Consider the following 144179-nt stretch of genomic DNA (forward strand, 5'->3'; position numbering starts at 1 on the left):
GCTCCAGCTTATTCCGCCTTAGAGAAAACCGCGTTGACATTTTTTCCAAATGCCTTGCAATAACTCCTTAACGAAAAGAGATAGAAGGCTGAAAATGCATATTTAGACTTGTAGGCATTGTCTGAACAAGATAGCGTTGAAAAATCTGCTCCAGCTTATTCCGCCTTAGAGAAAACCGCGTTGACATTTTTTCCAAATGCCTTGCAATAACTCCTTAACGAAAAGAGCTAGAAGGCTGAAAATGCATATTTAGACTTGTAGGCATTGTGTGAACAAGATAGCGTTGAAAAATCGGCTCTAGCTTATTCCGCCTTAGAGAAAACCGCGTTGACATTTTTTCCAAATGCCTTGCAATAACTCCTTAAGGAAAAGAGCTAGAAGGCTGAAAATGCATATTTAGACTTGTAGGCATTGTCTGAACAAGATAGCGTTGAAAAATCGGCTCTAGCTTATTCCGCCTTAGAGAAAACCGCGTTGACATTTTTTCCAAATGCCTTGCAATAACTCCTTAACGAAAAGAGATAGAAGGCTGAAAATGCATATTTAGACTTGTAGGCATTGTCTGAACAAGATAGCGTTGAAAAATCTGCTCCAGCTTATTCCGCCTTAGAGAAAACCGCGTTGACATTTTTTCCAAATGCCTTGCAATAACTCCTTAACGAAAAGAGCTAGAAGGCTGAAAATGCATATTTAGACTTGTAGGCATTGTCTGAACAAGATAGCGTTGAAAAATCTGCTCCAGCTTATTCCGCCTTTGAGAAAACCGCGTTGACATTTTTTCCAAATGCCTTGCAATAACTCCTTAACGAAAAGAGATAGAAGGCTGAAAATGCATATTTAGACTTGTAGGCATTGTGTGAACAAGATAGCGTTGAAAAATCTGCTCCAGCTTATTCCGCCTTAGAGAAAACCGCGTTGACATTTTTTCCAAATGCCTTGCAATAACTCCTTAACGAAAAGAGCTAGAAGGCTGAAAATGCATATTTAGACTTGTAGGCATTGTCTGAACAAGATAGCGTTGAAAAATCGGCTCTAGCTTATTCCGCCTTAGAGAAAACCGCGTTGACATTTTTTCCAAATGCCTTGCAATAACTCCTTAACGAAAAGAGATAGAAGGCTGAAAATGCATATTTAGACTTGTAGGCATTGTCTGAACAAGATAGCGTTGAAAAATCTGCTCCAGCTTATTCCGCCTTAGAGAAAACCGCGTTGACATTTTTTCCAAATGCCTTGCAATAACTCCTTAACGAAAAGAGATAGAAGGCTGAAAATGCATATTTAGACTTGTAGGCATTGTCTGAACAAGATAGCGTTGAAAAATCTGCTCCAGCTTATTCCGCCTTAGAGAAAACCGCGTTGACATTTTTTCCAAATGCCTTGCAATAACTCCTTAACGAAAAGAGCTAGAAGGCTGAAAATGCATATTTAGACTTGTAGGCATTGTGTGAACAAGATAGCGTTGAAAAATCGGCTCTAGCTTATTCCGCCTTAGAGAAAACCGCGTTGACATTTTTTCCAAATGCCTTGCAATAACTCCTTAAGGAAAAGAGCTAGAAGGCTGAAAATGCATATTTAGACTTGTAGGCATTGTCTGAACAAGATAGCGTTGAAAAATCTGCTCCAGCTTATTCCGCCTTAGAGAAAACCGCGTTGACATTTTTTCCAAATGCCTTGCAATAACTCCTTAACGAAAAGAGCTAGAAGGCTGAAAATGCATATTTAGACTTGTAGGCATTGTGTGAACAAGATAGCGTTGAAAAATCGGCTCTAGCTTATTCCGCCTTAGAGAAAACCGCGTTGACATTTTTTCCAAATGCCTTGCAATAACTCCTTAACGAAAAGAGCTAGAAGGCTGAAAATGCATATTTAGACTTGTAGGCATTGTCTGAACAAGATAGCGTTGAAAAATCTACTCCAGCTTATTCCGCCTTCGAGAAAACCGCGTTGACATTTTTTCCAAATGCCTTGCAATAACTCCTTAACGAAAAGAGATAGAAGGCTGAAAATGCATATTTAGACTTGTAGGCATTGTCTGAACAAGATAGCGTTGAAAAATCTGCTCCAGCTTATTCCGCCTTAGAGAAAACCGCGTTGACATTTTTTCCAAATGCCTTGCAATAACTCCTTAACGAAAAGAGCTAGAAGGCTGAAAATGCATATTTAGACTTGTAGGCATTGTGTGAACAAGATAGCGTTGAAAAATCGGCTCTAGCTTATTCCGCCTTAGAGAAAACCGCGTTGACATTTTTTCCAAATGCCTTGCAATAACTCCTTAAGGAAAAGAGCTAGAAGGCTGAAAATGCATATTTAGACTTGTAGGCATTGTGTGAACAAGATAGCGTTGAAAAATCTGCTCCAGCTTATTCCGCCTTAGAGAAAACCGCGTTGACATTTTTTCCAAATGCCTTGCAATAACTCCTTAACGAAAAGAGCTAGAAGGCTGAAAATGCATATTTAGACTTGTAGGCATTGTGTGAACAAGATAGCGTTGAAAAATCGGCTCTAGCTTATTCCGCCTTAGAGAAAACCGCGTTGACATTTTTTCCAAATGCCTTGCAATAACTCCTTAAGGAAAAGAGCTAGAAGGCTGAAAATGCATATTTAGACTTGTAGGCATTGTCTGAACAAGATAGCGTTGAAAAATCTGCTCCAGCTTATTCCGCCTTAGAGAAAACCGCGTTGACATTTTTTCCAAATGCCTTGCAATAACTCCTTAACGAAAAGAGATAGAAGGCTGAAAATGCATATTTAGACTTGTAGGCATTGTGTGAACAAGATAGCGTTGAAAAATCTGCTCCAGCTTATTCCGCCTTAGAGAAAACCGCGTTGACATTTTTTCCAAATGCCTTGCAATAACTCCTTAACGAAAAGAGCTAGAAGGCTGAAAATGCATATTTAGACTTGTAGGCATTGTCTGAACAAGATAGCGTTGAAAAATCTACTCCAGCTTATTCCGCCTTCGAGAAAACCGCGTTGACATTTTTTCCAAATGCCTTGCAATAACTCCTTAACGAAAAGAGATAGAAGGCTGAAAATGCATATTTAGACTTGTAGGCATTGTCTGAACAAGATAGCGTTGAAAAATCTGCTCCAGCTTATTCCGCCTTAGAGAAAACCGCGTTGACATTTTTTCCAAATGCCTTGCAATAACTCCTTAACGAAAAGAGCTAGAAGGCTGAAAATGCATATTTAGACTTGTAGGCATTGTGTGAACAAGATATCGTTGAAAAATCGGCTCTAGCTTATTCCGCCTTAGAGAAAACCGCGTTGACATTTTTTCCAAATGCCTTGCAATAACTCCTTAAGGAAAAGAGCTAGAAGGCTGAAAATGCATATTTAGACTTGTAGGCATTGTCTGAACAAGATAGCGTTGAAAAATCTGCTCCAGCTTATTCCGCCTTAGAGAAAACCGCGTTGACATTTTTTCCAAATGCCTTGCAATAACTCCTTAACGAAAAGAGCTAGAAGGCTGAAAATGCATATTTAGACTTGTAGGCATTGTGTGAACAAGATAGCGTTGAAAAATCGGCTCTAGCTTATTCCGCCTTAGAGAAAACCGCGTTGACATTTTTTCCAAATGCCTTGCAATATCTCCTTAACGAAAAGAGCTAGAAAGCTGAAAATGCATATTTAGACTTGTAGGCATTGTGTGAACAAGATAGCGTTGAAAAATCTGCTCCAGCTTATTCCGCCTTAGAGAAAACCGCGTTGACATTTTTTCCAAATGCCTTGCAATAACTCCTTAACGAAAAGAGCTAGAAGGCTGAAAATGCATATTTAGACTTGTAGGCATTGTGTGAACAAGATAGCGTTGAAAAATCGGCTCTAGCTTATTCCGCCTTAGAGAAAACCGCGTTGACATTTTTTCCAAATGCCTTGCAATAACTCCTTAAGGAAAAGAGCTAGAAGGCTGAAAATGCATATTTAGACTTGTAGGCATTGTCTGAACAAGATAGCGTTGAAAAATCTGCTCCAGCTTATTCCGCCTTAGAGAAAACCGCGTTGACATTTTTTCCAAATGCCTTGCAATAACTCCTTAACGAAAAGAGATAGAAGGCTGAAAATGCATATTTAGACTTGTAGGCATTGTGTGAACAAGATAGCGTTGAAAAATCTGCTCCAGCTTATTCCGCCTTAGAGAAAACCGCGTTGACATTTTTTCCAAATGCCTTGCAATAACTCCTTAACGAAAAGAGCTAGAAGGCTGAAAATGCATATTTAGACTTGTAGGCATTGTCTGAACAAGATAGCGTTGAAAAATCTACTCCAGCTTATTCCGCCTTCGAGAAAACCGCGTTGACATTTTTTCCAAATGCCTTGCAATAACTCCTTAACGAAAAGAGATAGAAGGCTGAAAATGCATATTTAGACTTGTAGGCATTGTCTGAACAAGATAGCGTTGAAAAATCTGCTCCAGCTTATTCCGCCTTAGAGAAAACCGCGTTGACATTTTTTCCAAATGCCTTGCAATAACTCCTTAACGAAAAGAGCTAGAAGGCTGAAAATGCATATTTAGACTTGTAGGCATTGTGTGAACAAGATAGCGTTGAAAAATCGGCTCTAGCTTATTCCGCCTTAGAGAAAACCGCGTTGACATTTTTTCCAAATGCCTTGCAATAACTCCTTAAGGAAAAGAGCTAGAAGGCTGAAAATGCATATTTAGACTTGTAGGCATTGTCTGAACAAGATAGCGTTGAAAAATCTGCTCCAGCTTATTCCGCCTTAGAGAAAACCGCGTTGACATTTTTTCCAAATGCCTTGCAATAACTCCTTAACGAAAAGAGCTAGAAGGCTGAAAATGCATATTTAGACTTGTAGGCATTGTCTGAACAAGATAGCGTTGAAAAATCGGCTCTAGCTTATTCCGCCTTAGAGAAAACCGCGTTGACATTTTTTCCAAATGCCTTGCAATAACTCCTTAACGAAAAGAGATAGAAGGCTGAAAATGCATATTTAGACTTGTAGGCATTGTCTGAACAAGATAGCGTTGAAAAATCTGCTCCAGCTTATTCCGCCTTAGAGAAAACCGCGTTGACATTTTTTCCAAATGCCTTGCAATAACTCCTTAACGAAAAGAGCTAGAAGGCTGAAAATGCATATTTAGACTTGTAGGCATTGTCTGAACAAGATAGCGTTGAAAAATCTGCTCCAGCTTATTCCGCCTTTGAGAAAACCGCGTTGACATTTTTTCCAAATGCCTTGCAATAACTCCTTAACGAAAAGAGCTAGAAGGCTGAAAATGCATATTTAGACTTGTAGGCATTGTGTGAACAAGATAGCGTTGAAAAATCTGCTCCAGCTTATTCCGCCTTAGAGAAAACCGCGTTGACATTTTTTCCAAATGCCTTGCAATAACTCCTTAAGGAAAAGAGCTAGAAGGCTGAAAATGCATATTTAGACTTGTAGGCATTGTCTGAACAAGATAGCGTTGAAAAATCTGCTCCAGCTTATTCCGCCTTAGAGAAAACCGCGTTGACATTTTTTCCAAATGCCTTGCAATAACTCCTTAAGGAAAAGAGCTAGAAGGCTGAAAATGCATATTTAGACTTGTAGGCATTGTCTGAACAAGATAGCGTTGAAAAATCTGCTCCAGCTTATTCCGCCTTAGAGAAAACCGCGTTGACATTTTTTCCAAATGCCTTGCAATAACTCCTTAACGAAAAGAGCTAGAAGGCTGAAAATGCATATTTAGACTTGTAGGCATTGTCTGAACAAGATAGCGTTGAAAAATCTGCTCCAGCTTATTCCGCCTTAGAGAAAACCGCGTTGACATTTTTTCCAAATGCCTTGCAATAACTCCTTAAGGAAAAGAGCTAGAAGGCTGAAAATGCATATTTAGACTTGTAGACATTGTCTGAACAAGATAGCGTTGAAAAATCGGCTCTAGCTTATTCCGCCTTAGAGAAAACCGCGTTGACATTTTTTCCAAATGCCTTGCAATAACTCCTTAACGAAAAGAGATAGAAGGCTGAAAATGCATATTTAGACTTGTAGGCATTGTGTGAACAAGATAGCGTTGAAAAATCGGCTCTAGCTTATTCCGCCTTAGAGAAAACCGCGTTGACATTTTTTCCAAATGCCTTGCAATAACTCCTTAAGGAAAAGAGCTAGAAGGCTGAAAATGCATATTTAGACTTGTAGGCATTGTCTGAACAAGATAGCGTTGAAAAATCTGCTCCAGCTTATTCCGCCTTAGAGAAAACCGCGTTGACATTTTTTCCAAATGCCTTGCAATAACTCCTTAACGAAAAGAGCTAGAAGGCTGAAAATGCATATTTAGACTTGTAGGCATTGTCTGAACAAGATAGCGTTGAAAAATCTGCTCCAGCTTATTCCGCCTTAGAGAAAACCGCGTTGACATTTTTTCCAAATGCCTTGCAATAACTCCTTAACGAAAAGAGATAGAAGGCTGAAAATGCATATTTAGACTTGTAGGCATTGTGTGAACAAGATAGCGTTGAAAAATCTGCTCCAGCTTATTCCGCCTTAGAGAAAACCGCGTTGACATTTTTTCCAAATGCCTTGCAATAACTCCTTAACGAAAAGAGCTAGAAGGCTGAAAATGCATATTTAGACTTGTAGGCATTGTGTGAACAAGATAGCGTTGAAAAATCGGCTCTAGCTTATTCCGCCTTAGAGAAAACCGCGTTGACATTTTTTCCAAATGCCTTGCAATAACTCCTTAAGGAAAAGAGCTAGAAGGCTGAAAATGCATATTTAGACTTGTAGGCATTGTCTGAACAAGATAGCGTTGAAAAATCTGCTCCAGCTTATTCCGCCTTAGAGAAAACCGCGTTGACATTTTTTCCAAATGCCTTGCAATAACTCCTTAACGAAAAGAGATAGAAGGCTGAAAATGCATATTTAGACTTGTAGGCATTGTGTGAACAAGATAGCGTTGAAAAATCTGCTCCAGCTTATTCCGCCTTAGAGAAAACCGCGTTGACATTTTTTCCAAATGCCTTGCAATAACTCCTTAACGAAAAGAGCTAGAAGGCTGAAAATGCATATTTAGACTTGTAGGCATTGTCTGAACAAGATAGCGTTGAAAAATCTGCTCCAGCTTATTCCGCCTTCGAGAAAACCGCGTTGACATTTTTTCCAAATGCCTTGCAATAACTCCTTAACGAAAAGAGATAGAAGGCTGAAAATGCATATTTAGACTTGTAGGCATTGTGTGAACAAGATAGCGTTGAAAAATCTGCTCCAGCTTATTCCGCCTTAGAGAAAACCGCGTTGACATTTTTTCCAAATGCCTTGCAATAACTCCTTAACGAAAAGAGCTAGAAGGCTGAAAATGCATATTTAGACTTGTAGGCATTGTGTGAACAAGATAGCGTTGAAAAATCGGCTCTAGCTTATTCCGCCTTAGAGAAAACCGCGTTGACATTTTTTCCAAATGCCTTGCAATAACTCCTTAAGGAAAAGAGCTAGAAGGCTGAAAATGCATATTTAGACTTGTAGGCATTGTCTGAACAAGATAGCGTTGAAAAATCTGCTCCAGCTTATTCCGCCTTAGAGAAAACCGCGTTGACATTTTTTCCAAATGCCTTGCAATAACTCCTTAACGAAAAGAGCTAGAAGGCTGAAAATGCATATTTAGACTTGTAGGCATTGTCTGAACAAGATAGCGTTGAAAAATCTACTCCAGCTTATTCCGCCTTCGAGAAAACCGCGTTGACATTTTTTCCAAATGCCTTGCAATAACTCCTTAACGAAAAGAGATAGAAGGCTGAAAATGCATATTTAGACTTGTAGGCATTGTGTGAACAAGATAGCGTTGAAAAATCTGCTCCAGCTTATTCCGCCTTAGAGAAAACCGCGTTGACATTTTTTCCAAATGCCTTGCAATAACTCCTTAACGAAAAGAGCTAGAAGGCTGAAAATGCATATTTAGACTTGTAGGCATTGTGTGAACAAGATAGCGTTGAAAAATCGGCTCTAGCTTATTCCGCCTTAGAGAAAACCGCGTTGACATTTTTTCCAAATGCCTTGCAATAACTCCTTAAGGAAAAGAGCTAGAAGGCTGAAAATGCATATTTAGACTTGTAGGCATTGTCTGAACAAGATAGCGTTGAAAAATCTGCTCCAGCTTATTCCGCCTTAGAGAAAACCGCGTTGACATTTTTTCCAAATGCCTTGCAATAACTCCTTAACGAAAAGAGCTAGAAGGCTGAAAATGCATATTTAGACTTGTAGGCATTGTCTGAACAAGATAGCGTTGAAAAATCTACTCCAGCTTATTCCGCCTTCGAGAAAACCGCGTTGACATTTTTTCCAAATGCCTTGCAATAACTCCTTAACGAAAAGAGATAGAAGGCTGAAAATGCATATTTAGACTTGTAGGCATTGTCTGAACAAGATAGCGTTGAAAAATCTGCTCCAGCTTATTCCGCCTTAGAGAAAACCGCGTTGACATTTTTTCCAAATGCCTTGCAATAACTCCTTAACGAAAAGAGCTAGAAGGCTGAAAATGCATATTTAGACTTGTAGGCATTGTGTGAACAAGATAGCGTTGAAAAATCGGCTCTAGCTTATTCCGCCTTAGAGAAAACCGCGTTGACATTTTTTCCAAATGCCTTGCAATAACTCCTTAAGGAAAAGAGCTAGAAGGCTGAAAATGCATATTTAGACTTGTAGGCATTGTCTGAACAAGATAGCGTTGAAAAATCTGCTCCAGCTTATTCCGCCTTAGAGAAAACCGCGTTGACATTTTTTCCAAATGCCTTGCAATAACTCCTTAACGAAAAGAGCTAGAAGGCTGAAAATGCATATTTAGACTTGTAGGCATTGTGTGAACAAGATAGCGTTGAAAAATCGGCTCTAGCTTATTCCGCCTTAGAGAAAACCGCGTTGACATTTTTTCCAAATGCCTTGCAATAACTCCTTAACGAAAAGAGCTAGAAGGCTGAAAATGCATATTTAGACTTGTATGCATTGTCTGAACAAGATAGCGTTGAAAAATCGGCTCTAGCTTATTCCGCCTTAGAGAAAACCGCGTTGACATTTTTTCCAAATGCCTTGCAATATCTCCTTAACGAAAAGAGCTAGAAAGCTGAAAATGCATATTTAGACTTGTAGGCATTGTGTGAACAAGATAGCGTTGAAAAATCTGCTCCAGCTTATTCCGCCTTAGAGAAAACCGCGTTGACATTTTTTCCAAATGCCTTGCAATAACTCCTTAACGAAAAGAGCTAGAAGGCTGAAAATGCATATTTAGACTTGTAGGCATTGTGTGAACAAGATAGCGTTGAAAAATCGGCTCTAGCTTATTCCGCCTTAGAGAAAACCGCGTTGACATTTTTTCCAAATGCCTTGCAATAACTCCTTAAGGAAAAGAGCTAGAAGGCTGAAAATGCATATTTAGACTTGTAGGCATTGTCTGAACAAGATAGCGTTGAAAAATCTGCTCCAGCTTATTCCGCCTTAGAGAAAACCGCGTTGACATTTTTTCCAAATGCCTTGCAATAACTCCTTAACGAAAAGAGATAGAAGGCTGAAAATGCATATTTAGACTTGTAGGCATTGTGTGAACAAGATAGCGTTGAAAAATCTGCTCCAGCTTATTCCGCCTTAGAGAAAACCGCGTTGACATTTTTTCCAAATGCCTTGCAATAACTCCTTAACGAAAAGAGCTAGAAGGCTGAAAATGCATATTTAGACTTGTAGGCATTGTCTGAACAAGATAGCGTTGAAAAATCTACTCCAGCTTATTCCGCCTTCGAGAAAACCGCGTTGACATTTTTTCCAAATGCCTTGCAATAACTCCTTAACGAAAAGAGATAGAAGGCTGAAAATGCATATTTAGACTTGTAGGCATTGTCTGAACAAGATAGCGTTGAAAAATCTGCTCCAGCTTATTCCGCCTTAGAGAAAACCGCGTTGACATTTTTTCCAAATGCCTTGCAATAACTCCTTAACGAAAAGAGCTAGAAGGCTGAAAATGCATATTTAGACTTGTAGGCATTGTGTGAACAAGATATCGTTGAAAAATCGGCTCTAGCTTATTCCGCCTTAGAGAAAACCGCGTTGACATTTTTTCCAAATGCCTTGCAATAACTCCTTAAGGAAAAGAGCTAGAAGGCTGAAAATGCATATTTAGACTTGTAGGCATTGTCTGAACAAGATAGCGTTGAAAAATCTGCTCCAGCTTATTCCGCCTTAGAGAAAACCGCGTTGACATTTTTTCCAAATGCCTTGCAATAACTCCTTAACGAAAAGAGCTAGAAGGCTGAAAATGCATATTTAGACTTGTAGGCATTGTGTGAACAAGATAGCGTTGAAAAATCGGCTCTAGCTTATTCCGCCTTAGAGAAAACCGCGTTGACATTTTTTCCAAATGCCTTGCAATATCTCCTTAACGAAAAGAGCTAGAAAGCTGAAAATGCATATTTAGACTTGTAGGCATTGTGTGAACAAGATAGCGTTGAAAAATCTGCTCCAGCTTATTCCGCCTTAGAGAAAACCGCGTTGACATTTTTTCCAAATGCCTTGCAATAACTCCTTAACGAAAAGAGCTAGAAGGCTGAAAATGCATATTTAGACTTGTAGGCATTGTGTGAACAAGATAGCGTTGAAAAATCGGCTCTAGCTTATTCCGCCTTAGAGAAAACCGCGTTGACATTTTTTCCAAATGCCTTGCAATAACTCCTTAAGGAAAAGAGCTAGAAGGCTGAAAATGCATATTTAGACTTGTAGGCATTGTCTGAACAAGATAGCGTTGAAAAATCTGCTCCAGCTTATTCCGCCTTAGAGAAAACCGCGTTGACATTTTTTCCAAATGCCTTGCAATAACTCCTTAACGAAAAGAGATAGAAGGCTGAAAATGCATATTTAGACTTGTAGGCATTGTGTGAACAAGATAGCGTTGAAAAATCTGCTCCAGCTTATTCCGCCTTAGAGAAAACCGCGTTGACATTTTTTCCAAATGCCTTGCAATAACTCCTTAACGAAAAGAGCTAGAAGGCTGAAAATGCATATTTAGACTTGTAGGCATTGTCTGAACAAGATAGCGTTGAAAAATCTACTCCAGCTTATTCCGCCTTCGAGAAAACCGCGTTGACATTTTTTCCAAATGCCTTGCAATAACTCCTTAACGAAAAGAGATAGAAGGCTGAAAATGCATATTTAGACTTGTAGGCATTGTCTGAACAAGATAGCGTTGAAAAATCTGCTCCAGCTTATTCCGCCTTAGAGAAAACCGCGTTGACATTTTTTCCAAATGCCTTGCAATAACTCCTTAACGAAAAGAGCTAGAAGGCTGAAAATGCATATTTAGACTTGTAGGCATTGTGTGAACAAGATAGCGTTGAAAAATCGGCTCTAGCTTATTCCGCCTTAGAGAAAACCGCGTTGACATTTTTTCCAAATGCCTTGCAATAACTCCTTAAGGAAAAGAGCTAGAAGGCTGAAAATGCATATTTAGACTTGTAGGCATTGTCTGAACAAGATAGCGTTGAAAAATCTGCTCCAGCTTATTCCGCCTTAGAGAAAACCGCGTTGACATTTTTTCCAAATGCCTTGCAATAACTCCTTAACGAAAAGAGCTAGAAGGCTGAAAATGCATATTTAGACTTGTAGGCATTGTCTGAACAAGATAGCGTTGAAAAATCGGCTCTAGCTTATTCCGCCTTAGAGAAAACCGCGTTGACATTTTTTCCAAATGCCTTGCAATAACTCCTTAACGAAAAGAGATAGAAGGCTGAAAATGCATATTTAGACTTGTAGGCATTGTCTGAACAAGATAGCGTTGAAAAATCTGCTCCAGCTTATTCCGCCTTAGAGAAAACCGCGTTGACATTTTTTCCAAATGCCTTGCAATAACTCCTTAACGAAAAGAGCTAGAAGGCTGAAAATGCATATTTAGACTTGTAGGCATTGTCTGAACAAGATAGCGTTGAAAAATCTGCTCCAGCTTATTCCGCCTTTGAGAAAACCGCGTTGACATTTTTTCCAAATGCCTTGCAATAACTCCTTAACGAAAAGAGCTAGAAGGCTGAAAATGCATATTTAGACTTGTAGGCATTGTGTGAACAAGATAGCGTTGAAAAATCGGCTCCAGCTTATTCCGCCTTCGAGAAAACCGCGTTGACATTTTTTCCAAATGCCTTGCAATAACTCCTTAACGAAAAGAGATAGAAGGCTGAAAATGCATATTTAGACTTGTAGGCATTGTCTGAACAAGATAGCGTTGAAAAATCTGCTCCAGCTTATTCCGCCTTAGAGAAAACCGCGTTGACATTTTTTCCAAATGCCTTGCAATAACTCCTTAACGAAAAGAGATAGAAGGCTGAAAATGCATATTTAGACTTGTAGGCATTGTCTGAACAAGATAGCGTTGAAAAATCTGCTCCAGCTTATTCCGCCTTAGAGAAAACCGCGTTGACATTTTTTCCAAATGCCTTGCAATAACTCCTTAACGAAAAGAGCTAGAAGGCTGAAAATGCATATTTAGACTTGTAGGCATTGTGTGAACAAGATAGCGTTGAAAAATCGGCTCTAGCTTATTCCGCCTTAGAGAAAACCGCGTTGACATTTTTTCCAAATGCCTTGCAATAACTCCTTAAGGAAAAGAGCTAGAAGGCTGAAAATGCATATTTAGACTTGTAGGCATTGTCTGAACAAGATAGCGTTGAAAAATCGGCTCTAGCTTATTCCGCCTTAGAGAAAACCGCGTTGACATTTTTTCCAAATGCCTTGCAATAACTCCTTAACGAAAAGAGATAGAAGGCTGAAAATGCATATTTAGACTTGTAGGCATTGTCTGAACAAGATAGCGTTGAAAAATCTGCTCCAGCTTATTCCGCCTTAGAGAAAACCGCGTTGACATTTTTTCCAAATGCCTTGCAATAACTCCTTAACGAAAAGAGCTAGAAGGCTGAAAATGCATATTTAGACTTGTAGGCATTGTCTGAACAAGATAGCGTTGAAAAATCTGCTCCAGCTTATTCCGCCTTTGAGAAAACCGCGTTGACATTTTTTCCAAATGCCTTGCAATAACTCCTTAACGAAAAGAGATAGAAGGCTGAAAATGCATATTTAGACTTGTAGGCATTGTGTGAACAAGATAGCGTTGAAAAATCTGCTCCAGCTTATTCCGCCTTAGAGAAAACCGCGTTGACATTTTTTCCAAATGCCTTGCAATAACTCCTTAACGAAAAGAGCTAGAAGGCTGAAAATGCATATTTAGACTTGTAGGCATTGTCTGAACAAGATAGCGTTGAAAAATCGGCTCTAGCTTATTCCGCCTTAGAGAAAACCGCGTTGACATTTTTTCCAAATGCCTTGCAATAACTCCTTAACGAAAAGAGATAGAAGGCTGAAAATGCATATTTAGACTTGTAGGCATTGTCTGAACAAGATAGCGTTGAAAAATCTGCTCCAGCTTATTCCGCCTTAGAGAAAACCGCGTTGACATTTTTTCCAAATGCCTTGCAATAACTCCTTAACGAAAAGAGATAGAAGGCTGAAAATGCATATTTAGACTTGTAGGCATTGTCTGAACAAGATAGCGTTGAAAAATCTGCTCCAGCTTATTCCGCCTTAGAGAAAACCGCGTTGACATTTTTTCCAAATGCCTTGCAATAACTCCTTAACGAAAAGAGCTAGAAGGCTGAAAATGCATATTTAGACTTGTAGGCATTGTGTGAACAAGATAGCGTTGAAAAATCGGCTCTAGCTTATTCCGCCTTAGAGAAAACCGCGTTGACATTTTTTCCAAATGCCTTGCAATAACTCCTTAAGGAAAAGAGCTAGAAGGCTGAAAATGCATATTTAGACTTGTAGGCATTGTCTGAACAAGATAGCGTTGAAAAATCTGCTCCAGCTTATTCCGCCTTAGAGAAAACCGCGTTGACATTTTTTCCAAATGCCTTGCAATAACTCCTTAACGAAAAGAGCTAGAAGGCTGAAAATGCATATTTAGACTTGTAGGCATTGTGTGAACAAGATAGCGTTGAAAAATCGGCTCTAGCTTATTCCGCCTTAGAGAAAACCGCGTTGACATTTTTTCCAAATGCCTTGCAATAACTCCTTAACGAAAAGAGCTAGAAGGCTGAAAATGCATATTTAGACTTGTAGGCATTGTCTGAACAAGATAGCGTTGAAAAATCTACTCCAGCTTATTCCGCCTTCGAGAAAACCGCGTTGACATTTTTTCCAAATGCCTTGCAATAACTCCTTAACGAAAAGAGATAGAAGGCTGAAAATGCATATTTAGACTTGTAGGCATTGTCTGAACAAGATAGCGTTGAAAAATCTGCTCCAGCTTATTCCGCCTTAGAGAAAACCGCGTTGACATTTTTTCCAAATGCCTTGCAATAACTCCTTAACGAAAAGAGCTAGAAGGCTGAAAATGCATATTTAGACTTGTAGGCATTGTGTGAACAAGATAGCGTTGAAAAATCGGCTCTAGCTTATTCCGCCTTAGAGAAAACCGCGTTGACATTTTTTCCAAATGCCTTGCAATAACTCCTTAAGGAAAAGAGCTAGAAGGCTGAAAATGCATATTTAGACTTGTAGGCATTGTGTGAACAAGATAGCGTTGAAAAATCTGCTCCAGCTTATTCCGCCTTAGAGAAAACCGCGTTGACATTTTTTCCAAATGCCTTGCAATAACTCCTTAACGAAAAGAGCTAGAAGGCTGAAAATGCATATTTAGACTTGTAGGCATTGTGTGAACAAGATAGCGTTGAAAAATCGGCTCTAGCTTATTCCGCCTTAGAGAAAACCGCGTTGACATTTTTTCCAAATGCCTTGCAATAACTCCTTAAGGAAAAGAGCTAGAAGGCTGAAAATGCATATTTAGACTTGTAGGCATTGTCTGAACAAGATAGCGTTGAAAAATCTGCTCCAGCTTATTCCGCCTTAGAGAAAACCGCGTTGACATTTTTTCCAAATGCCTTGCAATAACTCCTTAACGAAAAGAGATAGAAGGCTGAAAATGCATATTTAGACTTGTAGGCATTGTGTGAACAAGATAGCGTTGAAAAATCTGCTCCAGCTTATTCCGCCTTAGAGAAAACCGCGTTGACATTTTTTCCAAATGCCTTGCAATAACTCCTTAACGAAAAGAGCTAGAAGGCTGAAAATGCATATTTAGACTTGTAGGCATTGTCTGAACAAGATAGCGTTGAAAAATCTACTCCAGCTTATTCCGCCTTCGAGAAAACCGCGTTGACATTTTTTCCAAATGCCTTGCAATAACTCCTTAACGAAAAGAGATAGAAGGCTGAAAATGCATATTTAGACTTGTAGGCATTGTCTGAACAAGATAGCGTTGAAAAATCTGCTCCAGCTTATTCCGCCTTAGAGAAAACCGCGTTGACATTTTTTCCAAATGCCTTGCAATAACTCCTTAACGAAAAGAGCTAGAAGGCTGAAAATGCATATTTAGACTTGTAGGCATTGTGTGAACAAGATATCGTTGAAAAATCGGCTCTAGCTTATTCCGCCTTAGAGAAAACCGCGTTGACATTTTTTCCAAATGCCTTGCAATAACTCCTTAAGGAAAAGAGCTAGAAGGCTGAAAATGCATATTTAGACTTGTAGGCATTGTCTGAACAAGATAGCGTTGAAAAATCTGCTCCAGCTTATTCCGCCTTAGAGAAAACCGCGTTGACATTTTTTCCAAATGCCTTGCAATAACTCCTTAACGAAAAGAGCTAGAAGGCTGAAAATGCATATTTAGACTTGTAGGCATTGTGTGAACAAGATAGCGTTGAAAAATCGGCTCTAGCTTATTCCGCCTTAGAGAAAACCGCGTTGACATTTTTTCCAAATGCCTTGCAATATCTCCTTAACGAAAAGAGCTAGAAAGCTGAAAATGCATATTTAGACTTGTAGGCATTGTGTGAACAAGATAGCGTTGAAAAATCTGCTCCAGCTTATTCCGCCTTAGAGAAAACCGCGTTGACATTTTTTCCAAATGCCTTGCAATAACTCCTTAACGAAAAGAGCTAGAAGGCTGAAAATGCATATTTAGACTTGTAGGCATTGTGTGAACAAGATAGCGTTGAAAAATCGGCTCTAGCTTATTCCGCCTTAGAGAAAACCGCGTTGACATTTTTTCCAAATGCCTTGCAATAACTCCTTAAGGAAAAGAGCTAGAAGGCTGAAAATGCATATTTAGACTTGTAGGCATTGTCTGAACAAGATAGCGTTGAAAAATCTGCTCCAGCTTATTCCGCCTTAGAGAAAACCGCGTTGACATTTTTTCCAAATGCCTTGCAATAACTCCTTAACGAAAAGAGATAGAAGGCTGAAAATGCATATTTAGACTTGTAGGCATTGTGTGAACAAGATAGCGTTGAAAAATCTGCTCCAGCTTATTCCGCCTTAGAGAAAACCGCGTTGACATTTTTTCCAAATGCCTTGCAATAACTCCTTAACGAAAAGAGCTAGAAGGCTGAAAATGCATATTTAGACTTGTAGGCATTGTCTGAACAAGATAGCGTTGAAAAATCTACTCCAGCTTATTCCGCCTTCGAGAAAACCGCGTTGACATTTTTTCCAAATGCCTTGCAATAACTCCTTAACGAAAAGAGATAGAAGGCTGAAAATGCATATTTAGACTTGTAGGCATTGTCTGAACAAGATAGCGTTGAAAAATCTGCTCCAGCTTATTCCGCCTTAGAGAAAACCGCGTTGACATTTTTTCCAAATGCCTTGCAATAACTCCTTAACGAAAAGAGCTAGAAGGCTGAAAATGCATATTTAGACTTGTAGGCATTGTGTGAACAAGATAGCGTTGAAAAATCGGCTCTAGCTTATTCCGCCTTAGAGAAAACCGCGTTGACATTTTTTCCAAATGCCTTGCAATAACTCCTTAAGGAAAAGAGCTAGAAGGCTGAAAATGCATATTTAGACTTGTAGGCATTGTCTGAACAAGATAGCGTTGAAAAATCTGCTCCAGCTTATTCCGCCTTAGAGAAAACCGCGTTGACATTTTTTCCAAATGCCTTGCAATAACTCCTTAACGAAAAGAGCTAGAAGGCTGAAAATGCATATTTAGACTTGTAGGCATTGTCTGAACAAGATAGCGTTGAAAAATCGGCTCTAGCTTATTCCGCCTTAGAGAAAACCGCGTTGACATTTTTTCCAAATGCCTTGCAATAACTCCTTAACGAAAAGAGATAGAAGGCTGAAAATGCATATTTAGACTTGTAGGCATTGTCTGAACAAGATAGCGTTGAAAAATCTGCTCCAGCTTATTCCGCCTTAGAGAAAACCGCGTTGACATTTTTTCCAAATGCCTTGCAATAACTCCTTAACGAAAAGAGCTAGAAGGCTGAAAATGCATATTTAGACTTGTAGGCATTGTCTGAACAAGATAGCGTTGAAAAATCTGCTCCAGCTTATTCCGCCTTTGAGAAAACCGCGTTGACATTTTTTCCAAATGCCTTGCAATAACTCCTTAACGAAAAGAGCTAGAAGGCTGAAAATGCATATTTAGACTTGTAGGCATTGTGTGAACAAGATAGCGTTGAAAAATCGGCTCCAGCTTATTCCGCCTTAGAGAAAACCGCGTTGACATTTTTTCCAAATGCCTTGCAATAACTCCTTAACGAAAAGAGATAGAAGGCTGAAAATGCATATTTAGACTTGTAGGCATTGTCTGAACAAGATAGCGTTGAAAAATCTGCTCCAGCTTATTCCGCCTTAGAGAAAACCGCGTTGACATTTTTTCCAAATGCCTTGCAATAACTCCTTAACGAAAAGAGATAGAAGGCTGAAAATGCATATTTAGACTTGTAGGCATTGTCTGAACAAGATAGCGTTGAAAAATCTGCTCCAGCTTATTCCGCCTTAGAGAAAACCGCGTTGACATTTTTTCCAAATGCCTTGCAATAACTCCTTAACGAAAAGAGCTAGAAGGCTGAAAATGCATATTTAGACTTGTAGGCATTGTGTGAACAAGATAGCGTTGAAAAATCGGCTCTAGCTTATTCCGCCTTAGAGAAAACCGCGTTGACATTTTTTCCAAATGCCTTGCAATAACTCCTTAAGGAAAAGAGCTAGAAGGCTGAAAATGCATATTTAGACTTGTAGGCATTGTCTGAACAAGATAGCGTTGAAAAATCGGCTCTAGCTTATTCCGCCTTAGAGAAAACCGCGTTGACATTTTTTCCAAATGCCTTGCAATAACTCCTTAACGAAAAGAGATAGAAGGCTGAAAATGCATATTTAGACTTGTAGGCATTGTCTGAACAAGATAGCGTTGAAAAATCTGCTCCAGCTTATTCCGCCTTAGAGAAAACCGCGTTGACATTTTTTCCAAATGCCTTGCAATAACTCCTTAACGAAAAGAGCTAGAAGGCTGAAAATGCATATTTAGACTTGTAGGCATTGTCTGAACAAGATAGCGTTGAAAAATCTGCTCCAGCTTATTCCGCCTTTGAGAAAACCGCGTTGACATTTTTTCCAAATGCCTTGCAATAACTCCTTAACGAAAAGAGATAGAAGGCTGAAAATGCATATTTAGACTTGTAGGCATTGTGTGAACAAGATAGCGTTGAAAAATCTGCTCCAGCTTATTCCGCCTTAGAGAAAACCGCGTTGACATTTTTTCCAAATGCCTTGCAATAACTCCTTAACGAAAAGAGCTAGAAGGCTGAAAATGCATATTTAGACTTGTAGGCATTGTCTGAACAAGATAGCGTTGAAAAATCGGCTCTAGCTTATTCCGCCTTAGAGAAAACCGCGTTGACATTTTTTCCAAATGCCTTGCAATAACTCCTTAACGAAAAGAGATAGAAGGCTGAAAATGCATATTTAGACTTGTAGGCATTGTCTGAACAAGATAGCGTTGAAAAATCTGCTCCAGCTTATTCCGCCTTAGAGAAAACCGCGTTGACATTTTTTCCAAATGCCTTGCAATAACTCCTTAACGAAAAGAGATAGAAGGCTGAAAATGCATATTTAGACTTGTAGGCATTGTCTGAACAAGATAGCGTTGAAAAATCTGCTCCAGCTTATTCCGCCTTAGAGAAAACCGCGTTGACATTTTTTCCAAATGCCTTGCAATAACTCCTTAACGAAAAGAGCTAGAAGGCTGAAAATGCATATTTAGACTTGTAGGCATTGTGTGAACAAGATAGCGTTGAAAAATCGGCTCTAGCTTATTCCGCCTTAGAGAAAACCGCGTTGACATTTTTTCCAAATGCCTTGCAATAACTCCTTAAGGAAAAGAGCTAGAAGGCTGAAAATGCATATTTAGACTTGTAGGCATTGTCTGAACAAGATAGCGTTGAAAAATCTGCTCCAGCTTATTCCGCCTTAGAGAAAACCGCGTTGACATTTTTTCCAAATGCCTTGCAATAACTCCTTAACGAAAAGAGCTAGAAGGCTGAAAATGCATATTTAGACTTGTAGGCATTGTGTGAACAAGATAGCGTTGAAAAATCGGCTCTAGCTTATTCCGCCTTAGAGAAAACCGCGTTGACATTTTTTCCAAATGCCTTGCAATAACTCCTTAACGAAAAGAGCTAGAAGGCTGAAAATGCATATTTAGACTTGTAGGCATTGTCTGAACAAGATAGCGTTGAAAAATCTACTCCAGCTTATTCCGCCTTCGAGAAAACCGCGTTGACATTTTTTCCAAATGCCTTGCAATAACTCCTTAACGAAAAGAGATAGAAGGCTGAAAATGCATATTTAGACTTGTAGGCATTGTCTGAACAAGATAGCGTTGAAAAATCTGCTCCAGCTTATTCCGCCTTAGAGAAAACCGCGTTGACATTTTTTCCAAATGCCTTGCAATAACTCCTTAACGAAAAGAGCTAGAAGGCTGAAAATGCATATTTAGACTTGTAGGCATTGTGTGAACAAGATAGCGTTGAAAAATCGGCTCTAGCTTATTCCGCCTTAGAGAAAACCGCGTTGACATTTTTTCCAAATGCCTTGCAATAACTCCTTAAGGAAAAGAGCTAGAAGGCTGAAAATGCATATTTAGACTTGTAGGCATTGTCTGAACAAGATAGCGTTGAAAAATCTGCTCCAGCTTATTCCGCCTTAGAGAAAACCGCGTTGACATTTTTTCCAAATGCCTTGCAATAACTCCTTAACGAAAAGAGCTAGAAGGCTGAAAATGCATATTTAGACTTGTAGGCATTGTCTGAACAAGATAGCGTTGAAAAATCTGCTCCAGCTTATTCCGCCTTAGAGAAAACCGCGTTGACATTTTTTCCAAATGCCTTGCAATAACTCCTTAACGAAAAGAGCTAGAAGGCTGAAAATGCATATTTAGACTTGTAGGCATTGTCTGAACAAGATAGCGTTGAAAAATCTGCTCCAGCTTATTCCGCCTTAGAGAAAACCGCGTTGACATTTTTTCCAAATGCCTTGCAATAACTCCTTAACGAAAAGAGCTAGAAGGCTGAAAATGCATATTTAGACTTGTAGGCATTGTCTGAACAAGATAGCGTTGAAAAATCTACTCCAGCTTATTCCGCCTTCGAGAAAACCGCGTTGACATTTTTTCCAAATGCCTTGCAATAACTCCTTAACGAAAAGAGATAGAAGGCTGAAAATGCATATTTAGACTTGTAGGCATTGTGTGAACAAGATAGCGTTGAAAAATCGGCTCTAGCTTATTCCGCCTTAGAGAAAACCGCGTTGACATTTTTTCCAAATGCCTTGCAATAACTCCTTAACGAAAAGAGCTAGAAGGCTGAAAATGCATATTTAGACTTGTAGGCATTGTCTGAACAAGATAGCGTTGAAAAATCTACTCCAGCTTATTCCGCCTTCGAGAAAACCGCGTTGACATTTTTTCCAAATGCCTTGCAATAACTCCTTAACGAAAAGAGATAGAAGGCTGAAAATGCATATTTAGACTTGTAGGCATTGTCTGAACAAGATAGCGTTGAAAAATCTGCTCCAGCTTATTCCGCCTTAGAGAAAACCGCGTTGACATTTTTTCCAAATGCCTTGCAATAACTCCTTAACGAAAAGAGCTAGAAGGCTGAAAATGCATATTTAGACTTGTAGGCATTGTGTGAACAAGATAGCGTTGAAAAATCGGCTCTAGCTTATTCCGCCTTAGAGAAAACCGCGTTGACATTTTTTCCAAATGCCTTGCAATAACTCCTTAAGGAAAAGAGCTAGAAGGCTGAAAATGCATATTTAGACTTGTAGGCATTGTCTGAACAAGATAGCGTTGAAAAATCTGCTCCAGCTTATTCCGCCTTAGAGAAAACCGCGTTGACATTTTTTCCAAATGCCTTGCAATAACTCCTTAACGAAAAGAGCTAGAAGGCTGAAAATGCATATTTAGACTTGTAGGCATTGTCTGAACAAGATAGCGTTGAAAAATCTGCTCCAGCTTATTCCGCCTTAGAGAAAACCGCGTTGACATTTTTTCCAAATGCCTTGCAATAACTCCTTAACGAAAAGAGCTAGAAGGCTGAAAATGCATATTTAGACTTGTAGGCATTGTGTGAACAAGATAGCGTTGAAAAATCGGCTCTAGCTTATTCCGCCTTAGAGAAAACCGCGTTGACATTTTTTCCAAATGCCTTGCAATAACTCCTTAAGGAAAAGAGCTAGAAGGCTGAAAATGCATATTTAGACTTGTAGGCATTGTCTGAACAAGATAGCGTTGAAAAATCTGCTCCAGCTTATTCCGCCTTAGAGAAAACCGCGTTGACATTTTTTCCAAATGCCTTGCAATAACTCCTTAACGAAAAGAGCTAGAAGGCTGAAAATGCATATTTAGACTTGTAGGCATTGTCTGAACAAGATAGCGTTGAAAAATCTGCTCCAGCTTATTCCGCCTTAGAGAAAACCGCGTTGACATTTTTTCCAAATGCCTTGCAATAACTCCTTAACGAAAAGAGCTAGAAGGCTGAAAATGCATATTTAGACTTGTAGGCATTGTCTGAACAAGATAGCGTTGAAAAATCTGCTCCAGCTTATTCCGCCTTAGAGAAAACCGCGTTGACATTTTTTCCAAATGCCTTGCAATAACTCCTTAACGAAAAGAGCTAGAAGGCTGAAAATGCATATTTAGACTTGTAGGCATTGTCTGAACAAGATAGCGTTGAAAAATCTACTCCAGCTTATTCCGCCTTCGAGAAAACCGCGTTGACATTTTTTCCAAATGCCTTGCAATAACTCCTTAACGAAAAGAGATAGAAGGCTGAAAATGCATATTTAGACTTGTAGGCATTGTCTGAACAAGATAGCGTTGAAAAATCTGCTCCAGCTTATTCCGCCTTAGAGAAAACCGCGTTGACATTTTTTCCAAATGCCTTGCAATAACTCCTTAACGAAAAGAGCTAGAAGGCTGAAAATGCATATTTAGACTTGTAGGCATTGTGTGAACAAGATAGCGTTGAAAAATCGGCTCTAGCTTATTCCGCCTTAGAGAAAACCGCGTTGACATTTTTTCCAAATGCCTTGCAATAACTCCTTAAGGAAAAGAGCTAGAAGGCTGAAAATGCATATTTAGACTTGTAGGCATTGTCTGAACAAGATAGCGTTGAAAAATCTGCTCCAGCTTATTCCGCCTTAGAGAAAACCGCGTTGACATTTTTTCCAAATGCCTTGCAATAACTCCTTAACGAAAAGAGCTAGAAGGCTGAAAATGCATATTTAGACTTGTAGGCATTGTGTGAACAAGATAGCGTTGAAAAATCGGCTCTAGCTTATTCCGCCTTAGAGAAAACCGCGTTGACATTTTTTCCAAATGCCTTGCAATAACTCCTTAACGAAAAGAGCTAGAAGGCTGAAAATGCATATTTAGACTTGTATGCATTGTCTGAACAAGATAGCGTTGAAAAATCGGCTCTAGCTTATTCCGCCTTAGAGAAAACCGCGTTGACATTTTTTCCAAATGCCTTGCAATATCTCCTTAACGAAAAGAGCTAGAAAGCTGAAAATGCATATTTAGACTTGTAGGCATTGTGTGAACAAGATAGCGTTGAAAAATCTGCTCCAGCTTATTCCGCCTTAGAGAAAACCGCGTTGACATTTTTTCCAAATGCCTTGCAATAACTCCTTAACGAAAAGAGCTAGAAGGCTGAAAATGCATATTTAGACTTGTAGGCATTGTGTGAACAAGATAGCGTTGAAAAATCGGCTCTAGCTTATTCCGCCTTAGAGAAAACCGCGTTGACATTTTTTCCAAATGCCTTGCAATAACTCCTTAAGGAAAAGAGCTAGAAGGCTGAAAATGCATATTTAGACTTGTAGGCATTGTCTGAACAAGATAGCGTTGAAAAATCTGCTCCAGCTTATTCCGCCTTAGAGAAAACCGCGTTGACATTTTTTCCAAATGCCTTGCAATAACTCCTTAACGAAAAGAGATAGAAGGCTGAAAATGCATATTTAGACTTGTAGGCATTGTGTGAACAAGATAGCGTTGAAAAATCTGCTCCAGCTTATTCCGCCTTAGAGAAAACCGCGTTGACATTTTTTCCAAATGCCTTGCAATAACTCCTTAACGAAAAGAGCTAGAAGGCTGAAAATGCATATTTAGACTTGTAGGCATTGTCTGAACAAGATAGCGTTGAAAAATCTACTCCAGCTTATTCCGCCTTCGAGAAAACCGCGTTGACATTTTTTCCAAATGCCTTGCAATAACTCCTTAACGAAAAGAGATAGAAGGCTGAAAATGCATATTTAGACTTGTAGGCATTGTCTGAACAAGATAGCGTTGAAAAATCTGCTCCAGCTTATTCCGCCTTAGAGAAAACCGCGTTGACATTTTTTCCAAATGCCTTGCAATAACTCCTTAACGAAAAGAGCTAGAAGGCTGAAAATGCATATTTAGACTTGTAGGCATTGTGTGAACAAGATATCGTTGAAAAATCGGCTCTAGCTTATTCCGCCTTAGAGAAAACCGCGTTGACATTTTTTCCAAATGCCTTGCAATAACTCCTTAAGGAAAAGAGCTAGAAGGCTGAAAATGCATATTTAGACTTGTAGGCATTGTCTGAACAAGATAGCGTTGAAAAATCTGCTCCAGCTTATTCCGCCTTAGAGAAAACCGCGTTGACATTTTTTCCAAATGCCTTGCAATAACTCCTTAACGAAAAGAGCTAGAAGGCTGAAAATGCATATTTAGACTTGTAGGCATTGTGTGAACAAGATAGCGTTGAAAAATCGGCTCTAGCTTATTCCGCCTTAGAGAAAACCGCGTTGACATTTTTTCCAAATGCCTTGCAATATCTCCTTAACGAAAAGAGCTAGAAAGCTGAAAATGCATATTTAGACTTGTAGGCATTGTGTGAACAAGATAGCGTTGAAAAATCTGCTCCAGCTTATTCCGCCTTAGAGAAAACCGCGTTGACATTTTTTCCAAATGCCTTGCAATAACTCCTTAACGAAAAGAGCTAGAAGGCTGAAAATGCATATTTAGACTTGTAGGCATTGTGTGAACAAGATAGCGTTGAAAAATCGGCTCTAGCTTATTCCGCCTTAGAGAAAACCGCGTTGACATTTTTTCCAAATGCCTTGCAATAACTCCTTAAGGAAAAGAGCTAGAAGGCTGAAAATGCATATTTAGACTTGTAGGCATTGTCTGAACAAGATAGCGTTGAAAAATCTGCTCCAGCTTATTCCGCCTTAGAGAAAACCGCGTTGACATTTTTTCCAAATGCCTTGCAATAACTCCTTAACGAAAAGAGATAGAAGGCTGAAAATGCATATTTAGACTTGTAGGCATTGTGTGAACAAGATAGCGTTGAAAAATCTGCTCCAGCTTATTCCGCCTTAGAGAAAACCGCGTTGACATTTTTTCCAAATGCCTTGCAATAACTCCTTAACGAAAAGAGCTAGAAGGCTGAAAATGCATATTTAGACTTGTAGGCATTGTCTGAACAAGATAGCGTTGAAAAATCTACTCCAGCTTATTCCGCCTTCGAGAAAACCGCGTTGACATTTTTTCCAAATGCCTTGCAATAACTCCTTAACGAAAAGAGATAGAAGGCTGAAAATGCATATTTAGACTTGTAGGCATTGTCTGAACAAGATAGCGTTGAAAAATCTGCTCCAGCTTATTCCGCCTTAGAGAAAACCGCGTTGACATTTTTTCCAAATGCCTTGCAATAACTCCTTAACGAAAAGAGCTAGAAGGCTGAAAATGCATATTTAGACTTGTAGGCATTGTGTGAACAAGATAGCGTTGAAAAATCGGCTCTAGCTTATTCCGCCTTAGAGAAAACCGCGTTGACATTTTTTCCAAATGCCTTGCAATAACTCCTTAAGGAAAAGAGCTAGAAGGCTGAAAATGCATATTTAGACTTGTAGGCATTGTCTGAACAAGATAGCGTTGAAAAATCTGCTCCAGCTTATTCCGCCTTAGAGAAAACCGCGTTGACATTTTTTCCAAATGCCTTGCAATAACTCCTTAACGAAAAGAGCTAGAAGGCTGAAAATGCATATTTAGACTTGTAGGCATTGTCTGAACAAGATAGCGTTGAAAAATCGGCTCTAGCTTATTCCGCCTTAGAGAAAACCGCGTTGACATTTTTTCCAAATGCCTTGCAATAACTCCTTAACGAAAAGAGATAGAAGGCTGAAAATGCATATTTAGACTTGTAGGCATTGTCTGAACAAGATAGCGTTGAAAAATCTGCTCCAGCTTATTCCGCCTTAGAGAAAACCGCGTTGACATTTTTTCCAAATGCCTTGCAATAACTCCTTAACGAAAAGAGCTAGAAGGCTGAAAATGCATATTTAGACTTGTAGGCATTGTCTGAACAAGATAGCGTTGAAAAATCTGCTCCAGCTTATTCCGCCTTTGAGAAAACCGCGTTGACATTTTTTCCAAATGCCTTGCAATAACTCCTTAACGAAAAGAGCTAGAAGGCTGAAAATGCATATTTAGACTTGTAGGCATTGTGTGAACAAGATAGCGTTGAAAAATCGGCTCCAGCTTATTCCGCCTTAGAGAAAACCGCGTTGACATTTTTTCCAAATGCCTTGCAATAACTCCTTAACGAAAAGAGATAGAAGGCTGAAAATGCATATTTAGACTTGTAGGCATTGTCTGAACAAGATAGCGTTGAAAAATCTGCTCCAGCTTATTCCGCCTTAGAGAAAACCGCGTTGACATTTTTTCCAAATGCCTTGCAATAACTCCTTAACGAAAAGAGATAGAAGGCTGAAAATGCATATTTAGACTTGTAGGCATTGTCTGAACAAGATAGCGTTGAAAAATCTGCTCCAGCTTATTCCGCCTTAGAGAAAACCGCGTTGACATTTTTTCCAAATGCCTTGCAATAACTCCTTAACGAAAAGAGCTAGAAGGCTGAAAATGCATATTTAGACTTGTAGGCATTGTGTGAACAAGATAGCGTTGAAAAATCGGCTCTAGCTTATTCCGCCTTAGAGAAAACCGCGTTGACATTTTTTCCAAATGCCTTGCAATAACTCCTTAAGGAAAAGAGCTAGAAGGCTGAAAATGCATATTTAGACTTGTAGGCATTGTCTGAACAAGATAGCGTTGAAAAATCGGCTCTAGCTTATTCCGCCTTAGAGAAAACCGCGTTGACATTTTTTCCAAATGCCTTGCAATAACTCCTTAACGAAAAGAGATAGAAGGCTGAAAATGCATATTTAGACTTGTAGGCATTGTCTGAACAAGATAGCGTTGAAAAATCTGCTCCAGCTTATTCCGCCTTAGAGAAAACCGCGTTGACATTTTTTCCAAATGCCTTGCAATAACTCCTTAACGAAAAGAGCTAGAAGGCTGAAAATGCATATTTAGACTTGTAGGCATTGTCTGAACAAGATAGCGTTGAAAAATCTGCTCCAGCTTATTCCGCCTTTGAGAAAACCGCGTTGACATTTTTTCCAAATGCCTTGCAATAACTCCTTAACGAAAAGAGATAGAAGGCTGAAAATGCATATTTAGACTTGTAGGCATTGTGTGAACAAGATAGCGTTGAAAAATCTGCTCCAGCTTATTCCGCCTTAGAGAAAACCGCGTTGACATTTTTTCCAAATGCCTTGCAATAACTCCTTAACGAAAAGAGCTAGAAGGCTGAAAATGCATATTTAGACTTGTAGGCATTGTCTGAACAAGATAGCGTTGAAAAATCGGCTCTAGCTTATTCCGCCTTAGAGAAAACCGCGTTGACATTTTTTCCAAATGCCTTGCAATAACTCCTTAACGAAAAGAGATAGAAGGCTGAAAATGCATATTTAGACTTGTAGGCATTGTCTGAACAAGATAGCGTTGAAAAATCTGCTCCAGCTTATTCCGCCTTAGAGAAAACCGCGTTGACATTTTTTCCAAATGCCTTGCAATAACTCCTTAACGAAAAGAGATAGAAGGCTGAAAATGCATATTTAGACTTGTAGGCATTGTCTGAACAAGATAGCGTTGAAAAATCTGCTCCAGCTTATTCCGCCTTAGAGAAAACCGCGTTGACATTTTTTCCAAATGCCTTGCAATAACTCCTTAACGAAAAGAGCTAGAAGGCTGAAAATGCATATTTAGACTTGTAGGCATTGTGTGAACAAGATAGCGTTGAAAAATCGGCTCTAGCTTATTCCGCCTTAGAGAAAACCGCGTTGACATTTTTTCCAAATGCCTTGCAATAACTCCTTAAGGAAAAGAGCTAGAAGGCTGAAAATGCATATTTAGACTTGTAGGCATTGTCTGAACAAGATAGCGTTGAAAAATCTGCTCCAGCTTATTCCGCCTTAGAGAAAACCGCGTTGACATTTTTTCCAAATGCCTTGCAATAACTCCTTAACGAAAAGAGCTAGAAGGCTGAAAATGCATATTTAGACTTGTAGGCATTGTGTGAACAAGATAGCGTTGAAAAATCGGCTCTAGCTTATTCCGCCTTAGAGAAAACCGCGTTGACATTTTTTCCAAATGCCTTGCAATAACTCCTTAACGAAAAGAGCTAGAAGGCTGAAAATGCATATTTAGACTTGTAGGCATTGTCTGAACAAGATAGCGTTGAAAAATCTACTCCAGCTTATTCCGCCTTCGAGAAAACCGCGTTGACATTTTTTCCAAATGCCTTGCAATAACTCCTTAACGAAAAGAGATAGAAGGCTGAAAATGCATATTTAGACTTGTAGGCATTGTCTGAACAAGATAGCGTTGAAAAATCTGCTCCAGCTTATTCCGCCTTAGAGAAAACCGCGTTGACATTTTTTCCAAATGCCTTGCAATAACTCCTTAACGAAAAGAGCTAGAAGGCTGAAAATGCATATTTAGACTTGTAGGCATTGTGTGAACAAGATAGCGTTGAAAAATCGGCTCTAGCTTATTCCGCCTTAGAGAAAACCGCGTTGACATTTTTTCCAAATGCCTTGCAATAACTCCTTAAGGAAAAGAGCTAGAAGGCTGAAAATGCATATTTAGACTTGTAGGCATTGTCTGAACAAGATAGCGTTGAAAAATCTGCTCCAGCTTATTCCGCCTTAGAGAAAACCGCGTTGACATTTTTTCCAAATGCCTTGCAATAACTCCTTAACGAAAAGAGCTAGAAGGCTGAAAATGCATATTTAGACTTGTAGGCATTGTCTGAACAAGATAGCGTTGAAAAATCTGCTCCAGCTTATTCCGCCTTAGAGAAAACCGCGTTGACATTTTTTCCAAATGCCTTGCAATAACTCCTTAACGAAAAGAGCTAGAAGGCTGAAAATGCATATTTAGACTTGTAGGCATTGTCTGAACAAGATAGCGTTGAAAAATCTGCTCCAGCTTATTCCGCCTTAGAGAAAACCGCGTTGACATTTTTTCCAAATGCCTTGCAATAACTCCTTAACGAAAAGAGCTAGAAGGCTGAAAATGCATATTTAGACTTGTAGGCATTGTCTGAACAAGATAGCGTTGAAAAATCTACTCCAGCTTATTCCGCCTTCGAGAAAACCGCGTTGACATTTTTTCCAAATGCCTTGCAATAACTCCTTAACGAAAAGAGATAGAAGGCTGAAAATGCATATTTAGACTTGTAGGCATTGTGTGAACAAGATAGCGTTGAAAAATCGGCTCTAGCTTATTCCGCCTTAGAGAAAACCGCGTTGACATTTTTTCCAAATGCCTTGCAATAACTCCTTAACGAAAAGAGCTAGAAGGCTGAAAATGCATATTTAGACTTGTAGGCATTGTCTGAACAAGATAGCGTTGAAAAATCTACTCCAGCTTATTCCGCCTTCGAGAAAACCGCGTTGACATTTTTTCCAAATGCCTTGCAATAACTCCTTAACGAAAAGAGATAGAAGGCTGAAAATGCATATTTAGACTTGTAGGCATTGTCTGAACAAGATAGCGTTGAAAAATCTGCTCCAGCTTATTCCGCCTTAGAGAAAACCGCGTTGACATTTTTTCCAAATGCCTTGCAATAACTCCTTAACGAAAAGAGCTAGAAGGCTGAAAATGCATATTTAGACTTGTAGGCATTGTGTGAACAAGATAGCGTTGAAAAATCGGCTCTAGCTTATTCCGCCTTAGAGAAAACCGCGTTGACATTTTTTCCAAATGCCTTGCAATAACTCCTTAAGGAAAAGAGCTAGAAGGCTGAAAATGCATATTTAGACTTGTAGGCATTGTCTGAACAAGATAGCGTTGAAAAATCTGCTCCAGCTTATTCCGCCTTAGAGAAAACCGCGTTGACATTTTTTCCAAATGCCTTGCAATAACTCCTTAACGAAAAGAGCTAGAAGGCTGAAAATGCATATTTAGACTTGTAGGCATTGTCTGAACAAGATAGCGTTGAAAAATCTGCTCCAGCTTATTCCGCCTTAGAGAAAACCGCGTTGACATTTTTTCCAAATGCCTTGCAATAACTCCTTAACGAAAAGAGCTAGAAGGCTGAAAATGCATATTTAGACTTGTAGGCATTGTGTGAACAAGATAGCGTTGAAAAATCGGCTCTAGCTTATTCCGCCTTAGAGAAAACCGCGTTGACATTTTTTCCAAATGCCTTGCAATAACTCCTTAAGGAAAAGAGCTAGAAGGCTGAAAATGCATATTTAGACTTGTAGGCATTGTCTGAACAAGATAGCGTTGAAAAATCTGCTCCAGCTTATTCCGCCTTAGAGAAAACCGCGTTGACATTTTTTCCAAATGCCTTGCAATAACTCCTTAACGAAAAGAGCTAGAAGGCTGAAAATGCATATTTAGACTTGTAGGCATTGTCTGAACAAGATAGCGTTGAAAAATCTGCTCCAGCTTATTCCGCCTTAGAGAAAACCGCGTTGACATTTTTTCCAAATGCCTTGCAATAACTCCTTAACGAAAAGAGCTAGAAGGCTGAAAATGCATATTTAGACTTGTAGGCATTGTCTGAACAAGATAGCGTTGAAAAATCTGCTCCAGCTTATTCCGCCTTAGAGAAAACCGCGTTGACATTTTTTCCAAATGCCTTGCAATAACTCCTTAACGAAAAGAGCTAGAAGGCTGAAAATGCATATTTAGACTTGTAGGCATTGTCTGAACAAGATAGCGTTGAAAAATCTACTCCAGCTTATTCCGCCTTCGAGAAAACCGCGTTGACATTTTTTCCAAATGCCTTGCAATAACTCCTTAACGAAAAGAGATAGAAGGCTGAAAATGCATATTTAGACTTGTAGGCATTGTGTGAACAAGATAGCGTTGAAAAATCGGCTCTAGCTTATTCCGCCTTAGAGAAAACCGCGTTGACATTTTTTCCAAATGCCTTGCAATAACTCCTTAACGAAAAGAGCTAGAAGGCTGAAAATGCATATTTAGACTTGTAGGCATTGTCTGAACAAGATAGCGTTGAAAAATCTACTCCAGCTTATTCCGCCTTCGAGAAAACCGCGTTGACATTTTTTCCAAATGCCTTGCAATAACTCCTTAACGAAAAGAGATAGAAGGCTGAAAATGCATATTTAGACTTGTAGGCATTGTCTGAACAAGATAGCGTTGAAAAATCTGCTCCAGCTTATTCCGCCTTAGAGAAAACCGCGTTGACATTTTTTCCAAATGCCTTGCAATAACTCCTTAACGAAAAGAGCTAGAAGGCTGAAAATGCATATTTAGACTTGTAGGCATTGTGTGAACAAGATAGCGTTGAAAAATCGGCTCTAGCTTATTCCGCCTTAGAGAAAACCGCGTTGACATTTTTTCCAAATGCCTTGCAATAACTCCTTAAGGAAAAGAGCTAGAAGGCTGAAAATGCATATTTAGACTTGTAGGCATTGTCTGAACAAGATAGCGTTGAAAAATCTGCTCCAGCTTATTCCGCCTTAGAGAAAACCGCGTTGACATTTTTTCCAAATGCCTTGCAATAACTCCTTAACGAAAAGAGCTAGAAGGCTGAAAATGCATATTTAGACTTGTAGGCATTGTCTGAACAAGATAGCGTTGAAAAATCTGCTCCAGCTTATTCCGCCTTAGAGAAAACCGCGTTGACATTTTTTCCAAATGCCTTGCAATAACTCCTTAACGAAAAGAGCTAGAAGGCTGAAAATGCATATTTAGACTTGTAGGCATTGTCTGAACAAGATAGCGTTGAAAAATCTGCTCCAGCTTATTCCGCCTTAGAGAAAACCGCGTTGACATTTTTTCCAAATGCCTTGCAATAACTCCTTAACGAAAAGAGCTAGAAGGCTGAAAATGCATATTTAGACTTGTAGGCATTGTCTGAACAAGATAGCGTTGAAAAATCTACTCCAGCTTATTCCGCCTTCGAGAAAACCGCGTTGACATTTTTTCCAAATGCCTTGCAATAACTCCTTAACGAAAAGAGATAGAAGGCTGAAAATGCATATTTAGACTTGTAGGCATTGTCTGAACAAGATAGCGTTGAAAAATCTGCTCCAGCTTATTCCGCCTTAGAGAAAACCGCGTTGACATTTTTTCCAAATGCCTTGCAATAACTCCTTAACGAAAAGAGCTAGAAGGCTGAAAATGCATATTTAGACTTGTAGGCATTGTGTGAACAAGATAGCGTTGAAAAATCGGCTCTAGCTTATTCCGCCTTAGAGAAAACCGCGTTGACATTTTTTCCAAATGCCTTGCAATAACTCCTTAACGAAAAGAGCTAGAAGGCTGAAAATGCATATTTAGACTTGTAGGCATTGTCTGAACAAGATAGCGTTGAAAAATCTACTCCAGCTTATTCCGCCTTCGAGAAAACCGCGTTGACATTTTTTCCAAATGCCTTGCAATAACTCCTTAACGAAAAGAGATAGAAGGCTGAAAATGCATATTTAGACTTGTAGGCATTGTCTGAACAAGATAGCGTTGAAAAATCTGCTCCAGCTTATTCCGCCTTAGAGAAAACCGCGTTGACATTTTTTCCAAATGCCTTGCAATAACTCCTTAACGAAAAGAGCTAGAAGGCTGAAAATGCATATTTAGACTTGTAGGCATTGTGTGAACAAGATAGCGTTGAAAAATCGGCTCTAGCTTATTCCGCCTTAGAGAAAACCGCGTTGACATTTTTTCCAAATGCCTTGCAATAACTCCTTAACGAAAAGAGCTAGAAGGCTGAAAATGCATATTTAGACTTGTAGGCATTGTCTGAACAAGATAGCGTTGAAAAATCTACTCCAGCTTATTCCGCCTTCGAGAAAACCGCGTTGACATTTTTTCCAAATGCCTTGCAATAACTCCTTAACGAAAAGAGATAGAAGGCTGAAAATGCATATTTAGACTTGTAGGCATTGTGTGAACAAGATAGCGTTGAAAAATCGGCTCTAGCTTATTCCGCCTTAGAGAAAACCGCGTTGACATTTTTTCCAAATGCCTTGCAATAACTCCTTAACGAAAAGAGCTAGAAGGCTGAAAATGCATATTTAGACTTGTAGGCATTGTCTGAACAAGATAGCGTTGAAAAATCTACTCCAGCTTATTCCGCCTTCGAGAAAACCGCGTTGACATTTTTTCCAAATGCCTTGCAATAACTCCTTAACGAAAAGAGATAGAAGGCTGAAAATGCATATTTAGACTTGTAGGCATTGTCTGAACAAGATAGCGTTGAAAAATCTGCTCCAGCTTATTCCGCCTTAGAGAAAACCGCGTTGACATTTTTTCCAAATGCCTTGCAATAACTCCTTAACGAAAAGAGCTAGAAGGCTGAAAATGCATATTTAGACTTGTAGGCATTGTGTGAACAAGATAGCGTTGAAAAATCGGCTCTAGCTTATTCCGCCTTAGAGAAAACCGCGTTGACATTTTTTCCAAATGCCTTGCAATAACTCCTTAAGGAAAAGAGCTAGAAGGCTGAAAATGCATATTTAGACTTGTAGGCATTGTCTGAACAAGATAGCGTTGAAAAATCTGCTCCAGCTTATTCCGCCTTAGAGAAAACCGCGTTGACATTTTTTCCAAATGCCTTGCAATAACTCCTTAACGAAAAGAGCTAGAAGGCTGAAAATGCATATTTAGACTTGTAGGCATTGTCTGAACAAGATAGCGTTGAAAAATCTGCTCCAGCTTATTCCGCCTTAGAGAAAACCGCGTTGACATTTTTTCCAAATGCCTTGCAATAACTCCTTAACGAAAAGAGCTAGAAGGCTGAAAATGCATATTTAGACTTGTAGGCATTGTCTGAACAAGATAGCGTTGAAAAATCTGCTCCAGCTTATTCCGCCTTAGAGAAAACCGCGTTGACATTTTTTCCAAATGCCTTGCAATAACTCCTTAACGAAAAGAGCTAGAAGGCTGAAAATGCATATTTTGACTTGTAGGCATTGTCTGAACAAGATAGCGTTGAAAAATCTACTCCAGCTTATTCCGCCTTCGAGAAAACCGCGTTGACATTTTTTCCAAATGCCTTGCAATAACTCCTTAACGAAAAGAGATAGAAGGCTGAAAATGCATATTTAGACTTGTAGGCATTGTCTGAACAAGATAGCGTTGAAAAATCTGCTCCAGCTTATTCCGCCTTAGAGAAAACCGCGTTGACATTTTTTCCAAATGCCTTGCAATAACTCCTTAACGAAAAGAGCTAGAAGGCTGAAAATGCATATTTAGACTTGTAGGCATTGTGTGAACAAGATAGCGTTGAAAAATCTGCTCCAGCTTATTCCGCCTTAGAGAAAACCGCGTTGACATTTTTTCCAAATGCCTTGCAATAACTCCTTAACGAAAAGAGCTAGAAGGCTGAAAATGCATATTTAGACTTGTAGGCATTGTTTGAACAAGATAGCGTTGAAAAATCTGCTCCAGCTTATTCCGCCTTAGAGAAAACCGCGTTGACATTTTTTCCAAATGCCTTGCAATAACTCCTTAACGAAAAGAGATAGAAGGCTGAAAATGCATATTTAGACTTGTAGGCATTGTGTGAACAAGATAGCGTTGAAAAATCTGCTCCAGCTTATTCCGCCTTAGAGAAAACCGCGTTGACATTTTTTCCAAATGCCTTGCAATAACTCCTTAACGAAAAGAGCTAGAAGGCTGAAAATGCATATTTAGACTTGTAGGCATTGTCTGAACAAGATAGCGTTGAAAAATCGGCTCTAGCTTATTCCGCCTTAGAGAAAACCGCGTTGACATTTTTTCCAAATGCCTTGCAATAACTCCTTAACGAAAAGAGATAGAAGGCTGAAAATGCATATTTAGACTTGTAGGCATTGTCTGAACAAGATAGCGTTGAAAAATCTGCTCCAGCTTATTCCGCCTTAGAGAAAACCGCGTTGACATTTTTTCCAAATGCCTTGCAATAACTCCTTAACGAAAAGAGATAGAAGGCTGAAAATGCATATTTAGACTTGTAGGCATTGTCTGAACAAGATAGCGTTGAAAAATCTGCTCCAGCTTATTCCGCCTTAGAGAAAACCGCGTTGACATTTTTTCCAAATGCCTTGCAATAACTCCTTAACGAAAAGAGCTAGAAGGCTGAAAATGCATATTTAGACTTGTAGGCATTGTGTGAACAAGATAGCGTTGAAAAATCGGCTCTAGCTTATTCCGCCTTAGAGAAAACCGCGTTGACATTTTTTCCAAATGCCTTGCAATAACTCCTTAAGGAAAAGAGCTAGAAGGCTGAAAATGCATATTTAGACTTGTAGGCATTGTCTGAACAAGATAGCGTTGAAAAATCTGCTCCAGCTTATTCCGCCTTAGAGAAAACCGCGTTGACATTTTTTCCAAATGCCTTGCAATAACTCCTTAACGAAAAGAGCTAGAAGGCTGAAAATGCATATTTAGACTTGTAGGCATTGTCTGAACAAGATAGCGTTGAAAAATCTGCTCCAGCTTATTCCGCCTTAGAGAAAACCGCGTTGACATTTTTTCCAAATGCCTTGCAATAACTCCTTAACGAAAAGAGCTAGAAGGCTGAAAATGCATATTTAGACTTGTAGGCATTGTCTGAACAAGATAGCGTTGAAAAATCTGCTCCAGCTTATTCCGCCTTAGAGAAAACCGCGTTGACATTTTTTCCACATGCCTTGCAATAACTCCTTAACGAAAAGAGCTAGAAGGCTGAAAATGCATATTTAGACTTGTAGGCATTGTCTGAACAAGATAGCGTTGAAAAATCTACTCCAGCTTATTCCGCCTTCGAGAAAACCGCGTTGACATTTTTTCCAAATGCCTTGCAATAACTCCTTAACGAAAAGAGATAGAAGGCTGAAAATGCATATTTAGACTTGTAGGCATTGTCTGAACAAGATAGCGTTGAAAAATCTGCTCCAGCTTATTCCGCCTTAGAGAAAACCGCGTTGACATTTTTTCCAAATGCCTTGCAATAACTCCTTAACGAAAAGAGCTAGAAGGCTGAAAATGCATATTTAGACTTGTAGGCATTGTGTGAACAAGATAGCGTTGAAAAATCGGCTCTAGCTTATTCCGCCTTAGAGAAAACCGCGTTGACATTTTTTCCAAATGCCTTGCAATAACTCCTTAACGAAAAGAGCTAGAAGGCTGAAAATGCATATTTAGACTTGTAGGCATTGTCTGAACAAGATAGCGTTGAAAAATCTACTCCAGCTTATTCCGCCTTCGAGAAAACCGCGTTGACATTTTTTCCAAATGCCTTGCAATAACTCCTTAACGAAAAGAGATAGAAGGCTGAAAATGCATATTTAGACTTGTAGGCATTGTCTGAACAAGATAGCGTTGAAAAATCTGCTCCAGCTTATTCCGCCTTAGAGAAAACCGCGTTGACATTTTTTCCAAATGCCTTGCAATAACTCCTTAACGAAAAGAGCTAGAAGGCTGAAAATGCATATTTAGACTTGTAGGCATTGTGTGAACAAGATAGCGTTGAAAAATCGGCTCTAGCTTATTCCGCCTTAGAGAAAACCGCGTTGACATTTTTTCCAAATGCCTTGCAATAACTCCTTAACGAAAAGAGCTAGAAGGCTGAAAATGCATATTTAGACTTGTAGGCATTGTCTGAACAAGATAGCGTTGAAAAATCTACTCCAGCTTATTCCGCCTTCGAGAAAACCGCGTTGACATTTTTTCCAAATGCCTTGCAATAACTCCTTAACGAAAAGAGCTAGAAGGCTGAAAATGCATATTTAGACTTGTAGGCATTGTGTGAACAAGATAGCGTTGAAAAATCGGCTCTAGCTTATTCCGCCTTAGAGAAAACCGCGTTGACATTTTTTCCAAATGCCTTGCAATAACTCCTTAACGAAAAGAGCTAGAAGGCTGAAAATGCATATTTAGACTTGTAGGCATTGTCTGAACAAGATAGCGTTGAAAAATCTACTCCAGCTTATTCCGCCTTAGAGAAAACCGCGTTGACATTTTTTCCAAATGCCTTGCAATAACTCCTTAACGAAAAGAGATAGAAGGCTGAAAATGCATATTTAGACTTGTAGGCATTGTGTGAACAAGATAGCGTTGAAAAATCGGCTCTAGCTTATTCCGCCTTAGAGAAAACCGCGTTGACATTTTTTCCAAATGCCTTGCAATAACTCCTTAACGAAAAGAGCTAGAAGGCTGAAAATGCATATTTAGACTTGTAGGCATTGTCTGAACAAGATAGCGTTGAAAAATCTACTCCAGCTTATTCCGCCTTCGAGAAAACCGCGTTGACATTTTTTCCAAATGCCTTGCAATAACTCCTTAACGAAAAGAGATAGAAGGCTGAAAATGCATATTTAGACTTGTAGGCATTGTCTGAACAAGATAGCGTTGAAAAATCTGCTCCAGCTTATTCCGCCTTAGAGAAAACCGCGTTGACATTTTTTCCAAATGCCTTGCAATAACTCCTTAACGAAAAGAGCTAGAAGGCTGAAAATGCATATTTAGACTTGTAGGCATTGTCTGAACAAGATAGCGTTGAAAAATCTGCTCCAGCTTATTCCGCCTTAGAGAAAACCGCGTTGACATTTTTTCCAAATGCCTTGCAATAACTCCTTAACGAAAAGAGCTAGAAGGCTGAAAATGCATATTTAGACTTGTAGGCATTGTCTGAACAAGATAGCGTTGAAAAATCTACTCCAGCTTATTCCGCCTTCGAGAAAACCGCGTTGACATTTTTTCCAAATGCCTTGCAATAACTCCTTAACGAAAAGAGATAGAAGGCTGAAAATGCATATTTAGACTTGTAGACATTGTCTGAACAAGATAGCGTTGAAAAATCGGCTCTAGCTTATTCCGCCTTAGAGAAAACCGCGTTGACATTTTTTCCAAATGCCTTGCAATTACTCCTTAACGAAAAGAGATAGAAGGCTGAAAATGCATATTTAGACTTGTAGGCATTGTCTGAACAAGATAGCGTTGAAAAATCTGCTCCAGCTTATTCCGCCTTAGAGAAAACCGCGTTGACATTTTTTCCAAATGCCTTGCAATAACTCCTTAACGAAAAGAGATAGAAGGCTGAAAATGCATATTTAGACTTGTAGGCATTGTGTGAACAAGATAGCGTTGAAAAATCGGCTCTAGCTTATTCCGCCTTAGAGAAAACCGCGTTGACATTTTTTCCAAATGCCTTGCAATATCTCCTTAACGAAAAGAGCTAGAAAGCTGAAAATGCATATTTAGACTTGTAGGCATTGTTTGAACAAGATAGCGTTGAAAAATCTGCTCCAGCTTATTCCGCCTTAGAGAAAACCGCGTTGACATTTTTTCCAAATGCCTTGCAATAACTCCTTAACGAAAAGAGCTAGAAGGCTGAAAATGCATATTTAGACTTGTAGGCATTGTGTGAACAAGATAGCGTTGAAAAATCGGCTCTAGCTTATTCCGCCTTAGAGAAAACCGCGTTGACATTTTTTCCAAATGCCTTGCAATAACTCCTTAACGAAAAGAGATAGAAGGCTGAAAATGCATATTTAGACTTGTAGGCATTGTCTGAACAAGATAGCGTTGAAAAATCTGCTCCAGCTTATTCCGCCTTAGAGAAAACCGCGTTGACATTTTTTCCAAATGCCTTGCAATAACTCCTTAACGAAAAGAGCTAGAAGGCTGAAAATGCATATTTAGACTTGTAGACATTGTCTGAACAAGATAGCGTTGAAAAATCGGCTCTAGCTTATTCCGCCTTAGAGAAAACCGCGTTGACATTTTTTCCAAATGCCTTGCAATTACTCCTTAACGAAAAGAGATAGAAGGCTGAAAATGCATATTTAGACTTGTAGGCATTGTCTGAACAAGATAGCGTTGAAAAATCTGCTCCAGCTTATTCCGCCTTAGAGAAAACCGCGTTGACATTTTTTCCAAATGCCTTGCAATAACTCCTTAACGAAAAGAGATAGAAGGCTGAAAATGCATATTTAGACTTGTAGGCATTGTGTGAACAAGATAGCGTTGAAAAATCGGCTCTAGCTTATTCCGCCTTAGAGAAAACCGCGTTGACATTTTTTCCAAATGCCTTGCAATATCTCCTTAACGAAAAGAGCTAGAAAGCTGAAAATGCATATTTAGACTTGTAGGCATTGTTTGAACAAGATAGCGTTGAAAAATCTGCTCCAGCTTATTCCGCCTTAGAGAAAACCGCGTTGACATTTTTTCCAAATGCCTTGCAATAACTCCTTAACGAAAAGAGCTAGAAGGCTGAAAATGCATATTTAGACTTGTAGGCATTGTGTGAACAAGATAGCGTTGAAAAATCGGCTCTAGCTTATTCCGCCTTAGAGAAAACCGCGTTGACATTTTTTCCAAATGCCTTGCAATAACTCCTTAACGAAAAGAGATAGAAGGCTGAAAATGCATATTTAGACTTGTAGGCATTGTCTGAACAAGATAGCGTTGAAAAATCTGCTCCAGCTTATTCCGCCTTAGAGAAAACCGCGTTGACATTTTTTCCAAATGCCTTGCAATAACTCCTTAACGAAAAGAGCTAGAAGGCTGAAAATGCATATTTAGACTTGTAGGCATTGTGTGAACAAGATAGCGTTGAAAAATCGGCTCTAGCTTATTCCGCCTTAGAGAAAACCGCGTTGACATTTTTTCCAAATGCCTTGCAATAACTCCTTAACGAAAAGAGCTAGAAGGCTGAAAATGCATATTTAGACTTGTAGGCATTGTGTGAACAAGATAGCGTTGAAAAATCGGCTCTAGCTTATTCCGCCTTAGAGAAAACCGCGTTGACATTTTTTCCAAATGCCTTGCAATAACTCCTTAACGAAAAGAGATAGAAGGCTGAAAATGCATATTTAGACTTGTAGGCATTGTCTGAACAAGATAGCGTTGAAAAATCTGCTCCAGCTTATTCCGCCTTAGAGAAAACCGCGTTGACATTTTTTCCAAATGCCTTGCAATAACTCCTTAAGGAAAAGAGCTAGAAGGCTGAAAATGCATATTTACACTTGTAGGCATTGTCTGAACAAGATAGCGTTGAAAAATCTGCTCCAGCTTATTCCGCCTTAGAGAAAACCGCGTTGACATTTTTTCCAAATGCCTTGCAATAACTCCTTAACGAAAAGAGCTAGAAGGCTGAAAATGCATATTTAGACTTGTAGGCATTGTCTGAACAAGATAGCGTTGAAAAATCTGCTCCAGCTTATTCCGCCTTAGAGAAAACCGCGTTGACATTTTTTCCAAATGCCTTGCAATAACTCCTTAACGAAAAGAGATAGAAGGCTGAAAATGCATATTTAGACTTGTAGGCATTGTGTGAACAAGATAGCGTTGAAAAATCTGCTCCAGCTTATTCCGCCTTAGAGAAAACCGCGTTGACATTTTTTCCAAATGCCTTGCAATAACTCCTTAACGAAAAGAGCTAGAAGGCTGAAAATGCATATTTAGACTTGTAGGCATTGTGTGAACAAGATAGCGTTGAAAAATCGGCTCTAGCTTATTCCGCCTTAGAGAAAACCGCGTTGACATTTTTTCCAAATGCCTTGCAATAACTCCTTAAGGAAAAGAGCTAGAAGGCTGAAAATGCATATTTAGACTTGTAGGCATTGTCTGAACAAGATAGCGTTGAAAAATCTGCTCCAGCTTATTCCGCCTTAGAGAAAACCGCGTTGACATTTTTTCCAAATGCCTTGCAATAACTCCTTAACGAAAAGAGCTAGAAGGCTGAAAATGCATATTTAGACTTGTAGGCATTGTGTGAACAAGATAGCGTTGAAAAATCGGCTCTAGCTTATTCCGCCTTAGAGAAAACCGCGTTGACATTTTTTCCAAATGCCTTGCAATAACTCCTTAACGAAAAGAGCTAGAAGGCTGAAAATGCATATTTAGACTTGTAGGCATTGTCTGAACAAGATAGCGTTGAAAAATCGGCTCTAGCTTATTCCGCCTTAGAGAAAACCGCGTTGACATTTTTTCCAAATGCCTTGCAATATCTCCTTAACGAAAAGAGCTAGAAAGCTGAAAATGCATATTTAGACTTGTAGGCATTGTGTGAACAAGATAGCGTTGAAAAATCTGCTCCAGCTTATTCCGCCTTAGAAAAAACCGCGTTGACATTTTTTCCAAATGCCTTGCAATAACTCCTTAACGAAAAGAGCTAGAAGGCTGAAAATGCATATTTAGACTTGTAGGCATTGTCTGAACAAGATAGCGTTGAAAAATCTGCTCCAGCTTATTCCGCCTTCGAGAAAACCGCGTTGACATTTTTTCCAAATGCCTTGCAATAACTCCTTAACGAAAAGAGATAGAAGGCTGAAAATGCATATTTAGACTTGTAGGCATTGTGTGAACAAGATAGCGTTGAAAAATCTGCTCCAGCTTATTCCGCCTTAGAGAAAACCGCGTTGACATTTTTTCCAAATGCCTTGCAATAACTCCTTAACGAAAAGAGCTAGAAGGCTGAAAATGCATATTTAGACTTGTAGGCATTGTGTGAACAAGATAGCGTTGAAAAATCGGCTCTAGCTTATTCCGCCTTAGAGAAAACCGCGTTGACATTTTTTCCAAATGCCTTGCAATAACTCCTTAAGGAAAAGAGCTAGAAGGCTGAAAATGCATATTTAGACTTGTAGGCATTGTCTGAACAAGATAGCGTTGAAAAATCTGCTCCAGCTTATTCCGCCTTAGAGAAAACCGCGTTGACATTTTTTCCAAATGCCTTGCAATAACTCCTTAACGAAAAGAGCTAGAAGGCTGAAAATGCATATTTAGACTTGTAGGCATTGTCTGAACAAGATAGCGTTGAAAAATCTACTCCAGCTTATTCCGCCTTCGAGAAAACCGCGTTGACATTTTTTCCAAATGCCTTGCAATAACTCCTTAACGAAAAGAGATAGAAGGCTGAAAATGCATATTTAGACTTGTAGGCATTGTCTGAACAAGATAGCGTTGAAAAATCTGCTCCAGCTTATTCCGCCTTAGAGAAAACCGCGTTGACATTTTTTCCAAATGCCTTGCAATAACTCCTTAACGAAAAGAGCTAGAAGGCTGAAAATGCATATTTAGACTTGTAGGCATTGTGTGAACAAGATAGCGTTGAAAAATCGGCTCTAGCTTATTCCGCCTTAGAGAAAACCGCGTTGACATTTTTTCCAAATGCCTTGCAATAACTCCTTAAGGAAAAGAGCTAGAAGGCTGAAAATGCATATTTAGACTTGTAGGCATTGTCTGAACAAGATAGCGTTGAAAAATCTGCTCCAGCTTATTCCGCCTTAGAGAAAACCGCGTTGACATTTTTTCCAAATGCCTTGCAATAACTCCTTAACGAAAAGAGCTAGAAGGCTGAAAATGCATATTTAGACTTGTAGGCATTGTGTGAACAAGATAGCGTTGAAAAATCGGCTCTAGCTTATTCCGCCTTAGAGAAAACCGCGTTGACATTTTTTCCAAATGCCTTGCAATAACTCCTTAACGAAAAGAGCTAGAAGGCTGAAAATGCATATTTAGACTTGTATGCATTGTCTGAACAAGATAGCGTTGAAAAATCGGCTCTAGCTTATTCCGCCTTAGAGAAAACCGCGTTGACATTTTTTCCAAATGCCTTGCAATAACTCCTTAACGAAAAGAGATAGAAGGCTGAAAATGCATATTTAGACTTGTAGGCATTGTGTGAACAAGATAGCGTTGAAAAATCGGCTCTAGCTTATTCCGCCTTAGAGAAAACCGCGTTGACATTTTTTCCAAATGCCTTGCAATATCTCCTTAACGAAAAGAGCTAGAAAGCTGAAAATGCATATTTAGACTTGTAGGCATTGTTTGAACAAGATAGCGTTGAAAAATCTGCTCCAGCTTATTCCGCCTTAGAGAAAACCGCGTTGACATTTTTTCCAAATGCCTTGCAATAACTCCTTAACGAAAAGAGCTAGAAGGCTGAAAATGCATATTTAGACTTGTAGGCATTGTGTGAACAAGATAGCGTTGAAAAATCGGCTCTAGCTTATTCCGCCTTAGAGAAAACCGCGTTGACATTTTTTCCAAATGCCTTGCAATAACTCCTTAACGAAAAGAGATAGAAGGCTGAAAATGCATATTTAGACTTGTAGGCATTGTCTGAACAAGATAGCGTTGAAAAATCTGCTCCAGCTTATTCCGCCTTAGAGAAAACCGCGTTGACATTTTTTCCAAATGCCTTGCAATAACTCCTTAACGAAAAGAGCTAGAAGGCTGAAAATGCATATTTAGACTTGTAGGCATTGTGTGAACAAGATAGCGTTGAAAAATCGGCTCTAGCTTATTCCGCCTTAGAGAAAACCGCGTTGACATTTTTTCCAAATGCCTTGCAATAACTCCTTAACGAAAAGAGCTAGAAGGCTGAAAATGCATATTTAGACTTGTAGGCATTGTGTGAACAAGATAGCGTTGAAAAATCGGCTCTAGCTTATTCCGCCTTAGAGAAAACCGCGTTGACATTTTTTCCAAATGCCTTGCAATAACTCCTTAACGAAAAGAGATAGAAGGCTGAAAATGCATATTTAGACTTGTAGGCATTGTCTGAACAAGATAGCGTTGAAAAATCTGCTCCAGCTTATTCCGCCTTAGAGAAAACCGCGTTGACATTTTTTCCAAATGCCTTGCAATAACTCCTTAAGGAAAAGAGCTAGAAGGCTGAAAATGCATATTTAGACTTGTAGGCATTGTCTGAACAAGATAGCGTTGAAAAATCTGCTCCAGCTTATTCCGCCTTAGAGAAAACCGCGTTGACATTTTTTCCAAATGCCTTGCAATAACTCCTTAACGAAAAGAGCTAGAAGGCTGAAAATGCATATTTAGACTTGTAGGCATTGTCTGAACAAGATAGCGTTGAAAAATCTGCTCCAGCTTATTCCGCCTTAGAGAAAACCGCGTTGACATTTTTTCCAAATGCCTTGCAATAACTCCTTAACGAAAAGAGATAGAAGGCTGAAAATGCATATTTAGACTTGTAGGCATTGTGTGAACAAGATAGCGTTGAAAAATCTGCTCCAGCTTATTCCGCCTTAGAGAAAACCGCGTTGACATTTTTTCCAAATGCCTTGCAATAACTCCTTAACGAAAAGAGCTAGAAGGCTGAAAATGCATATTTAGACTTGTAGGCATTGTGTGAACAAGATAGCGTTGAAAAATCGGCTCTAGCTTATTCCGCCTTAGAGAAAACCGCGTTGACATTTTTTCCAAATGCCTTGCAATAACTCCTTAACGAAAAGAGATAGAAGGCTGAAAATGCATATTTAGACTTGTAGGCATTGTGTGAACAAGATAGCGTTGAAAAATCGGCTCTAGCTTATTCCGCCTTAGAGAAAACCGCGTTGACATTTTTTCCAAATGCCTTGCAATATCTCCTTAACGAAAAGAGCTAGAAAGCTGAAAATGCATATTTAGACTTGTAGGCATTGTTTGAACAAGATAGCGTTGAAAAATCTGCTCCAGCTTATTCCGCCTTAGAGAAAACCGCGTTGACATTTTTTCCAAATGCCTTGCAATAACTCCTTAACGAAAAGAGCTAGAAGGCTGAAAATGCATATTTAGACTTGTAGGCATTGTGTGAACAAGATAGCGTTGAAAAATCGGCTCTAGCTTATTCCGCCTTAGAGAAAACCGCGTTGACATTTTTTCCAAATGCCTTGCAATAACTCCTTAACGAAAAGAGATAGAAGGCTGAAAATGCATATTTAGACTTGTAGGCATTGTCTGAACAAGATAGCGTTGAAAAATCTGCTCCAGCTTATTCCGCCTTAGAGAAAACCGCGTTGACATTTTTTCCAAATGCCTTGCAATAACTCCTTAACGAAAAGAGCTAGAAGGCTGAAAATGCATATTTAGACTTGTAGGCATTGTGTGAACAAGATAGCGTTGAAAAATCGGCTCTAGCTTATTCCGCCTTAGAGAAAACCGCGTTGACATTTTTTCCAAATGCCTTGCAATAACTCCTTAACGAAAAGAGCTAGAAGGCTGAAAATGCATATTTAGACTTGTAGGCATTGTGTGAACAAGATAGCGTTGAAAAATCGGCTCTAGCTTATTCCGCCTTAGAGAAAACCGCGTTGACATTTTTTCCAAATGCCTTGCAATAACTCCTTAACGAAAAGAGATAGAAGGCTGAAAATGCATATTTAGACTTGTAGGCATTGTCTGAACAAGATAGCGTTGAAAAATCTGCTCCAGCTTATTCCGCCTTAGAGAAAACCGCGTTGACATTTTTTCCAAATGCCTTGCAATAACTCCTTAAGGAAAAGAGCTAGAAGGCTGAAAATGCATATTTAGACTTGTAGGCATTGTCTGAACAAGATAGCGTTGAAAAATCTGCTCCAGCTTATTCCGCCTTAGAGAAAACCGCGTTGACATTTTTTCCAAATGCCTTGCAATAACTCCTTAACGAAAAGAGCTAGAAGGCTGAAAATGCATATTTAGACTTGTAGGCATTGTCTGAACAAGATAGCGTTGAAAAATCTGCTCCAGCTTATTCCGCCTTAGAGAAAACCGCGTTGACATTTTTTCCAAATGCCTTGCAATAACTCCTTAACGAAAAGAGATAGAAGGCTGAAAATGCATATTTAGACTTGTAGGCATTGTGTGAACAAGATAGCGTTGAAAAATCTGCTCCAGCTTATTCCGCCTTAGAGAAAACCGCGTTGACATTTTTTCCAAATGCCTTGCAATAACTCCTTAACGAAAAGAGCTAGAAGGCTGAAAATGCATATTTAGACTTGTAGGCATTGTGTGAACAAGATAGCGTTGAAAAATCGTCTCTAGCTTATTCCGCCTTAGAGAAAACCGCGTTGACATTTTTTCCAAATGCCTTGCAATAACTCCTTAAGGAAAAGAGCTAGAAGGCTGAAAATGCATATTTAGACTTGTAGGCATTGTCTGAACAAGATAGCGTTGAAAAATCTGCTCCAGCTTATTCCGCCTTAGAGAAAACCGCGTTGACATTTTTTCCAAATGCCTTGCAATAACTCCTTAACGAAAAGAGCTAGAAGGCTGAAAATGCATATTTAGACTTGTAGGCATTGTGTGAACAAGATAGCGTTGAAAAATCGGCTCTAGCTTATTCCGCCTTAGAGAAAACCGCGTTGACATTTTTTCCAAATGCCTTGCAATAACTCCTTAACGAAAAGAGCTAGAAGGCTGAAAATGCATATTTAGACTTGTAGGCATTGTCTGAACAAGATAGCGTTGAAAAATCGGCTCTAGCTTATTCCGCCTTAGAGAAAACCGCGTTGACATTTTTTCCAAATGCCTTGCAATATCTCCTTAACGAAAAGAGCTAGAAAGCTGAAAATGCATATTTAGACTTGTAGGCATTGTGTGAACAAGATAGCGTTGAAAAATCTGCTCCAGCTTATTCCGCCTTAGAAAAAACCGCGTTGACATTTTTTCCAAATGCCTTGCAATAACTCCTTAACGAAAAGAGCTAGAAGGCTGAAAATGCATATTTAGACTTGTAGGCATTGTCTGAACAAGATAGCGTTGAAAAATCTGCTCCAGCTTATTCCGCCTTCGAGAAAACCGCGTTGACATTTTTTCCAAATGCCTTGCAATAACTCCTTAACGAAAAGAGATAGAAGGCTGAAAATGCATATTTAGACTTGTAGGCATTGTGTGAACAAGATAGCGTTGAAAAATCTGCTCCAGCTTATTCCGCCTTAGAGAAAACCGCGTTGACATTTTTTCCAAATGCCTTGCAATAACTCCTTAACGAAAAGAGCTAGAAGGCTGAAAATGCATATTTAGACTTGTAGGCATTGTGTGAACAAGATAGCGTTGAAAAATCGGCTCTAGCTTATTCCGCCTTAGAGAAAACCGCGTTGACATTTTTTCCAAATGCCTTGCAATAACTCCTTAAGGAAAAGAGCTAGAAGGCTGAAAATGCATATTTAGACTTGTAGGCATTGTCTGAACAAGATAGCGTTGAAAAATCTGCTCCAGCTTATTCCGCCTTAGAGAAAACCGCGTTGACATTTTTTCCAAATGCCTTGCAATAACTCCTTAACGAAAAGAGCTAGAAGGCTGAAAATGCATATTTAGACTTGTAGGCATTGTCTGAACAAGATAGCGTTGAAAAATCTACTCCAGCTTATTCCGCCTTCGAGAAAACCGCGTTGACATTTTTTCCAAATGCCTTGCAATAACTCCTTAACGAAAAGAGATAGAAGGCTGAAAATGCATATTTAGACTTGTAGGCATTGTCTGAACAAGATAGCGTTGAAAAATCTGCTCCAGCTTATTCCGCCTTAGAGAAAACCGCGTTGACATTTTTTCCAAATGCCTTGCAATAACTCCTTAACGAAAAGAGCTAGAAGGCTGAAAATGCATATTTAGACTTGTAGGCATTGTGTGAACAAGATAGCGTTGAAAAATCGGCTCTAGCTTATTCCGCCTTAGAGAAAACCGCGTTGACATTTTTTCCAAATGCCTTGCAATAACTCCTTAAGGAAAAGAGCTAGAAGGCTGAAAATGCATATTTAGACTTGTAGGCATTGTCTGAACAAGATAGCGTTGAAAAATCTGCTCCAGCTTATTCCGCCTTAGAGAAAACCGCGTTGACATTTTTTCCAAATGCCTTGCAATAACTCCTTAACGAAAAGAGCTAGAAGGCTGAAAATGCATATTTAGACTTGTAGGCATTGTGTGAACAAGATAGCGTTGAAAAATCGGCTCTAGCTTATTCCGCCTTAGAGAAAACCGCGTTGACATTTTTTCCAAATGCCTTGCAATAACTCCTTAACGAAAAGAGCTAGAAGGCTGAAAATGCATATTTAGACTTGTATGCATTGTCTGAACAAGATAGCGTTGAAAAATCGGCTCTAGCTTATTCCGCCTTAGAGAAAACCGCGTTGACATTTTTTCCAAATGCCTTGCAATATCTCCTTAACGAAAAGAGCTAGAAAGCTGAAAATGCATATTTAGACTTGTAGGCATTGTGTGAACAAGATAGCGTTGAAAAATCTGCTCCAGCTTATTCCGCCTTAGAGAAAACCGCGTTGACATTTTTTCCAAATGCCTTGCAATAACTCCTTAACGAAAAGAGCTAGAAGGCTGAAAATGCATATTTAGACTTGTAGGCATTGTGTGAACAAGATAGCGTTGAAAAATCGGCTCTAGCTTATTCCGCCTTAGAGAAAACCGCGTTGACATTTTTTCCAAATGCCTTGCAATAACTCCTTAAGGAAAAGAGCTAGAAGGCTGAAAATGCATATTTAGACTTGTAGGCATTGTCTGAACAAGATAGCGTTGAAAAATCTGCTCCAGCTTATTCCGCCTTAGAGAAAACCGCGTTGACATTTTTTCCAAATGCCTTGCAATAACTCCTTAACGAAAAGAGCTAGAAGGCTGAAAATGCATATTTAGACTTGTAGGCATTGTCTGAACAAGATAGCGTTGAAAAATCTGCTCCAGCTTATTCCGCCTTAGAGAAAACCGCGTTGACATTTTTTCCAAATGCCTTGCAATAACTCCTTAACGAAAAGAGCTAGAAGGCTGAAAATGCATATTTAGACTTGTAGGCATTGTCTGAACAAGATAGCGTTGAAAAATCTGCTCCAGCTTATTCCCGCCTTAGAGAAAACCGCGTTGACATTTTTTCCAAATGCCTTGCAATAACTCCTTAACGAAAAGAGCTAGAAGGCTGAAAATGCATATTTAGACTTGTAGACATTGTCTGAACAAGATAGCGTTGAATAATCGGCTCTAGCTTATTCCGCCTTAGAGAAAACCGCGTTGACATTTTTTCCAAATGCCTTGCAATAACTCCTTAACGAAAAGAGATAGAAGGCTGAAAATGCATATTTAGACTTGTAGGCATTGTCTGAACAAGATAGCGTTGAAAAATCTGCTCCAGCTTATTCCGCCTTCGAGAAAACCGCGTTGACATTTTTTCCAAATGCCTTGCAATAACTCCTTAACGAAAAGAGATAGAAGGCTGAAAATGCATATTTAGACTTGTAGGCATTGTGTGAACAAGATAGCGTTGAAAAATCTGCTCCAGCTTATTCCGCCTTAGAGAAAACCGCGTTGACACTTTTTCCAAATGCCTTGCAATAACTCCTTAACGAAAAGAGCTAGAAGGCTGAAAATGCATATTTAGACTTGTAGGCATTGTGTGAACAAGATAGCGTTGAAAAATCGGCTCTAGCTTATTCCGCCTTAGAGAAAACCGCGTTGACATTTTTTCCAAATGCCTTGCAATAACTCCTTAAGGAAAAGAGCTAGAAGGCTGAAAATGCATATTTAGACTTGTAGGCATTGTCTGAACAAGATAGCGTTGAAAAATCTGCTCCAGCTTATTCCGCCTTAGAGAAAACCGCGTTGACATTTTTTCCAAATGCCTTGCAATAACTCCTTAACGAAAAGAGCTAGAAGGCTGAAAATGCATATTTAGACTTGTAGGCATTGTCTGAACAAGATAGCGTTGAAAAATCTACTCCAGCTTATTCCGCCTTCGAGAAAACCGCGTTGACATTTTTTCCAAATGCCTTGCAATAACTCCTTAAGGAAAAGAGCTAGAAGGCTGAAAATGCATATTTAGACTTGTAGGCATTGTCTGAACAAGATAGCGTTGAAAAATCTGCTCCAGCTTATTCCGCCTTAGAGAAAACCGCGTTGACATTTTTTCCAAATGCCTTGCAATAACTCCTTAAAGAAAAGAGATAGAAGGCTGAAAATGCATATTTAGACTTGTAGGCATTGTGTGAACAAGATAGCGTTGAAAAATCTGCTCCAGCTTATTCCGCCTTAGAGAAAACCGCGTTGACATTTTTTCCAAATGCCTTGCAATAACTCCTTAAGGAAAAGAGCTAGAAGGCTGAAAATGCATATTTAGACTTGTAGGCATTGTCTGAACAAGATAGCGTTGAAAAATCTGCTCCAGCTTATTCCGCCTTAGAGAAAACCGCGTTGACATTTTTTCCAAATGCCTTGCAATAACTCCTTAAGGAAAAGAGCTAGAAGGCTGAAAATGCATATTTAGACTTGTAGACATTGTCTGAACAAGATAGCGTTGAAAAATCGGCTCTAGCTTATTCCGCCTTAGAGAAAACCGCGTTGACATTTTTTCCAAATGCCTTGCCAATAACTCCTTAACGAAAAGAGATAGAAGGCTGAAAATGCATATTTAGACTTGTAGGCATTGTGTGAACAAGATAGCGTTGAAAAATCGGCTCTAGCTTATTCCGCCTTAGAGAAAACCGCGTTGACATTTTTTCCAAATGCCTTGCAATAACTCCTTAAGGAAAAGAGCTAGAAGGCTGAAAATGCATATTTAGACTTGTAGGCATTGTCTGAACAAGATAGCGTTGAAAAATCTGCTCCAGCTTATTCCGCCTTAGAGAAAACCGCGTTGACATTTTTTCCAAATGCCTTGCAATAACTCCTTAACGAAAAGAGCTAGAAGGCTGAAAATGCATATTTAGACTTGTAGGCATTGTCTGAACAAGATAGCGTTGAAAAATCTGCTCCAGCTTATTCCGCCTTAGAGAAAACCGCGTTGACATTTTTTCCAAATGCCTTGCAATAACTCCTTAACGAAAAGAGATAGAAGGCTGAAAATGCATATTTAGACTTGTAGGCATTGTGTGAACAAGATAGCGTTGAAAAATCTGCTCCAGCTTATTCCGCCTTAGAGAAAACCGCGTTGACATTTTTTCCAAATGCCTTGCAATAACTCCTTAACGAAAAGAGCTAGAAGGCTGAAAATGCATATTTAGACTTGTAGGCATTGTGTGAACAAGATAGCGTTGAAAAATCGGCTCTAGCTTATTCCGCCTTAGAGAAAACCGCGTTGACATTTTTTCCAAATGCCTTGCAATAACTCCTTAAGGAAAAGAGCTAGAAGGCTGAAAATGCATATTTAGACTTGTAGGCATTGTCTGAACAAGATAGCGTTGAAAAATCTGCTCCAGCTTATTCCGCCTTAGAGAAAACCGCGTTGACATTTTTTCCAAATGCCTTGCAATAACTCCTTAACGAAAAGAGATAGAAGGCTGAAAATGCATATTTAGACTTGTAGGCATTGTGTGAACAAGATAGCGTTGAAAAATCTGCTCCAGCTTATTCCGCCTTAGAGAAAACCGCGTTGACATTTTTTCCAAATGCCTTGCAATAACTCCTTAACGAAAAGAGCTAGAAGGCTGAAAATGCATATTTAGACTTGTAGGCATTGTCTGAACAAGATAGCGTTGAAAAATCTGCTCCAGCTTATTCCGCCTTCGAGAAAACCGCGTTGACATTTTTTCCAAATGCCTTGCAATAACTCCTTAACGAAAAGAGATAGAAGGCTGAAAATGCATATTTAGACTTGTAGGCATTGTGTGAACAAGATAGCGTTGAAAAATCTGCTCCAGCTTATTCCGCCTTAGAGAAAACCGCGTTGACATTTTTTCCAAATGCCTTGCAATAACTCCTTAACGAAAAGAGCTAGAAGGCTGAAAATGCATATTTAGACTTGTAGGCATTGTGTGAACAAGATAGCGTTGAAAAATCGGCTCTAGCTTATTCCGCCTTAGAGAAAACCGCGTTGACATTTTTTCCAAATGCCTTGCAATAACTCCTTAAGGAAAAGAGCTAGAAGGCTGAAAATGCATATTTAGACTTGTAGGCATTGTCTGAACAAGATAGCGTTGAAAAATCTGCTCCAGCTTATTCCGCCTTAGAGAAAACCGCGTTGACATTTTTTCCAAATGCCTTGCAATAACTCCTTAACGAAAAGAGCTAGAAGGCTGAAAATGCATATTTAGACTTGTAGGCATTGTCTGAACAAGATAGCGTTGAAAAATCTACTCCAGCTTATTCCGCCTTCGAGAAAACCGCGTTGACATTTTTTCCAAATGCCTTGCAATAACTCCTTAACGAAAAGAGATAGAAGGCTGAAAATGCATATTTAGACTTGTAGGCATTGTCTGAACAAGATAGCGTTGAAAAATCTGCTCCAGCTTATTCCGCCTTAGAGAAAACCGCGTTGACATTTTTTCCAAATGCCTTGCAATAACTCCTTAACGAAAAGAGCTAGAAGGCTGAAAATGCATATTTAGACTTGTAGGCATTGTGTGAACAAGATAGCGTTGAAAAATCGGCTCTAGCTTATTCCGCCTTAGAGAAAACCGCGTTGACATTTTTTCCAAATGCCTTGCAATAACTCCTTAAGGAAAAGAGCTAGAAGGCTGAAAATGCATATTTAGACTTGTAGGCATTGTCTGAACAAGATAGCGTTGAAAAATCTGCTCCAGCTTATTCCGCCTTAGAGAAAACCGCGTTGACATTTTTTCCAAATGCCTTGCAATAACTCCTTAACGAAAAGAGCTAGAAGGCTGAAAATGCATATTTAGACTTGTAGGCATTGTGTGAACAAGATAGCGTTGAAAAATCGGCTCTAGCTTATTCCGCCTTAGAGAAAACCGCGTTGACATTTTTTCCAAATGCCTTGCAATAACTCCTTAACGAAAAGAGCTAGAAGGCTGAAAATGCATATTTAGACTTGTATGCATTGTCTGAACAAGATAGCGTTGAAAAATCGGCTCTAGCTTATTCCGCCTTAGAGAAAACCGCGTTGACATTTTTTCCAAATGCCTTGCAATATCTCCTTAACGAAAAGAGCTAGAAAGCTGAAAATGCATATTTAGACTTGTAGGCATTGTGTGAACAAGATAGCGTTGAAAAATCTGCTCCAGCTTATTCCGCCTTAGAGAAAACCGCGTTGACATTTTTTCCAAATGCCTTGCAATAACTCCTTAACGAAAAGAGCTAGAAGGCTGAAAATGCATATTTAGACTTGTAGGCATTGTGTGAACAAGATAGCGTTGAAAAATCGGCTCTAGCTTATTCCGCCTTAGAGAAAACCGCGTTGACATTTTTTCCAAATGCCTTGCAATAACTCCTTAAGGAAAAGAGCTAGAAGGCTGAAAATGCATATTTAGACTTGTAGGCATTGTCTGAACAAGATAGCGTTGAAAAATCTGCTCCAGCTTATTCCGCCTTAGAGAAAACCGCGTTGACATTTTTTCCAAATGCCTTGCAATAACTCCTTAACGAAAAGAGCTAGAAGGCTGAAAATGCATATTTAGACTTGTAGGCATTGTCTGAACAAGATAGCGTTGAAAAATCTGCTCCAGCTTATTCCGCCTTAGAGAAAACCGCGTTGACATTTTTTCCAAATGCCTTGCAATAACTCCTTAACGAAAAGAGATAGAAGGCTGAAAATGCATATTTAGACTTGTAGGCATTGTCTGAACAAGATAGCGTTGAAAAATCTGCTCCAGCTTATTCCGCCTTAGAGAAAACCGCGTTGACATTTTTTCCAAATGCCTTGCAATAACTCCTTAACGAAAAGAGATAGAAGGCTGAAAATGCATATTTAGACTTGTAGGCATTGTCTGAACAAGATAGCGTTGAAAAATCTGCTCCAGCTTATTCCGCCTTAGAGAAAACCGCGTTGACATTTTTTCCAAATGCCTTGCAATAACTCCTTAACGAAAAGAGCTAGAAGGCTGAAAATGCATATTTAGACTTGTAGGCATTGTCTGAACAAGATAGCGTTGAAAAATCTGCTCCAGCTTATTCCGCCTTAGAGAAAACCGCGTTGACATTTTTTCCAAATGCCTTGCAATAACTCCTTAACGAAAAGAGCTAGAAGGCTGAAAATGCATATTTAGACTTGTAGACATTGTCTGAACAAGATAGCGTTGAAAAATCGGCTCTAGCTTATTCCGCCTTAGAGAAAACCGCGTTGACATTTTTTCCAAATGCCTTGCAATAACTCCTTAACGAAAAGAGATAGAAGGCTGAAAATGCATATTTAGACTTGTAGGCATTGTCTGAACAAGATAGCGTTGAAAAATCTGCTCCAGCTTATTCCGCCTTCGAGAAAACCGCGTTGACATTTTTTCCAAATGCCTTGCAATAACTCCTTAACGAAAAGAGATAGAAGGCTGAAAATGCATATTTAGACTTGTATGCATTGTGTGAACAAGATAGCGTTGAAAAATCTGCTCCAGCTTATTCCGCCTTAGAGAAAACCGCGTTGACATTTTTTCCAAATGCCTTGCAATAACTCCTTAACGAAAAGAGCTAGAAGGCTGAAAATGCATATTTAGACTTGTAGGCATTGTCTGAACAAGATAGCGTTGAAAAATCTGCTCCAGCTTATTCCGCCTTAGAGAAAACCGCGTTGACATTTTTTCCAAATGCCTTGCAATAACTCCTTAACGAAAAGAGCTAGAAGGCTGAAAATGCATATTTAGACTTGTAGGCATTGTCTGAACAAGATAGCGTTGAAAAATCTGCTCCAGCTTATTCCGCCTTAGAGAAAACCGCGTTGACATTTTTTCCAAATGCCTTGCAATAACTCCTTAACGAAAAGAGATAGAAGGCTGAAAATGCATATTTTGACTTGTAGGCATTGTCTGAACAAGATAGCGTTGAAAAATCTGCTCCAGCTTATTCCGCCTTAGAGAAAACCGCGTTGACATTTTTTTCCAAATGCCTTGCAATAACTCCTTAACGAAAAGAGATAGAAGGCTGAAAATGCATATTTAGACTTGTAGGCATTGTCTGAACAAGATAGCGTTGAAAAATCTGCTCCAGCTTATTCCGCCTTAGAGAAAACCGCGTTGACATTTTTTCCAAATGCCTTGCAATAACTCCTTAAGGAAAAGAGCTAGAAGGCTGAAAATGCATATTTAGACTTGTAGGCATTGTCTGAACAAGATAGCGTTGAAAAATCTGCTCCAGCTTATTCCGCCTTAGAGAAAACCGCGTTGACATTTTTTCCAAATGCCTTGCAATAACTCCTTAAGGAAAAGAGCTAGAAGGCTGAAAATGCATATTTAGACTTGTAGGCATTGTCTGAACAAGATAGCGTTGAAAAATCTGCTCCAGCTTATTCCGCCTTAGAGAAAACCGCGTTGACATTTTTTCCAAATGCCTTGCAATAACTCCTTAACGAAAAGAGCTAGAAGGCTGAAAATGCATATTTAGACTTGTAGGCATTGTCTGAACAAGATAGCGTTGAAAAATCTGCTCCAGCTTATTCCGCCTTAGAGAAAACCGCGTTGACATTTTTTCCAAATGCCTTGCAATAACTCCTTAACGAAAAGAGATAGAAGGCTGAAAATGCATATTTAGACTTGTAGGCATTGTGTGAACAAGATAGCGTTGAAAAATCTGCTCCAGCTTATTCCGCCTTAGAGAAAACCGCGTTGACATTTTTTCCAAATGCCTTGCAATAACTCCTTAACGAAAAGAGCTAGAAGGCTGAAAATGCATATTTAGACTTGTAGGCATTGTGTGAACAAGATAGCGTTGAAAAATCGGCTCTAGCTTATTCCGCCTTAGAGAAAACCGCGTTGACATTTTTCCAAATGCCTTGCAATAACTCCTTAAGGAAAAGAGCTAGAAGGCTGAAAATGCATATTTAGACTTGTAGGCATTGTCTGAACAAGATAGCGTTGAAAAATCTGCTCCAGCTTATTCCGCCTTAGAGAAAACCGCGTTGACATTTTTCCAAATGCCTTGCAATAACTCCTTAACGAAAAGAGCTAGAAGGCTGAAAATGCATATTTAGACTTGTAGGCATTGTGTGAACAAGATAGCGTTGAAAATCGGCTCTAGCTTATTCCGCCTTAGAGAAAACCGCGTTGACATTTTTTCCAAATGCCTTGCAATAACTCCTTAACGAAAAGAGCTAGAAGGCTGAAAATGCATATTTAGACTTGTAGGCATTGTCTGAACAAGATAGCTTTGAAAAATCTACTCCAGCTTATTCCGCCTTCGAGAAAACCGCGTTGACATTTTTTTCCAAATGCCTTGCAATAACTCCTTAACGAAAAGAGATAGAAGGCTGAAAATGCATATTTAGACTTGTAGGCATTGTCTGAACAAGATAGCGTTGAAAAATCTGCTCCAGCTTATTCCGCCTTAGAGAAAACCGCGTTGACATTTTTTCCAAATGCCTTGCAATAACTCCTTAACGAAAAGAGCTAGAAGGCTGAAAATGCATATTTAGACTTGTAGGCATTGTGTGAACAAGATAGCGTTGAAAAATCGGCTCTAGCTTATACGCCTTAGAGAAAACCGCGTTGACATTTTTTCCAAATGCCTTGCAATAACTCCTTAAGGAAAAGAGCTAGAAGGCTGAAAATGCATATTTAGACTTGTAGGCATTGTCTGAACAAGATAGCGTTGAAAAATCTGCTCCAGCTTATTCCGCCTTAGAGAAAACCGCGTTGACATTTTTTCCAAATGCCTTGCAATAACTCCTTAACGAAAAGAGCTAGAAGGCTGAAAATGCATATTTAGACTTGTAGGCATTGTGTGAACAAGATAGCGTTGAAAAATCGGCTCTAGCTTATTCCGCCTTAGAGAAAACCGCGTTGACATTTTTTCCAAATGCCTTGCAATAACTCCTTAACGAAAAGAGCTAGAAGGCTGAAAATGCATATTTAGACTTGTATGCATTGTCTGAACAAGATAGCGTTGAAAAATCGGCTCTAGCTTATTCCGCCTTAGAGAAAACCGCGTTGACATTTTTTCCAAATGCCTTGCAATATCTCCTTAACGAAAAGAGCTAGAAAGCTGAAAATGCATATTTAGACTTGTAGGCATTGTGTGAACAAGATAGCGTTGAAAAATCTGCTCCAGCTTATTCCGCCTTAGAGAAAACCGCGTTGACATTTTTTCCAAATGCCTTGCAATAACTCCTTAAGGAAAAGAGCTAGAAGGCTGAAAATGCATATTTAGACTTGTAGGCATTGTCTGAACAAGATAGCGTTGAAAAATCTGCTCCAGCTTATTCCGCCTTAGAGAAAACCGCGTTGACATTTTTTCCAAATGCCTTGCAATAACTCCTTAACGAAAAGAGCTAGAAGGCTGAAAATGCATATTTAGACTTGTAGGCATTGTCTGAACAAGATAGCGTTGAAAAATCTGCTCCAGCTTATTCCGCCTTAGAGAAAACCGCGTTGACATTTTTTCCAAATGCCTTGCAATAACTCCTTAACGAAAAGAGATAGAAGGCTGAAAATGCATATTTAGACTTGTAGGCATTGTCTGAACAAGATAGCGTTGAAAAATCTGCTCCAGCTTATTCCGCCTTAGAGAAAACCGCGTTGACATTTTTTCCAAATGCCTTGCAATAACTCCTTAACGAAAAGAGATAGAAGGCTGAAAATGCATATTTAGACTTGTAGGCATTGTCTGAACAAGATAGCGTTGAAAAATCTGCTCCAGCTTATTCCGCCTTAGAGAAAACCGCGTTGACATTTTTTCCAAATGCCTTGCAATAACTCCTTAACGAAAAGAGCTAGAAGGCTGAAAATGCATATTTAGACTTGTAGGCATTGTCTGAACAAGATAGCGTTGAAAAATCTGCTCCAGCTTATTCCGCCTTAGAGAAAACCGCGTTGACATTTTTTCCAAATGCCTTGCAATAACTCCTTAACGAAAAGAGCTAGAAGGCTGAAAATGCATATTTAGACTTGTAGACATTGTCTGAACAAGATAGCGTTGAAAAATCGGCTCTAGCTTATTCCGCCTTAGAGAAAACCGCGTTGACATTTTTTCCAAATGCCTTGCAATAACTCCTTAACGAAAAGAGATAGAAGGCTGAAAATGCATATTTAGACTTGTAGGCATTGTCTGAACAAGATAGCGTTGAAAAATCTGCTCCAGCTTATTCCGCCTTCGAGAAAACCGCGTTGACATTTTTTCCAAATGCCTTGCAATAACTCCTTAACGAAAAGAGATAGAAGGCTGAAAATGCATATTTAGACTTGTATGCATTGTGTGAACAAGATAGCGTTGAAAAATCTGCTCCAGCTTATTCCGCCTTAGAGAAAACCGCGTTGACATTTTTTCCAAATGCCTTGCAATAACTCCTTAACGAAAAGAGCTAGAAGGCTGAAAATGCATATTTAGACTTGTAGGCATTGTCTGAACAAGATAGCGTTGAAAAATCTGCTCCAGCTTATTCCGCCTTAGAGAAAACCGCGTTGACATTTTTTCCAAATGCCTTGCAATAACTCCTTAACGAAAAGAGCTAGAAGGCTGAAAATGCATATTTAGACTTGTAGGCATTGTCTGAACAAGATAGCGTTGAAAAATCTGCTCCAGCTTATTCCGCCTTAGAGAAAACCGCGTTGACATTTTTTCCAAATGCCTTGCAATAACTCCTTAACGAAAAGAGATAGAAGGCTGAAAATGCATATTTAGACTTGTAGGCATTGTCTGAACAAGATAGCGTTGAAAAATCTGCTCCAGCTTATTCCGCCTTAGAGAAAACCGCGTTGACATTTTTTCCAAATGCCTTGCAATAACTCCTTAACGAAAAGAGATAGAAGGCTGAAAATGCATATTTAGACTTGTAGGCATTGTCTGAACAAGATAGCGTTGAAAATCTGCTCCAGCTTATTCCGCCTTAGAGAAAACCGCGTTGACATTTTTTCCAAATGCCTTGCAATAACTCCTTAAGGAAAAGAGCTAGAAGGCTGAAAATGCATATTTAGACTTGTAGGCATTGTCTGAACAAGATAGCGTTGAAAAATCTGCTCCAGCTTATTCCGCCTTAGAGAAAACCGCGTTGACATTTTTTCCAAATGCCTTGCAATAACTCCTTAAGGAAAAGAGCTAGAAGGCTGAAAATGCATATTTAGACTTGTAGGCATTGTCTGAACAAGATAGCGTTGAAAAATCTGCTCCAGCTTATTCCGCCTTAGAGAAAACCGCGTTGACATTTTTTCCAAATGCCTTGCAATAACTCCTTAACGAAAAGAGCTAGAAGGCTGAAAATGCATATTTAGACTTGTAGGCATTGTCTGAACAAGATAGCGTTGAAAAATCTGCTCCAGCTTATTCCGCCTTAGAGAAAACCGCGTTGACATTTTTCCAAATGCCTTGCAATAACTCCTTAACGAAAAGAGATAGAAGGCTGAAAATGCATATTTAGACTTGTAGGCATTGTGTGAACAAGATAGCGTTGAAAAATCTGCTCCAGCTTATTCCGCCTTAGAGAAAACCGCGTTGACATTTTTTCCAAATGCCTTGCAATAACTCCTTAACGAAAAGAGCTAGAAGGCTGAAAATGCATATTTAGACTTGTAGGCATTGTGTGAACAAGATAGCGTTGAAAAATCGGCTCTAGCTTATTCCGCCTTAGAGAAAACCGCGTTGACATTTTTTCCAAATGCCTTGCAATAACTCCTTAAGGAAAAGAGCTAGAAGGCTGAAAATGCATATTTAGACTTGTAGGCATTGTCTGAACAAGATAGCGTTGAAAAATCTGCTCCAGCTTATTCCGCCTTAGAGAAAACCGCGTTGACATTTTTTCCAAATGCCTTGCAATAACTCCTTAACGAAAAGAGCTAGAAGGCTGAAAATGCATATTTAGACTTGTAGGCATTGTGTGAACAAGATAGCGTTGAAAAATCGGCTCTAGCTTATTCCGCCTTAGAGAAAACCGCGTGACATTTTTTCCAAATGCCTTGCAATAACTCCTTAACGAAAAGAGCTAGAAGGCTGAAAATGCATATTTAGACTTGTAGGCATTGTCTGAACAAGATAGCGTTGAAAAATCGGCTCTAGCTTATTCCGCCTTAGAGAAAACCGCGTTGACATTTTTTCCAAATGCCTTGCAATATCTCCTTAACGAAAAGAGCTAGAAAGCTGAAAATGCATATTTAGACTTGTAGGCATTGTGTGAACAAGATAGCGTTGAAAAATCTGCTCCAGCTTATTCCGCCTTAGAGAAAACCGCGTTGACATTTTTTCCAAATGCCTTGCAATAACTCCTTAACGAAAAGAGCTAGAAGGCTGAAAATGCATATTTAGACTTGTAGGCATTGTCTGAACAAGATAGCGTTGAAAATCTGCTCCAGCTTATTCCGCCTTCGAGAAAACCGCGTTGACATTTTTTCCAAATGCCTTGCAATAACTCCTTAACGAAAAGAGATAGAAGGCTGAAAATGCATATTTAGACTTGTAGGCATTGTGTGAACAAGATAGCGTTGAAAAATCTGCTCCAGCTTATTCCGCCTTAGAGAAAACCGCGTTGACATTTTTTCCAAATGCCTTGCAATAACTCCTTAACGAAAAGAGCTAGAAGGCTGAAAATGCATATTTAGACTTGTAGGCATTGTGTGAACAAGATAGCGTTGAAAAATCGTCTCTAGCTTATTCCGCCTTAGAGAAAACCGCGTTGACATTTTTTCCAAATGCCTTGCAATAACTCCTTAAGGAAAAGAGCTAGAAGGCTGAAATGCATATTTAGACTTGTAGGCATTGTCTGAACAAGATAGCGTTGAAAAATCTGCTCCAGCTTATTCCGCCTTAGAGAAAACCGCGTTGACATTTTTTCCAAATGCCTTGCAATAACTCCTTAACGAAAAGAGCTAGAAGGCTGAAAATGCATATTTAGACTTGTAGGCATTGTCTGAACAAGATAGCGTTGAAAAATCTACTCCAGCTTATTCCGCCTTCGAGAAAACCGCGTTGACATTTTTTCCAAATGCCTTGCAATAACTCCTTAACGAAAAGAGATAGAAGGCTGAAAATGCATATTTAGACTTGTAGGCATTGTCTGAACAAGATAGCGTTGAAAAATCTGCTCCAGCTTATTCCGCCTTAGAGAAAACCGCGTTGACATTTTTTCCAAATGCCTTGCAATAACTCCTTAACGAAAAGAGCTAGAAGGCTGAAAATGCATATTTAGACTTGTAGGCATTGTGTGAACAAGATAGCGTTGAAAAATCGGCTCTAGCTTATTCCGCCTTAGAGAAAACCGCGTTGACATTTTTTCCAAATGCCTTGCAATAACTCCTTAAGGAAAAGAGCTAGAAGGCTGAAAATGCATATTTAGACTTGTAGGCATTGTCTGAACAAGATAGCGTTGAAAAATCTGCTCCAGCTTATTCCGCCTTAGAGAAAACCGCGTTGACATTTTTTCCAAATGCCTTGCAATAACTCCTTAACGAAAAGAGCTAGAAGGCTGAAAATGCATATTTAGACTTGTAGGCATTGTGTGAACAAGATAGCGTTGAAAAATCGGCTCTAGCTTATTCCGCCTTAGAGAAAACCGCGTTGACATTTTTTCCAAATGCCTTGCAATAACTCCTTAACGAAAAGAGCTAGAAGGCTGAAAATGCATATTTAGACTTGTATGCATTGTCTGAACAAGATAGCGTTGAAAAATCGGCTCTAGCTTATTCCGCCTTAGAGAAAACCGCGTTGACATTTTTTTCCAAATGCCTTGCAATATCTCCTTAACGAAAAGAGCTAGAAAGCTGAAAATGCATATTTAGACTTGTAGGCATTGTGTGAACAAGATAGCGTTGAAAAATCTGCTCCAGCTTATTCCGCCTTAGAGAAAACCGCGTTGACATTTTTTCCAAATGCCTTGCAATAACTCCTTAACGAAAAGAGCTAGAAGGCTGAAAATGCATATTTAGACTTGTAGGCATTGTGTGAACAAGATAGCGTTGAAAAATCGGCTCTAGCTTATTCCGCCTTAGAGAAAACCGCGTTGACATTTTTTCCAAATGCCTTGCAATAACTCCTTAAGGAAAAGAGCTAGAAGGCTGAAAATGCATATTTAGACTTGTAGGCATTGTCTGAACAAGATAGCGTTGAAAAATCTGCTCCAGCTTATTCCGCCTTAGAGAAAACCGCGTTGACATTTTTTCCAAATGCCTTGCAATAACTCCTTAACGAAAAGAGCTAGAAGGCTGAAAATGCATATTTAGACTTGTAGGCATTGTCTGAACAAGATAGCGTTGAAAAATCTGCTCCAGCTTATTCCGCCTTAGAGAAAACCGCGTTGACATTTTTTCCAAATGCCTTGCAATAACTCCTTAACGAAAAGAGATAGAAGGCTGAAAATGCATATTTAGACTTGTAGGCATTGTCTGAACAAGATAGCGTTGAAAAATCTGCTCCAGCTTATTCCGCCTTAGAGAAAACCGCGTTGACATTTTTTCCAAATGCCTTGCAATAACTCCTTAACGAAAAGAGATAGAAGGCTGAAAATGCATATTTAGACTTGTAGGCATTGTCTGAACAAGATAGCGTTGAAAAATCTGCTCCAGCTTATTCCGCCTTAGAGAAAACCGCGTTGACATTTTTTCCAAATGCCTTGCAATAACTCCTTAACGAAAAGAGCTAGAAGGCTGAAAATGCATATTTAGACTTGTAGGCATTGTCTGAACAAGATAGCGTTGAAAAATCTGCTCCAGCTTATTCCGCCTTAGAGAAAACCGCGTTGACATTTTTTCCAAATGCCTTGCAATAACTCCTTAACGAAAAGAGCTAGAAGGCTGAAAATGCATATTTAGACTTGTAGACATTGTCTGAACAAGATAGCGTTGAAAAATCGGCTCTAGCTTATTCCGCCTTAGAGAAAACCGCGTTGACATTTTTTCCAAATGCCTTGCAATAACTCCTTAACGAAAAGAGATAGAAGGCTGAAAATGCATATTTAGACTTGTAGGCATTGTCTGAACAAGATAGCGTTGAAAAATCTGCTCCAGCTTATTCCGCCTTCGAGAAAACCGCGTTGACATTTTTTCCAAATGCCTTGCAATAACTCCTTAACGAAAAGAGATAGAAGGCTGAAAATGCATATTTAGACTTGTAGGCATTGTGTGAACAAGATAGCGTTGAAAAATCTGCTCCAGCTTATTCCGCCTTAGAGAAAACCGCGTTGACATTTTTTCCAAATGCCTTGCAATAACTCCTTAACGAAAAGAGCTAGAAGGCTGAAAATGCATATTTAGACTTGTAGGCATTGTGTGAACAAGATAGCGTTGAAAAATCGGCTCTAGCTTATTCCGCCTTAGAGAAAACCGCGTTGACATTTTTTCCAAATGCCTTGCAATAACTCCTTAAGGAAAAGAGCTAGAAGGCTGAAAATGCATATTTAGACTTGTAGGCATTGTCTGAACAAGATAGCGTTGAAAAATCTGCTCCAGCTTATTCCGCCTTAGAGAAAACCGCGTTGACATTTTTTCCAAATGCCTTGCAATAACTCCTTAACGAAAAGAGCTAGAAGGCTGAAAATGCATATTTAGACTTGTAGGCATTGTCTGAACAAGATAGCGTTGAAAAATCTACTCCAGCTTATTCCGCCTTCGAGAAAACCGCGTTGACATTTTTTCCAAATGCCTTGCAATAACTCCTTAACGAAAAGAGATAGAAGGCTGAAAATGCATATTTAGACTTGTAGGCATTGTCTGAACAAGATAGCGTTGAAAAATCTGCTCCAGCTTATTCCGCCTTAGAGAAAACCGCGTTGACATTTTTTCCAAATGCCTTGCAATAACTCCTTAACGAAAAGAGCTAGAAGGCTGAAAATGCATATTTAGACTTGTAGGCATTGTGTGAACAAGATAGCGTTGAAAAATCGGCTCTAGCTTATTCCGCCTTAGAGAAAACCGCGTTGACATTTTTTCCAAATGCCTTGCAATAACTCCTTAAGGAAAAGAGCTAGAAGGCTGAAAATGCATATTTAGACTTGTAGGCATTGTCTGAACAAGATAGCGTTGAAAAATCTGCTCCAGCTTATTCCGCCTTAGAGAAAACCGCGTTGACATTTTTTCCAAATGCCTTGCAATAACTCCTTAACGAAAAGAGCTAGAAGGCTGAAAATGCATATTTAGACTTGTAGGCATTGTGTGAACAAGATAGCGTTGAAAAATCGGCTCTAGCTTATTCCGCCTTAGAGAAAACCGCGTTGACATTTTTTCCAAATGCCTTGCAATAACTCCTTAACGAAAAGAGCTAGAAGGCTGAAAATGCATATTTAGACTTGTAGGCATTGTGTGAACAAGATAGCGTTGAAAAATCGTCTCTAGCTTATTCCGCCTTAGAGAAAACCGCGTTGACATTTTTTCCAAATGCCTTGCAATAACTCCTTAAGGAAAAGAGCTAGAAGGCTGAAAATGCATATTTAGACTTGTAGGCATTGTCTGAACAAGATAGCGTTGAAAAATCTGCTCCAGCTTATTCCGCCTTAGAGAAAACCGCGTTGACATTTTTTCCAAATGCCTTGCAATAACTCCTTAACGAAAAGAGCTAGAAGGCTGAAAATGCATATTTAGACTTGTAGGCATTGTCTGAACAAGATAGCGTTGAAAAATCTACTCCAGCTTATTCCGCCTTCGAGAAAACCGCGTTGACATTTTTTCCAAATGCCTTGCAATAACTCCTTAACGAAAAGAGATAGAAGGCTGAAAATGCATATTTAGACTTGTAGGCATTGTCTGAACAAGATAGCGTTGAAAAATCTGCTCCAGCTTATTCCGCCTTAGAGAAAACCGCGTTGACATTTTTTCCAAATGCCTTGCAATAACTCCTTAACGAAAAGAGCTAGAAGGCTGAAAATGCATATTTAGACTTGTAGGCATTGTGTGAACAAGATAGCGTTGAAAAATCGGCTCTAGCTTATTCCGCCTTAGAGAAAACCGCGTTGACATTTTTTCCAAATGCCTTGCAATAACTCCTTAAGGAAAAGAGCTAGAAGGCTGAAAATGCATATTTAGACTTGTAGGCATTGTCTGAACAAGATAGCGTTGAAAAATCTGCTCCAGCTTATTCCGCCTTAGAGAAAACCGCGTTGACATTTTTTCCAAATGCCTTGCAATAACTCCTTAACGAAAAGAGCTAGAAGGCTGAAAATGCATATTTAGACTTGTAGGCATTGTGTGAACAAGATAGCGTTGAAAAATCGGCTCTAGCTTATTCCGCCTTAGAGAAAACCGCGTTGACATTTTTTCCAAATGCCTTGCAATAACTCCTTAACGAAAAGAGCTAGAAGGCTGAAAATGCATATTTAGACTTGTATGCATTGTCTGAACAAGATAGCGTTGAAAAATCGGCTCTAGCTTATTCCGCCTTAGAGAAAACCGCGTTGACATTTTTTCCAAATGCCTTGCAATATCTCCTTAACGAAAAGAGCTAGAAAGCTGAAAATGCATATTTAGACTTGTAGGCATTGTGTGAACAAGATAGCGTTGAAAAATCTGCTCCAGCTTATTCCGCCTTAGAGAAAACCGCGTTGACATTTTTTCCAAATGCCTTGCAATAACTCCTTAACGAAAAGAGCTAGAAGGCTGAAAATGCATATTTAGACTTGTAGGCATTGTGTGAACAAGATAGCGTTGAAAAATCGGCTCTAGCTTATTCCGCCTTAGAGAAAACCGCGTTGACATTTTTTCCAAATGCCTTGCAATAACTCCTTAAGGAAAAGAGCTAGAAGGCTGAAAATGCATATTTAGACTTGTAGGCATTGTCTGAACAAGATAGCGTTGAAAAATCTGCTCCAGCTTATTCCGCCTTAGAGAAAACCGCGTTGACATTTTTTCCAAATGCCTTGCAATAACTCCTTAACGAAAAGAGCTAGAAGGCTGAAAATGCATATTTAGACTTGTAGGCATTGTCTGAACAAGATAGCGTTGAAAAATCTGCTCCAGCTTATTCCGCCTTAGAGAAAACCGCGTTGACATTTTTTCCAAATGCCTTGCAATAACTCCTTAACGAAAAGAGATAGAAGGCTGAAAATGCATATTTAGACTTGTAGGCATTGTCTGAACAAGATAGCGTTGAAAAATCTGCTCCAGCTTATTCCGCCTTAGAGAAAACCGCGTTGACATTTTTTCCAAATGCCTTGCAATAACTCCTTAACGAAAAGAGCTAGAAGGCTGAAAATGCATATTTAGACTTGTAGGCATTGTCTGAACAAGATAGCGTTGAAAAATCTGCTCCAGCTTATTCCGCCTTAGAGAAAACCGCGTTGACATTTTTTCCAAATGCCTTGCAATAACTCCTTAACGAAAAGAGCTAGAAGGCTGAAAATGCATATTTAGACTTGTAGACATTGTCTGAACAAGATAGCGTTGAAAAATCGGCTCTAGCTTATTCCGCCTTAGAGAAAACCGCGTTGACATTTTTTCCAAATGCCTTGCAATAACTCCTTAACGAAAAGAGATAGAAGGCTGAAAATGCATATTTAGACTTGTAGGCATTGTCTGAACAAGATAGCGTTGAAAAATCTGCTCCAGCTTATTCCGCCTTCGAGAAAACCGCGTTGACATTTTTTCCAAATGCCTTGCAATAACTCCTTAACGAAAAGAGATAGAAGGCTGAAAATGCATATTTAGACTTGTAGGCATTGTGTGAACAAGATAGCGTTGAAAAATCTGCTCCAGCTTATTCCGCCTTAGAGAAAACCGCGTTGACATTTTTTCCAAATGCCTTGCAATAACTCCTTAACGAAAAGAGCTAGAAGGCTGAAAATGCATATTTAGACTTGTAGGCATTGTGTGAACAAGATAGCGTTGAAAAATCGGCTCTAGCTTATTCCGCCTTAGAGAAAACCGCGTTGACATTTTTTCCAAATGCCTTGCAATAACTCCTTAAGGAAAAGAGCTAGAAGGCTGAAAATGCATATTTAGACTTGTAGGCATTGTCTGAACAAGATAGCGTTGAAAAATCTGCTCCAGCTTATTCCGCCTTAGAGAAAACCGCGTTGACATTTTTTCCAAATGCCTTGCAATAACTCCTTAACGAAAAGAGCTAGAAGGCTGAAAATGCATATTTAGACTTGTAGGCATTGTCTGAACAAGATAGCGTTGAAAAATCTACTCCAGCTTATTCCGCCTTCGAGAAAACCGCGTTGACATTTTTTCCAAATGCCTTGCAATAACTCCTTAACGAAAAGAGATAGAAGGCTGAAAATGCATATTTAGACTTGTAGGCATTGTCTGAACAAGATAGCGTTGAAAAATCTGCTCCAGCTTATTCCGCCTTAGAGAAAACCGCGTTGACATTTTTTCCAAATGCCTTGCAATAACTCCTTAACGAAAAGAGCTAGAAGGCTGAAAATGCATATTTAGACTTGTAGGCATTGTGTGAACAAGATAGCGTTGAAAAATCGGCTCTAGCTTATTCCGCCTTAGAGAAAACCGCGTTGACATTTTTTCCAAATGCCTTGCAATAACTCCTTAAGGAAAAGAGCTAGAAGGCTGAAAATGCATATTTAGACTTGTAGGCATTGTCTGAACAAGATAGCGTTGAAAAATCTGCTCCAGCTTATTCCGCCTTAGAGAAAACCGCGTTGACATTTTTTCCAAATGCCTTGCAATAACTCCTTAACGAAAAGAGCTAGAAGGCTGAAAATGCATATTTAGACTTGTAGGCATTGTCTGAACAAGATAGCGTTGAAAAATCTACTCCAGCTTATTCCGCCTTCGAGAAAACCGCGTTGACATTTTTTCCAAATGCCTTGCAATAACTCCTTAACGAAAAGAGATAGAAGGCTGAAAATGCATATTTAGACTTGTAGGCATTGTCTGAACAAGATAGCGTTGAAAAATCTGCTCCAGCTTATTCCGCCTTAGAGAAAACCGCGTTGACATTTTTTCCAAATGCCTTGCAATAACTCCTTAACGAAAAGAGCTAGAAGGCTGAAAATGCATATTTAGACTTGTAGGCATTGTGTGAACAAGATAGCGTTGAAAAATCGGCTCTAGCTTATTCCGCCTTAGAGAAAACCGCGTTGACATTTTTTCCAAATGCCTTGCAATAACTCCTTAAGGAAAAGAGCTAGAAGGCTGAAAATGCATATTTAGACTTGTAGGCATTGTCTGAACAAGATAGCGTTGAAAAATCTGCTCCAGCTTATTCCGCCTTAGAGAAAACCGCGTTGACATTTTTTCCAAATGCCTTGCAATAACTCCTTAACGAAAAGAGCTAGAAGGCTGAAAATGCATATTTAGACTTGTAGGCATTGTGTGAACAAGATAGCGTTGAAAAATCGGCTCTAGCTTATTCCGCCTTAGAGAAAACCGCGTTGACATTTTTTCCAAATGCCTTGCAATAACTCCTTAACGAAAAGAGCTAGAAGGCTGAAAATGCATATTTAGACTTGTATGCATTGTCTGAACAAGATAGCGTTGAAAAATCGGCTCTAGCTTATTCCGCCTTAGAGAAAACCGCGTTGACATTTTTTCCAAATGCCTTGCAATATCTCCTTAACGAAAAGAGCTAGAAAGCTGAAAATGCATATTTAGACTTGTAGGCATTGTGTGAACAAGATAGCGTTGAAAAATCTGCTCCAGCTTATTCCGCCTTAGAGAAAACCGCGTTGACATTTTTTCCAAATGCCTTGCAATAACTCCTTAACGAAAAGAGCTAGAAGGCTGAAAATGCATATTTAGACTTGTAGGCATTGTGTGAACAAGATAGCGTTGAAAAATCGGCTCTAGCTTATTCCGCCTTAGAGAAAACCGCGTTGACATTTTTTCCAAATGCCTTGCAATAACTCCTTAAGGAAAAGAGCTAGAAGGCTGAAAATGCATATTTAGACTTGTAGGCATTGTCTGAACAAGATAGCGTTGAAAAATCTGCTCCAGCTTATTCCGCCTTAGAGAAAACCGCGTTGACATTTTTTCCAAATGCCTTGCAATAACTCCTTAACGAAAAGAGCTAGAAGGCTGAAAATGCATATTTAGACTTGTAGGCATTGTCTGAACAAGATAGCGTTGAAAAATCTGCTCCAGCTTATTCCGCCTTAGAGAAAACCGCGTTGACATTTTTTCCAAATGCCTTGCAATAACTCCTTAACGAAAAGAGATAGAAGGCTGAAAATGCATATTTAGACTTGTAGGCATTGTCTGAACAAGATAGCGTTGAAAAATCTGCTCCAGCTTATTCCGCCTTAGAGAAAACCGCGTTGACATTTTTTCCAAATGCCTTGCAATAACTCCTTAACGAAAAGAGATAGAAGGCTGAAAATGCATATTTAGACTTGTAGGCATTGTCTGAACAAGATAGCGTTGAAAAATCTGCTCCAGCTTATTCCGCCTTAGAGAAAACCGCGTTGACATTTTTTCCAAATGCCTTGCAATAACTCCTTAACGAAAAGAGATAGAAGGCTGAAAATGCATATTTAGACTTGTAGGCATTGTCTGAACAAGATAGCGTTGAAAAATCTGCTCCAGCTTATTCCGCCTTAGAGAAAACCGCGTTGACATTTTTTCCAAATGCCTTGCAATAACTCCTTAACGAAAAGAGCTAGAAGGCTGAAAATGCATATTTAGACTTGTAGACATTGTCTGAACAAGATAGCGTTGAAAAATCGGCTCTAGCTTATTCCGCCTTAGAGAAAACCGCGTTGACATTTTTTCCAAATGCCTTGCAATAACTCCTTAACGAAAAGAGATAGAAGGCTGAAAATGCATATTTAGACTTGTAGGCATTGTCTGAACAAGATAGCGTTGAAAAATCTGCTCCAGCTTATTCCGCCTTCGAGAAAACCGCGTTGACATTTTTTCCAAATGCCTTGCAATAACTCCTTAACGAAAAGAGATAGAAGGCTGAAAATGCATATTTAGACTTGTAGGCATTGTGTGAACAAGATAGCGTTGAAAAATCTGCTCCAGCTTATTCCGCCTTAGAGAAAACCGCGTTGACATTTTTTCCAAATGCCTTGCAATAACTCCTTAACGAAAAGAGCTAGAAGGCTGAAAATGCATATTTAGACTTGTAGGCATTGTGTGAACAAGATAGCGTTGAAAAATCGGCTCTAGCTTATTCCGCCTTAGAGAAAACCGCGTTGACATTTTTTCCAAATGCCTTGCAATAACTCCTTAAGGAAAAGAGCTAGAAGGCTGAAAATGCATATTTAGACTTGTAGGCATTGTCTGAACAAGATAGCGTTGAAAAATCTGCTCCAGCTTATTCCGCCTTAGAGAAAACCGCGTTGACATTTTTTCCAAATGCCTTGCAATAACTCCTTAACGAAAAGAGCTAGAAGGCTGAAAATGCATATTTAGACTTGTAGGCATTGTCTGAACAAGATAGCGTTGAAAAATCTACTCCAGCTTATTCCGCCTTCGAGAAAACCGCGTTGACATTTTTTCCAAATGCCTTGCAATAACTCCTTAACGAAAAGAGATAGAAGGCTGAAAATGCATATTTAGACTTGTAGGCATTGTCTGAACAAGATAGCGTTGAAAAATCTGCTCCAGCTTATTCCGCCTTAGAGAAAACCGCGTTGACATTTTTTCCAAATGCCTTGCAATAACTCCTTAACGAAAAGAGCTAGAAGGCTGAAAATGCATATTTAGACTTGTAGGCATTGTGTGAACAAGATAGCGTTGAAAAATCGGCTCTAGCTTATTCCGCCTTAGAGAAAACCGCGTTGACATTTTTTCCAAATGCCTTGCAATAACTCCTTAAGGAAAAGAGCTAGAAGGCTGAAAATGCATATTTAGACTTGTAGGCATTGTCTGAACAAGATAGCGTTGAAAAATCTGCTCCAGCTTATTCCGCCTTAGAGAAAACCGCGTTGACATTTTTTCCAAATGCCTTGCAATAACTCCTTAACGAAAAGAGCTAGAAGGCTGAAAATGCATATTTAGACTTGTAGGCATTGTGTGAACAAGATAGCGTTGAAAAATCGGCTCTAGCTTATTCCGCCTTAGAGAAAACCGCGTTGACATTTTTTCCAAATGCCTTGCAATAACTCCTTAACGAAAAGAGCTAGAAGGCTGAAAATGCATATTTAGACTTGTAGGCATTGTCTGAACAAGATAGCGTTGAAAAATCGGCTCTAGCTTATTCCGCCTTAGAGAAAACCGCGTTGACATTTTTTCCAAATGCCTTGCAATATCTCCTTAACGAAAAGAGCTAGAAAGCTGAAAATGCATATTTAGACTTGTAGGCATTGTGTGAACAAGATAGCGTTGAAAAATCTGCTCCAGCTTATTCCGCCTTAGAGAAAACCGCGTTGACATTTTTTCCAAATGCCTTGCAATAACTCCTTAACGAAAAGAGATAGAAGGCTGAAAATGCATATTTAGACTTATAGGCATTGTGTGAACAAGATAGCGTTGAAAAATCTGCTCCAGCTTATTCCGCCTTAGAGAAAACCGCGTTGACATTTTTTCCAAATGCCTTGCAATAACTCCTTAACGAAAAGAGCTAGAAGGCTGAAAATGCATATTTAGACTTGTAGGCATTGTGTGAACAAGATAGCGTTGAAAAATCGGCTCTAGCTTATTCCGCCTTAGAGAAAACCGCGTTGACATTTTTTCCAAATGCCTTGCAATAACTCCTTAAGGAAAAGAGCTAGAAGGCTGAAAATGCATATTTAGACTTGTAGGCATTGTCTGAACAAGATAGCGTTGAAAAATCTGCTCCAGCTTATTCCGCCTTAGAGAAAACCGCGTTGACATTTTTTCCAAATGCCTTGCAATAACTCCTTAACGAAAAGAGCTAGAAGGCTGAAAATGCATATTTAGACTTGTAGGCATTGTCTGAACAAGATAGCGTTGAAAAATCTGCTCCAGCTTATTCCGCCTTAGAGAAAACCGCGTTGACATTTTTTCCAAATGCCTTGCAATAACTCCTTAACGAAAAGAGATAGAAGGCTGAAAATGCATATTTAGACTTGTAGGCATTGTCTGAACAAGATAGCGTTGAAAAATCTGCTCCAGCTTATTCCGCCTTAGAGAAAACCGCGTTGACATTTTTTCCAAATGCCTTGCAATAACTCCTTAACGAAAAGAGATAGAAGGCTGAAAATGCATATTTAGACTTGTAGGCATTGTCTGAACAAGATAGCGTTGAAAAATCTGCTCCAGCTTATTCCGCCTTAGAGAAAACCGCGTTGACATTTTTTCCAAATGCCTTGCAATAACTCCTTAACGAAAAGAGCTAGAAGGCTGAAAATGCATATTTAGACTTGTAGGCATTGTCTGAACAAGATAGCGTTGAAAAATCGGCTCCAGCTTATTCCGCCTTAGAGAAAACCGCGTTGACATTTTTTCCAAATGCCTTGCAATAACTCCTTAACGAAAAGAGCTAGAAGGCTGAAAATGCATATTTAGACTTGTAGACATTGTCTGAACAAGATAGCGTTGAAAAATCGGCTCTAGCTTATTCCGCCTTAGAGAAAACCGCGTTGACATTTTTTCCAAATGCCTTGCAATAACTCCTTAACGAAAAGAGATAGAAGGCTGAAAATGCATATTTAGACTTGTAGGCATTGTCTGAACAAGATAGCGTTGAAAAATCTGCTCCAGCTTATTCCGCCTTAGAGAAAACCGCGTTGACATTTTTTCCAAATGCCTTGCAATAACTCCTTAACGAAAAGAGATAGAAGGCTGAAAATGCATATTTAGACTTGTAGGCATTGTCTGAACAAGATAGCGTTGAAAAATCGGCTCCAGCTTATTCCGCCTTAGAGAAAACCGCGTTGACATTTTTTCCAAATGCCTTGCAATAACTCCTTAACGAAAAGAGCTAGAAGGCTGAAAATGCATATTTAGACTTGTAGGCATTGTGTGAACAAGATAGCGTTGAAAAATCGGCTCTAGCTTATTCCGCCTTAGAGAAAACCGCGTTGACATTTTTTCCAAATGCCTTGCAATAACTCCTTAACGAAAAGAGATAGAAGGCTGAAAATGCATATTTAGACTTGTAGGCATTGTGTGAACAAGATAGCGTTGAAAAATCGGCTCTAGCTTATTCCGCCTTAGAGAAAACCGCGTTGACATTTTTTCCAAATGCCTTGCAATAACTCCTTAAGGAAAAGAGCTAGAAGGCTGAAAATGCATATTTAGACTTGTAGGCATTGTCTGAACAAGATAGCGTTGAAAAATCTGCTCCAGCTTATTCCGCCTTAGAGAAAACCGCGTTGACATTTTTTCCAAATGCCTTGCAATAACTCCTTAACGAAAAGAGCTAGAAGGCTGAAAATGCATATTTAGACTTGTAGGCATTGTCTGAACAAGATAGCGTTGAAAAATCTGCTCCAGCTTATTCCGCCTTAGAGAAAACCGCGTTGACATTTTTTCCAAATGCCTTGCAATAACTCCTTAACGAAAAGAGATAGAAGGCTGAAAATGCATATTTAGACTTGTAGGCATTGTGTGAACAAGATAGCGTTGAAAAATCTGCTCCAGCTTATTCCGCCTTAGAGAAAACCGCGTTGACATTTTTTCCAAATGCCTTGCAATAACTCCTTAACGAAAAGAGCTAGAAGGCTGAAAATGCATATTTAGACTTGTAGGCATTGTGTGAACAAGATAGCGTTGAAAAATCGGCTCTAGCTTATTCCGCCTTAGAGAAAACCGCGTTGACATTTTTTCCAAATGCCTTGCAATAACTCCTTAAGGAAAAGAGCTAGAAGGCTGAAAATGCATATTTAGACTTGTAGGCATTGTCTGAACAAGATAGCGTTGAAAAATCTGCTCCAGCTTATTCCGCCTTAGAGAAAACCGCGTTGACATTTTTTCCAAATGCCTTGCAATAACTCCTTAAGGAAAAGAGCTAGAAGGCTGAAAATGCATATTTAGACTTGTAGGCATTGTCTGAACAAGATAGCGTTGAAAAATCGGCTCTAGCTTATTCCGCCTTAGAGAAAACCGCGTTGACATTTTTTCCAAATGCCTTGCAATAACTCCTTAACGAAAAGAGATAGAAGGCTGAAAATGCATATTTAGACTTGTAGGCATTGTCTGAACAAGATAGCGTTGAAAAATCTGCTCCAGCTTATTCCGCCTTAGAGAAAACCGCGTTGACATTTTTTCCAAATGCCTTGCAATAACTCCTTAACGAAAAGAGATAGAAGGCTGAAAATGCATATTTAGACTTGTAGGCATTGTCTGAACAAGATAGCGTTGAAAAATCTGCTCCAGCTTATTCCGCCTTAGAGAAAACCGCGTTGACATTTTTTCCAAATGCCTTGCAATAACTCCTTAACGAAAAGAGATAGAAGGCTGAAAATGCATATTTAGACTTGTAGGCATTGTGTGAACAAGATAGCGTTGAAAAATCTGCTCCAGCTTATTCCGCCTTAGAGAAAACCGCGTTGACATTTTTTCCAAATGCCTTGCAATAACTCCTTAACGAAAAGAGCTAGAAGGCTGAAAATGCATATTTAGACTTGTAGGCATTGTGTGAACAAGATAGCGTTGAAAAATCGGCTCTAGCTTATTCCGCCTTAGAGAAAACCGCGTTGACATTTTTTCCAAATGCCTTGCAATAACTCCTTAAGGAAAAGAGCTAGAAGGCTGAAAATGCATATTTAGACTTGTAGGCATTGTCTGAACAAGATAGCGTTGAAAAATCTGCTCCAGCTTATTCCGCCTTAGAGAAAACCGCGTTGACATTTTTTCCAAATGCCTTGCAATAACTCCTTAACGAAAAGAGATAGAAGGCTGAAAATGCATATTTAGACTTGTAGGCATTGTCTGAACAAGATAGCGTTGAAAAATCTGCTCCAGCTTATTCCGCCTTAGAGAAAACCGCGTTGACATTTTTTCCAAATGCCTTGCAATAACTCCTTAACGAAAAGAGATAGAAGGCTGAAAATGCATATTTAGACTTGTAGGCATTGTGTGAACAAGATAGCGTTGAAAAATCTGCTCCAGCTTATTCCGCCTTAGAGAAAACCGCGTTGACATTTTTTCCAAATGCCTTGCAATAACTCCTTAACGAAAAGAGCTAGAAGGCTGAAAATGCATATTTAGACTTGTAGGCATTGTGTGAACAAGATAGCGTTGAAAAATCGGCTCTAGCTTATTCCGCCTTAGAGAAAACCGCGTTGACATTTTTTCCAAATGCCTTGCAATAACTCCTTAAGGAAAAGAGCTAGAAGGCTGAAAATGCATATTTAGACTTGTAGGCATTGTCTGAACAAGATAGCGTTGAAAAATCTGCTCCAGCTTATTCCGCCTTAGAGAAAACCGCGTTGACATTTTTTCCAAATGCCTTGCAATAACTCCTTAACGAAAAGAGATAGAAGGCTGAAAATGCATATTTAGACTTGTAGGCATTGTGTGAACAAGATAGCGTTGAAAAATCTGCTCCAGCTTATTCCGCCTTAGAGAAAACCGCGTTGACATTTTTTCCAAATGCCTTGCAATAACTCCTTAACGAAAAGAGCTAGAAGGCTGAAAATGCATATTTAGACTTGTAGGCATTGTGTGAACAAGATAGCGTTGAAAAATCGGCTCTAGCTTATTCCGCCTTAGAGAAAACCGCGTTGACATTTTTTCCAAATGCCTTGCAATAACTCCTTAAGGAAAAGAGCTAGAAGGCTGAAAATGCATATTTAGACTTGTAAGCATTGTCTGAACAAGATAGCGTTGAAAAATCTGCTCCAGCTTATTCCGCCTTAGAGAAAACCGCGTTGACATTTTTTCCAAATGCCTTGCAATAACTCCTTAACGAAAAGAGCTAGAAGGCTGAAAATGCATATTTAGACTTGTAGGCATTGTCTGAACAAGATAGCGTTGAAAAATCTGCTCCAGCTTATTCCGCCTTAGAGAAAACCGCGTTGACATTTTTTCCAAATGCCTTGCAATAACTCCTTAACGAAAAGAGATAGAAGGCTGAAAATGCATATTTAGACTTGTAGGCATTGTCTGAACAAGATAGCGTTGAAAAATCTGCTCCAGCTTATTCCGCCTTAGAGAAAACCGCGTTGACATTTTTTCCAAATGCCTTGCAATAACTCCTTAACGAAAAGAGATAGAAGGCTGAAAATGCATATTTAGACTTGTAGGCATTGTCTGAACAAGATAGCGTTGAAAAATCTGCTCCAGCTTATTCCGCCTTAGAGAAAACCGCGTTGACATTTTTTCCAAATGCCTTGCAATAACTCCTTAACGAAAAGAGCTAGAAGGCTGAAAATGCATATTTAGACTTGTAGGCATTGTCTGAACAAGATAGCGTTGAAAAATCTGCTCCAGCTTATTCCGCCTTAGAGAAAACCGCGTTGACATTTTTTCCAAATGCCTTGCAATAACTCCTTAACGAAAAGAGCTAGAAGGCTGAAAATGCATATTTAGACTTGTAGACATTGTCTGAACAAGATAGCGTTGAAAAATCGGCTCTAGCTTATTCCGCCTTAGAGAAAACCGCGTTGACATTTTTTCCAAATGCCTTGCAATAACTCCTTAACGAAAAGAGATAGAAGGCTGAAAATGCATATTTAGACTTGTAGGCATTGTCTGAACAAGATAGCGTTGAAAAATCTGCTCCAGCTTATTCCGCCTTCGAGAAAACCGCGTTGACATTTTTTCCAAATGCCTTGCAATAACTCCTTAACGAAAAGAGATAGAAGGCTGAAAATGCATATTTAGACTTGTAGGCATTGTGTGAACAAGATAGCGTTGAAAAATCTGCTCCAGCTTATTCCGCCTTAGAGAAAACCGCGTTGACATTTTTTCCAAATGCCTTGCAATAACTCCTTAACGAAAAGAGCTAGAAGGCTGAAAATGCATATTTAGACTTGTAGGCATTGTGTGAACAAGATAGCGTTGAAAAATCGGCTCTAGCTTATTCCGCCTTAGAGAAAACCGCGTTGACATTTTTTCCAAATGCCTTGCAATAACTCCTTAAGGAAAAGAGCTAGAAGGCTGAAAATGCATATTTAGACTTGTAGGCATTGTCTGAACAAGATAGCGTTGAAAAATCTGCTCCAGCTTATTCCGCCTTAGAGAAAACCGCGTTGACATTTTTTCCAAATGCCTTGCAATAACTCCTTAACGAAAAGAGCTAGAAGGCTGAAAATGCATATTTAGACTTGTAGGCATTGTCTGAACAAGATAGCGTTGAAAAATCTACTCCAGCTTATTCCGCCTTCGAGAAAACCGCGTTGACATTTTTTCCAAATGCCTTGCAATAACTCCTTAACGAAAAGAGATAGAAGGCTGAAAATGCATATTTAGACTTGTAGGCATTGTCTGAACAAGATAGCGTTGAAAAATCTGCTCCAGCTTATTCCGCCTTAGAGAAAACCGCGTTGACATTTTTTCCAAATGCCTTGCAATAACTCCTTAACGAAAAGAGCTAGAAGGCTGAAAATGCATATTTAGACTTGTAGGCATTGTGTGAACAAGATAGCGTTGAAAAATCGGCTCTAGCTTATTCCGCCTTAGAGAAAACCGCGTTGACATTTTTTCCAAATGCCTTGCAATAACTCCTTAAGGAAAAGAGCTAGAAGGCTGAAAATGCATATTTAGACTTGTAGGCATTGTCTGAACAAGATAGCGTTGAAAAATCTGCTCCAGCTTATTCCGCCTTAGAGAAAACCGCGTTGACATTTTTTCCAAATGCCTTGCAATAACTCCTTAACGAAAAGAGCTAGAAGGCTGAAAATGCATATTTAGACTTGTAGGCATTGTGTGAACAAGATAGCGTTGAAAAATCGGCTCTAGCTTATTCCGCCTTAGAGAAAACCGCGTTGACATTTTTTCCAAATGCCTTGCAATAACTCCTTAACGAAAAGAGCTAGAAGGCTGAAAATGCATATTTAGACTTGTAGGCATTGTCTGAACAAGATAGCGTTGAAAAATCGGCTCTAGCTTATTCCGCCTTAGAGAAAACCGCGTTGACATTTTTTCCAAATGCCTTGCAATATCTCCTTAACGAAAAGAGCTAGAAAGCTGAAAATGCATATTTAGACTTGTAGGCATTGTGTGAACAAGATAGCGTTGAAAAATCTGCTCCAGCTTATTCCGCCTTAGAGAAAACCGCGTTGACATTTTTTCCAAATGCCTTGCAATAACTCCTTAACGAAAAGAGATAGAAGGCTGAAAATGCATATTTAGACTTATAGGCATTGTGTGAACAAGATAGCGTTGAAAAATCTGCTCCAGCTTATTCCGCCTTAGAGAAAACCGCGTTGACATTTTTTCCAAATGCCTTGCAATAACTCCTTAACGAAAAGAGCTAGAAGGCTGAAAATGCATATTTAGACTTGTAGGCATTGTGTGAACAAGATAGCGTTGAAAAATCGGCTCTAGCTTATTCCGCCTTAGAGAAAACCGCGTTGACATTTTTTCCAAATGCCTTGCAATAACTCCTTAAGGAAAAGAGCTAGAAGGCTGAAAATGCATATTTAGACTTGTAGGCATTGTCTGAACAAGATAGCGTTGAAAAATCTGCTCCAGCTTATTCCGCCTTAGAGAAAACCGCGTTGACATTTTTTCCAAATGCCTTGCAATAACTCCTTAACGAAAAGAGCTAGAAGGCTGAAAATGCATATTTAGACTTGTAGGCATTGTCTGAACAAGATAGCGTTGAAAAATCTGCTCCAGCTTATTCCGCCTTAGAGAAAACCGCGTTGACATTTTTTCCAAATGCCTTGCAATAACTCCTTAACGAAAAGAGATAGAAGGCTGAAAATGCATATTTAGACTTGTAGGCATTGTCTGAACAAGATAGCGTTGAAAAATCTGCTCCAGCTTATTCCGCCTTAGAGAAAACCGCGTTGACATTTTTTCCAAATGCCTTGCAATAACTCCTTAACGAAAAGAGATAGAAGGCTGAAAATGCATATTTAGACTTGTAGGCATTGTCTGAACAAGATAGCGTTGAAAAATCTGCTCCAGCTTATTCCGCCTTAGAGAAAACCGCGTTGACATTTTTTCCAAATGCCTTGCAATAACTCCTTAACGAAAAGAGCTAGAAGGCTGAAAATGCATATTTAGACTTGTAGGCATTGTCTGAACAAGATAGCGTTGAAAAATCGGCTCCAGCTTATTCCGCCTTAGAGAAAACCGCGTTGACATTTTTTCCAAATGCCTTGCAATAACTCCTTAACGAAAAGAGCTAGAAGGCTGAAAATGCATATTTAGACTTGTAGACATTGTCTGAACAAGATAGCGTTGAAAAATCGGCTCTAGCTTATTCCGCCTTAGAGAAAACCGCGTTGACATTTTTTCCAAATGCCTTGCAATAACTCCTTAACGAAAAGAGATAGAAGGCTGAAAATGCATATTTAGACTTGTAGGCATTGTCTGAACAAGATAGCGTTGAAAAATCTGCTCCAGCTTATTCCGCCTTAGAGAAAACCGCGTTGACATTTTTTCCAAATGCCTTGCAATAACTCCTTAACGAAAAGAGATAGAAGGCTGAAAATGCATATTTAGACTTGTAGGCATTGTCTGAACAAGATAGCGTTGAAAAATCGGCTCCAGCTTATTCCGCCTTAGAGAAAACCGCGTTGACATTTTTTCCAAATGCCTTGCAATAACTCCTTAACGAAAAGAGCTAGAAGGCTGAAAATGCATATTTAGACTTGTAGGCATTGTGTGAACAAGATAGCGTTGAAAAATCGGCTCTAGCTTATTCCGCCTTAGAGAAAACCCCGTTGACATTTTTTCCAAATGCCTTGCAATAACTCCTTAAGGAAAAGAGCTAGAAGGCTGAAAATGCATATTTAGACTTGTAGGCATTGTCTGAACAAGATAGCGTTGAAAAATCTGCTCCAGCTTATTCCGCCTTAGAGAAAACCGCGTTGACATTTTTTCCAAATGCCTTGCAATAACTCCTTAACGAAAAGAGATAGAAGGCTGAAAATGCATATTTAGACTTGTAGGCATTGTGTGAACAAGATAGCGTTGAAAAATCTGCTCCAGCTTATTCCGCCTTAGAGAAAACCGCGTTGACATTTTTTCCAAATGCCTTGCAATAACTCCTTAAGGAAAAGAGCTAGAAGGCTGAAAATGCATATTTAGACTTGTAGGCATTGTCTGAACAAGATAGCGTTGAAAAATCTGCTCCAGCTTATTCCGCCTTAGAGAAAACCGCGTTGACATTTTTTCCAAATGCCTTGCAATAACTCCTTAAGGAAAAGAGCTAGAAGGCTGAAAATGCATATTTAGACTTGTAGACATTGTCTGAACAAGATAGCGTTGAAAAATCGGCTCTAGCTTATTCCGCCTTAGAGAAAACCGCGTTGACATTTTTTCCAAATGCCTTGCAATAACTCCTTAACGAAAAGAGATAGAAGGCTGAAAATGCATATTTAGACTTGTAGGCATTGTGTGAACAAGATAGCGTTGAAAAATCGGCTCTAGCTTATTCCGCCTTAGAGAAAACCGCGTTGACATTTTTTCCAAATGCCTTGCAATAACTCCTTAAGGAAAAGAGCTAGAAGGCTGAAAATGCATATTTAGACTTGTAGGCATTGTCTGAACAAGATAGCGTTGAAAAATCTGCTCCAGCTTATTCCGCCTTAGAGAAAACCGCGTTGACATTTTTTCCAAATGCCTTGCAATAACTCCTTAACGAAAAGAGCTAGAAGGCTGAAAATGCATATTTAGACTTGTAGGCATTGTCTGAACAAGATAGCGTTGAAAAATCTGCTCCAGCTTATTCCGCCTTAGAGAAAACCGCGTTGACATTTTTTCCAAATGCCTTGCAATAACTCCTTAACGAAAAGAGATAGAAGGCTGAAAATGCATATTTAGACTTGTAGGCATTGTGTGAACAAGATAGCGTTGAAAAATCTGCTCCAGCTTATTCCGCCTTAGAGAAAACCGCGTTGACATTTTTTCCAAATGCCTTGCAATAACTCCTTAACGAAAAGAGCTAGAAGGCTGAAAATGCATATTTAGACTTGTAGGCATTGTGTGAACAAGATAGCGTTGAAAAATCGGCTCTAGCTTATTCCGCCTTAGAGAAAACCGCGTTGACATTTTTTCCAAATGCCTTGCAATAACTCCTTAAGGAAAAGAGCTAGAAGGCTGAAAATGCATATTTAGACTTGTAGGCATTGTCTGAACAAGATAGCGTTGAAAAATCTGCTCCAGCTTATTCCGCCTTAGAGAAAACCGCGTTGACATTTTTTCCAAATGCCTTGCAATAACTCCTTAAGGAAAAGAGCTAGAAGGCTGAAAATGCATATTTAGACTTGTAGGCATTGTCTGAACAAGATAGCGTTGAAAAATCGGCTCTAGCTTATTCCGCCTTAGAGAAAACCGCGTTGACATTTTTTCCAAATGCCTTGCAATAACTCCTTAACGAAAAGAGATAGAAGGCTGAAAATGCATATTTAGACTTGTAGGCATTGTCTGAACAAGATAGCGTTGAAAAATCTGCTCCAGCTTATTCCGCCTTAGAGAAAACCGCGTTGACATTTTTTCCAAATGCCTTGCAATAACTCCTTAACGAAAAGAGCTAGAAGGCTGAAAATGCATATTTAGACTTGTAGGCATTGTCTGAACAAGATAGCGTTGAAAAATCGGCTCCAGCTTATTCCGCCTTAGAGAAAACCGCGTTGACATTTTTTCCAAATGCCTTGCAATAACTCCTTAACGAAAAGAGCTAGAAGGCTGAAAATGCATATTTAGACTTGTAGACATTGTCTGAACAAGATAGCGTTGAAAAATCGGCTCTAGCTTATTCCGCCTTAGAGAAAACCGCGTTGACATTTTTTCCAAATGCCTTGCAATAACTCCTTAACGAAAAGAGATAGAAGGCTGAAAATGCATATTTAGACTTGTAGGCATTGTCTGAACAAGATAGCGTTGAAAAATCTGCTCCAGCTTATTCCGCCTTAGAGAAAACCGCGTTGACATTTTTTCCAAATGCCTTGCAATAACTCCTTAACGAAAAGAGATAGAAGGCTGAAAATGCATATTTAGACTTGTAGGCATTGTCTGAACAAGATAGCGTTGAAAAATCGGCTCCAGCTTATTCCGCCTTAGAGAAAACCGCGTTGACATTTTTTCCAAATGCCTTGCAATAACTCCTTAACGAAAAGAGCTAGAAGGCTGAAAATGCATATTTAGACTTGTAGGCATTGTGTGAACAAGATAGCGTTGAAAAATCGGCTCTAGCTTATTCCGCCTTAGAGAAAACCCCGTTGACATTTTTTCCAAATGCCTTGCAATAACTCCTTAAGGAAAAGAGCTAGAAGGCTGAAAATGCATATTTAGACTTGTAGGCATTGTCTGAACAAGATAGCGTTGAAAAATCTGCTCCAGCTTATTCCGCCTTAGAGAAAACCGCGTTGACATTTTTTCCAAATGCCTTGCAATAACTCCTTAACGAAAAGAGATAGAAGGCTGAAAATGCATATTTAGACTTGTAGGCATTGTGTGAACAAGATAGCGTTGAAAAATCTGCTCCAGCTTATTCCGCCTTAGAGAAAACCGCGTTGACATTTTTTCCAAATGCCTTGCAATAACTCCTTAAGGAAAAGAGCTAGAAGGCTGAAAATGCATATTTAGACTTGTAGGCATTGTCTGAACAAGATAGCGTTGAAAAATCTGCTCCAGCTTATTCCGCCTTAGAGAAAACCGCGTTGACATTTTTTCCAAATGCCTTGCAATAACTCCTTAAGGAAAAGAGCTAGAAGGCTGAAAATGCATATTTAGACTTGTAGACATTGTCTGAACAAGATAGCGTTGAAAAATCGGCTCTAGCTTATTCCGCCTTAGAGAAAACCGCGTTGACATTTTTTCCAAATGCCTTGCAATAACTCCTTAACGAAAAGAGATAGAAGGCTGAAAATGCATATTTAGACTTGTAGGCATTGTGTGAACAAGATAGCGTTGAAAAATCGGCTCTAGCTTATTCCGCCTTAGAGAAAACCGCGTTGACATTTTTTCCAAATGCCTTGCAATAACTCCTTAAGGAAAAGAGCTAGAAGGCTGAAAATGCATATTTAGACTTGTAGGCATTGTCTGAACAAGATAGCGTTGAAAAATCTGCTCCAGCTTATTCCGCCTTAGAGAAAACCGCGTTGACATTTTTTCCAAATGCCTTGCAATAACTCCTTAACGAAAAGAGCTAGAAGGCTGAAAATGCATATTTAGACTTGTAGGCATTGTCTGAACAAGATAGCGTTGAAAAATCTGCTCCAGCTTATTCCGCCTTAGAGAAAACCGCGTTGACATTTTTTCCAAATGCCTTGCAATAACTCCTTAACGAAAAGAGATAGAAGGCTGAAAATGCATATTTAGACTTGTAGGCATTGTGTGAACAAGATAGCGTTGAAAAATCTGCTCCAGCTTATTCCGCCTTAGAGAAAACCGCGTTGACATTTTTTCCAAATGCCTTGCAATAACTCCTTAACGAAAAGAGCTAGAAGGCTGAAAATGCATATTTAGACTTGTAGGCATTGTGTGAACAAGATAGCGTTGAAAAATCGGCTCTAGCTTATTCCGCCTTAGAGAAAACCGCGTTGACATTTTTTCCAAATGCCTTGCAATAACTCCTTAAGGAAAAGAGCTAGAAGGCTGAAAATGCATATTTAGACTTGTAGGCATTGTCTGAACAAGATAGCGTTGAAAAATCTGCTCCAGCTTATTCCGCCTTAGAGAAAACCGCGTTGACATTTTTTCCAAATGCCTTGCAATAACTCCTTAAGGAAAAGAGCTAGAAGGCTGAAAATGCATATTTAGACTTGTAGGCATTGTCTGAACAAGATAGCGTTGAAAAATCGGCTCTAGCTTATTCCGCCTTAGAGAAAACCGCGTTGACATTTTTTCCAAATGCCTTGCAATAACTCCTTAACGAAAAGAGATAGAAGGCTGAAAATGCATATTTAGACTTGTAGGCATTGTCTGAACAAGATAGCGTTGAAAAATCTGCTCCAGCTTATTCCGCCTTAGAGAAAACCGCGTTGACATTTTTTCCAAATGCCTTGCAATAACTCCTTAACGAAAAGAGATAGAAGGCTGAAAATGCATATTTAGACTTGTAGGCATTGTCTGAACAAGATAGCGTTGAAAAATCTGCTCCAGCTTATTCCGCCTTAGAGAAAACCGCGTTGACATTTTTTCCAAATGCCTTGCAATAACTCCTTAACGAAAAGAGATAGAAGGCTGAAAATGCATATTTAGACTTGTAGGCATTGTGTGAACAAGATAGCGTTGAAAAATCTGCTCCAGCTTATTCCGCCTTAGAGAAAACCGCGTTGACATTTTTTCCAAATGCCTTGCAATAACTCCTTAACGAAAAGAGCTAGAAGGCTGAAAATGCATATTTAGACTTGTAGGCATTGTGTGAACAAGATAGCGTTGAAAAATCGGCTCTAGCTTATTCCGCCTTAGAGAAAACCGCGTTGACATTTTTTCCAAATGCCTTGCAATAACTCCTTAAGGAAAAGAGCTAGAAGGCTGAAAATGCATATTTAGACTTGTAGGCATTGTCTGAACAAGATAGCGTTGAAAAATCTGCTCCAGCTTATTCCGCCTTAGAGAAAACCGCGTTGACATTTTTTCCAAATGCCTTGCAATAACTCCTTAACGAAAAGAGATAGAAGGCTGAAAATGCATATTTAGACTTGTAGGCATTGTGTGAACAAGATAGCGTTGAAAAATCTGCTCCAGCTTATTCCGCCTTAGAGAAAACCGCGTTGACATTTTTTCCAAATGCCTTGCAATAACTCCTTAACGAAAAGAGCTAGAAGGCTGAAAATGCATATTTAGACTTGTAGACATTGTCTGAACAAGATAGCGTTGAAAAATCGGCTCTAGCTTATTCCGCCTTAGAGAAAACCGCGTTGACATTTTTTCCAAATGCCTTGCAATAACTCCTTAACGAAAAGAGATAGAAGGCTGAAAATGCATATTTAGACTTGTAGGCATTGTCTGAACAAGATAGCGTTGAAAAATCTGCTCCAGCTTATTCCGCCTTAGAGAAAACCGCGTTGACATTTTTTCCAAATGCCTTGCAATAACTCCTTAACGAAAAGAGATAGAAGGCTGAAAATGCATATTTAGACTTGTAGGCATTGTCTGAACAAGATAGCGTTGAAAAATCGGCTCCAGCTTATTCCGCCTTAGAGAAAACCGCGTTGACATTTTTTCCAAATGCCTTGCAATAACTCCTTAACGAAAAGAGCTAGAAGGCTGAAAATGCATATTTAGACTTGTAGGCATTGTGTGAACAAGATAGCGTTGAAAAATCGGCTCTAGCTTATTCCGCCTTAGAGAAAACCCCGTTGACATTTTTTCCAAATGCCTTGCAATAACTCCTTAAGGAAAAGAGCTAGAAGGCTGAAAATGCATATTTAGACTTGTAGGCATTGTCTGAACAAGATAGCGTTGAAAAATCTGCTCCAGCTTATTCCGCCTTAGAGAAAACCGCGTTGACATTTTTTCCAAATGCCTTGCAATAACTCCTTAACGAAAAGAGATAGAAGGCTGAAAATGCATATTTAGACTTGTAGGCATTGTGTGAACAAGATAGCGTTGAAAAATCTGCTCCAGCTTATTCCGCCTTAGAGAAAACCGCGTTGACATTTTTTCCAAATGCCTTGCAATAACTCCTTAAGGAAAAGAGCTAGAAGGCTGAAAATGCATATTTAGACTTGTAGGCATTGTCTGAACAAGATAGCGTTGAAAAATCTGCTCCAGCTTATTCCGCCTTAGAGAAAACCGCGTTGACATTTTTTCCAAATGCCTTGCAATAACTCCTTAAGGAAAAGAGCTAGAAGGCTGAAAATGCATATTTAGACTTGTAGACATTGTCTGAACAAGATAGCGTTGAAAAATCGGCTCTAGCTTATTCCGCCTTAGAGAAAACCGCGTTGACATTTTTTCCAAATGCCTTGCAATAACTCCTTAACGAAAAGAGATAGAAGGCTGAAAATGCATATTTAGACTTGTAGGCATTGTGTGAACAAGATAGCGTTGAAAAATCGGCTCTAGCTTATTCCGCCTTAGAGAAAACCGCGTTGACATTTTTTCCAAATGCCTTGCAATAACTCCTTAAGGAAAAGAGCTAGAAGGCTGAAAATGCATATTTAGACTTGTAGGCATTGTCTGAACAAGATAGCGTTGAAAAATCTGCTCCAGCTTATTCCGCCTTAGAGAAAACCGCGTTGACATTTTTTCCAAATGCCTTGCAATAACTCCTTAACGAAAAGAGCTAGAAGGCTGAAAATGCATATTTAGACTTGTAGGCATTGTCTGAACAAGATAGCGTTGAAAAATCTGCTCCAGCTTATTCCGCCTTAGAGAAAACCGCGTTGACATTTTTTTCCAAATGCCTTGCAATAACTCCTTAACGAAAAGAGATAGAAGGCTGAAAATGCATATTTAGACTTGTAGGCATTGTGTGAACAAGATAGCGTTGAAAAATCTGCTCCAGCTTATTCCGCCTTAGAGAAAACCGCGTTGACATTTTTTCCAAATGCCTTGCAATAACTCCTTAACGAAAAGAGCTAGAAGGCTGAAAATGCATATTTAGACTTGTAGGCATTGTGTGAACAAGATAGCGTTGAAAAATCGGCTCTAGCTTATTCCGCCTTAGAGAAAACCGCGTTGACATTTTTTCCAAATGCCTTGCAATAACTCCTTAAGGAAAAGAGCTAGAAGGCTGAAAATGCATATTTAGACTTGTAGGCATTGTCTGAACAAGATAGCGTTGAAAAATCTGCTCCAGCTTATTCCGCCTTAGAGAAAACCGCGTTGACATTTTTTCCAAATGCCTTGCAATAACTCCTTAAGGAAAAGAGCTAGAAGGCTGAAAATGCATATTTAGACTTGTAGGCATTGTCTGAACAAGATAGCGTTGAAAAATCGGCTCTAGCTTATTCCGCCTTAGAGAAAACCGCGTTGACATTTTTTCCAAATGCCTTGCAATAACTCCTTAACGAAAAGAGATAGAAGGCTGAAAATGCATATTTAGACTTGTAGGCATTGTCTGAACAAGATAGCGTTGAAAAATCTGCTCCAGCTTATTCCGCCTTAGAGAAAACCGCGTTGACATTTTTTCCAAATGCCTTGCAATAACTCCTTAACGAAAAGAGATAGAAGGCTGAAAATGCATATTTAGACTTGTAGGCATTGTCTGAACAAGATAGCGTTGAAAAATCTGCTCCAGCTTATTCCGCCTTAGAGAAAACCGCGTTGACATTTTTTCCAAATGCCTTGCAATAACTCCTTAACGAAAAGAGATAGAAGGCTGAAAATGCATATTTAGACTTGTAGGCATTGTGTGAACAAGATAGCGTTGAAAAATCTGCTCCAGCTTATTCCGCCTTAGAGAAAACCGCGTTGACATTTTTTCCAAATGCCTTGCAATAACTCCTTAACGAAAAGAGCTAGAAGGCTGAAAATGCATATTTAGACTTGTAGGCATTGTGTGAACAAGTTAGCGTTGAAAAATCGGCTCTAGCTTATTCCGCCTTAGAGAAAACCGCGTTGACATTTTTTCCAAATGCCTTGCAATAACTCCTTAAGGAAAAGAGCTAGAAGGCTGAAAATGCATATTTAGACTTGTAGGCATTGTCTGAACAAGATAGCGTTGAAAAATCTGCTCCAGCTTATTCCGCCTTAGAGAAAACCGCGTTGACATTTTTTCCAAATGCCTTGCAATAACTCCTTAACGAAAAGAGATAGAAGGCTGAAAATGCATATTTAGACTTGTAGGCATTGTGTGAACAAGATAGCGTTGAAAAATCTGCTCCAGCTTATTCCGCCTTAGAGAAAACCGCGTTGACATTTTTTCCAAATGCCTTGCAATAACTCCTTAACGAAAAGAGCTAGAAGGCTGAAAATGCATATTTAGACTTGTAGGCATTGTGTGAACAAGATAGCGTTGAAAAATCGGCTCTAGCTTATTCCGCCTTAGAGAAAACCGCGTTGACATTTTTTCCAAATGCCTTGCAATAACTCCTTAAGGAAAAGAGCTAGAAGGCTGAAAATGCATATTTAGACTTGTAGGCATTGTCTGAACAAGATAGCGTTGAAAAATCTGCTCCAGCTTATTCCGCCTTAGAGAAAACCGCGTTGACATTTTTTCCAAATGCCTTGCAATAACTCCTTAAGGAAAAGAGCTAGAAGGCTGAAAATGCATATTTAGACTTGTAGGCATTGTCTGAACAAGATAGCGTTGAAAAATCGGCTCTAGCTTATTCCGCCTTAGAGAAAACCGCGTTGACATTTTTTCCAAATGCCTTGCAATAACTCCTTAACGAAAAGAGATAGAAGGCTGAAAATGCATATTTAGACTTGTAGGCATTGTCTGAACAAGATAGCGTTAAAAAATCTGCTCCAGCTTATTCCGCCTTAGAGAAAACCGCGTTGACATTTTTTCCAAATGCCTTGCAATAACTCCTTAACGAAAAGAGATAGAAGGCTGAAAATGCATATTTAGACTTGTAGGCATTGTCTGAACAAGATAGCGTTGAAAAATCTGCTCCAGCTTATTCCGCCTTAGAGAAAACCGCGTTGACATTTTTTCCAAATGCCTTGCAATAACTCCTTAACGAAAAGAGATAGAAGGCTGAAAATGCATATTTAGACTTGTAGGCATTGTGTGAACAAGATAGCGTTGAAAAATCTGCTCCAGCTTATTCCGCCTTAGAGAAAACCGCGTTGACATTTTTTCCAAATGCCTTGCAATAACTCCTTAACGAAAAGAGCTAGAAGGCTGAAAATGCATATTTAGACTTGTAGGCATTGTGTGAACAAGATAGCGTTGAAAAATCGGCTCTAGCTTATTCCGCCTTAGAGAAAACCGCGTTGACATTTTTTCCAAATGCCTTGCAATAACTCCTTAAGGAAAAGAGCTAGAAGGCTGAAAATGCATATTTAGACTTGTAGGCATTGTCTGAACAAGATAGCGTTGAAAAATCTGCTCCAGCTTATTCCGCCTTAGAGAAAACCGCGTTGACATTTTTTCCAAATGCCTTGCAATAACTCCTTAACGAAAAGAGCTAGAAGGCTGAAAATGCATATTTAGACTTGTAGGCATTGTGTGAACAAGATAGCGTTGAAAAATCGGCTCTAGCTTATTCCGCCTTAGAGAAAACCGCGTTGACATTTTTTCCAAATGCCTTGCAATAACTCCTTAAGGAAAAGAGCTAGAAGGCTGAAAATGCATATTTAGACTTGTAGGCATTGTCTGAACAAGATAGCGTTGAAAAATCTGCTCCAGCTTATTCCGCCTTAGAGAAAACCGCGTTGACATTTTTTCCAAATGCCTTGCAATAACTCCTTAACGAAAAGAGCTAGAAGGCTGAAAATGCATATTTAGACTTGTAGGCATTGTCTGAACAAGATAGCGTTGAAAAATCGGCTCTAGCTTATTCCGCCTTAGAGAAAACCGCGTTGACATTTTTTCCAAATGCCTTGCAATAACTCCTTAACGAAAAGAGATAGAAGGCTGAAAATGCATATTTAGACTTGTAGGCATTGTCTGAACAAGATAGCGTTGAAAAATCTGCTCCAGCTTATTCCGCCTTAGAGAAAACCGCGTTGACATTTTTTCCAAATGCCTTGCAATAACTCCTTAACGAAAAGAGATAGAAGGCTGAAAATGCATATTTAGACTTGTAGGCATTGTCTGAACAAGATAGCGTTGAAAAATCTGCTCCAGCTTATTCCGCCTTAGAGAAAACCGCGTTGACATTTTTTCCAAATGCCTTGCAATAACTCCTTAACGAAAAGAGATAGAAGGCTGAAAATGCATATTTAGACTTGTAGGCATTGTCTGAACAAGATAGCGTTGAAAAATCTGCTCCAGCTTATTCCGCCTTAGAGAAAACCGCGTTGACATTTTTTCCAAATGCCTTGCAATAACTCCTTAACGAAAAGAGCTAGAAGGCTGAAAATGCATATTTAGACTTGTAGGCATTGTGTGAACAAGATAGCGTTGAAAAATCGGCTCTAGCTTATTCCGCCAACCGCGTTGACATTTTTTCCAAATGCCTTGCAATAACTCCTTAAGGAAAAGAGCTAGAAGGCTGAAAATGCATATTTAGACTTGTAGGCATTGTCTGAACAAGATAGCGTTGAAAAATCTGCTCCAGCTTATTCCGCCTTAGAGAAAACCGCGTTGACATTTTTTCCAAATGCCTTGCAATAACTCCTTAACGAAAAGAGCTAGAAGGCTGAAAATGCATATTTAGACTTGTAGGCATTGTGTGAACAAGATAGCGTTGAAAAATCGGCTCTAGCTTATTCCGCCTTAGAGAAAACCGCGTTGACATTTTTTCCAAATGCCTTGCAATAACTCCTTAACGAAAAGAGCTAGAAGGCTGAAAATGCATATTTAGACTTGTAGGCATTGTCTGAACAAGATAGCGTTGAAAAATCTACTCCAGCTTATTCCGCCTTCGAGAAAACCGCGTTGACATTTTTTCCAAATGCCTTGCAATAACTCCTTAACGAAAAGAGCTAGAAGGCTGAAAATGCATATTTAGACTTGTAGGCATTGTGTGAACAAGATAGCGTTGAAAAATCGGCTCTAGCTTATTCCGCCTTAGAGAAAACCGCGTTGACATTTTTTCCAAATGCCTTGCAATAACTCCTTAAGGAAAAGAGCTAGAAGGCTGAAAATGCATATTTAGACTTGTAGGCATTGTCTGAACAAGATAGCGTTGAAAAATCTGCTCCAGCTTATTCCGCCTTAGAGAAAACCGCGTTGACATTTTTTCCAAATGCCTTGCAATAACTCCTTAACGAAAAGAGCTAGAAGGCTGAAAATGCATATTTAGACTTGTAGGCATTGTGTGAACAAGATAGCGTTGAAAAATCGGCTCTAGCTTATTCCGCCTTAGAGAAAACCGCGTTGACATTTTTTCCAAATGCCTTGCAATAACTCCTTAACGAAAAGAGCTAGAAGGCTGAAAATGCATATTTAGACTTGTAGGCATTGTCTGAACAAGATAGCGTTGAAAAATCGGCTCTAGCTTATTCCGCCTTAGAGAAAACCGCGTTGACATTTTTTCCAAATGCCTTGCAATAACTCCTTAACGAAAAGAGATAGAAGGCTGAAAATGCATATTTAGACTTGTAGGCATTGTCTGAACAAGATAGCGTTGAAAAATCTGCTCCAGCTTATTCCGCCTTAGAGAAAACCGCGTTGACATTTTTTCCAAATGCCTTGCAATAACTCCTTAACGAAAAGAGATAGAAGGCTGAAAATGCATATTTAGACTTGTAGGCATTGTGTGAACAAGATAGCGTTGAAAAATCGGCTCTAGCTTATTCCGCCTTAGAGAAAACCGCGTTGACATTTTTTCCAAATGCCTTGCAATATCTCCTTAACGAAAAGAGCTAGAAAGCTGAAAATGCATATTTAGACTTGTAGGCATTGTGTGAACAAGATAGCGTTGAAAAATCTGCTCCAGCTTATTCCGCCTTCGAGAAAACCGCGTTGACATTTTTTCCAAATGCCTTGCAATAACTCCTTAACGAAAAGAGATAGAAGGCTGAAAATGCATATTTAGACTTGTAGGCATTGTCTGAACAAGATAGCGTTGAAAAATCTGCTCCAGCTTATTCCGCCTTAGAGAAAACCGCGTTGACATTTTTTCCAAATGCCTTGCAATAACTCCTTAACGAAAAGAGCTAGAAGGCTGAAAATGCATATTTAGACTTGTAGGCATTGTGTGAACAAGATAGCGTTGAAAAATCGGCTCTAGCTTATTCCGCCTTAGAGAAAACCGCGTTGACATTTTTTCCAAATGCCTTGCAATAACTCCTTAACGAAAAGAGCTAGAAGGCTGAAAATGCATATTTAGACTTGTAGGCATTGTCTGAACAAGATAGCGTTGAAAAATCTACTCCAGCTTATTCCGCCTTCGAGAAAACCGCGTTGACATTTTTTCCAAATGCCTTGCAATAACTCCTTAACGAAAAGAGCTAGAAGGCTGAAAATGCATATTTAGACTTGTAGGCATTGTGTGAACAAGATAGCGTTGAAAAATCGGCTCTAGCTTATTCCGCCTTAGAGAAAACCGCGTTGACATTTTTTCCAAATGCCTTGCAATAACTCCTTAAGGAAAAGAGCTAGAAGGCTGAAAATGCATATTTAGACTTGTAGGCATTGTCTGAACAAGATAGCGTTGAAAAATCTGCTCCAGCTTATTCCGCCTTAGAGAAAACCGCGTTGACATTTTTTCCAAATGCCTTGCAATAACTCCTTAACGAAAAGAGCTAGAAGGCTGAAAATGCATATTTAGACTTGTAGGCATTGTGTGAACAAGATAGCGTTGAAAAATCTGCTCCAGCTTATTCCGCCTTAGAGAAAACCGCGTTGACATTTTTTCCAAATGCCTTGCAATAACTCCTTAACGAAAAGAGCTAGAAGGCTGAAAATGCATATTTAGACTTGTAGGCATTGTGTGAACAAGATAGCGTTGAAAAATCGGCTCTAGCTTATTCCGCCTTAGAGAAAACCGCGTTGACATTTTTTCCAAATGCCTTGCAATAACTCCTTAAGGAAAAGAGCTAGAAGGCTGAAAATGCATATTTAGACTTGTAGGCATTGTCTGAACAAGATAGCGTTGAAAAATCTGCTCCAGCTTATTCCGCCTTAGAGAAAACCGCGTTGACATTTTTTCCAAATGCCTTGCAATAACTCCTTAAGGAAAAGAGCTAGAAGGCTGAAAATGCATATTTAGACTTGTAGGCATTGTCTGAACAAGATAGCGTTGAAAAATCGGCTCTAGCTTATTCCGCCTTAGAGAAAACCGCGTTGACATTTTTTCCAAATGCCTTGCAATAACTCCTTAACGAAAAGAGATAGAAGGCTGAAAATGCATATTTAGACTTGTAGGCATTGTCTGAACAAGATAGCGTTAAAAAATCTGCTCCAGCTTATTCCGCCTTAGAGAAAACCGCGTTGACATTTTTTCCAAATGCCTTGCAATAACTCCTTAACGAAAAGAGATAGAAGGCTGAAAATGCATATTTAGACTTGTAGGCATTGTCTGAACAAGATAGCGTTGAAAAATCTGCTCCAGCTTATTCCGCCTTAGAGAAAACCGCGTTGACATTTTTTCCAAATGCCTTGCAATAACTCCTTAACGAAAAGAGATAGAAGGCTGAAAATGCATATTTAGACTTGTAGGCATTGTGTGAACAAGATAGCGTTGAAAAATCTGCTCCAGCTTATTCCGCCTTAGAGAAAACCGCGTTGACATTTTTTCCAAATGCCTTGCAATAACTCCTTAACGAAAAGAGCTAGAAGGCTGAAAATGCATATTTAGACTTGTAGGCATTGTGTGAACAAGATAGCGTTGAAAAATCGGCTCTAGCTTATTCCGCCTTAGAGAAAACCGCGTTGACATTTTTTCCAAATGCCTTGCAATAACTCCTTAAGGAAAAGAGCTAGAAGGCTGAAAATGCATATTTAGACTTGTAGGCATTGTCTGAACAAGATAGCGTTGAAAAATCTGCTCCAGCTTATTCCGCCTTAGAGAAAACCGCGTTGACATTTTTTCCAAATGCCTTGCAATAACTCCTTAACGAAAAGAGCTAGAAGGCTGAAAATGCATATTTAGACTTGTAGGCATTGTGTGAACAAGATAGCGTTGAAAAATCGGCTCTAGCTTATTCCGCCTTAGAGAAAACCGCGTTGACATTTTTTCCAAATGCCTTGCAATAACTCCTTAACGAAAAGAGCTAGAAGGCTGAAAATGCATATTTAGACTTGTAGGCATTGTCTGAACAAGATAGCGTTGAAAAATCTGCTCCAGCTTATTCCGCCTTAGAGAAAACCGCGTTGACATTTTTTCCAAATGCCTTGCAATAACTCCTTAACGAAAAGAGCTAGAAGGCTGAAAATGCATATTTAGACTTGTAGGCATTGTCTGAACAAGATAGCGTTGAAAAATCGGCTCTAGCTTATTCCGCCTTAGAGAAAACCGCGTTGACATTTTTTCCAAATGCCTTGCAATAACTCCTTAACGAAAAGAGATAGAAGGCTGAAAATGCATATTTAGACTTGTAGGCATTGTCTGAACAAGATAGCGTTGAAAAATCTGCTCCAGCTTATTCCGCCTTAGAGAAAACCGCGTTGACATTTTTTCCAAATGCCTTGCAATAACTCCTTAACGAAAAGAGATAGAAGGCTGAAAATGCATATTTAGACTTGTAGGCATTGTCTGAACAAGATAGCGTTGAAAAATCTGCTCCAGCTTATTCCGCCTTAGAGAAAACCGCGTTGACATTTTTTCCAAATGCCTTGCAATAACTCCTTAACGAAAAGAGATAGAAGGCTGAAAATGCATATTTAGACTTGTAGGCATTGTCTGAACAAGATAGCGTTGAAAAATCTGCTCCAGCTTATTCCGCCTTAGAGAAAACCGCGTTGACATTTTTTCCAAATGCCTTGCAATAACTCCTTAACGAAAAGAGCTAGAAGGCTGAAAATGCATATTTAGACTTGTAGGCATTGTGTGAACAAGATAGCGTTGAAAAATCGGCTCTAGCTTATTCCGCCTTAGAGAAAACCGCGTTGACATTTTTTCCAAATGCCTTGCAATAACTCCTTAAGGAAAAGAGCTAGAAGGCTGAAAATGCATATTTAGACTTGTAGGCATTGTCTGAACAAGATAGCGTTGAAAAATCTGCTCCAGCTTATTCCGCCTTAGAGAAAACCGCGTTGACATTTTTTCCAAATGCCTTGCAATAACTCCTTAACGAAAAGAGCTAGAAGGCTGAAAATGCATATTTAGACTTGTAGGCATTGTGTGAACAAGATAGCGTTGAAAAATCGGCTCTAGCTTATTCCGCCTTAGAGAAAACCGCGTTGACATTTTTTCCAAATGCCTTGCAATAACTCCTTAACGAAAAGAGCTAGAAGGCTGAAAATGCATATTTAGACTTGTAGGCATTGTCTGAACAAGATAGCGTTGAAAAATCTACTCCAGCTTATTCCGCCTTCGAGAAAACCGCGTTGACATTTTTTCCAAATGCCTTGCAATAACTCCTTAACGAAAAGAGATAGAAGGCTGAAAATGCATATTTAGACTTGTAGGCATTGTCTGAACAAGATAGCGTTGAAAAATCTGCTCCAGCTTATTCCGCCTTAGAGAAAACCGCGTTGACATTTTTTCCAAATGCCTTGCAATAACTCCTTAACGAAAAGAGATAGAAGGCTGAAAATGCATATTTAGACTTGTAGGCATTGTCTGAACAAGATAGCGTTGAAAAATCTGCTCCAGCTTATTCCGCCTTAGAGAAAACCGCGTTGACATTTTTTCCAAATGCCTTGCAATAACTCCTTAACGAAAAGAGATAGAAGGCTGAAAATGCATATTTAGACTTGTAGGCATTGTCTGAACAAGATAGCGTTGAAAAATCTGCTCCAGCTTATTCCGCCTTAGAGAAAACCGCGTTGACATTTTTTCCAAATGCCTTGCAATAACTCCTTAACGAAAAGAGCTAGAAGGCTGAAAATGCATATTTAGACTTGTAGGCATTGTGTGAACAAGATAGCGTTGAAAAATCGGCTCTAGCTTATTCCGCCTTAGAGAAAACCGCGTTGACATTTTTTCCAAATGCCTTGCAATAACTCCTTAAGGAAAAGAGCTAGAAGGCTGAAAATGCATATTTAGACTTGTAGGCATTGTCTGAACAAGATAGCGTTGAAAAATCTGCTCCAGCTTATTCCGCCTTAGAGAAAACCGCGTTGACATTTTTTCCAAATGCCTTGCAATAACTCCTTAACGAAAAGAGCTAGAAGGCTGAAAATGCATATTTAGACTTGTAGGCATTGTGTGAACAAGATAGCGTTGAAAAATCGGCTCTAGCTTATTCCGCCTTAGAGAAAACCGCGTTGACATTTTTTCCAAATGCCTTGCAATAACTCCTTAACGAAAAGAGCTAGAAGGCTGAAAATGCATATTTAGACTTGTAGGCATTGTCTGAACAAGATAGCGTTGAAAAATCTACTCCAGCTTATTCCGCCTTCGAGAAAACCGCGTTGACATTTTTTCCAAATGCCTTGCAATAACTCCTTAACGAAAAGAGCTAGAAGGCTGAAAATGCATATTTAGACTTGTAGGCATTGTGTGAACAAGATAGCGTTGAAAAATCGGCTCTAGCTTATTCCGCCTTAGAGAAAACCGCGTTGACATTTTTTCCAAATGCCTTGCAATAACTCCTTAAGGAAAAGAGCTAGAAGGCTGAAAATGCATATTTAGACTTGTAGGCATTGTCTGAACAAGATAGCGTTGAAAAATCTGCTCCAGCTTATTCCGCCTTAGAGAAAACCGCGTTGACATTTTTTCCAAATGCCTTGCAATAACTCCTTAACGAAAAGAGCTAGAAGGCTGAAAATGCATATTTAGACTTGTAGGCATTGTGTGAACAAGATAGCGTTGAAAAATCGGCTCTAGCTTATTCCGCCTTAGAGAAAACCGCGTTGACATTTTTTCCAAATGCCTTGCAATAACTCCTTAACGAAAAGAGCTAGAAGGCTGAAAATGCATATTTAGACTTGTAGGCATTGTCTGAACAAGATAGCGTTGAAAAATCGGCTCTAGCTTATTCCGCCTTAGAGAAAACCGCGTTGACATTTTTTCCAAATGCCTTGCAATAACTCCTTAACGAAAAGAGATAGAAGGCTGAAAATGCATATTTAGACTTGTAGGCATTGTCTGAACAAGATAGCGTTGAAAAATCTGCTCCAGCTTATTCCGCCTTAGAGAAAACCGCGTTGACATTTTTTCCAAATGCCTTGCAATAACTCCTTAACGAAAAGAGATAGAAGGCTGAAAATGCATATTTAGACTTGTAGGCATTGTGTGAACAAGATAGCGTTGAAAAATCGGCTCTAGCTTATTCCGCCTTAGAGAAAACCGCGTTGACATTTTTTCCAAATGCCTTGCAATATCTCCTTAACGAAAAGAGCTAGAAAGCTGAAAATGCATATTTAGACTTGTAGGCATTGTGTGAACAAGATAGCGTTGAAAAATCTGCTCCAGCTTATTCCGCCTTAGAGAAAACCGCGTTGACATTTTTTCCAAATGCCTTGCAATAACTCCTTAACGAAAAGAGCTAGAAGGCTGAAAATGCATATTTAGACTTGTAGGCATTGTGTGAACAAGATAGCGTTGAAAAATCGGCTCTAGCTTATTCCGCCTTAGAGAAAACCGCGTTGACATTTTTTCCAAATGCCTTGCAATAACTCCTTAACGAAAAGAGATAGAAGGCTGAAAATGCATATTTAGACTTGTAGGCATTGTCTGAACAAGATAGCGTTGAAAAATCTGCTCCAGCTTATTCCGCCTTAGAGAAAACCGCGTTGACATTTTTTCCAAATGCCTTGCAATAACTCCTTAACGAAAAGAGCTAGAAGGCTGAAAATGCATATTTAGACTTGTAGGCATTGTGTGAACAAGATAGCGTTGAAAAATCGGCTCTAGCTTATTCCGCCTTATAGAAAACCGCGTTGACATTTTTTCCAAATGCCTTGCAATAACTCCTTAAGGAAAGGAGCTAGAAGGCTGAAAATGCATATTTAGACTTGTAGGCATTGTCTGAACAAGATAGCGTTGAAAAATCTGCTCCAGCTTATTCCGCCTTAGAGAAAACCGCGTTGACATTTTTTCCAAATGCCTTGCAATAACTCCTTAACGAAAAGAGCTAGAAGGCTGAAAATGCATATTTAGACTTGTAGGCATTGTGTGAACAAGATAGCGTTGAAAAATCGGCTCTAGCTTATTCCGCCTTAGAGAAAACCGCGTTGACATTTTTTCCAAATGCCTTGCAATAACTCCTTAACGAAAAGAGCTAGAAGGCTGAAAATGCATATTTAGACTTGTAGGCATTGTCTGAACAAGATAGCGTTGAAAAATCTACTCCAGCTTATTCCGCCTTCGAGAAAACCGCGTTGACATTTTTTCCAAATGCCTTGCAATAACTCCTTAACGAAAAGAGATAGAAGGCTGAAAATGCATATTTAGACTTGTAGGCATTGTCTGAACAAGATAGCGTTGAAAAATCTGCTCCAGCTTATTCCGCCTTAGAGAAAACCGCGTTGACATTTTTTCCAAATGCCTTGCAATAACTCCTTAACGAAAAGAGCTAGAAGGCTGAAAATGCATATTTAGACTTGTAGGCATTGTCTGAACAAGATAGCGTTGAAAAATCTGCTCCAGCTTATTCCGCCTTAGAGAAAACCGCGTTGACATTTTTTCCAAATGCCTTGCAATAACTCCTTAACGAAAAGAGCTAGAAGGCTGAAAATGCATATTTAGACTTGTAGGCATTGTCTGAACAAGATAGCGTTGAAAAATCGGCTCTAGCTTATTCCGCCTTAGAGAAAACCGCGTTGACATTTTTTCCAAATGCCTTGCAATAACTCCTTAACGAAAAGAGCTAGAAGGCTGAAAATGCATATTTAGACTTGTAGGCATTGTCTGAACAAGATAGCGTTGAAAAATCTACTCCAGCTTATTCCGCCTTCGAGAAAACCGCGTTGACATTTTTTCCAAATGCCTTGCAATAACTCCTTAACGAAAAGAGCTAGAAGGCTGAAAATGCATATTTAGACTTGTAGGCATTGTGTGAACAAGATAGCGTTGAAAAATCGGCTCTAGCTTATTCCGCCTTAGAGAAAACCGCGTTGACATTTTTTCCAAATGCCTTGCAATAACTCCTTAAGGAAAAGAGCTAGAAGGCTGAAAATGCATATTTAGACTTGTAGGCATTGTCTGAACAAGATAGCGTTGAAAAATCTGCTCCAGCTTATTCCGCCTTAGAGAAAACCGCGTTGACATTTTTTCCAAATGCCTTGCAATAACTCCTTAACGAAAAGAGCTAGAAGGCTGAAAATGCATATTTAGACTTGTAGGCATTGTGTGAACAAGATAGCGTTGAAAAATCGGCTCTAGCTTATTCCGCCTTAGAGAAAACCGCGTTGACATTTTTTCCAAATGCCTTGCAATAACTCCTTAACGAAAAGAGCTAGAAGGCTGAAAATGCATATTTAGACTTGTAGGCATTGTCTGAACAAGATAGCGTTGAAAAATCGGCTCTAGCTTATTCCGCCTTAGAGAAAACCGCGTTGACATTTTTTCCAAATGCCTTGCAATAACTCCTTAACGAAAAGAGATAGAAGGCTGAAAATGCATATTTAGACTTGTAGGCATTGTCTGAACAAGATAGCGTTGAAAAATCTGCTCCAGCTTATTCCGCCTTAGAGAAAACCGCGTTGACATTTTTTCCAAATGCCTTGCAATAACTCCTTAACGAAAAGAGATAGAAGGCTGAAAATGCATATTTAGACTTGTAGGCATTGTGTGAACAAGATAGCGTTGAAAAATCGGCTCTAGCTTATTCCGCCTTAGAGAAAACCGCGTTGACATTTTTTCCAAATGCCTTGCAATATCTCCTTAACGAAAAGAGCTAGAAAGCTGAAAATGCATATTTAGACTTGTAGGCATTGTGTGAACAAGATAGCGTTGAAAAATCTGCTCCAGCTTATTCCGCCTTAGAGAAAACCGCGTTGACATTTTTTCCAAATGCCTTGCAATAACTCCTTAACGAAAAGAGCTAGAAGGCTGAAAATGCATATTTAGACTTGTAGGCATTGTGTGAACAAGATAGCGTTGAAAAATCGGCTCTAGCTTATTCCGCCTTAGAGAAAACCGCGTTGACATTTTTTCCAAATGCCTTGCAATAACTCCTTAACGAAAAGAGATAGAAGGCTGAAAATGCATATTTAGACTTGTAGGCATTGTCTGAACAAGATAGCGTTGAAAAATCTGCTCCAGCTTATTCCGCCTTAGAGAAAACCGCGTTGACATTTTTTCCAAATGCCTTGCAATAACTCCTTAACGAAAAGAGCTAGAAGGCTGAAAATGCATATTTAGACTTGTAGGCATTGTGTGAACAAGATAGCGTTGAAAAATCGGCTCTAGCTTATTCCGCCTTATAGAAAACCGCGTTGACATTTTTTCCAAATGCCTTGCAATAACTCCTTAAGGAAAGGAGCTAGAAGGCTGAAAATGCATATTTAGACTTGTAGGCATTGTCTGAACAAGATAGCGTTGAAAAATCTGCTCCAGCTTATTCCGCCTTAGAGAAAACCGCGTTGACATTTTTTCCAAATGCCTTGCAATAACTCCTTAACGAAAAGAGCTAGAAGGCTGAAAATGCATATTTAGACTTGTAGGCATTGTGTGAACAAGATAGCGTTGAAAAATCGGCTCTAGCTTATTCCGCCTTAGAGAAAACCGCGTTGACATTTTTTCCAAATGCCTTGCAATAACTCCTTAACGAAAAGAGCTAGAAGGCTGAAAATGCATATTTAGACTTGTAGGCATTGTCTGAACAAGATAGCGTTGAAAAATCTACTCCAGCTTATTCCGCCTTCGAGAAAACCGCGTTGACATTTTTTCCAAATGCCTTGCAATAACTCCTTAACGAAAAGAGATAGAAGGCTGAAAATGCATATTTAGACTTGTAGGCATTGTCTGAACAAGATAGCGTTGAAAAATCTGCTCCAGCTTATTCCGCCTTAGAGAAAACCGCGTTGACATTTTTTCCAAATGCCTTGCAATAACTCCTTAACGAAAAGAGCTAGAAGGCTGAAAATGCATATTTAGACTTGTAGGCATTGTCTGAACAAGATAGCGTTGAAAAATCTGCTCCAGCTTATTCCGCCTTAGAGAAAACCGCGTTGACATTTTTTCCAAATGCCTTGCAATAACTCCTTAACGAAAAGAGCTAGAAGGCTGAAAATGCATATTTAGACTTGTAGGCATTGTCTGAACAAGATAGCGTTGAAAAATCGGCTCTAGCTTATTCCGCCTTAGAGAAAACCGCGTTGACATTTTTTCCAAATGCCTTGCAATAACTCCTTAACGAAAAGAGATAGAAGGCTGAAAATGCATATTTAGACTTGTAGGCATTGTCTGAACAAGATAGCGTTGAAAAATCTGCTCCAGCTTATTCCGCCTTAGAGAAAACCGCGTTGACATTTTTTCCAAATGCCTTGCAATAACTCCTTAACGAAAAGAGCTAGAAGGCTGAAAATGCATATTTAGACTTGTAGGCATTGTCTGAACAAGATAGCGTTGAAAAATCTGCTCCAGCTTATTCCGCCTTAGAGAAAACCGCGTTGACATTTTTTCCAAATGCCTTGCAATAACTCCTTAACGAAAAGAGATAGAAGGCTGAAAATGCATATTTAGACTTGTAGGCATTGTGTGAACAAGATAGCGTTGAAAAATCTGCTCCAGCTTATTCCACCTTAGAGAAAACCGCGTTGACATTTTTTCCAAATGCCTTGCAATAACTCCTTAACGAAAAGAGCTAGAAGGCTGAAAATGCATATTTAGACTTGTAGGCATTGTCTGAACAAGATAGCGTTGAAAAATCGGCTCTAGCTTATTCCGCCTTAGAGAAAACCGCGTTGACATTTTTTCCAAATGCCTTGCAATAACTCCTTAACGAAAAGAGATAGAAGGCTGAAAATGCATATTTAGACTTGTAGGCATTGTCTGAACAAGATAGCGTTGAAAAATCTGCTCCAGCTTATTCCGCCTTCGAGAAAACCGCGTTGACATTTTTTCCAAATGCCTTGCAATAACTCCTTAACGAAAAGAGATAGAAGGCTGAAAATGCATATTTAGACTTGTAGGCATAGTCTGAACAAGATAGCGTTGAAAAATCTGCTCCAGCTTATTCCGCCTTAGAGAAAACCGCGTTGACATTTTTTCCAAATGCCTTGCAATAACTCCTTAACGAAAAGAGATAGAAGGCTGAAAATGCATATTTAGACTTGTAGGCATTGTCTGAACAAGATAGCGTTGAAAAATCTGCTCCAGCTTATTCCGCCTTAGAGAAAACCGCGTTGACATTTTTTCCAAATGCCTTGCAATAACTCCTTAACGAAAAGAGCTAGAAGGCTGAAAATGCATATTTAGACTTGTAGGCATTGTGTGAACAAGATAGCGTTGAAAAATCGGCTCTAGCTTATTCCGCCTTAGAGAAAACCGCGTTGACATTTTTTCCAAATGCCTTGCAATAACTCCTTAAGGAAAAGAGCTAGAAGGCTGAAAATGCATATTTAGACTTGTAGGCATTGTCTGAACAAGATAGCGTTGAAAAATCTGCTCCAGCTTATTCCGCCTTAGAGAAAACCGCGTTGACATTTTTTCCAAATGCCTTGCAATAACTCCTTAACGAAAAGAGCTAGAAGGCTGAAAATGCATATTTAGACTTGTAGGCATTGTCTGAACAAGATAGCGTTGAAAAATCTGCTCCAGCTTATTCCGCCTTAGAGAAAACCGCGTTGACATTTTTTTCCAAATGCCTTGCAATAACTCCTTAACGAAAAGAGATAGAAGGCTGAAAATGCATATTTAGACTTGTAGGCATTGTGTGAACAAGATAGCGTTGAAAAATCTGCTCCAGCTTATTCCGCCTTAGAGAAAACCGCGTTGACATTTTTTCCAAATGCCTTGCAATAACTCCTTAACGAAAAGAGCTAGAAGGCTGAAAATGCATATTTAGACTTGTAGGCATTGTGTGAACAAGATAGCGTTGAAAAATCGGCTCTAGCTTATTCCGCCTTAGAGAAAACCGCGTTGACATTTTTTCCAAATGCCTTGCAATAACTCCTTAAGGAAAAGAGCTAGAAGGCTGAAAATGCATATTTAGACTTGTAGGCATTGTCTGAACAAGATAGCGTTGAAAAATCTGCTCCAGCTTATTCCGCCTTAGAGAAAACCGCGTTGACATTTTTTCCAAATGCCTTGCAATAACTCCTTAAGGAAAAGAGCTAGAAGGCTGAAAATGCATATTTAGACTTGTAGGCATTGTCTGAACAAGATAGCGTTGAAAAATCGGCTCTAGCTTATTCCGCCTTAGAGAAAACCGCGTTGACATTTTTTCCAAATGCCTTGCAATAACTCCTTAACGAAAAGAGATAGAAGGCTGAAAATGCATATTTAGACTTGTAGGCATTGTCTGAACAAGATAGCGTTGAAAAATCTGCTCCAGCTTATTCCGCCTTAGAGAAAACCGCGTTGACATTTTTTCCAAATGCCTTGCAATAACTCCTTAACGAAAAGAGATAGAAGGCTGAAAATGCATATTTAGACTTGTAGGCATTGTCTGAACAAGATAGCGTTGAAAAATCTGCTCCAGCTTATTCCGCCTTAGAGAAAACCGCGTTGACATTTTTTCCAAATGCCTTGCAATAACTCCTTAACGAAAAGAGATAGAAGGCTGAAAATGCATATTTAGACTTGTAGGCATTGTGTGAACAAGATAGCGTTGAAAAATCTGCTCCAGCTTATTCCGCCTTAGAGAAAACCGCGTTGACATTTTTTCCAAATGCCTTGCAATAACTCCTTAACGAAAAGAGCTAGAAGGCTGAAAATGCATATTTAGACTTGTAGGCATTGTGTGAACAAGTTAGCGTTGAAAAATCGGCTCTAGCTTATTCCGCCTTAGAGAAAACCGCGTTGACATTTTTTCCAAATGCCTTGCAATAACTCCTTAAGGAAAAGAGCTAGAAGGCTGAAAATGCATATTTAGACTTGTAGGCATTGTCTGAACAAGATAGCGTTGAAAAATCTGCTCCAGCTTATTCCGCCTTAGAGAAAACCGCGTTGACATTTTTTCCAAATGCCTTGCAATAACTCCTTAACGAAAAGAGATAGAAGGCTGAAAATGCATATTTAGACTTGTAGGCATTGTGTGAACAAGATAGCGTTGAAAAATCTGCTCCAGCTTATTCCGCCTTAGAGAAAACCGCGTTGACATTTTTTCCAAATGCCTTGCAATAACTCCTTAACGAAAAGAGCTAGAAGGCTGAAAATGCATATTTAGACTTGTAGGCATTGTGTGAACAAGATAGCGTTGAAAAATCGGCTCTAGCTTATTCCGCCTTAGAGAAAACCGCGTTGACATTTTTTCCAAATGCCTTGCAATAACTCCTTAAGGAAAAGAGCTAGAAGGCTGAAAATGCATATTTAGACTTGTAGGCATTGTCTGAACAAGATAGCGTTGAAAAATCTGCTCCAGCTTATTCCGCCTTAGAGAAAACCGCGTTGACATTTTTTCCAAATGCCTTGCAATAACTCCTTAAGGAAAAGAGCTAGAAGGCTGAAAATGCATATTTAGACTTGTAGGCATTGTCTGAACAAGATAGCGTTGAAAAATCGGCTCTAGCTTATTCCGCCTTAGAGAAAACCGCGTTGACATTTTTTCCAAATGCCTTGCAATAACTCCTTAACGAAAAGAGATAGAAGGCTGAAAATGCATATTTAGACTTGTAGGCATTGTCTGAACAAGATAGCGTTAAAAAATCTGCTCCAGCTTATTCCGCCTTAGAGAAAACCGCGTTGACATTTTTTCCAAATGCCTTGCAATAACTCCTTAACGAAAAGAGATAGAAGGCTGAAAATGCATATTTAGACTTGTAGGCATTGTCTGAACAAGATAGCGTTGAAAAATCTGCTCCAGCTTATTCCGCCTTAGAGAAAACCGCGTTGACATTTTTTCCAAATGCCTTGCAATAACTCCTTAACGAAAAGAGATAGAAGGCTGAAAATGCATATTTAGACTTGTAGGCATTGTGTGAACAAGATAGCGTTGAAAAATCTGCTCCAGCTTATTCCGCCTTAGAGAAAACCGCGTTGACATTTTTTCCAAATGCCTTGCAATAACTCCTTAACGAAAAGAGCTAGAAGGCTGAAAATGCATATTTAGACTTGTAGGCATTGTGTGAACAAGATAGCGTTGAAAAATCGGCTCTAGCTTATTCCGCCTTAGAGAAAACCGCGTTGACATTTTTTCCAAATGCCTTGCAATAACTCCTTAAGGAAAAGAGCTAGAAGGCTGAAAATGCATATTTAGACTTGTAGGCATTGTCTGAACAAGATAGCGTTGAAAAATCTGCTCCAGCTTATTCCGCCTTAGAGAAAACCGCGTTGACATTTTTTCCAAATGCCTTGCAATAACTCCTTAACGAAAAGAGCTAGAAGGCTGAAAATGCATATTTAGACTTGTAGGCATTGTGTGAACAAGATAGCGTTGAAAAATCGGCTCTAGCTTATTCCGCCTTAGAGAAAACCGCGTTGACATTTTTTCCAAATGCCTTGCAATAACTCCTTAACGAAAAGAGCTAGAAGGCTGAAAATGCATATTTAGACTTGTAGGCATTGTCTGAACAAGATAGCGTTGAAAAATCTGCTCCAGCTTATTCCGCCTTAGAGAAAACCGCGTTGACATTTTTTCCAAATGCCTTGCAATAACTCCTTAACGAAAAGAGCTAGAAGGCTGAAAATGCATATTTAGACTTGTAGGCATTGTCTGAACAAGATAGCGTTGAAAAATCGGCTCTAGCTTATTCCGCCTTAGAGAAAACCGCGTTGACATTTTTTCCAAATGCCTTGCAATAACTCCTTAACGAAAAGAGATAGAAGGCTGAAAATGCATATTTAGACTTGTAGGCATTGTCTGAACAAGATAGCGTTGAAAAATCTGCTCCAGCTTATTCCGCCTTAGAGAAAACCGCGTTGACATTTTTTCCAAATGCCTTGCAATAACTCCTTAACGAAAAGAGATAGAAGGCTGAAAATGCATATTTAGACTTGTAGGCATTGTCTGAACAAGATAGCGTTGAAAAATCTGCTCCAGCTTATTCCGCCTTAGAGAAAACCGCGTTGACATTTTTTCCAAATGCCTTGCAATAACTCCTTAACGAAAAGAGATAGAAGGCTGAAAATGCATATTTAGACTTGTAGGCATTGTCTGAACAAGATAGCGTTGAAAAATCTGCTCCAGCTTATTCCGCCTTAGAGAAAACCGCGTTGACATTTTTTCCAAATGCCTTGCAATAACTCCTTAACGAAAAGAGCTAGAAGGCTGAAAATGCATATTTAGACTTGTAGGCATTGTGTGAACAAGATAGCGTTGAAAAATCGGCTCTAGCTTATTCCGCCTTAGAGAAAACCGCGTTGACATTTTTTCCAAATGCCTTGCAATAACTCCTTAAGGAAAAGAGCTAGAAGGCTGAAAATGCATATTTAGACTTGTAGGCATTGTCTGAACAAGATAGCGTTGAAAAATCTGCTCCAGCTTATTCCGCCTTAGAGAAAACCGCGTTGACATTTTTTCCAAATGCCTTGCAATAACTCCTTAACGAAAAGAGCTAGAAGGCTGAAAATGCATATTTAGACTTGTAGGCATTGTGTGAACAAGATAGCGTTGAAAAATCGGCTCTAGCTTATTCCGCCTTAGAGAAAACCGCGTTGACATTTTTTCCAAATGCCTTGCAATAACTCCTTAACGAAAAGAGCTAGAAGGCTGAAAATGCATATTTAGACTTGTAGGCATTGTCTGAACAAGATAGCGTTGAAAAATCTACTCCAGCTTATTCCGCCTTCGAGAAAACCGCGTTGACATTTTTTCCAAATGCCTTGCAATAACTCCTTAACGAAAAGAGCTAGAAGGCTGAAAATGCATATTTAGACTTGTAGGCATTGTGTGAACAAGATAGCGTTGAAAAATCGGCTCTAGCTTATTCCGCCTTAGAGAAAACCGCGTTGACATTTTTTCCAAATGCCTTGCAATAACTCCTTAAGGAAAAGAGCTAGAAGGCTGAAAATGCATATTTAGACTTGTAGGCATTGTCTGAACAAGATAGCGTTGAAAAATCTGCTCCAGCTTATTCCGCCTTAGAGAAAACCGCGTTGACATTTTTTCCAAATGCCTTGCAATAACTCCTTAAGGAAAAGAGCTAGAAGGCTGAAAATGCATATTTAGACTTGTAGGCATTGTCTGAACAAGATAGCGTTGAAAAATCGGCTCTAGCTTATTCCGCCTTAGAGAAAACCGCGTTGACATTTTTTCCAAATGCCTTGCAATAACTCCTTAACGAAAAGAGATAGAAGGCTGAAAATGCATATTTAGACTTGTAGGCATTGTCTGAAAGAGATAGCGTTGAAAAATCTGCTCCAGCTTATTCCGCCTTAGAGAAAACCGCGTTGACATTTTTTCCAAATGCCTTGCAATAACTCCTTAACGAAAAGAGATAGAAGGCTGAAAATGCATATTTAGACTTGTAGGCATTGTCTGAACAAGATAGCGTTGAAAAATCTGCTCCAGCTTATTCCGCCTTAGAGAAAACCGCGTTGACATTTTTTCCAAATGCCTTGCAATAACTCCTTAACGAAAAGAGATAGAAGGCTGAAAATGCATATTTAGACTTGTAGGCATTGTGTGAACAAGATAGCGTTGAAAAATCTGCTCCAGCTTATTCCGCCTTAGAGAAAACCGCGTTGACATTTTTTCCAAATGCCTTGCAATAACTCCTTAACGAAAAGAGCTAGAAGGCTGAAAATGCATATTTAGACTTGTAGGCATTGTGTGAACAAGTTAGCGTTGAAAAATCGGCTCTAGCTTATTCCGCCTTAGAGAAAACCGCGTTGACATTTTTTCCAAATGCCTTGCAATAACTCCTTAAGGAAAAGAGCTAGAAGGCTGAAAATGCATATTTAGACTTGTAGGCATTGTCTGAACAAGATAGCGTTGAAAAATCTGCTCCAGCTTATTCCGCCTTAGAGAAAACCGCGTTGACATTTTTTCCAAATGCCTTGCAATAACTCCTTAACGAAAAGAGATAGAAGGCTGAAAATGCATATTTAGACTTGTAGGCATTGTGTGAACAAGATAGCGTTGAAAAATCTGCTCCAGCTTATTCCGCCTTAGAGAAAACCGCGTTGACATTTTTTCCAAATGCCTTGCAATAACTCCTTAACGAAAAGAGCTAGAAGGCTGAAAATGCATATTTAGACTTGTAGGCATTGTGTGAACAAGATAGCGTTGAAAAATCGGCTCTAGCTTATTCCGCCTTAGAGAAAACCGCGTTGACATTTTTTCCAAATGCCTTGCAATAACTCCTTAAGGAAAAGAGCTAGAAGGCTGAAAATGCATATTTAGACTTGTAGGCATTGTCTGAACAAGATAGCGTTGAAAAATCTGCTCCAGCTTATTCCGCCTTAGAGAAAACCGCGTTGACATTTTTTCCAAATGCCTTGCAATAACTCCTTAAGGAAAAGAGCTAGAAGGCTGAAAATGCATATTTAGACTTGTAGGCATTGTCTGAACAAGATAGCGTTGAAAAATCGGCTCTAGCTTATTCCGCCTTAGAGAAAACCGCGTTGACATTTTTTCCAAATGCCTTGCAATAACTCCTTAACGAAAAGAGATAGAAGGCTGAAAATGCATATTTAGACTTGTAGGCATTGTCTGAACAAGATAGCGTTAAAAAATCTGCTCCAGCTTATTCCGCCTTAGAGAAAACCGCGTTGACATTTTTTCCAAATGCCTTGCAATAACTCCTTAACGAAAAGAGATAGAAGGCTGAAAATGCATATTTAGACTTGTAGGCATTGTCTGAACAAGATAGCGTTGAAAAATCTGCTCCAGCTTATTCCGCCTTAGAGAAAACCGCGTTGACATTTTTTCCAAATGCCTTGCAATAACTCCTTAACGAAAAGAGATAGAAGGCTGAAAATGCATATTTAGACTTGTAGGCATTGTGTGAACAAGATAGCGTTGAAAAATCTGCTCCAGCTTATTCCGCCTTAGAGAAAACCGCGTTGACATTTTTTCCAAATGCCTTGCAATAACTCCTTAACGAAAAGAGCTAGAAGGCTGAAAATGCATATTTAGACTTGTAGGCATTGTGTGAACAAGATAGCGTTGAAAAATCGGCTCTAGCTTATTCCGCCTTAGAGAAAACCGCGTTGACATTTTTTCCAAATGCCTTGCAATAACTCCTTAAGGAAAAGAGCTAGAAGGCTGAAAATGCATATTTAGACTTGTAGGCATTGTCTGAACAAGATAGCGTTGAAAAATCTGCTCCAGCTTATTCCGCCTTAGAGAAAACCGCGTTGACATTTTTTCCAAATGCCTTGCAATAACTCCTTAACGAAAAGAGATAGAAGGCTGAAAATGCATATTTAGACTTGTAGGCATTGTGTGAACAAGATAGCGTTGAAAAATCGGCTCTAGCTTATTCCGCCTTAGAGAAAACCGCGTTGACATTTTTTCCAAATGCCTTGCAATAACTCCTTAACGAAAAGAGCTAGAAGGCTGAAAATGCATATTTAGACTTGTAGGCATTGTCTGAACAAGATAGCGTTGAAAAATCTGCTCCAGCTTATTCCGCCTTAGAGAAAACCGCGTTGACATTTTTTCCAAATGCCTTGCAATAACTCCTTAACGAAAAGAGCTAGAAGGCTGAAAATGCATATTTAGACTTGTAGGCATTGTCTGAACAAGATAGCGTTGAAAAATCGGCTCTAGCTTATTCCGCCTTAGAGAAAACCGCGTTGACATTTTTTCCAAATGCCTTGCAATAACTCCTTAACGAAAAGAGATAGAAGGCTGAAAATGCATATTTAGACTTGTAGGCATTGTCTGAACAAGATAGCGTTGAAAAATCTGCTCCAGCTTATTCCGCCTTAGAGAAAACCGCGTTGACATTTTTTCCAAATGCCTTGCAATAACTCCTTAACGAAAAGAGATAGAAGGCTGAAAATGCATATTTAGACTTGTAGGCATTGTCTGAACAAGATAGCGTTGAAAAATCTGCTCCAGCTTATTCCGCCTTAGAGAAAACCGCGTTGACATTTTTTCCAAATGCCTTGCAATAACTCCTTAACGAAAAGAGATAGAAGGCTGAAAATGCATATTTAGACTTGTAGGCATTGTCTGAACAAGATAGCGTTGAAAAATCTGCTCCAGCTTATTCCGCCTTAGAGAAAACCGCGTTGACATTTTTTCCAAATGCCTTGCAATAACTCCTTAACGAAAAGAGCTAGAAGGCTGAAAATGCATATTTAGACTTGTAGGCATTGTGTGAACAAGATAGCGTTGAAAAATCGGCTCTAGCTTATTCCGCCTTAGAGAAAACCGCGTTGACATTTTTTCCAAATGCCTTGCAATAACTCCTTAAGGAAAAGAGCTAGAAGGCTGAAAATGCATATTTAGACTTGTAGGCATTGTCTGAACAAGATAGCGTTGAAAAATCTGCTCCAGCTTATTCCGCCTTAGAGAAAACCGCGTTGACATTTTTTCCAAATGCCTTGCAATAACTCCTTAACGAAAAGAGCTAGAAGGCTGAAAATGCATATTTAGACTTGTAGGCATTGTGTGAACAAGATAGCGTTGAAAAATCGGCTCTAGCTTATTCCGCCTTAGAGAAAACCGCGTTGACATTTTTTCCAAATGCCTTGCAATAACTCCTTAACGAAAAGAGCTAGAAGGCTGAAAATGCATATTTAGACTTGTAGGCATTGTCTGAACAAGATAGCGTTGAAAAATCTACTCCAGCTTATTCCGCCTTCGAGAAAACCGCGTTGACATTTTTTCCAAATGCCTTGCAATAACTCCTTAACGAAAAGAGCTAGAAGGCTGAAAATGCATATTTAGACTTGTAGGCATTGTGTGAACAAGATAGCGTTGAAAAATCGGCTCTAGCTTATTCCGCCTTAGAGAAAACCGCGTTGACATTTTTTCCAAATGCCTTGCAATAACTCCTTAAGGAAAAGAGCTAGAAGGCTGAAAATGCATATTTAGACTTGTAGGCATTGTCTGAACAAGATAGCGTTGAAAAATCTGCTCCAGCTTATTCCGCCTTAGAGAAAACCGCGTTGACATTTTTTCCAAATGCCTTGCAATAACTCCTTAACGAAAAGAGCTAGAAGGCTGAAAATGCATATTTAGACTTGTAGGCATTGTGTGAACAAGATAGCGTTGAAAAATCGGCTCTAGCTTATTCCGCCTTAGAGAAAACCGCGTTGACATTTTTTCCAAATGCCTTGCAATAACTCCTTAACGAAAAGAGCTAGAAGGCTGAAAATGCATATTTAGACTTGTAGGCATTGTCTGAACAAGATAGCGTTGAAAAATCGGCTCTAGCTTATTCCGCCTTAGAGAAAACCGCGTTGACATTTTTTCCAAATGCCTTGCAATAACTCCTTAACGAAAAGAGATAGAAGGCTGAAAATGCATATTTAGACTTGTAGGCATTGTCTGAACAAGATAGCGTTGAAAAATCTGCTCCAGCTTATTCCGCCTTAGAGAAAACCGCGTTGACATTTTTTCCAAATGCCTTGCAATAACTCCTTAACGAAAAGAGATAGAAGGCTGAAAATGCATATTTAGACTTGTAGGCATTGTGTGAACAAGATAGCGTTGAAAAATCGGCTCTAGCTTATTCCGCCTTAGAGAAAACCGCGTTGACATTTTTTCCAAATGCCTTGCAATATCTCCTTAACGAAAAGAGCTAGAAAGCTGAAAATGCATATTTAGACTTGTAGGCATTGTGTGAACAAGATAGCGTTGAAAAATCTGCTCCAGCTTATTCCGCCTTAGAGAAAACCGCGTTGACATTTTTTCCAAATGCCTTGCAATAACTCCTTAACGAAAAGAGCTAGAAGGCTGAAAATGCATATTTAGACTTGTAGGCATTGTGTGAACAAGATAGCGTTGAAAAATCGGCTCTAGCTTATTCCGCCTTAGAGAAAACCGCGTTGACATTTTTTCCAAATGCCTTGCAATAACTCCTTAACGAAAAGAGATAGAAGGCTGAAAATGCATATTTAGACTTGTAGGCATTGTCTGAACAAGATAGCGTTGAAAAATCTGCTCCAGCTTATTCCGCCTTAGAGAAAACCGCGTTGACATTTTTTCCAAATGCCTTGCAATAACTCCTTAACGAAAAGAGCTAGAAGGCTGAAAATGCATATTTAGACTTGTAGGCATTGTGTGAACAAGATAGCGTTGAAAAATCGGCTCTAGCTTATTCCGCCTTATAGAAAACCGCGTTGACATTTTTTCCAAATGCCTTGCAATAACTCCTTAAGGAAAGGAGCTAGAAGGCTGAAAATGCATATTTAGACTTGTAGGCATTGTCTGAACAAGATAGCGTTGAAAAATCTGCTCCAGCTTATTCCGCCTTAGAGAAAACCGCGTTGACATTTTTTCCAAATGCCTTGCAATAACTCCTTAACGAAAAGAGCTAGAAGGCTGAAAATGCATATTTAGACTTGTAGGCATTGTGTGAACAAGATAGCGTTGAAAAATCGGCTCTAGCTTATTCCGCCTTAGAGAAAACCGCGTTGACATTTTTTCCAAATGCCTTGCAATAACTCCTTAACGAAAAGAGCTAGAAGGCTGAAAATGCATATTTAGACTTGTAGGCATTGTCTGAACAAGATAGCGTTGAAAAATCTACTCCAGCTTATTCCGCCTTCGAGAAAACCGCGTTGACATTTTTTCCAAATGCCTTGCAATAACTCCTTAACGAAAAGAGATAGAAGGCTGAAAATGCATATTTAGACTTGTAGGCATTGTCTGAACAAGATAGCGTTGAAAAATCTGCTCCAGCTTATTCCGCCTTAGAGAAAACCGCGTTGACATTTTTTCCAAATGCCTTGCAATAACTCCTTAACGAAAAGAGCTAGAAGGCTGAAAATGCATATTTAGACTTGTAGGCATTGTGTGAACAAGATAGCGTTGAAAAATCGGCTCTAGCTTATTCCGCCTTAGAGAAAACCGCGTTGACATTTTTTCCAAATGCCTTGCAATAACTCCTTAAGGAAAAGAGCTAGAAGGCTGAAAATGCATATTTAGACTTGTAGGCATTGTCTGAACAAGATAGCGTTGAAAAATCTGCTCCAGCTTATTCCGCCTTAGAGAAAACCGCGTTGACATTTTTTCCAAATGCCTTGCAATAACTCCTTAACGAAAAGAGCTAGAAGGCTGAAAATGCATATTTAGACTTGTAGGCATTGTCTGAACAAGATAGCGTTGAAAAATCGGCTCTAGCTTATTCCGCCTTAGAGAAAACCGCGTTGACATTTTTTCCAAATGCCTTGCAATAACTCCTTAACGAAAAGAGATAGAAGGCTGAAAATGCATATTTAGACTTGTAGGCATTGTCTGAACAAGATAGCGTTGAAAAATCTGCTCCAGCTTATTCCGCCTTAGAGAAAACCGCGTTGACATTTTTTCCAAATGCCTTGCAATAACTCCTTAACGAAAAGAGCTAGAAGGCTGAAAATGCATATTTAGACTTGTAGGCATTGTCTGAACAAGATAGCGTTGAAAAATCTGCTCCAGCTTATTCCGCCTTAGAGAAAACCGCGTTGACATTTTTTCCAAATGCCTTGCAATAACTCCTTAACGAAAAGAGATAGAAGGCTGAAAATGCATATTTAGACTTGTAGGCATTGTGTGAACAAGATAGCGTTGAAAAATCTGCTCCAGCTTATTCCACCTTAGAGAAAACCGCGTTGACATTTTTTCCAAATGCCTTGCAATAACTCCTTAACGAAAAGAGCTAGAAGGCTGAAAATGCATATTTAGACTTGTAGGCATTGTCTGAACAAGATAGCGTTGAAAAATCGGCTCTAGCTTATTCCGCCTTAGAGAAAACCGCGTTGACATTTTTTCCAAATGCCTTGCAATAACTCCTTAACGAAAAGAGATAGAAGGCTGAAAATGCATATTTAGACTTGTAGGCATTGTCTGAACAAGATAGCGTTGAAAAATCTGCTCCAGCTTATTCCGCCTTCGAGAAAACCGCGTTGACATTTTTTCCAAATGCCTTGCAATAACTCCTTAACGAAAAGAGATAGAAGGCTGAAAATGCATATTTAGACTTGTAGGCATAGTCTGAACAAGATAGCGTTGAAAAATCTGCTCCAGCTTATTCCGCCTTAGAGAAAACCGCGTTGACATTTTTTCCAAATGCCTTGCAATAACTCCTTAACGAAAAGAGATAGAAGGCTGAAAATGCATATTTAGACTAGTAGGCATTGTCTGAACAAGATAGCGTTGAAAAATCTGCTCCAGCTTATTCCGCCTTAGAGAAAACCGCGTTGACATTTTTTCCAAATGCCTTGCAATAACTCCTTAACGAAAAGAGCTAGAAGGCTGAAAATGCATATTTAGACTTGTAGGCATTGTGTGAACAAGATAGCGTTGAAAAATCGGCTCTAGCTTATTCCGCCTTAGAGAAAACCGCGTTGACATTTTTTCCAAATGCCTTGCAATAACTCCTTAAGGAAAAGAGCTAGAAGGCTGAAAATGCATATTTAGACTTGTAGGCATTGTCTGAACAAGATAGCGTTGAAAAATCTGCTCCAGCTTATTCCGCCTTAGAGAAAACCGCGTTGACATTTTTTCCAAATGCCTTGCAATAACTCCTTAACGAAAAGAGCTAGAAGGCTGAAAATGCATATTTAGACTTGTAGGCATTGTGTGAACAAGATAGCGTTGAAAAATCGGCTCTAGCTTATTCCGCCTTAGAGAAAACCGCGTTGACATTTTTTCCAAATGCCTTGCAATAACTCCTTAACGAAAAGAGCTAGAAGGCTGAAAATGCATATTTAGACTTGTAGGCATTGTCTGAACAAGATAGCGTTGAAAAATCTACTCCAGCTTATTCCGCCTTCGAGAAAACCGCGTTGACATTTTTTCCAAATGCCTTGCAATAACTCCTTAACGAAAAGAGATAGAAGGCTGAAAATGCATATTTAGACTTGTAGGCATTGTCTGAACAAGATAGCGTTGAAAAATCTGCTCCAGCTTATTCCGCCTTAGAGAAAACCGCGTTGACATTTTTTCCAAATGCCTTGCAATAACTCCTTAACGAAAAGAGCTAGAAGGCTGAAAATGCATATTTAGACTTGTAGGCATTGTGTGAACAAGATAGCGTTGAAAAATCGGCTCTAGCTTATTCCGCCTTAGAGAAAACCGCGTTGACATTTTTTCCAAATGCCTTGCAATAACTCCTTAAGGAAAAGAGCTAGAAGGCTGAAAATGCATATTTAGACTTGTAGGCATTGTCTGAACAAGATAGCGTTGAAAAATCTGCTCCAGCTTATTCCGCCTTAGAGAAAACCGCGTTGACATTTTTTCCAAATGCCTTGCAATAACTCCTTAACGAAAAGAGCTAGAAGGCTGAAAATGCATATTTAGACTTGTAGACATTGTCTGAACAAGATAGCGTTGAAAAATCGGCTCTAGCTTATTCCGCCTTAGAGAAAACCGCGTTGACATTTTTTCCAAATGCCTTGCAATAACTCCTTAACGAAAAGAGATAGAAGGCTGAAAATGCATATTTAGACTTGTAGGCATTGTCTGAACAAGATAGCGTTGAAAAATCTGCTCCAGCTTATTCCGCCTTAGAGAAAACCGCGTTGACATTTTTTCCAAATGCCTTGCAATAACTCCTTAACGAAAAGAGATAGAAGGCTGAAAATGCATATTTAGACTTGTAGGCATTGTGTGAACAAGATAGCGTTGAAAAATCGGCTCTAGCTTATTCCGCCTTAGAGAAAACCGCGTTGACATTTTTTCCAAATGCCTTGCAATATCTCCTTAACGAAAAGAGCTAGAAAGCTGAAAATGCATATTTAGACTTGTAGGCATTGTGTGAACAAGATAGCGTTGAAAAATCTGCTCCAGCTTATTCCGCCTTAGAGAAAACCGCGTTGACATTTTTTCCAAATGCCTTGCAATAACTCCTTAACGAAAAGAGCTAGAAGGCTGAAAATGCATATTTAGACTTGTAGGCATTGTGTGAACAAGATAGCGTTGAAAAATCGGCTCTAGCTTATTCCGCCTTAGAGAAAACCGCGTTGACATTTTTTTCCAAATGCCTTGCAATAACTCCTTAACGAAAAGAGATAGAAGGCTGAAAATGCATATTTAGACTTGTAGGCATTGTCTGAACAAGATAGCGTTGAAAAATCTGCTCCAGCTTATTCCGCCTTAGAGAAAACCGCGTTGACATTTTTTCCAAATGCCTTGCAATAACTCCTTAACGAAAAGAGCTAGAAGGCTGAAAATGCATATTTAGACTTGTAGGCATTGTGTGAACAAGATAGCGTTGAAAAATCGGCTCTAGCTTATTCCGCCTTAGAGAAAACCGCGTTGACATTTTTTCCAAATGCCTTGCAATAACTCCTTAAGGAAAGGAGCTAGAAGGCTGAAAATGCATATTTAGACTTGTAGGCATTGTCTGAACAAGATAGCGTTGAAAAATCTGCTCCAGCTTATTCCGCCTTAGAGAAAACCGCGTTGACATTTTTTCCAAATGCCTTGCAATAACTCCTTAAGGAAAAGAGCTAGAAGGCTGAAAATGCATATTTAGACTTGTTGGCATTGTCTGAACAAGATAGCGTTGAAAAATCTGCTCCAGCTTATTCCGCCTTAGAGAAAACCGCGTTGACATTTTTTCCAAATGCCTTGCAATAACTCCTTAACGAAAAGAGCTAGAAGGCTGAAAATGCATATTTAGACTTGTAGGCATTGTCTGAACAAGATAGCGTTGAAAAATCTGCTCCAGCTTATTCCGCCTTAGAGAAAACCGCGTTGACATTTTTTCCAAATGCCTTGCAATAACTCCTTAACGAAAAGAGATAGAAGGCTGAAAATGCATATTTAGACTTGTAGGCATTGTGTGAACAAGATAGCGTTGAAAAATCTGCTCCAGCTTATTCCGCCTTAGAGAAAACCGCGTTGACATTTTTTCCAAATGCCTTGCAATAACTCCTTAACGAAAAGAGCTAGAAGGCTGAAAATGCATATTTAGACTTGTAGGCATTGTGTGAACAAGATAGCGTTGAAAAATCGGCTCTAGCTTATTCCGCCTTAGAGAAAACCGCGTTGACATTTTTTCCAAATGCCTTGCAATAACTCCTTAAGGAAAAGAGCTAGAAGGCTGAAAATGCATATTTAGACTTGTAGGCATTGTCTGAACAAGATAGCGTTGAAAAATCTGCTCCAGCTTATTCCGCCTTAGAGAAAACCGCGTTGACATTTTTTCCAAATGCCTTGCAATAACTCCTTAACGAAAAGAGCTAGAAGGCTGAAAATGCATATTTAGACTTGTAGGCATTGTGTGAACAAGATAGCGTTGAAAAATCGGCTCTAGCTTATTCCGCCTTAGAGAAAACCGCGTTGACATTTTTTCCAAATGCCTTGCAATAACTCCTTAAGGAAAAGAGCTAGAAGGCTGAAAATGCATATTTAGACTTGTAGGCATTGTCTGAACAAGATAGCGTTGAAAAATCTGCTCCAGCTTATTCCGCCTTAGAGAAAACCGCGTTGACATTTTTTCCAAATGCCTTGCAATAACTCCTTAACGAAAAGAGCTAGAAGGCTGAAAATGCATATTTAGACTTGTAGACATTGTCTGAACAAGATAGCGTTGAAAAATCGGCTCTAGCTTATTCCGCCTTAGAGAAAACCGCGTTGACATTTTTTCCAAATGCCTTGCAATAATTCCTTAACGAAAAGAGATAGAAGGCTGAAAATGCATATTTAGACTTGTAGGCATTGTCTGAACAAGATAGCGTTGAAAAATCTGCTCCAGCTTATTCCGCCTTAGAGAAAACCGCGTTGACATTTTTTCCAAATGCCTTGCAATAACTCCTTAACGAAAAGAGATAGAAGGCTGAAAATGCATATTTAGACTTGTAGGCATTGTGTGAACAAGATAGCGTTGAAAAATCGGCTCTAGCTTATTCCGCCTTAGAGAAAACCGCGTTGACATTTTTTCCAAATGCCTTGCAATAACTCCTTAAGGAAAAGAGCTAGAAGGCTGAAAATGCATATTTAGACTTGTAGGCATTGTCTGAACAAGATAGCGTTGAAAAATCTGCTCCAGCTTATTCCGCCTTAGAGAAAACCGCGTTGACATTTTTTCCAAATGCCTTGCAATAACTCCTTAAGGAAAAGAGCTAGAAGGCTGAAAATGCATATTTAGACTTGTAGGCATTGTCTGAACAAGATAGCGTTGAAAAATCGGCTCTAGCTTATTCCGCCTTAGAGAAAACCGCGTTGACATTTTTTCCAAATGCCTTGCAATAACTCCTTAACGAAAAGAGATAGAAGGCTGAAAATGCATATTTAGACTTGTAGGCATTGTCTGAACAAGATAGCGTTAAAAAATCTGCTCCAGCTTATTCCGCCTAAGAGAAAACCGCGTTGACATTTTTTCCAAATGCCTTGCAATAACTCCTTAACGAAAAGAGATAGAAGGCTGAAAATGCATATTTAGACTTGTAGGCATTGTCTGAACAAGATAGCGTTGAAAAATCTGCTCCAGCTTATTCCGCCTTAGAGAAAACCGCGTTGACATTTTTTCCAAATGCCTTGCAATAACTCCTTAACGAAAAGAGATAGAAGGCTGAAAATGCATATTTAGACTTGTAGGCATTGTGTGAACAAGATAGCGTTGAAAAATCTGCTCCAGCTTATTCCGCCTTAGAGAAAACCGCGTTGACATTTTTTCCAAATGCCTTGCAATAACTCCTTAACGAAAAGAGCTAGAAGGCTGAAAATGCATATTTAGACTTGTAGGCATTGTGTGAACAAGATAGCGTTGAAAAATCGGCTCTAGCTTATTCCGCCTTAGAGAAAACCGCGTTGACATTTTTTTCCAAATGCCTTGCAATAACTCCTTAACGAAAAGAGATAGAAGGCTGAAAATGCATATTTAGACTTGTAGGCATTGTCTGAACAAGATAGCGTTGAAAAATCTGCTCCAGCTTATTCCGCCTTAGAGAAAACCGCGTTGACATTTTTTCCAAATGCCTTGCAATAACTCCTTAACGAAAAGAGCTAGAAGGCTGAAAATGCATATTTAGACTTGTAGGCATTGTGTGAACAAGATAGCGTTGAAAAATCGGCTCTAGCTTATTCCGCCTTAGAGAAAACCGCGTTGACATTTTTTCCAAATGCCTTGCAATAACTCCTTAAGGAAAGGAGCTAGAAGGCTGAAAATGCATATTTAGACTTGTAGGCATTGTCTGAACAAGATAGCGTTGAAAAATCTGCTCCAGCTTATTCCGCCTTAGAGAAAACCGCGTTGACATTTTTTCCAAATGCCTTGCAATAACTCCTTAAGGAAAAGAGCTAGAAGGCTGAAAATGCATATTTAGACTTGTTGGCATTGTCTGAACAAGATAGCGTTGAAAAATCTGCTCCAGCTTATTCCGCCTTAGAGAAAACCGCGTTGACATTTTTTCCAAATGCCTTGCAATAACTCCTTAACGAAAAGAGCTAGAAGGCTGAAAATGCATATTTAGACTTGTAGGCATTGTCTGAACAAGATAGCGTTGAAAAATCTGCTCCAGCTTATTCCGCCTTAGAGAAAACCGCGTTGACATTTTTTCCAAATGCCTTGCAATAACTCCTTAACGAAAAGAGATAGAAGGCTGAAAATGCATATTTAGACTTGTAGGCATTGTGTGAACAAGATAGCGTTGAAAAATCTGCTCCAGCTTATTCCGCCTTAGAGAAAACCGCGTTGACATTTTTTCCAAATGCCTTGCAATAACTCCTTAACGAAAAGAGCTAGAAGGCTGAAAATGCATATTTAGACTTGTAGGCATTGTGTGAACAAGATAGCGTTGAAAAATCGGCTCTAGCTTATTCCGCCTTAGAGAAAACCGCGTTGACATTTTTTCCAAATGCCTTGCAATAACTCCTTAAGGAAAAGAGCTAGAAGGCTGAAAATGCATATTTAGACTTGTAGGCATTGTCTGAACAAGATAGCGTTGAAAAATCTGCTCCAGCTTATTCCGCCTTAGAGAAAACCGCGTTGACATTTTTTCCAAATGCCTTGCAATAACTCCTTAACGAAAAGAGCTAGAAGGCTGAAAATGCATATTTAGACTTGTAGGCATTGTGTGAACAAGATAGCGTTGAAAAATCGGCTCTAGCTTATTCCGCCTTAGAGAAAACCGCGTTGACATTTTTTCCAAATGCCTTGCAATAACTCCTTAACGAAAAGAGCTAGAAGGCTGAAAATGCATATTTAGACTTGTAGGCATTGTCTGAACAAGATAGCGTTGAAAAATCGGCTCTAGCTTATTCCGCCTTAGAGAAAACCGCGTTGACATTTTTTCCAAATGCCTTGCAATATCTCCTTAACGAAAAGAGCTAGAAAGCTGAAAATGCATATTTAGACTTGTAGGCATTGTGTGAACAAGATAGCGTTGAAAAATCTGCTCCAGCTTATTCCGCCTTAGAGAAAACCGCGTTGACATTTTTTCCAAATGCCTTGCAATAACTCCTTAACGAAAAGAGCTAGAAGGCTGAAAATGCATATTTAGACTTGTAGGCATTGTCTGAACAAGATAGCGTTGAAAAATCTGCTCCAGCTTATTCCGCCTTCGAGAAAACCGCGTTGACATTTTTTCCAAATGCCTTGCAATAACTCCTTAACGAAAAGAGATAGAAGGCTGAAAATGCATATTTAGACTTGTAGGCATTGTGTGAACAAGATAGCGTTGAAAAATCTGCTCCAGCTTATTCCGCCTTAGAGAAAACCGCGTTGACATTTTTTCCAAATGCCTTGCAATAACTCCTTAACGAAAAGAGCTAGAAGGCTGAAAATGCATATTTAGACTTGTAGGCATTGTGTGAACAAGATAGCGTTGAAAAATCGGCTCTAGCTTATTCCGCCTTAGAGAAAACCGCGTTGACATTTTTTCCAAATGCCTTGCAATAACTCCTTAAGGAAAAGAGCTAGAAGGCTGAAAATGCATATTTAGACTTGTAGGCATTGTCTGAACAAGATAGCGTTGAAAAATCTGCTCCAGCTTATTCCGCCTTAGAGAAAACCGCGTTGACATTTTTTCCAAATGCCTTGCAATAACTCCTTAACGAAAAGAGCTAGAAGGCTGAAAATGCATATTTAGACTTGTAGGCATTGTCTGAACAAGATAGCGTTGAAAAATCTGCTCCAGCTTATTCCGCCTTAGAGAAAACCGCGTTGACATTTTTTCCAAATGCCTTGCAATAACTCCTTAACGAAAAGAGCTAGAAGGCTGAAAATGCATATTTAGACTTGTAGACATTGTCTGAACAAGATAGCGTTGAAAAATCGGCTCTAGCTTATTCCGCCTTAGAGAAAACCGCGTTGACATTTTTTCCAAATGCCTTGCAATAATTCCTTAACGAAAAGAGATAGAAGGCTGAAAATGCATATTTAGACTTGTAGGCATTGTCTGAACAAGATAGCGTTGAAAAATCTGCTCCAGCTTATTCCGCCTTAGAGAAAACCGCGTTGACATTTTTTCCAAATGCCTTGCAATAACTCCTTAACGAAAAGAGATAGAAGGCTGAAAATGCATATTTAGACTTGTAGGCATTGTGTGAACAAGATAGCGTTGAAAAATCGGCTCTAGCTTATTCCGCCTTAGAGAAAACCGCGTTGACATTTTTTCCAAATGCCTTGCAATAACTCCTTAAGGAAAAGAGCTAGAAGGCTGAAAATGCATATTTAGACTTGTAGGCATTGTCTGAACAAGATAGCGTTGAAAAATCTGCTCCAGCTTATTCCGCCTTAGAGAAAACCGCGTTGACATTTTTTCCAAATGCCTTGCAATAACTCCTTAAGGAAAAGAGCTAGAAGGCTGAAAATGCATATTTAGACTTGTAGGCATTGTCTGAACAAGATAGCGTTGAAAAATCGGCTCTAGCTTATTCCGCCTTAGAGAAAACCGCGTTGACATTTTTTCCAAATGCCTTGCAATAACTCCTTAACGAAAAGAGATAGAAGGCTGAAAATGCATATTTAGACTTGTAGGCATTGTCTGAACAAGATAGCGTTAAAAAATCTGCTCCAGCTTATTCCGCCTAAGAGAAAACCGCGTTGACATTTTTTCCAAATGCCTTGCAATAACTCCTTAACGAAAAGAGATAGAAGGCTGAAAATGCATATTTAGACTTGTAGGCATTGTCTGAACAAGATAGCGTTGAAAAATCTGCTCCAGCTTATTCCGCCTTAGAGAAAACCGCGTTGACATTTTTTCCAAATGCCTTGCAATAACTCCTTAACGAAAAGAGATAGAAGGCTGAAAATGCATATTTAGACTTGTAGGCATTGTGTGAACAAGATAGCGTTGAAAAATCTGCTCCAGCTTATTCCGCCTTAGAGAAAACCGCGTTGACATTTTTTCCAAATGCCTTGCAATAACTCCTTAACGAAAAGAGCTAGAAGGCTGAAAATGCATATTTAGACTTGTAGGCATTGTGTGAACAAGATAGCGTTGAAAAATCGGCTCTAGCTTATTCCGCCTTAGAGAAAACCGCGTTGACATTTTTTCCAAATGCCTTGCAATAACTCCTTAAGGAAAAGAGCTAGAAGGCTGAAAATGCATATTTAGACTTGTAGGCATTGTCTGAACAAGATAGCGTTGAAAAATCTGCTCCAGCTTATTCCGCCTTAGAGAAAACCGCGTTGACATTTTTTCCAAATGCCTTGCAATAACTCCTTAAGGAAAAGAGCTAGAAGGCTGAAAATGCATATTTAGACTTGTAGGCATTGTCTGAACAAGATAGCGTTGAAAAATCGGCTCTAGCTTATTCCGCCTTAGAGAAAACCGCGTTGACATTTTTTCCAAATGCCTTGCAATAACTCCTTAACGAAAAGAGATAGAAGGCTGAAAATGCATATTTAGACTTGTAGGCATTGTCTGAACAAGATAGCGTTAAAAAATCTGCTCCAGCTTATTCCGCCTTAGAGAAAACCGCGTTGACATTTTTTCCAAATGCCTTGCAATAACTCCTTAACGAAAAGAGATAGAAGGCTGAAAATGCATATTTAGACTTGTAGGCATTGTCTGAACAAGATAGCGTTGAAAAATCTGCTCCAGCTTATTCCGCCTTAGAGAAAACCGCGTTGACATTTTTTCCAAATGCCTTGCAATAACTCCTTAACGAAAAGAGATAGAAGGCTGAAAATGCATATTTAGACTTGTAGGCATTGTGTGAACAAGATAGCGTTGAAAAATCTGCTCCAGCTTATTCCGCCTTAGAGAAAACCGCGTTGACATTTTTTCCAAATGCCTTGCAATAACTCCTTAACGAAAAGAGCTAGAAGGCTGAAAATGCATATTAAGACTTGTAGGCATTGTGTGAACAAGATAGCGTTGAAAAATCGGCTCTAGCTTATTCCGCCTTAGAGAAAACCGCGTTGACATTTTTTCCAAATGCCTTGCAATAACTCCTTAAGGAAAAGAGCTAGAAGGCTGAAAATGCATATTTAGACTTGTAGGCATTGTCTGAACAAGATAGCGTTGAAAAATCTGCTCCAGCTTATTCCGCCTTAGAGAAAACCGCGTTGACATTTTTTCCAAATGCCTTGCAATAACTCCTTAACGAAAAGAGCTAGAAGGCTGAAAATGCATATTTAGACTTGTAGGCATTGTCTGAACAAGATAGCGTTGAAAAATCTGCTCCAGCTTATTCCGCCTTAGAGAAAACCGCGTTGACATTTTTTCCAAATGCCTTGCAATAACTCCTTAACGAAAAGAGCTAGAAGGCTGAAAATGCATATTTAGACTTGTAGACATTGTCTGAACAAGATAGCGTTGAAAAATCGGCTCTAGCTTATTCCGCCTTAGAGAAAACCGCGTTGACATTTTTTCCAAATGCCTTGCAATAATTCCTTAACGAAAAGAGATAGAAGGCTGAAAATGCATATTTAGACTTGTAGGCATTGTCTGAACAAGATAGCGTTGAAAAATCTGCTCCAGCTTATTCCGCCTTAGAGAAAACCGCGTTGACATTTTTTCCAAATGCCTTGCAATAACTCCTTAACGAAAAGAGATAGAAGGCTGAAAATGCATATTTAGACTTGTAGGCATTGTGTGAACAAGATAGCGTTGAAAAATCGGCTCTAGCTTATTCCGCCTTAGAGAAAACCGCGTTGACATTTTTTCCAAATGCCTTGCAATAACTCCTTAAGGAAAAGAGCTAGAAGGCTGAAAATGCATATTTAGACTTGTAGGCATTGTCTGAACAAGATAGCGTTGAAAAATCTGCTCCAGCTTATTCCGCCTTAGAGAAAACCGCGTTGACATTTTTTCCAAATGCCTTGCAATAACTCCTTAAGGAAAAGAGCTAGAAGGCTGAAAATGCATATTTAGACTTGTAGGCATTGTCTGAACAAGATAGCGTTGAAAAATCGGCTCTAGCTTATTCCGCCTTAGAGAAAACCGCGTTGACATTTTTTCCAAATGCCTTGCAATAACTCCTTAACGAAAAGAGATAGAAGGCTGAAAATGCATATTTAGACTTGTAGGCATTGTCTGAACAAGATAGCGTTAAAAAATCTGCTCCAGCTTATTCCGCCTAAGAGAAAACCGCGTTGACATTTTTTCCAAATGCCTTGCAATAACTCCTTAACGAAAAGAGATAGAAGGCTGAAAATGCATATTTAGACTTGTAGGCATTGTCTGAACAAGATAGCGTTGAAAAATCTGCTCCAGCTTATTCCGCCTTAGAGAAAACCGCGTTGACATTTTTTCCAAATGCCTTGCAATAACTCCTTAACGAAAAGAGATAGAAGGCTGAAAATGCATATTTAGACTTGTAGGCATTGTGTGAACAAGATAGCGTTGAAAAATCTGCTCCAGCTTATTCCGCCTTAGAGAAAACCGCGTTGACATTTTTTCCAAATGCCTTGCAATAACTCCTTAAGGAAAAGAGCTAGAAGGCTGAAAATGCATATTTAGACTTGTAGGCATTGTCTGAACAAGATAGCGTTGAAAAATCGGCTCTAGCTTATTCCGCCTTAGAGAAAACCGCGTTGACATTTTTTCCAAATGCCTTGCAATAACTCCTTAACGAAAAGAGATAGAAGGCTGAAAATGCATATTTAGACTTGTAGGCATTGTCTGAACAAGATAGCGTTGAAAAATCTGCTCCAGCTTATTCCGCCTTAGAGAAAACCGCGTTGACATTTTTTCCAAATGCCTTGCAATAACTCCTTAACGAAAAGAGATAGAAGGCTGAAAATGCATATTTAGACTTGTAGGCATTGTGTGAACAAGATAGCGTTGAAAAATCTGCTCCAGCTTATTCCGCCTTAGAGAAAACCGCGTTGACATTTTTTCCAAATGCCTTGCAATAACTCCTTAAGGAAAAGAGCTAGAAGGCTGAAAATGCATATTTAGACTTGTAGGCATTGTCTGAACAAGATAGCGTTGAAAAATCGGCTCTAGCTTATTCCGCCTTAGAGAAAACCGCGTTGACATTTTTTCCAAATGCCTTGCAATAACTCCTTAACGAAAAGAGATAGAAGGCTGAAAATGCATATTTAGACTTGTAGGCATTGTCTGAACAAGATAGCGTTAAAAAATCTGCTCCAGCTTATTCCGCCTTAGAGAAAACCGCGTTGACATTTTTTCCAAATGCCTTGCAATAACTCCTTAACGAAAAGAGATAGAAGGCTGAAAATGCATATTTAGACTTGTAGGCATTGTCTGAACAAGATAGCGTTGAAAAATCTGCTCCAGCTTATTCCGCCTTAGAGAAAACCGCGTTGACATTTTTTCCAAATGCCTTGCAATAACTCCTTAACGAAAAGAGATAGAAGGCTGAAAATGCATATTTAGACTTGTAGGCATTGTGTGAACAAGATAGCGTTGAAAAATCTGCTCCAGCTTATTCCGCCTTAGAGAAAACCGCGTTGACATTTTTTCCAAATGCCTTGCAATAACTCCTTAACGAAAAGAGCTAGAAGGCTGAAAATGCATATTAAGACTTGTAGGCATTGTGTGAACAAGATAGCGTTGAAAAATCGGCTCTAGCTTATTCCGCCTTAGAGAAAACCGCGTTGACATTTTTTCCAAATGCCTTGCAATAACTCCTTAAGGAAAAGAGCTAGAAGGCTGAAAATGCATATTTAGACTTGTAGGCATTGTCTGAACAAGATAGCGTTGAAAAATCTGCTCCAGCTTATTCCGCCTTAGAGAAAACCGCGTTGACATTTTTTCCAAATGCCTTGCAATAACTCCTTAACGAAAAGAGCTAGAAGGCTGAAAATGCATATTTAGACTTGTAGGCATTGTCTGAACAAGATAGCGTTGAAAAATCGGCTCTAGCTTATTCCGCCTTAGAGAAAACCGCGTTGACATTTTTTCCAAATGCCTTGCAATAACTCCTTAACGAAAATAGCTAGAAGGCTGAAAATGCATATTTAGACTTGTAGGCATTGTCTGAACAAGATAGCGTTGAAAAATCTACTCCAGCTTATTCCGCCTTCGAGAAAACCGCGTTGACATTTTTTCCAAATGCCTTGCAATAACTCCTTAACGAAAAGAGATAGAAGGCTGAAAATGCATATTTAGACTTGTAGGCATTGTCTGAACAAGATAGCGTTGAAAAATCTGCTCCAGCTTATTCCGCCTTAGAGAAAACCGCGTTGACATTTTTTCCAAATGCCTTGCAATAACTCCTTAACGAAAAGAGCTAGAAGGCTGAAAATGCATATTTAGACTTGTAGGCATTGTGTGAACAAGATAGCGTTGAAAAATCGGCTCTAGCTTATTCCGCCTTAGAGAAAACCGCGTTGACATTTTTTCCAAATGCCTTGCAATAACTCCTTAAGGAAAAGAGCTAGAAGGCTGAAAATGCATATTTAGACTTGTAGGCATTGTCTGAACAAGATAGCGTTGAAAAATCTGCTCCAGCTTATTCCGCCTTAGAGAAAACCGCGTTGACATTTTTTCCAAATGCCTTGCAATAACTCCTTAACGAAAAGAGCTAGAAGGCTGAAAATGCATATTTAGACTTGTAGGCATTGTCTGAACAAGATAGCGTTGAAAAATCGGCTCTAGCTTATTCCGCCTTAGAGAAAACCGCGTTGACATTTTTTCCAAATGCCTTGCAATAACTCCTTAACGAAAAGAGATAGAAGGCTGAAAATGCATATTTAGACTTGTAGGCATTGTCTGAACAAGATAGCGTTGAAAAATCTGCTCCAGCTTATTCCGCCTTAGAGAAAACCGCGTTGACATTTTTTCCAAATGCCTTGCAATAACTCCTTAACGAAAAGAGCTAGAAGGCTGAAAATGCATATTTAGACTTGTAGGCATTGTCTGAACAAGATAGCGTTGAAAAATCTGCTCCAGCTTATTCCGCCTTAGAGAAAACCGCGTTGACATTTTTTCCAAATGCCTTGCAATAACTCCTTAACGAAAAGAGCTAGAAGGCTGAAAATGCATATTAAGACTTGTAGGCATTGTGTGAACAAGATAGCGTTGAAAAATCGGCTCTAGCTTATTCCGCCTTAGAGAAAACCGCGTTGACATTTTTTCCAAATGCCTTGCAATAACTCCTTAAGGAAAAGAGCTAGAAGGCTGAAAATGCATATTTAGACTTGTAGGCATTGTCTGAACAAGATAGCGTTGAAAAATGTGCTCCAGCTTATTCCGCCTTAGAGAAAACCGCGTTGACATTTTTTCCAAATGCCTTGCAATAACTCCTTAACGAAAAGAGCTAGAAGGCTGAAAATGCATATTTAGACTTGTAGGCATTGTCTGAACAAGATAGCGTTGAAAAATCGGCTCTAGCTTATTCCGCCTTAGAGAAAACCGCGTTGACATTTTTTCCAAATGCCTTGCAATAACTCCTTAACGAAAAGAGATAGAAGGCTGAAAATGCATATTTAGACTTGTAGGCATTGTGTGAACAAGATAGCGTTGAAAAATCGGCTCTAGCTTATTCCGCCTTAGAGAAAACCGCGTTGACATTTTTTCCAAATGCCTTGCAATAACTCCTTAAGGAAAAGAGCTAGAAGGCTGAAAATGCATATTTAGACTTGTAGGCATTGTCTGAACAAGATAGCGTTGAAAAATCTGCTCCAGCTTATTCCGCCTTAGAGAAAACCGCGTTGACATTTTTTCCAAATGCCTTGCAATAACTCCTTAAGGAAAAGAGCTAGAAGGCTGAAAATGCATATTTAGACTTGTAGGCATTGTCTGAACAAGATAGCGTTGAAAAATCGGCTCTAGCTTATTCCGCCTTAGAGAAAACCGCGTTGACATTTTTTCCAAATGCCTTGCAATAACTCCTTAACGAAAAGAGATAGAAGGCTGAAAATGCATATTTAGACTTGTAGGCATTGTCTGAACAAGATAGCGTTAAAAAATCTGCTCCAGCTTATTCCGCCTAAGAGAAAACCGCGTTGACATTTTTTCCAAATGCCTTGCAATAACTCCTTAACGAAAAGAGATAGAAGGCTGAAAATGCATATTTAGACTTGTAGGCATTGTCTGAACAAGATAGCGTTGAAAAATCTGCTCCAGCTTATTCCGCCTTAGAGAAAACCGCGTTGACATGTTTTCCAAATGCCTTGCAATAACTCCTTAACGAAAAGAGATAGAAGGCTGAAAATGCATATTTAGACTTGTAGGCATTGTCTGAACAAGATAGCGTTGAAAAATCGGCTCTAGCTTATTCCGCCTTAGAGAAAACCGCGTTGACATTTTTTCCAAATGCCTTGCAATAACTCCTTAACGAAAAGAGATAGAAGGCTGAAAATGCATATTTAGACTTGTAGGCATTGTCTGAACAAGATAGCGTTAAAAAATCTGCTCCAGCTTATTCCGCCTAAGAGAAAACCGCGTTGACATTTTTTCCAAATGCCTTGCAATAACTCCTTAACGAAAAGAGATAGAAGGCTGAAAATGCATATTTAGACTTGTAGGCATTGTCTGAACAAGATAGCGTTGAAAAATCTGCTCCAGCTTATTCCGCCTTAGAGAAAACCGCGTTGACATTTTTTCCAAATGCCTTGCAATAACTCCTTAACGAAAAGAGATAGAAGGCTGAAAATGCATATTTAGACTTGTAGGCATTGTGTGAACAAGATAGCGTTGAAAAATCTGCTCCAGCTTATTCCGCCTTAGAGAAAACCGCGTTGACATTTTTTCCAAATGCCTTGCAATAACTCCTTAAGGAAAAGAGCTAGAAGGCTGAAAATGCATATTTAGACTTGTAGGCATTGTCTGAACAAGATAGCGTTGAAAAATCTGCTCCAGCTTATTCCGCCTTAGAGAAAACCGCGTTGACATTTTTTCCAAATGCCTTGCAATAACTCCTTAACGAAAAGAGATAGAAGGCTGAAAATGCATATTTAGACTTGTAGGCATTGTGTGAACAAGATAGCGTTGAAAAATCGGCTCTAGCTTATTCCGCCTTAGAGAAAACCGCGTTGACATTTTTTCCAAATGCCTTGCAATAACTCCTTAAGGAAAAGAGCTAGAAGGCTGAAAATGCATATTTAGACTTGTAGGCATTGTCTGAACAAGATAGCGTTGAAAAATCTGCTCCAGCTTATTCCGCCTTAGAGAAAACCGCGTTGACATTTTTTCCAAATGCCTTGCAATAACTCCTTAAGGAAAAGAGCTAGAAGGCTGAAAATGCATATTTAGACTTGTAGGCATTGTCTGAACAAGATAGCGTTGAAAAATCGGCTCTAGCTTATTCCGCCTTAGAGAAAACCGCGTTGACATTTTTTCCAAATGCCTTGCAATAACTCCTTAACGAAAAGAGATAGAAGGCTGAAAATGCATATTTAGACTTGTAGGCATTGTCTGAACAAGATAGCGTTAAAAAATCTGCTCCAGCTTATTCCGCCTAAGAGAAAACCGCGTTGACATTTTTTCCAAATGCCTTGCAATAACTCCTTAACGAAAAGAGATAGAAGGCTGAAAATGCATATTTAGACTTGTAGGCATTGTCTGAACAAGATAGCGTTGAAAAATCTGCTCCAGCTTATTCCGCCTTAGAGAAAACCGCGTTGACATTTTTTCCAAATGCCTTGCAATAACTCCTTAACGAAAAGAGATAGAAGGCTGAAAATGCATATTTAGACTTGTAGGCATTGTGTGAACAAGATAGCGTTGAAAAATCTGCTCCAGCTTATTCCGCCTTAGAGAAAACCGCGTTGACATTTTTTCCAAATGCCTTGCAATAACTCCTTAAGGAAAAGAGCTAGAAGGCTGAAAATGCATATTTAGACTTGTAGGCATTGTCTGAACAAGATAGCGTTGAAAAATCGGCTCTAGCTTATTCCGCCTTAGAGAAAACCGCGTTGACATTTTTTCCAAATGCCTTGCAATAACTCCTTAACGAAAAGAGATAGAAGGCTGAAAATGCATATTTAGACTTGTAGGCATTGTCTGAACAAGATAGCGTTGAAAAATCTGCTCCAGCTTATTCCGCCTTAGAGAAAACCGCGTTGACATTTTTTCCAAATGCCTTGCAATAACTCCTTAACGAAAAGAGATAGAAGGCTGAAAATGCATATTTAGACTTGTAGGCATTGTGTGAACAAGATAGCGTTGAAAAATCTGCTCCAGCTTATTCCGCCTTAGAGAAAACCGCGTTGACATTTTTTCCAAATGCCTTGCAATAACTCCTTAAGGAAAAGAGCTAGAAGGCTGAAAATGCATATTTAGACTTGTAGGCATTGTCTGAACAAGATAGCGTTGAAAAATCGGCTCTAGCTTATTCCGCCTTAGAGAAAACCGCGTTGACATTTTTTCCAAATGCCTTGCAATAACTCCTTAACGAAAAGAGATAGAAGGCTGAAAATGCATATTTAGACTTGTAGGCATTGTCTGAACAAGATAGCGTTAAAAAATCTGCTCCAGCTTATTCCGCCTTAGAGAAAACCGCGTTGACATTTTTTCCAAATGCCTTGCAATAACTCCTTAACGAAAAGAGATAGAAGGCTGAAAATGCATATTTAGACTTGTAGGCATTGTCTGAACAAGATAGCGTTGAAAAATCTGCTCCAGCTTATTCCGCCTTAGAGAAAACCGCGTTGACATTTTTTCCAAATGCCTTGCAATAACTCCTTAACGAAAAGAGATAGAAGGCTGAAAATGCATATTTAGACTTGTAGGCATTGTGTGAACAAGATAGCGTTGAAAAATCTGCTCCAGCTTATTCCGCCTTAGAGAAAACCGCGTTGACATTTTTTCCAAATGCCTTGCAATAACTCCTTAACGAAAAGAGCTAGAAGGCTGAAAATGCATATTAAGACTTGTAGGCATTGTGTGAACAAGATAGCGTTGAAAAATCGGCTCTAGCTTATTCCGCCTTAGAGAAAACCGCGTTGACATTTTTTCCAAATGCCTTGCAATAACTCCTTAAGGAAAAGAGCTAGAAGGCTGAAAATGCATATTTAGACTTGTAGGCATTGTCTGAACAAGATAGCGTTGAAAAATCTGCTCCAGCTTATTCCGCCTTAGAGAAAACCGCGTTGACATTTTTTCCAAATGCCTTGCAATAACTCCTTAACGAAAAGAGCTAGAAGGCTGAAAATGCATATTTAGACTTGTAGGCATTGTCTGAACAAGATAGCGTTGAAAAATCGGCTCTAGCTTATTCCGCCTTAGAGAAAACCGCGTTGACATTTTTTCCAAATGCCTTGCAATAACTCCTTAACGAAAATAGCTAGAAGGCTGAAAATGCATATTTAGACTTGTAGGCATTGTCTGAACAAGATAGCGTTGAAAAATCTACTCCAGCTTATTCCGCCTTCGAGAAAACCGCGTTGACATTTTTTCCAAATGCCTTGCAATAACTCCTTAACGAAAAGAGATAGAAGGCTGAAAATGCATATTTAGACTTGTAGGCATTGTCTGAACAAGATAGCGTTGAAAAATCTGCTCCAGCTTATTCCGCCTTAGAGAAAACCGCGTTGACATTTTTTCCAAATGCCTTGCAATAACTCCTTAACGAAAAGAGCTAGAAGGCTGAAAATGCATATTTAGACTTGTAGGCATTGTGTGAACAAGATAGCGTTGAAAAATCGGCTCTAGCTTATTCCGCCTTAGAGAAAACCGCGTTGACATTTTTTCCAAATGCCTTGCAATAACTCCTTAAGGAAAAGAGCTAGAAGGCTGAAAATGCATATTTAGACTTGTAGGCATTGTCTGAACAAGATAGCGTTGAAAAATCTGCTCCAGCTTATTCCGCCTTAGAGAAAACCGCGTTGACATTTTTTCCAAATGCCTTGCAATAACTCCTTAACGAAAAGAGCTAGAAGGCTGAAAATGCATATTTAGACTTGTAGGCATTGTCTGAACAAGATAGCGTTGAAAAATCGGCTCTAGCTTATTCCGCCTTAGAGAAAACCGCGTTGACATTTTTTCCAAATGCCTTGCAATAACTCCTTAACGAAAAGAGATAGAAGGCTGAAAATGCATATTTAGACTTGTAGGCATTGTCTGAACAAGATAGCGTTGAAAAATCTGCTCCAGCTTATTCCGCCTTAGAGAAAACCGCGTTGACATTTTTTCCAAATGCCTTGCAATAACTCCTTAACGAAAAGAGCTAGAAGGCTGAAAATGCATATTTAGACTTGTAGGCATTGTCTGAACAAGATAGCGTTGAAAAATCTGCTCCAGCTTATTCCGCCTTAGAGAAAACCGCGTTGACATTTTTTCCAAATGCCTTGCAATAACTCCTTAACGAAAAGAGCTAGAAGGCTGAAAATGCATATTAAGACTTGTAGGCATTGTGTGAACAAGATAGCGTTGAAAAATCGGCTCTAGCTTATTCCGCCTTAGAGAAAACCGCGTTGACATTTTTTCCAAATGCCTTGCAATAACTCCTTAAGGAAAAGAGCTAGAAGGCTGAAAATGCATATTTAGACTTGTAGGCATTGTCTGAACAAGATAGCGTTGAAAAATGTGCTCCAGCTTATTCCGCCTTAGAGAAAACCGCGTTGACATTTTTTCCAAATGCCTTGCAATAACTCCTTAACGAAAAGAGCTAGAAGGCTGAAAATGCATATTTAGACTTGTAGGCATTGTCTGAACAAGATAGCGTTGAAAAATCGGCTCTAGCTTATTCCGCCTTAGAGAAAACCGCGTTGACATTTTTTCCAAATGCCTTGCAATAACTCCTTAACGAAAAGAGATAGAAGGCTGAAAATGCATATTTAGACTTGTAGGCATTGTGTGAACAAGATAGCGTTGAAAAATCGGCTCTAGCTTATTCCGCCTTAGAGAAAACCGCGTTGACATTTTTTCCAAATGCCTTGCAATAACTCCTTAAGGAAAAGAGCTAGAAGGCTGAAAATGCATATTTAGACTTGTAGGCATTGTCTGAACAAGATAGCGTTGAAAAATCTGCTCCAGCTTATTCCGCCTTAGAGAAAACCGCGTTGACATTTTTTCCAAATGCCTTGCAATAACTCCTTAAGGAAAAGAGCTAGAAGGCTGAAAATGCATATTTAGACTTGTAGGCATTGTCTGAACAAGATAGCGTTGAAAAATCGGCTCTAGCTTATTCCGCCTTAGAGAAAACCGCGTTGACATTTTTTCCAAATGCCTTGCAATAACTCCTTAACGAAAAGAGATAGAAGGCTGAAAATGCATATTTAGACTTGTAGGCATTGTCTGAACAAGATAGCGTTAAAAAATCTGCTCCAGCTTATTCCGCCTAAGAGAAAACCGCGTTGACATTTTTTCCAAATGCCTTGCAATAACTCCTTAACGAAAAGAGATAGAAGGCTGAAAATGCATATTTAGACTTGTAGGCATTGTCTGAACAAGATAGCGTTGAAAAATCTGCTCCAGCTTATTCCGCCTTAGAGAAAACCGCGTTGACATGTTTTCCAAATGCCTTGCAATAACTCCTTAACGAAAAGAGATAGAAGGCTGAAAATGCATATTTAGACTTGTAGGCATTGTGTGAACAAGATAGCGTTGAAAAATCTGCTCCAGCTTATTCCGCCTTAGAGAAAACCGCGTTGACATTTTTTCCAAATGCCTTGCAATAACTCCTTAACGAAAAGAGATAGAAGGCTGAAAATGCATATTTAGACTTGTAGGCATTGTCTGAACAAGATAGCGTTAAAAAATCTGCTCCAGCTTATTCCGCCTAAGAGAAAACCGCGTTGACATTTTTTCCAAATGCCTTGCAATAACTCCTTAACGAAAAGAGATAGAAGGCTGAAAATGCATATTTAGACTTGTAGGCATTGTCTGAACAAGATAGCGTTGAAAAATCTGCTCCAGCTTATTCCGCCTTAGAGAAAACCGCGTTGACATTTTTTCCAAATGCCTTGCAATAACTCCTTAACGAAAAGAGATAGAAGGCTGAAAATGCATATTTAGACTTGTAGGCATTGTGTGAACAAGATAGCGTTGAAAAATCTGCTCCAGCTTATTCCGCCTTAGAGAAAACCGCGTTGACATTTTTTCCAAATGCCTTGCAATAACTCCTTAACGAAAAGAGCTAGAAGGCTGAAAATGCATATTTAGACTTGTAGGCATTGTGTGAACAAGATAGCGTTGAAAAATCGGCTCTAGCTTATTCCGCCTTAGAGAAAACCGCGTTGACATTTTTTCCAAATGCCTTGCAATAACTCCTTAAGGAAAAGAGCTAGAAGGCTGAAAATGCATATTTAGACTTGTAGGCATTGTCTGAACAAGATAGCGTTGAAAAATCTGCTCCAGCTTATTCCGCCTTAGAGAAAACCGCGTTGACATTTTTTCCAAATGCCTTGCAATAACTCCTTAAGGAAAAGAGCTAGAAGGCTGAAAATGCATATTTAGACTTGTAGGCATTGTCTGAACAAGATAGCGTTGAAAAATCGGCTCTAGCTTATTCCGCCTTAGAGAAAACCGCGTTGACATTTTTTCCAAATGCCTTGCAATAACTCCTTAACGAAAAGAGATAGAAGGCTGAAAATGCATATTTAGACTTGTAGGCATTGTCTGAACAAGATAGCGTTAAAAAATCTGCTCCAGCTTATTCCGCCTTAGAGAAAACCGCGTTGACATTTTTTCCAAATGCCTTGCAATAACTCCTTAACGAAAAGAGATAGAAGGCTGAAAATGCATATTTAGACTTGTAGGCATTGTCTGAACAAGATAGCGTTGAAAAATCTGCTCCAGCTTATTCCGCCTTAGAGAAAACCGCGTTGACATTTTTTCCAAATGCCTTGCAATAACTCCTTAACGAAAAGAGATAGAAGGCTGAAAATGCATATTTAGACTTGTAGGCATTGTGTGAACAAGATAGCGTTGAAAAATCTGCTCCAGCTTATTCCGCCTTAGAGAAAACCGCGTTGACATTTTTTCCAAATGCCTTGCAATAACTCCTTAACGAAAAGAGCTAGAAGGCTGAAAATGCATATTAAGACTTGTAGGCATTGTGTGAACAAGATAGCGTTGAAAAATCGGCTCTAGCTTATTCCGCCTTAGAGAAAACCGCGTTGACATTTTTTCCAAATGCCTTGCAATAACTCCTTAAGGAAAAGAGCTAGAAGGCTGAAAATGCATATTTAGACTTGTAGGCATTGTCTGAACAAGATAGCGTTGAAAAATCTGCTCCAGCTTATTCCGCCTTAGAGAAAACCGCGTTGACATTTTTTCCAAATGCCTTGCAATAACTCCTTAACGAAAAGAGCTAGAAGGCTGAAAATGCATATTTAGACTTGTAGGCATTGTCTGAACAAGATAGCGTTGAAAAATCGGCTCTAGCTTATTCCGCCTTAGAGAAAACCGCGTTGACATTTTTTCCAAATGCCTTGCAATAATTCCTTAACGAAAAGAGATAGAAGGCTGAAAATGCATATTTAGACTTGTAGGCATTGTCTGAACAAGATAGCGTTGAAAAATCTGCTCCAGCTTATTCCGCCTTAGAGAAAACCGCGTTGACATTTTTTCCAAATGCCTTGCAATAACTCCTTAACGAAAAGAGATAGAAGGCTGAAAATGCATATTTAGACTTGTAGGCATTGTGTGAACAAGATAGCGTTGAAAAATCGGCTCTAGCTTATTCCGCCTTAGAGAAAACCGCGTTGACATTTTTTCCAAATGCCTTGCAATAACTCCTTAAGGAAAAGAGCTAGAAGGCTGAAAATGCATATTTAGACTTGTAGGCATTGTCTGAACAAGATAGCGTTGAAAAATCTGCTCCAGCTTATTCCGCCTTAGAGAAAACCGCGTTGACATTTTTTCCAAATGCCTTGCAATAACTCCTTAAGGAAAAGAGCTAGAAGGCTGAAAATGCATATTTAGACTTGTAGGCATTGTCTGAACAAGATAGCGTTGAAAAATCGGCTCTAGCTTATTCCGCCTTAGAGAAAACCGCGTTGACATTTTTTCCAAATGCCTTGCAATAACTCCTTAACGAAAAGAGATAGAAGGCTGAAAATGCATATTTAGACTTGTAGGCATTGTCTGAACAAGATAGCGTTAAAAAATCTGCTCCAGCTTATTCCGCCTAAGAGAAAACCGCGTTGACATTTTTTCCAAATGCCTTGCAATAACTCCTTAACGAAAAGAGATAGAAGGCTGAAAATGCATATTTAGACTTGTAGGCATTGTCTGAACAAGATAGCGTTGAAAAATCTGCTCCAGCTTATTCCGCCTTAGAGAAAACCGCGTTGACATTTTTTCCAAATGCCTTGCAATAACTCCTTAACGAAAAGAGATAGAAGGCTGAAAATGCATATTTAGACTTGTAGGCATTGTGTGAACAAGATAGCGTTGAAAAATCTGCTCCAGCTTATTCCGCCTTAGAGAAAACCGCGTTGACATTTTTTCCAAATGCCTTGCAATAACTCCTTAACGAAAAGAGCTAGAAGGCTGAAAATGCATATTTAGACTTGTAGGCATTGTGTGAACAAGATAGCGTTGAAAAATCGGCTCTAGCTTATTCCGCCTTAGAGAAAACCGCGTTGACATTTTTTCCAAATGCCTTGCAATAACTCCTTAAGGAAAAGAGCTAGAAGGCTGAAAATGCATATTTAGACTTGTAGGCATTGTCTGAACAAGATAGCGTTGAAAAATCTGCTCCAGCTTATTCCGCCTTAGAGAAAACCGCGTTGACATTTTTTCCAAATGCCTTGCAATAACTCCTTAAGGAAAAGAGCTAGAAGGCTGAAAATGCATATTTAGACTTGTAGGCATTGTCTGAACAAGATAGCGTTGAAAAATCGGCTCTAGCTTATTCCGCCTTAGAGAAAACCGCGTTGACATTTTTTCCAAATGCCTTGCAATAACTCCTTAACGAAAAGAGATAGAAGGCTGAAAATGCATATTTAGACTTGTAGGCATTGTCTGAACAAGATAGCGTTAAAAAATCTGCTCCAGCTTATTCCGCCTTAGAGAAAACCGCGTTGACATTTTTTCCAAATGCCTTGCAATAACTCCTTAACGAAAAGAGATAGAAGGCTGAAAATGCATATTTAGACTTGTAGGCATTGTCTGAACAAGATAGCGTTGAAAAATCTGCTCCAGCTTATTCCGCCTTAGAGAAAACCGCGTTGACATTTTTTCCAAATGCCTTGCAATAACTCCTTAACGAAAAGAGATAGAAGGCTGAAAATGCATATTTAGACTTGTAGGCATTGTGTGAACAAGATAGCGTTGAAAAATCTGCTCCAGCTTATTCCGCCTTAGAGAAAACCGCGTTGACATTTTTTCCAAATGCCTTGCAATAACTCCTTAACGAAAAGAGCTAGAAGGCTGAAAATGCATATTAAGACTTGTAGGCATTGTGTGAACAAGATAGCGTTGAAAAATCGGCTCTAGCTTATTCCGCCTTAGAGAAAACCGCGTTGACATTTTTTCCAAATGCCTTGCAATAACTCCTTAAGGAAAAGAGCTAGAAGGCTGAAAATGCATATTTAGACTTGTAGGCATTGTCTGAACAAGATAGCGTTGAAAAATCTGCTCCAGCTTATTCCGCCTTAGAGAAAACCGCGTTGACATTTTTTCCAAATGCCTTGCAATAACTCCTTAACGAAAAGAGCTAGAAGGCTGAAAATGCATATTTAGACTTGTAGGCATTGTCTGAACAAGATAGCGTTGAAAAATCTGCTCCAGCTTATTCCGCCTTAGAGAAAACCGCGTTGACATTTTTTCCAAATGCCTTGCAATAACTCCTTAACGAAAAGAGCTAGAAGGCTGAAAATGCATATTTAGACTTGTAGACATTGTCTGAACAAGATAGCGTTGAAAAATCGGCTCTAGCTTATTCCGCCTTAGAGAAAACCGCGTTGACATTTTTTCCAAATGCCTTGCAATAATTCCTTAACGAAAAGAGATAGAAGGCTGAAAATGCATATTTAGACTTGTAGGCATTGTCTGAACAAGATAGCGTTGAAAAATCTGCTCCAGCTTATTCCGCCTTAGAGAAAACCGCGTTGACATTTTTTCCAAATGCCTTGCAATAACTCCTTAACGAAAAGAGATAGAAGGCTGAAAATGCATATTTAGACTTGTAGGCATTGTGTGAACAAGATAGCGTTGAAAAATCGGCTCTAGCTTATTCCGCCTTAGAGAAAACCGCGTTGACATTTTTTCCAAATGCCTTGCAATAACTCCTTAAGGAAAAGAGCTAGAAGGCTGAAAATGCATATTTAGACTTGTAGGCATTGTCTGAACAAGATAGCGTTGAAAAATCTGCTCCAGCTTATTCCGCCTTAGAGAAAACCGCGTTGACATTTTTTCCAAATGCCTTGCAATAACTCCTTAAGGAAAAGAGCTAGAAGGCTGAAAATGCATATTTAGACTTGTAGGCATTGTCTGAACAAGATAGCGTTGAAAAATCGGCTCTAGCTTATTCCGCCTTAGAGAAAACCGCGTTGACATTTTTTCCAAATGCCTTGCAATAACTCCTTAACGAAAAGAGATAGAAGGCTGAAAATGCATATTTAGACTTGTAGGCATTGTCTGAACAAGATAGCGTTAAAAAATCTGCTCCAGCTTATTCCGCCTAAGAGAAAACCGCGTTGACATTTTTTCCAAATGCCTTGCAATAACTCCTTAACGAAAAGAGATAGAAGGCTGAAAATGCATATTTAGACTTGTAGGCATTGTCTGAACAAGATAGCGTTGAAAAATCTGCTCCAGCTTATTCCGCCTTAGAGAAAACCGCGTTGACATTTTTTCCAAATGCCTTGCAATAACTCCTTAACGAAAAGAGATAGAAGGCTGAAAATGCATATTTAGACTTGTAGGCATTGTGTGAACAAGATAGCGTTGAAAAATCTGCTCCAGCTTATTCCGCCTTAGAGAAAACCGCGTTGACATTTTTTCCAAATGCCTTGCAATAACTCCTTAAGGAAAAGAGCTAGAAGGCTGAAAATGCATATTTAGACTTGTAGGCATTGTCTGAACAAGATAGCGTTGAAAAATCGGCTCTAGCTTATTCCGCCTTAGAGAAAACCGCGTTGACATTTTTTCCAAATGCCTTGCAATAACTCCTTAACGAAAAGAGATAGAAGGCTGAAAATGCATATTTAGACTTGTAGGCATTGTCTGAACAAGATAGCGTTGAAAAATCTGCTCCAGCTTATTCCGCCTTAGAGAAAACCGCGTTGACATTTTTTCCAAATGCCTTGCAATAACTCCTTAACGAAAAGAGATAGAAGGCTGAAAATGCATATTTAGACTTGTAGGCATTGTGTGAACAAGATAGCGTTGAAAAATCTGCTCCAGCTTATTCCGCCTTAGAGAAAACCGCGTTGACATTTTTTCCAAATGCCTTGCAATAACTCCTTAAGGAAAAGAGCTAGAAGGCTGAAAATGCATATTTAGACTTGTAGGCATTGTCTGAACAAGATAGCGTTGAAAAATCGGCTCTAGCTTATTCCGCCTTAGAGAAAACCGCGTTGACATTTTTTCCAAATGCCTTGCAATAACTCCTTAACGAAAAGAGATAGAAGGCTGAAAATGCATATTTAGACTTGTAGGCATTGTCTGAACAAGATAGCGTTAAAAAATCTGCTCCAGCTTATTCCGCCTTAGAGAAAACCGCGTTGACATTTTTTCCAAATGCCTTGCAATAACTCCTTAACGAAAAGAGATAGAAGGCTGAAAATGCATATTTAGACTTGTAGGCATTGTCTGAACAAGATAGCGTTGAAAAATCTGCTCCAGCTTATTCCGCCTTAGAGAAAACCGCGTTGACATTTTTTCCAAATGCCTTGCAATAACTCCTTAACGAAAAGAGATAGAAGGCTGAAAATGCATATTTAGACTTGTAGGCATTGTGTGAACAAGATAGCGTTGAAAAATCTGCTCCAGCTTATTCCGCCTTAGAGAAAACCGCGTTGACATTTTTTCCAAATGCCTTGCAATAACTCCTTAACGAAAAGAGCTAGAAGGCTGAAAATGCATATTAAGACTTGTAGGCATTGTGTGAACAAGATAGCGTTGAAAAATCGGCTCTAGCTTATTCCGCCTTAGAGAAAACCGCGTTGACATTTTTTCCAAATGCCTTGCAATAACTCCTTAAGGAAAAGAGCTAGAAGGCTGAAAATGCATATTTAGACTTGTAGGCATTGTCTGAACAAGATAGCGTTGAAAAATCTGCTCCAGCTTATTCCGCCTTAGAGAAAACCGCGTTGACATTTTTTCCAAATGCCTTGCAATAACTCCTTAACGAAAAGAGCTAGAAGGCTGAAAATGCATATTTAGACTTGTAGGCATTGTCTGAACAAGATAGCGTTGAAAAATCGGCTCTAGCTTATTCCGCCTTAGAGAAAACCGCGTTGACATTTTTTCCAAATGCCTTGCAATAACTCCTTAACGAAAATAGCTAGAAGGCTGAAAATGCATATTTAGACTTGTAGGCATTGTCTGAACAAGATAGCGTTGAAAAATCTACTCCAGCTTATTCCGCCTTCGAGAAAACCGCGTTGACATTTTTTCCAAATGCCTTGCAATAACTCCTTAACGAAAAGAGATAGAAGGCTGAAAATGCATATTTAGACTTGTAGGCATTGTCTGAACAAGATAGCGTTGAAAAATCTGCTCCAGCTTATTCCGCCTTAGAGAAAACCGCGTTGACATTTTTTCCAAATGCCTTGCAATAACTCCTTAACGAAAAGAGCTAGAAGGCTGAAAATGCATATTTAGACTTGTAGGCATTGTGTGAACAAGATAGCGTTGAAAAATCGGCTCTAGCTTATTCCGCCTTAGAGAAAACCGCGTTGACATTTTTTCCAAATGCCTTGCAATAACTCCTTAAGGAAAAGAGCTAGAAGGCTGAAAATGCATATTTAGACTTGTAGGCATTGTCTGAACAAGATAGCGTTGAAAAATCTGCTCCAGCTTATTCCGCCTTAGAGAAAACCGCGTTGACATTTTTTCCAAATGCCTTGCAATAACTCCTTAAGGAAAAGAGCTAGAAGGCTGAAAATGCATATTTAGACTTGTAGGCATTGTCTGAACAAGATAGCGTTGAAAAATCGGCTCTAGCTTATTCCGCCTTAGAGAAAACCGCGTTGACATTTTTTCCAAATGCCTTGCAATAACTCCTTAACGAAAAGAGATAGAAGGCTGAAAATGCATATTTAGACTTGTAGGCATTGTCTGAACAAGATAGCGTTAAAAAATCTGCTCCAGCTTATTCCGCCTAAGAGAAAACCGCGTTGACATTTTTTCCAAATGCCTTGCAATAACTCCTTAACGAAAAGAGATAGAAGGCTGAAAATGCATATTTAGACTTGTAGGCATTGTCTGAACAAGATAGCGTTGAAAAATCTGCTCCAGCTTATTCCGCCTTAGAGAAAACCGCGTTGACATGTTTTCCAAATGCCTTGCAATAACTCCTTAACGAAAAGAGATAGAAGGCTGAAAATGCATATTTAGACTTGTAGGCATTGTGTGAACAAGATAGCGTTGAAAAATCTGCTCCAGCTTATTCCGCCTTAGAGAAAACCGCGTTGACATTTTTTCCAAATGCCTTGCAATAACTCCTTAACGAAAAGAGATAGAAGGCTGAAAATGCATATTTAGACTTGTAGGCATTGTCTGAACAAGATAGCGTTAAAAAATCTGCTCCAGCTTATTCCGCCTAAGAGAAAACCGCGTTGACATTTTTTCCAAATGCCTTGCAATAACTCCTTAACGAAAAGAGATAGAAGGCTGAAAATGCATATTTAGACTTGTAGGCATTGTCTGAACAAGATAGCGTTGAAAAATCTGCTCCAGCTTATTCCGCCTTAGAGAAAACCGCGTTGACATTTTTTCCAAATGCCTTGCAATAACTCCTTAACGAAAAGAGATAGAAGGCTGAAAATGCATATTTAGACTTGTAGGCATTGTGTGAACAAGATAGCGTTGAAAAATCTGCTCCAGCTTATTCCGCCTTAGAGAAAACCGCGTTGACATTTTTTCCAAATGCCTTGCAATAACTCCTTAACGAAAAGAGCTAGAAGGCTGAAAATGCATATTTAGACTTGTAGGCATTGTGTGAACAAGATAGCGTTGAAAAATCGGCTCTAGCTTATTCCGCCTTAGAGAAAACCGCGTTGACATTTTTTCCAAATGCCTTGCAATAACTCCTTAAGGAAAAGAGCTAGAAGGCTGAAAATGCATATTTAGACTTGTAGGCATTGTCTGAACAAGATAGCGTTGAAAAATCTGCTCCAGCTTATTCCGCCTTAGAGAAAACCGCGTTGACATTTTTTCCAAATGCCTTGCAATAACTCCTTAAGGAAAAGAGCTAGAAGGCTGAAAATGCATATTTAGACTTGTAGGCATTGTCTGAACAAGATAGCGTTGAAAAATCGGCTCTAGCTTATTCCGCCTTAGAGAAAACCGCGTTGACATTTTTTCCAAATGCCTTGCAATAACTCCTTAACGAAAAGAGATAGAAGGCTGAAAATGCATATTTAGACTTGTAGGCATTGTCTGAACAAGATAGCGTTAAAAAATCTGCTCCAGCTTATTCCGCCTTAGAGAAAACCGCGTTGACATTTTTTCCAAATGCCTTGCAATAACTCCTTAACGAAAAGAGATAGAAGGCTGAAAATGCATATTTAGACTTGTAGGCATTGTCTGAACAAGATAGCGTTGAAAAATCTGCTCCAGCTTATTCCGCCTTAGAGAAAACCGCGTTGACATTTTTTCCAAATGCCTTGCAATAACTCCTTAACGAAAAGAGATAGAAGGCTGAAAATGCATATTTAGACTTGTAGGCATTGTGTGAACAAGATAGCGTTGAAAAATCTGCTCCAGCTTATTCCGCCTTAGAGAAAACCGCGTTGACATTTTTTCCAAATGCCTTGCAATAACTCCTTAACGAAAAGAGCTAGAAGGCTGAAAATGCATATTAAGACTTGTAGGCATTGTGTGAACAAGATAGCGTTGAAAAATCGGCTCTAGCTTATTCCGCCTTAGAGAAAACCGCGTTGACATTTTTTCCAAATGCCTTGCAATAACTCCTTAAGGAAAAGAGCTAGAAGGCTGAAAATGCATATTTAGACTTGTAGGCATTGTCTGAACAAGATAGCGTTGAAAAATCTGCTCCAGCTTATTCCGCCTTAGAGAAAACCGCGTTGACATTTTTTCCAAATGCCTTGCAATAACTCCTTAACGAAAAGAGCTAGAAGGCTGAAAATGCATATTTAGACTTGTAGGCATTGTCTGAACAAGATAGCGTTGAAAAATCGGCTCTAGCTTATTCCGCCTTAGAGAAAACCGCGTTGACATTTTTTCCAAATGCCTTGCAATAACTCCTTAACGAAAATAGCTAGAAGGCTGAAAATGCATATTTAGACTTGTAGGCATTGTCTGAACAAGATAGCGTTGAAAAATCTACTCCAGCTTATTCCGCCTTCGAGAAAACCGCGTTGACATTTTTTCCAAATGCCTTGCAATAACTCCTTAACGAAAAGAGATAGAAGGCTGAAAATGCATATTTAGACTTGTAGGCATTGTCTGAACAAGATAGCGTTGAAAAATCTGCTCCAGCTTATTCCGCCTTAGAGAAAACCGCGTTGACATTTTTTCCAAATGCCTTGCAATAACTCCTTAACGAAAAGAGCTAGAAGGCTGAAAATGCATATTTAGACTTGTAGGCATTGTGTGAACAAGATAGCGTTGAAAAATCGGCTCTAGCTTATTCCGCCTTAGAGAAAACCGCGTTGACATTTTTTCCAAATGCCTTGCAATAACTCCTTAAGGAAAAGAGCTAGAAGGCTGAAAATGCATATTTAGACTTGTAGGCATTGTCTGAACAAGATAGCGTTGAAAAATCTGCTCCAGCTTATTCCGCCTTAGAGAAAACCGCGTTGACATTTTTTCCAAATGCCTTGCAATAACTCCTTAACGAAAAGAGCTAGAAGGCTGAAAATGCATATTTAGACTTGTAGGCATTGTCTGAACAAGATAGCGTTGAAAAATCGGCTCTAGCTTATTCCGCCTTAGAGAAAACCGCGTTGACATTTTTTCCAAATGCCTTGCAATAACTCCTTAACGAAAAGAGATAGAAGGCTGAAAATGCATATTTAGACTTGTAGGCATTGTCTGAACAAGATAGCGTTGAAAAATCTGCTCCAGCTTATTCCGCCTTAGAGAAAACCGCGTTGACATTTTTTCCAAATGCCTTGCAATAACTCCTTAACGAAAAGAGCTAGAAGGCTGAAAATGCATATTTAGACTTGTAGGCATTGTCTGAACAAGATAGCGTTGAAAAATCTGCTCCAGCTTATTCCGCCTTAGAGAAAACCGCGTTGACATTTTTTCCAAATGCCTTGCAATAACTCCTTAACGAAAAGAGCTAGAAGGCTGAAAATGCATATTAAGACTTGTAGGCATTGTGTGAACAAGATAGCGTTGAAAAATCGGCTCTAGCTTATTCCGCCTTAGAGAAAACCGCGTTGACATTTTTTCCAAATGCCTTGCAATAACTCCTTAACGAAAAGAGATAGAAGGCTGAAAATGCATATTTAGACTTGTAGGCATTGTCTGAACAAGATAGCGTTGAAAAATCTGCTCCAGCTTATTCCGCCTTAGAGAAAACCGCGTTGACATTTTTTCCAAATGCCTTGCAATAACTCCTTAAGGAAAAGAGCTAGAAGGCTGAAAATGCATATTTAGACTTGTAGGCATTGTCTGAACAAGATAGCGTTGAAAAATCGGCTCTAGCTTATTCCGCCTTAGAGAAAACCGCGTTGACATTTTTTCCAAATGCCTTGCAATAACTCCTTAACGAAAAGAGATAGAAGGCTGAAAATGCATATTTAGACTTGTAGGCATTGTCTGAACAAGATAGCGTTAAAAAATCTGCTCCAGCTTATTCCGCCTAAGAGAAAACCGCGTTGACATTTTTTCCAAATGCCTTGCAATAACTCCTTAACGAAAAGAGATAGAAGGCTGAAAATGCATATTTAGACTTGTAGGCATTGTCTGAAC

The sequence above is a fragment of the Crinia signifera genome, chromosome 4 (genome assembly GCF_055691185.1).
Source record: "Crinia signifera chromosome 4, ASM5569118v1, whole genome shotgun sequence".
NCBI classification, from domain to species: domain Eukaryota; kingdom Metazoa; phylum Chordata; class Amphibia; order Anura; family Myobatrachidae; genus Crinia; species Crinia signifera.